General features: G+C 43.7%; 1 protein-coding gene and 1 non-coding gene across 5 annotated transcripts; one reads left to right on the top strand and one right to left on the bottom strand.

Annotated features, from left to right (window-relative positions):
* The first annotated feature begins 40617 nt into the window (after positions 1-40617).
* TRNAE-CUC (transfer RNA glutamic acid (anticodon CUC)) lies at positions 40618-40690 on the top strand. The gene has a single exon. It is a non-coding gene; the product is annotated as a tRNA-Glu (tRNA).
* Positions 40691-56651: 15961 nt separating this feature from the next.
* Positions 56652-128243, bottom strand: LOC147880625 (lactoylglutathione lyase family protein / glyoxalase I family protein). Of its 4 annotated transcripts, XM_087370847.1 has the most exons (9): positions 128107-128243; positions 127769-127945; positions 98580-98702; positions 72059-72120; positions 71861-71921; positions 71617-71696; positions 71406-71476; positions 71224-71313; positions 56653-56993 (listed from the first exon to the last, which is right to left on the bottom strand). In XM_087370847.1, exons 2-9 carry the CDS (start codon positions 127940-127942, stop codon positions 56899-56901), a joined length of 756 nt encoding a protein of 251 aa, XP_087226973.1. In that variant the 5' UTR covers positions 127943-127945; positions 128107-128243; the 3' UTR covers positions 56653-56898. The 4 variants fall into 4 exon arrangements, with proteins under 4 accessions (XP_087226976.1, XP_087226973.1, XP_087226977.1 ...); XM_087370850.1 differs by lacking the exon at positions 127769-127945 and having other exon boundaries at positions 56652-56993; positions 128101-128243; XM_087370851.1 differs by lacking the exon at positions 127769-127945 and having other exon boundaries at positions 128191-128232.
* Between the last annotated feature and the right edge of the window lie 15936 nt (positions 128244-144179).

Raw genomic sequence — 144179 nt, 5'->3', positions numbered from 1 at the left:
TAAGGTCCCATAAATAGGGGGTAGATAAGGGGAATTTTCATATATTTATTACACACACGTGACATCTCCTTATTACTACTAGTGAATCCCCTGTGCCATAAGTGGTCGGTGGGTGTGACAAGTGGGACGTTAGAGAGCATTCCCACATCTGGGTTTGCTACATCTATGCTGAGGTGAATGAGTTGAATTACATTCATAAGGCCTGCCATTAAGGTAAATGTATGTTTGTGTAAATAAGTGAGTGGTCTAACCAGTAGATGAGGTTAGTTCCTGATAGAGTATGTTGTTCTGGTTTGTATGTCCATATGTGGTCTATAATTGAACCGTGAACAATTGTTGGTTGGTGAATTAATTGTCATATGTCTTTTTGTCATAAATGTATGTAGGCCTTTAGTTTTCTTGTTGAAATTTTTATAGTTAATGTTGAAGTCTCCTATGATTGTTGCTGGTGTGTTTGGTTCTAAGGTTGAAAGAATTTTTTGTAGTGAATACAAAAGTGTAGAAGTGGATGATGAAGGAGAATTGTATACATTTATGATTGCAAAATTGTCCATGTTTGTGCTTTACAAGCATTCACAACCTTTGTTTTGTATGTATAATTATTTTTGCAATTGCATTTCATTTTTATAACATGTTGCAATCCCTACTCCATTTGTTTTTTGTAGGCATGTTAAGTTAGGTAACATTAGTGTGTTGAATTTGTAATGCAATTCTTGAAAACAAATTATTGTGGCACTTAATAGACTTTTGTCATGTAATATGTCTTCAAAGTGTGAGTTTAGGGCTCTTATGTTAAGAGACTGTAATGTATTTTGTTGTTTTTTATGTGTTGAGAAGTGTTTTTGTTGTGCAATGATCCATTGTCATTCATTTTGCAAGTGTTGCATTTCGTTGATAACATTTCTATCTACTTTAATGCTTTTCTTCTATTGGATTTAAGAGGTATAGGTTGCTTGGGTCTCGTCTCGGTCTCGTATATGTGAGAGTGTTGTATACACTAGGCCATGTGCTTTGATGGACGAAGGATCAAATGCAAGGGACTCCATTGTCAATCCTTGCAAACAATGGATCGTTCGAGCAGAAGCAGGTTGTATTGGGAATTGTGTACACGAAACAGTGTTCAAGTAGTTTTTTCCTATTTGGAATTCATGCGTGATTGTATGTATTGGTGTCTAATTTAATGGGATGTTTTCATTGTAAAGCGAAGTGGAATTGTATTTAGCTTTCTTACCAATATTGATGTTGGTGAACAAAACCCACAATATTTTATGATCTGCTTGTATGTTGGAGTCTTTGAATACACCATCGGTGCCATTAACCAATCCATTTGAAATGTCATCTAAAATGTCCAAATTTCTTGAGCAAATTTCTATTATCTTTCGGGTTTTAAGAGTAGTGTTGTGTGCAATCCTCCTGTATTCTTTGGATCTATTGTTATTGCTTTTTTTTTTGCACATGTTTTGTGTTTCTTGTCAATAGCATGAAGAATATGTGGTTTATTATTTAGCAATTCAAATACTTGTTTGTTGTGATTGTCCTTTGCACAATTTGTGTAGAATAAGTGAGGTATATTTTGTTTTTGTATTGATTTTCTGAAGAAGTGTTTGTTAATGTAAGTAATGTCCTCAAACGTATGTTGTGCAGTCCTTATTTTGTTTAGGATGTCAATGTACATAGGATTGTTTTGCCACATTGGTATGCTTAATTCGTAAACAAGAACTTTCTCTTTCCAATATGATGTCACCATTGAATTGTTTATTGATTGTTGCATAAAAACCCATGAATCTTTTGTTGGACTTGCTTGGCATAAATCTCCGCATAAGATAATATCAATTCCCTCAAATGGCTCTAGGTGGTTGTGTTTAATTTCACAAAGATGCATGTCTGGAGCCACCAATGTGATGTACCCTACTAACAAAACTTCGTCACATACAACCAGTTGAACATCTCTATATTGTTGTGAGAGCTCTTGCAATGCTTTTTCCGAAAGGCTTGTATAGTGGGATGCCATGAGGGGCAAGCGAAGAGCTACATGGATGGTTGTACTGCCAATGTTGAATGCTGCTTTACCTGTATATGCTAGCATTAGCACCTTTGGAAGGTTGATATCATTGGTATCTTTGTGTGAGTAATATCTTAGCAATGACTGTAAAATTGCCATGAGTGTGTATGTTTTTCCTGTTCCTACATTTCCTGTCAAGAAAAGATGTATTTGAGTATATGGATCTATTCTTTTTTTCAACATGATATCTTCGCGAATTAGACATTGCTCGTTGTTAAGCTTCCTTAAGTTTGCGTAGTATTCATTATTTGGTGTTAATTTAGATGTCAATAAAGTGGTTTTATGTTCTTGATGTTTTATTTTGTTGTTAGGCATTTCAATTCCAATATCATATTTATTTATGTCATGTAGTTTGGATTTGTTAGATGCTAATGTGGAAGCACTAGAAGTGGAATTTGATTTTGTAGGAAACTGTGGAATAAGTTTATTGTATTTTTCTTTGTTTTTGATTATTGTTTGTTTGTTTTGATTGTATTTGTCGTGCCATGTAGGAGTGTCTTCATTAAGGGATGGTTCGGCCTTGTGGTATGGAAGGTATAAAGTACATTGTTCTCTATAGTAGTTTTTGGCACCGTTGGATTCACTGTAATTATTAAATCTTATTATTTTAGGTTTTCTCCTTTGTTTTACTGATGTTGGAGTTAGTGTATATTCACTTGCAAAAGTAGCCAAACAAATGTTATGAAGAGTATTCGAACGTTTTAAATATTTGTCAACATTGTTGTCAAAAAAGATGTTTGTGTCTTTTGGATGTAGTAGTTGAAGTTGTTCTCAACATTTTAATAGCAGTGTTCTTTTGTCTGGAGGATTTGTGTTTATGTACATGAATTGCCTTGATGACATTGATAGAGGCAAGAAGAGACATTTTTTGTAAGCTAATGTGTTGTGTATTAAGAATTGCATTTTCTATGCGTCGAATGCGATCATTCGCTGCATTATTTAATTCTATACTTTGTGTGAGTGCTGCTTTGATGGCTTCACTGGTCTCTTTATCGATTTTTGTCATATAAGATGTACAATATGAAGCAGCTCCATATGGGTTTAGTATGAATTGTATATCAGTTTTTGCTCCCCAAAATGCTGACAATGTTGGATTAAAATTATTAGTGTATATGTCTTTTGATTCTAGTCTTCTTAGGAATAGTGTTGGTTGTGAAATAGATGCCTGTAGTGTCGAAATGTACTCTTGTTCAGAGAATCCAAGTTTTTTCAAAAAATCATTATAGTTTAATGACAAACAATGTAGTTTCTTCCAACAACAAAAAGTTGATTTTTTTCATGTTCTTCATTTGTTTGTCTACTACTTGTACATGCAATGGTAAAATGACTTGAGTTTTTTCCATGGGAAATTGAGGAAATTCAAATCTACATTTTTTTATTTTCTTGAAGCGTGCTTTTCTATGTCTATGAGTTTGGATTTATTTTTGTGGGAAGGGGAATAATGAAATGTTTGTATAGATGTATTTGTCCACAAAATCTTCAATCTCTGAATTTGTGGATACACCGAAAATTGGTGCATTGTCAATCCAAAGAAGTCCATGATCATGTTGGCTTCCTCTTTTTTTGAATTCAGTAATGAAGAAGTCATTGACTTTTCCTAAAATGGTGTCATCTTTTCGAAGAAGTGTCTTGAGGGCTTGGAATTTGTGGACGTAATATTAGGCTGTGGTTATAGGGTCTAATCAAACCAAGTTTCTCAATTGCATGTTGTAGTTAACATTGTTGGTTTCTTCAGGAAGATTGTTTAGCATTTCCAAAGATTCTACCAATGGTTTCCACAACTTTTCAGGAGAGGACAATGTGATGAAGAATGAAGGTGCCCCTAATTGGCGTAGCATTGCAAAGAGGTTCTTCTTGAGATAGTACTTGTACTCAGTAGATGTGCAAAGGTGAGAGAAGTCACGATACCCTATGTTAGATTGCAATAGTTTTTCAATGTTTGTATCCAAAAGTGCATCTTTTACTTGTAGAGTTCTTCCATTTGTTTGTGCCTTTCGCATTTAAACCCAAGATAACGAAAGCACTTGTCGCACTAGGATTTTCATTGTTTTGAAGAAGAGATTTTCTATGCATAGAGCAAATCGACAGTCAATGTTTGTTAATTCCCAAGAAGCGATGACCTGGTATGAAGTGCATTCTGGGATAGAATAACTTCAAGGAGTACCAAAGAATAATTTTGGGAATGCAAGTTCCTCACAATGTTTGTCTTTGAATATATTCAATGGGGAGTATCCTTCTAAAGGAGCGATTGCAATGGTTTGGTTTTCAAAATCAACAACTTGTTGACTTGTGTATATTCCATGAACTAATGTATCAGTTTGAATATCTTCATCAATTGGTTCATTGTGGTAATCATCTTTGTTTTCATTTTATAAGTTTTCTTCTTGCAAAGATTTTACATGTTCCTCCCAAAAAGTATTATTTTAATATATTAAGATCCAAAATACATTTGTAATTTTAAAAAAACTTTCATATAAGTTAAGATTTAAATATATTTATTTAGTATTAAATATGGATATTTATTTTCAAATATATTAAGATTTTAATATATTAGCATATATTAAGATTTAAAACATCTGGCATTTGGAACTCTGACACTTTGCAGCTATACATATTGACCTACAATCTCACACATGGGGACACACACACACAAAGAGAGAGAGAGAGAGAGAGATAGGGGAGGAGAGATAAGGAGAGGGGATTATATAACCTATTATGTACTATTAATATTATATATATATATATATAATTTCTATATATACATATTTAAAAATAATAGATATATACATATTATATATATAAATCTAAATATTATATATATAATATACATATTTAAAAATTATATATATGTGTGTGTGCTTGTGCGTGTGTGTGTGTGTATGCACGTGCGTGCGTATGTGTATGCGTGCGTGTTTGTGTGCATGTGTATATGTGTGTGTGCGTGCACACGTGTGTGTGTCTGTGAGGGGAGTTAGTAAATGTGGCTTGACACACTATGAGAGAGAGAGAGAGAGAGAGAGAGAGAGAGAGAGAGAGAGAGAGGAGGGGGGGTGAGAGAGAGAGAGAGAGAGAGAGAGAGAGAGAGAGAGAGAGAGAGAGAGGAGGTGTGTGTGTTATTAACTAGAAAAGAAATCAAGATAAGAGGCTAGACGCTAGGCATGGCGACGCTCGAGGGCCATAGAGGAAAAGGGAACGTGAGGGGAGAAGCATTAACATGGGTGGGGAAAAGGGATTAAGAGGGGTGGGAATGAAGAGGGAGACTATGGCACAAGGGGGAAGGGAGAGGGAAAAGGGGAGCGTATACATGATGGGAGGTGGAATGTAGAGAAGGAGACATCAAGGGAAGAGGGTCATGCTTTATTTAAAAGGAAGGATGGGGGGAAGAAATCAAAGTACTAGCTAGGTGGCTTTACAAGAATGAGCGTGTCCCATCAAGGAATAGCCCCCTCCTTTTATAGCCAAGTGAGGGGGTCTCTCCCAATAAATGCATCCTCCCACATGCATGGTGTGTGTGGAAGAGTCTCCCATGTGGGCTAGGCGGTCACGCACTCTCAATTGTGTGCGACAACACTTTGCCTCATTTTTCCACATAAATCAACCCCCATATCCCAAGTCTAAGATACTCCCTTGGTCTCTTCCCAATTTTATAATACGTTCAAACATCTAGGAGGACAAGTGGAGGGTTGGCACAAGGAATCTTGCCACCTCATCCTACTTTCCCCATTATTTAACTTGCACTCTTGGACTTTCTACACCGACCCCACATGGCCCTATCCTACATGGAGGGAATAATCCAATATAATATCCATCTCCACCTATTTTATATTACTTCTCCCATGGTCCTTGGGTCATACCTCACTAAATGCAGGTGTGGGACCACCTAGGTGTAGGGGTGGCACATGGAGGACCCATGCCACCATGGATTATGTACAACACACCTTATGGGTCCTCTTATGTGGAAGGGTGGCACATGGTCATGCCGTGCCACCTTAACCCTGGGCCCTATGCACACCATATTTTATTATACTATTGCCACACATACAAGCACACACACATATTTATGCCTTTTTACTTTGGTCAAATTTATCCATAATAATTCCCAAAGAATTGGCATGGTTCACAAGTTTTGCAATACATAGTGACATCCTTGAACAAGATCGGCCAATGGTACCCAGCATGTAAAATCTTCTTAGCTGTATAGTTACCGACATAGTGGCCTCCACAAAATCCATCATGATAATGCTTCAATACCTTAGGTACTTCATCTGCATCAATGGCCCATCTTAGTACCCCATCCATGCCTTGACGGTACAACACCCCATCAAAGAGAGTGTAGCGCCTACTATCTCTACGGATCTTCTTTCTCTCATAGCTAGTACTTTTCAGAGGAAAGGAGAAAGCGGTTAGAAACCTATAGATACCACCATACCATGGATCCCCAACTTCTATGGCCGCTACAAGGGTTACATCAAGGCACTCCTCTAAATCAATCAAAGCATTCTTCAAGTTGGAACAACCTCCTTTTACAATTTTGAAAAAAAAATCATATTCTTGTAGAACTGCCAACCATTTGGCCAACCGGCCCATGGGATTTGGTGATTGAAGAACCTACTTTGCAAGACCATTGCTAGAGATTATTATAAAGGACTTCCTAGCCACATAATGCTTAAATTTCTCAATGCAGAACACCAAATATAAGGCATGCTTGTCAGCCTCAGAGTAGCATCGTTCAGTTTTGAGCAAGTGTCGAGAAGCAAATCGAACGGGATACATAAACCGATCCTCCCCTTGCTAGAGAAGAATACCCGCCAGAGTGTGCTCACCAAACCCAAGATTGATATAGAAAGTCTTTGACCAATCAGGATTGTGTAGAATGGGTTCTGAAGCCAAAGCATTCTTGATTTATGCAAACCCATGATCACAATCCTCATCCCAAGAGAAATCAACCCCATCTTTTAATAGCATAGTCATGGGTTCCGTCAAAGCAGCATATTGATCAATGGAGCAGCGATAGTATCCTGTAGATTGACAAATGAGCGTACCTGACGTTTGGTTGTTGGCAGGGAGAGCTTGAGAATAGGTTCTACCTTCTTGAGGTTAGGCTTGACGCTCTCTGATGAGACAATATGTCCCAGTAACCTCCCTTGAGTGGCTCCAATGGTGCATTTCTCAGGGTTGAGACTGCCATTCGCATCATTGGCCCTTTGGAAGGCCAACCTAACCTTCAAGGCAAACAAGAATGCCATCACAAATGTCAACAGTTGGAGAGCTTGCACATCGCCTTCAGCTTCCTCCAGTTCTTGTAGTCGCCATGCTATTTCTTCAAGGGGTGTGCGGTCTGGTATCCTTTTTTTCAGCAATGTCCTTAAAGTAGTCTTGGTCGAAGATTTGTATGCTTCGTCGAATTGAAGAAGCCAAGATGTCATCATACCAAGACTAGAATCCGGACATCCCAAGTTTCTCGGTAGTCCAAGATAGGTAGAAGGAGAGGGTGGGGAGAATTCAATACTTGAGTAAGGCGCTCAGCACCAAATAAACTTGCAATTCTTTGTTGATAGTTTATCTTTAGACAAAAAAGAATTACAACTTGAAGCTCAAAATGAGGCACAAAGGGTTGATTAGGTATAAAGGGATTCCTTGGTCGAAACATTACCAACCATAGCCAAGCCCTAGAAACCTTTGTAGTGAGATCGAGAAGAAATCATTCAAGATGAGCTTATCCACAGGAATTAATAAGCAGATGCGCCAAATCTCCTCCCAAGCTTGGGGAACATCCCACCCTTCAAAGAATATCACCCTTTTAATTACCTCCGATGCAGCAAGTAGCTCGATCACTGCACAATGAGTAGAATTGAAATCAAAGTCCTCCCAGCGTATCACTAGTTCTTCACCTTGAATCATCCACGGTGTATCATCCCACCCGTCGTCTCCTTGAGCAATGCATTGTACAATCACTTGTTGAAGATCGACATGAATCTCAAGAAAGAGATCTCGCCAATTGGTAGCCGTAATGAGCAGAGGGCCAAGCGCCAAATCCTTGAACTCGTCGAGAAATGACATAAATATCCACCCTCCTCGTGTGGCATGCGTCCAAGGACTGAACTTGAAAAGGTTCAGAATCTGTGATCTAGTATGAGATATGAATAGAGCACATGAAATGAAGTACTTTTACTTTTTACAGCAAGAGGAAACTCCCCACGGTTAGAGAGTTACAGTTCATGGGATTTCAACATATAAGCAATATTTGTACATTTTGTTCACTTCCTAGTTGCTAGCCCAGTGGTAAGTCTTCCTTTTGTGAAGTGGGAGGTCTTGGGTTCAATTCCCACTCCTTAATAAAAGGAGAGGAGAAGAGAAGAGAAAGAGAAGAAGAAGAGGATGGAGGGCACGAGATGTGACGATCTGTCGCACTTTTTTTTGCATGGACCCAAAAGACCTGTCGCGATCTGTCCGCGACCAGAAGACGCCGAAAATCAGTCGTGATGCACGAATGCACCAGCCGCAGCCAAGGGGTGTGCGGGTATACCCAGAAGACGCGTAGGAACCCAGAAGAAGCAAATGTTACAGTTTTGCAGCCGCAGAGATGAAGAACCTTGAGCAGAAGACATGTAGATTAGCGGTGCAAAAGCAGAGAACCGCACACGGAAGATGCCGTAGAACCACACCCAGTCGTAGGAGTAACTGATTTTATGCCACTAGCTGTGGAGATTTCGATCCTAGCAGCCACACCATTTCTATTAACTAGAAATGAAATCAGGACAAGAGGCTAGATGCTAGGCATGGCAACGCTCGTAGGCCATGGAGGAAAAGGGAACGTGAGGGGAGAGGCGTTAACATGGGTGGGGAAAAGGGACTAGTAGGGGAGGGAATGAAGAGGGAGACTATGGCACAAGGGGAAAGGGAGAGGGGAAAGGGGAGCATATACATGATGGGAGGTGGAATGTAGAGAAGGAGACATCAAGGGAAGAGGGTCATGCTTTATTTGAAAGGAAGGATGGGGGGAAGAAATCAAAGTACTAGCTAGGTGGCTTTACAAGAATGAGTATGTCCCATCAAGAAATAGCCCCCTCCTTTTATAGCCAAGTGAGGGGTCTCTCCCAATAAATGCATCCTCCCACATGCATGATGTGTGTGGAAGAGTCTCCCATGTGGGCTAGGCAGTTACGCATTCTCAATTGTGTGCGACAACCCTTTGCCTCATTTTTACTTGGCCAGCACTAGGACGTTTTTTCAAATTCTGAAATCCTGTGCTTCCACATGGCACAATATATACCCTTAGATTTTTTAAATTCTGAAAGCCCAAAAGCTTTGAAAGCTTTTGAAAAGCTACGTAAAAAGCCAACTGCGTAAAAAGCCAAGGCAAAACCTTTAAATATAGGGTAAATACATTAAAAAACATTGTAATTTCAAGTGTGTTGCTGTTTGTTCATCATCACCATCAGGTTTGCTTCTACTTCCTTACTTGCCTTCAACTCATTTATTAGATCATCAATCGTTGTTTGTGCTTGGATTCAAAGTAGCCAATCGTAAACAGATTTTTAGTGCTTCACTGTTGCAACTTCCCTGATCTCCCACTATTTCTTTAACTCTCTGTGAACGATTCTTCTCTGAGTGCACAACCAACAGACTTCAGCTAACAATTTTTGCTGCCTCTAGCCCAAACTTGAAGCCCTTCCATCTCATTCGTAGTGCCCTTTTTGAACTCCTCAAGCTTCAATGCGAATCCACTTGTTTTCTGGGTTTCATGTCCAGAATTCGTTGCATGTGTGTTCTCGTTGTAGGATGCATGATAACATAGATAACTTCGTCAAGATCTGCACCTTCCCAGCTACTTGAAGAAAATAATTTTGCAGCCTTCCGTGAAGAGACTTGTGATCCCCCATTGCCGCATTCAGAACACGGATAATTTCCTATGTTAGATAATTTGCTCCTCCAAAACGCTTATCGTAAACTTGACATTCGTTATCTATGTAAATCCTTGCACGCCTCAATTACGATCGAATAGCTCTTGAAACTTCGATCTAGCTAGAAAATTACAATCATGGTCCAGCTGACGATTGCAAATCAGGCATCACCTTCTACATCGGCGAAGGAAGTGCCAGGAGGTAGGACGGGAAGCTAGCAGAGTCTTCAGCACCTTCCCTTCATGATTGATCAACTGCGATGGTGGAGAAGAAGGCCTTCTGCAAAGGCAAGGCAAAGTGGCTAGATTGTGAATTAGGCTGGCCATTCGAAGAGTAGACTGGAGTGGAAATCGACTCGGATGCGAGAGGATGAGTTTGCATTGCACAAGAGACCGAAGATATTATCTATGTCAATCTTGACCATATCAGCATCCGCCTGCTTGACTGCTTTGTTACAGCTTGTGTTAGATTTGATGAGGGCCAGCCAGTTAGGATCAAAGTCACAACTTCTGAATACGTTTGATCAGAGATGGGGAAGGTGAGCCATCCCTCGAAAACGCAGAGAAGAGAAAGCATGTGAGGCAAGCAAGTTCTTTGGAGGGGACGATGACAAAAAGTAGCCGTTATATGAGAGCGAGCTCAGGAAAAGCTCACCCACACCAATGTGCATGAAAAGTGCGTGGAAATAAATGCATGCAGCAAAGGGAGGAAGATATCGAATGAAAGGGTGAAGAGGAAGACGAGCATGAGTAGAATGCGGATAGGTTTGTGGAGGTGGTCCGCCATAGCCACCATGGTGAAGAAGTGTACTTAGTGAAGGAAGTTCTCCCTTACCTTCTAGTTTGGAAAGAGTGAGGATCGTCTTCAGAAACTCTCCCTAGCTAACATCTTTTACTCAAGATTTTGAACACTTGCATTTTCTTGGTTCCCACATTGAAAAGTTTGCCTTTGTCTTGGTCCTCTTTCTTCACCTCTTCTCTAAGCCTTGGCTTTGTATCTTTTGTGCCTCCCTTGTTTAGGTTGAGTTGTGGCGGCATGGGAATGTTCTAGCTTTATAATGTCATCAATGCCTTTATGTAAACCTAGGCATGCTAAGTGACCTCACCATCATTAAATGATTGTTTCTTCATGATGTCTCAGAAGTAGTGAATGCCCGCATTTGGATGGAATTTTTTTCATGTGATCAAGTAGTTGACGTTTTAATTATATATTCTTGACAGTTAGTGTGGATCCCATAGCAAATAAACAAACCGAAACGGGCACCCAAAGTGACACAGTTGACTCTGCACGTAAGTATGATATTGCAACACCCTATGTTTTTGTACAACGCATCACAAAATTGATGTGCTTTTATGTACTATGTCTCCAACACTGGAGGCGATCTTTTACTAAACGGGGAAAAGGCACATTTCCCTACGATAATCAATTTATGAAGAGAGTTGTGCCGACTCTTCGCCATACATTATATATGGGCTTTTTTTCTCATGCACGAACTCCCATCAACACCCCATGCTTATACGTGTTTATATATATTTTTAGAGTCACATAGCAAGCTATCTGAACATTTTATCTTTGGTAGGGTCGACAAGTTCGACAGGAGCTCATTGTTGGATGGGCACGAGAGGAGCCTCCACCTATCGCAAACCTTCTCTTGGATTTGAGAACGCACTTTTATATTTCCATAGTCGTAATTTTTTGGAATCTTGCAAAGGCAAAAATTGTAACTACAACTGCTCGAAGATGTGTGAAGATGATTACCTTGATGGTTTGAACATCTTTGATCGTTGGATTGTGTATAGCTTTTTTGCTTGAATTTTTCATCTTTAGGAAATTGCACATATGCTAACCAACATATCCAAACATGCAGAACATGAGGAATGCATATTGACTAATCATGATTGTTTTTCAGATTCCAACATTCCAGCAAAGAAATAGGCGACTTCTCGTTGAGCTGTGGACGTCACAAAGGATACTCCACGTAAGTAGAATGTACGGTCATTTCAATTCTGAAATGTTTCTGCACCGTCTGTTGCTCTGGTCCGCATTAATGCGCTACACCTCCAACACTGGAGGTGACTATTCGAAACGGGGGGATGGCACGTTCCCCTATGATATATAATTTTTGGAGAGACATGTGCCGGCTCTCCACCATACATTACGTATGTTTTTTTTTTTTTTTACACCTCATCTTCAGCACGCACACTTCTTCGCACATTCTGTTTTCGCAAGGGAACATTACATTTGCTTGGTTCGACCAACATACTAATCATGTCTGCAACACTTCTGTTTTCGAGATGTTTGCAGCCTCCAAACGAGTGTCTTCTCCTAAAGGTACGCACAACAAAATGTATTTGCTTGATTCAAGTTATTTTATCAATTCTTTCACCTTCTAAAGATAGAGGTTCAGTCCATTTTGTTTTTCCTGTTGCGTTTAGACAAAACCACGTGAGTGAAATTGTAGCAAAGTTTTGGATGGTTTTTATTATTAATCCCTGTAGGTGTTTAAACCCGAACATAAGACATCGATTCATGTCACGATGTAGAAATGACCACCGGAAACTCCTTCGAACATGACCATTCGTCAACGCTCAGAGCAGCCAGAGGTCGACCTATTCAACTTGATATAACATCAAGAAAGATGTCCTTGAGGCCAGCTACGTCATCGTGGTTGACCATCGCAGATAGATACAAGCAATGGGTTAGTAATTGCGCGGCTATTTTCTCTAGCCTTCAAATCTGCGGTGTCTGTGGCATAACCACGCTACTGTCTGCAAACCAAAGGATCGTTTCTTCGCAAGGCATAGGCATCTCGAGCCACAGCGCCGCACTCGGAAACATGATACTTTTGGATGCCTGCGAGAATATGGGCATGCAAGTGACTTACTGGAAATGCCAAAGCTACACACAAGATGCCCAGCGGAGCAGATACATTGTGCGGTTGATGCCACAGTACTCTCGGCAATTGCTTAAAACAAACCACCTCCACACGCAACTGCTAAGCATCATAGATGTATCCATTTCAGTTACCACGACTGCAAATGCGATTGCTCGTGGCACACTCGATCGAAGGTCACTTCTAGACAATCCTCTGATATCTTGGCGAAATGTCCCACTAAGCTCGGCTCAAGAAATCGTGATGAACGAGCTGTCAGCTGTGCTCGCATACAACATCGAGAACAATCCAATATTGCGCAAGTACAATTCTTTAGCAGAGCGTGCGGACATCAAGATGGGTATGTGCATCTTGAGTCCTCAAACCATTGCAGGTATCTTGGAACTACACGATAAGACAGCTCCCTTCGAGTTAATGTCAATAGCGGAATCTCAGCCTGAGCTCCTGCTTTTGCAAAACATGGTGGACCCCGCGAACCGTTGCGCCTTTGATGCAAGGGACAAGCATGAGTTTGCCTCCATACAGCTACGGGGTACAGAAATGCTTTCAGAGAGGGTCGCTTCATTCCACGTCGACGGAGTAGCAGCAGCTGGCAGTGCGTGCATTGACATAACCATGGAGTCAGTAGTGTTCCCCTTCCTGTTCCCTTTCGGACAGGGCTACTATGATGGCTGCATACAGTTCAGCAACTATGTGAAAATGAGAATATGCACCTTATTCTCTATCTACACGCTCTACAAGCCGTACTTGTTGATCATGTTCCAGTTAAAACAGGCAGTGATGATTGCCAATTCAAGCAACTCTACATGCTTGCAACGAGACATCGACCAATATAGGAAAGCCAACCCTGCCACGACCGATGAAGACGCAATGAGACACGTGCTTCGCTACAGCATGCCATCAACAATGCCGGGGTCCCCATCGTGGCATCGACGGCAACTAAAGGACCTCATAACGATGGTCGATGCTTGGGGCCTCCCAGATTTCTTTCTGACATTCACTGCAGACGAGGTCACCGATACACGGTGGCAAGAAATTAATGTGATCGAGAGCATCGCAACACATTATAATGCGCAATTCACTTGGAAGGACTGTCCTATTGAATGCGTGGCACTTTTCCACGCACGCTTCCACATGTTCATGCGCAAGCATTTGCTTTCATCCGACGGTCTGCTTGGCCGAATACAACACCATGTCGTTTGTTATGAGATACAAAACAGGGGCTCCCTACACGCCCATGTCATATTGTGGGTCCACCATGATGACCATCAGCGAATTGCAAATGAGATTGTGGCTTACGTCCCCAGGGACGAGGCCCTGGATCCTCGAAACACAAGGCTGCGATAACTAGTTCTCAGGATGCAGTTGCACGTATGCAGGAAAGCGTGCTACGTCGGACCGTCACACCACAGTTTCAAGCACGGCTTCCCTTTCGCAACACAACCAGAATATGAACCCATCCTCGACCCTCTGACGCAACGTTGGTTGTATTATCGGCCGGGACATGAGCACCGAAACGTCGTCCCTTACCACCCTTCCGTGTTACTGTTGTGGGGTGTGCACATGAACATACAGCGGGTGACAAACTCTTCAATCTCTCACTACCTCCTCAAGTATGCGATGAAATCTGAACCAATAGGCAAACTGAACATCCGTTCAGAAGACGCCTCGCGTTTGGGGTTGCAACATCTCGACGAAGTAAAGCTGAAACTCATCGCCGCGAGCCTCCTATCAAAACCAACCTCTCCAACAGAGGCCGTGCTAAACTGCATGCAGATACCAACAATCACAAGGAGCGAGACCGTTCACTATGTCAACTCCTCCCCACCATCTCTAAGACAACGCATCGTCTCGCGAAACAACAACGTCACCCTGCACCCGGTCGACATATATTGCGGGAGACCGAGCGTCATCGAGGATAGCACGTTCTACGATTACCATAGGCAATATGTGATCCAAAAGCCCAAGGAAACGCAACGTGGAACGGTCGGTCTTGACCTCTTAGGCAACAGGATCGCAAAATGTGAGCGAGTAGTCAGATTCACTGACTACCACCCTGGACATCAACCAGAGGGGTACTTCTACAACGTGCTCTTGCGAAAACTCAGCTTCAGGAATGAAACGGAGCTCATATCACCTGCCAACACAGCTGGATCCTACTTTGTCGAATGCCAAATGCGTGGCCTCATATTGAGCAATGAGGACCTCGAGATGTATGTGACCGAATACATGCAAAGGAACTTGCTAGCGACTGACCACACGGACCAGTTGATCAATATGATATTGCAAAAGGTTGCGATCATTCGAGACTGCCCGATGGAAGCGCCTAACATCGACCAGCAAACCGTCGAAGGGCCAACACGCGCGAGGATGTTGGAAAAAATGGCCGAGTTTCGCACCGTCGCCAATGCCGCATTGACAGTAGAACAACAAAGAGTCTTCGAAAGCCTAGCTTCAACAAGCTCGGGGCTGCACGTTGTCTGTGGAACACCAGGTAGCGGCAAAAGCTTCTTGATACGGTACTATGTTTCGCATCTAGTAGCGCAAAACAAAACGGCAATACTCTGTGCATCAACAGGGGCGGCTGCGACGCGGCTGAGCGGGATTGCAACCACTGTACACTACCAATTCAAGATCCCTGTGCGCAGCAGTCAGTACCCACTGAACATCCATGAGACGGATGAGCGACACCTCGCAATCAAGGAAGCCAATGCGATCATCATTGACGAGATGTCCATGCTAACAAGGATGACTTTCGATCTCGTGGTAAGACAAATCGTCAATGTGACTAATGGCACATTGCATGAGCCATTCAGACACAAAATGCTCATAATTTTTGGTGACCTGGCGCAATTACCGCCAGTCTGCAAACACCGCGAGGATCTCTGCGAGCAGTGCCACATCACGTCCTCCGTGCACTGGGCTCAAGCGAAAATGTACCACATGCAATTCTCGGTGCGACATGCACGAGACATGCCGTTCCTAGCATTCTTGCATACCATAAGACTCAGGACGCCCACAACTGACGAGATTTCCGACTGTTTGGGGCAGTGCATTGTCGACAAGGAAGGTGCATGCCACTTCATCGATGCCGAAACAACCATCATTTGCACGCACAGAGTCGATGTCGCTACCTTCAACGATGAGCTTGTGGAGAAATTCAACACTCCCGAGATGATTGTGCATGTTCAAATACACAGTAACGCCGCGAGCGAACCAGCTCTCAAGGAATGGTTGGAGGACAAAAGCTTCAACGAGATAGGAAAAATTTGCGTGGGGGCGAAGGCAATGATAACGGAAAACAATAGGTGCCGCAAATGGAGCAATGTGCAAAATCAAGAGCATCAATGCAACTAGCAAGGGAGAAATCAACGGTATCACTGTCGTCGTGGACACAATAGTGGCCGTGCTCACATTACGACGCTCGAAGCATCAGCGAAAGGCAATAAATGGAAAATGGTTCCACAAGTCCACATTTCCACTAACCCTAGCATACGCTATCACGGGACACAAATCCCAAGGCGCAACCATATCCAACATGAATATGTTACGTCAAACATGCGTGCAAGGAAAATGGTTTTAATATCTTGTCTATTGTCGAGAACAGGTGCAGAGAATCAGAAAGCTCGGGACATTGCAGCATAAGACATGGACGCAGACAAGGTAAATTCCACCAGCATGAAAGAATCTTTTTTTCTTGAAGATTTAAAAAGACGGCTCATTTGAAAATACGGTGTAATAAGTCGTGTCTGCAAGCAGCTATTTGAGCTATACAAAAGCAACGCGAAGGCAACAAAACCTCCACCAGCAAAGAGGAGGTTCTTCCTAACCACAAAGCAATTCCGGCTAGCAAACAATGCAGGAGAACGTCCGGGAGCTTACATCAACGGCTTCAACACGTATGCGAAACTACGCGACTTCATTGACAACTGCAATAGGCGTTTGCCAGCTAAAAGAGAGCCGGGAGGCTTGAGATTCGCAAATGGTGCGTAATGCTTTCGAAAATTTAAAAAAACCGCAACAATTGAGAAAAAGAATTTACGAGTTGCAAGAACAACAAACTCATCATGGATTGCACTTCTCCTGCAGGACTCCTCAAAGAGATCCTTGTCGAGCTTGACATTGAGTTCGATGAGACCGATAGGATGATGGAAAGTTTGGAGGGCCAGAAGCTACTAGACACGAAGACGAAAGGGATCACAGCGTATGCGTGCGAGCTGTTGCATTACGGGTACAACGTATCCTTGGAGTTGCTGAGGGACACGACACGCGATCAAGGAACGGCTATACGCGAACAATTCATGGAACAATTTGGAGGGATGCACGACGCGATGCACCCGGTGACGACAATGGAGAAGCTTACATATATTTTCGACAGGGACTTATACGAGGAGCGCTTCGGTATTGGAAACGATCCTTTCACGCCAACAGAGAAAAACCAGGGCAAGTAAATAAATGCATTCTATTATGGACCTCAAACGGAAAAAAAAAGACCGAAAACCTCGATGACTAACGTAATTGTCAATGTTTACGCAAGTACGACATTGAAAGACGCGAGCCTCGAGATGAAGGAGGAGCCTCCACTGAAGCGCCCACGCAAGGGAATCGTGCGAGCCTCGTCGTCTACTGCATCACGTGCAAGCCCAACAACAGAAAATACATAGGGAGCACAACGGACCTGCCGCGGAGGATCAAATAGCATTATAAAAAACCACCGGCGAAAATGAAAGAGGACTTACAGCGTTACAAGCCCTTCAAAGAAAATTTCAAAATCAAAGTTTTGGAAACAACATACACTGTAGACAAAGCACGAACTTTAGAGCAGTACTACATAAGGAGCCACAACACAGTAGGTCCATTAGGTTACAACACGCTCGAGGGTCATCCGGCTAGAGCGCGGAAGTACTATTTCCTAAAGCGTAGGAACATAATTTGACCCAAAAAATAAACATTTGTGCCTTCGAAAAAAGGGATCCAATGAAGTTGCAAATGGTGCTAGAACTTTTGTCGTACATGCAATGCAGCTTTGGGTTTGGATTATTCCTGTCACAGTTGCATGCTTCTGGCTCAATTTGGTTTTGATTTATTATTTATACATTTCTGAAATACATCTCCCCGTTGTTCGCTCGAAGTGGAATGACAATAGATTTGCTTACAGTGCAAAGAATAGGAATTAGTCTTCCTCCGAAAAAAAGAAAAACTACATTTTACTGTCGACATGAACAACATCAAGTGCAAGCAGGACTGGATGATAACGAAATCTCTAGAAAAGGTTGCATGCAATTGAACATCAATCTTCTGCATCATTTCTGACAACGTGACTCATGTGAACCTCAACAAGATAGCAAAAGAGAGAAGTATTCATCAAGAGCCCAGCTGGCCAAGCACTCTAGTTCCACATAAATCAACACCCATATCCGAAGTCTAAGATACTCCCTTGGTCTGTTACCAATTTTATAATACATTCAAACATCTAGGAGGACAAGTGGAGGGTTGGCACAAGGAATTTTGCCACCTCATCCTACTTTCCCCATTATTTAACTTGCACTCTTGGACTTTCTACACCTCCCCCACATGGGCCTATCCTACATGGAGGGAATAATCCAATATAATATCCATCTCCACCTATTTTATATTACTTCTCCCATGGTCCTTGGGTCATATCTCACTAAATGCAAGCGTGGGACTGCCTAGGTGGAGGGGTGGCACATGGAGGACCCATGCCACCTTATCATTTTATATTATTACTACCATGGATTATGTACAACAAACCTTATGGGTCCTCTTACGTGGAAGGGTGGCACATGGTCATGCCCTGCCACCTCAACCCTGGGCCCTATGCACACCATATTTTATTATACTATTGCCACACATACAAGCACACACACATATTTATGCCTTTTTACTTTGGTCAAATTTATCCATAACTCTGTGTGTGTGTGTGTGTGTGTGTGTGTGTGTGTGAGAGAGAGAGAGAGAGAGAGAGAGAGAGAGAGAGAGAGAGACCCAGTGGAGCGCATCTCTAACTCTCATCGTAGACATGTCTTTCTTTCCATGAATCATGCAAGGGTGTATTTCTAACCTATGTATGTATCTTTGATGGACATGACGCTTTACACAAGCCCAACTTTAGTAAGATTAAGGCCTGTGCAAAGCATCAGACACCTGTGCAAAGGACCAGACACCTGGAATATCATTTACACAGTTGGACATGCATATTTCCTTGTTCACTTACTTGAACTATGGATTCTGCATGAGTATTAAAAGCATAAAACATGCTTCTTGTGTTTTGGATGGGCATGATACTTTACATAGGCCTTAATGTAAGTCCTTGCAAAGTATCATACCCTTGGAACATCATTTGCATGGTTGGACACATATATTTTCTTGTTTTCTATTAAAACCCTAAACCCTAATTTAATGGTATAAAATTAGGAAAAAAATCAAAATGCACAAGTATTTTTTTAAAAACCCTATCTTTTTTAAATTAAATTGGAAAAAAAATCAAACTTTGAAGAATTCTTTTAGTAAACCCCCATTTTGAGCTATCAAATCGAAAAAAAATCCAAATGTGAAATTATATTTTTTTGGTGAAAAATAGAAAAAAAGTTCAAAATCAGTAAACATTTTTTGAAAAATCTCATTTTTGCTAGTAATTTAGGGAAAAAATAAAAATATCTAGAAAACTCCCATTTTGAGATCTAAAATTGAAAATATCCTTCAAAAGTGAATTTATGTTTTTTGGAAAGAAATTTATTTATTTTTTTAAGTAGAAACATTTTCTTCAAAACCCTCATTTTTTGTTATTAATTTATTTTTTTCCTCAAATTTAGAAATATTTAGATGATGGTGTGGCTTAAGCCACACCATCAAAGAAAGCCTTCTCTAAAACAACATTTTTTGCTCTTAATTTGTTTTTTTCTCAAATTTAAAAATCTTTACATGAAGGTGTGGCTTACGCCACACCTTCAAAGGAAGCCTTCTCTAAAACAACATATGGCGTACGCCATATGTGAATTAATCATTTTGCTCAGTTTTGTATATTTTCTCTAAATGAGCTACATGTTCAAAAGAAAGAGGAGATGTGGCTTACGCCATATGTGAATGAATCATTTTGCTCAATTTTGTATTCTTTCTCTAAATGAGCTACATGTTCAAAAAAAAGAGGAGATCTAGCGTGCGCCATATGTTTCACATTACCTTCATTTTGATTTTGGACTTTTTTTTGGAATCTCGCTAGAAGTTGGAAGCCTTCCCACTAGCTCGTACTTGTGAAATGACTGACTCTCTCTCTTTATATATTTCTTGCCCTTTCAAAAAAACTCTTCCCGCCCATCTTTCCCTCTCTTTTACACAATTTTTAAATTTAAAATTTTTTTTCTTTTAAAATGGGCTCCTTAGCATTGAAAGGATCTCAGACATGAGCACTTTCTTGGATCATAAACGTGAGGGCTTGCAAAATCTTGTAGAAACACCAGTACCATATCCTCCGCCTTCTTCTCCCCTTCCCCCTCCTCCTTCTCATTAGGTTCCTTCTCCATTTTCCTTTCATCCACATTTGCCTTGCTTCCTTGCAAACAGTTCTGGTTGCCATCAATTTGTGGTTGTACAATGGAGCATATCATAGAGGGAAAGAGATCGATTGCACGATTTTCATCTTCGGAGAATGTGGCCGAACGGGGCTCCTTTGGCCTTTTCAAAGCTTAGAGACAGCAGATTCGGTTCTCAAATCTTTAGCTTGCTCTGCTCTCATGAACTACATTGCAGAATTAGATAAGCCTGTTTGAATTTACCGTGGAGCCTTTATTCCCAAAATTGCAGCTAGGCTTCAACGACCCTGGGGCTGTAGAAACTTTCCTTCCAAGCAGCGGCTTGTGGTCGCTACTCAATTCTCATTTTCGTCCAACCTTGACACTGACCTCCCGCTACGTGAAATTTCCCAGATAATTGTTGACTGTATTCGATTTCACGTTAGGAAAGTTTCGGTTATTATAATCCATCCCTCTTTCAAATTCTTTGCAGGTTCCCTTTCCAACTTATATGCAAGATTGGCAAAGAATATTTGAAGCCCTGTTTCCTGATAAACGACGTTCTAAGAAGCTGAATGATGTAATCTTTTAGTCCACTACAGCAGGCTCGCAGTTTCCACCTTTCTTCACGATTGCGATTACCCTGATCATTGCTCTTTTTCTGGCAATTAATTTCCCGAAGAATTTCCCTTGGCATGCAGGAGGAATGGTGTATTTATACGCAAAAACTTTGCGAAGCCATGGGAGGAGCATATTGGCGTAGCCGTGGTTTTGCCAATCAGTCTCAATGCGAGAAAATTCCAGGCAAGATTTGACTGAGAGCGAGAGCGAGAGCGAGGGATCTAGATGCTTACAGGACAACTCTCTTCTCAATGCCCACAAACTTAACAAGGCAAAGGGAAGTCACTATACATTAAGGGGAGAACCGTTCGTGGGGAGACATTGAGCTAGACATCTACAGACAACCGGAGGAGCTCAAATCCGGGAGAAAATCCAGGGTCTGAAAGAAATCAGTTGCAAGAAATCGTGCAAAAACCCAAAATCCGATCAAACGATGAGGGCAGAGCAGGGGGTGAACGATTGCAAATGAAAAAGCTAAGAGTGGTAATCATCAAATCAATCAATAATTCTACAGATACACAATTGAGTGCTCGAAGAATGGATCAGGCAAAAAGGAAGACGGAATTGTCCTTACATGAAAAAAGGCCGAGAGTTGACGAGCTGAGAGCGAGGGATCTAGATGCTTACAGGACAGTGTCCCGCTGGGAGCATGAGAAAGCTTGCTAAAATTGCAGCGCCTTAATAAAACGACAGGGGAAATTTCCCTGATCCACGCAATTTAATCTATAATTATTCTAAGTAAATCTATTTTAATTAATTAAATTCATCTATTTAATTTACATTACTCTATTTAAATTAATTAATTACTATTTTGAAATTAATCTTTTTAATTTAACCTACTTAAATTAAGATTCATTAATCTCTTACTCTATTTAGAATTATTAATATATGGTATACTCTTGAATTAAATTTATATAAGATATATAGGTCAATTGAATATATACTAACTAATATAAGGTTGATTATTTTGATTTAGTTTAATTAACTAGTTAGATTACTATTAGATTAGCTTGTATGCATTTAGATAAGATATATAGGTCAATTGAATGTATATTAAACTTATGTTGATTTTTAAATATCTTTTTTTTAAGTATTTTAGGAAAATATTTTTGAGAGTTTTTTATTAAAAAATAAAAAATTTGGGGATTTTTTTTAAATTGGAAACTTTGCATTTTTGAGTTTTTTTTTTAATTTTTATAGTACATGTGTGTGTGTGTGTGTGTGTGTGTGTGTAACAAAAAGTTCTCACCTCTACATGCATTTTTTGCTTCCATTTGGATTCCCCGACAATATAGGGGGACAAGCCCCACCCTTCATTATAAAGTTGGTTGAAACAAGGAGGCATCCAATTGTAATTGAAAATGGCCTACACTTAAACGGTGTATTTTTACACCAAGAAGGTGTATATGTACACCATCTCTCTAAGAGAACAAGTCATCTTGATATACTTAGGACTTTGGTTCAAAACTATGTGGTGTCGACCAAAGTGTAATTATTTGGTTAATCATAGAAAGTATTTTTGTAAGCTTATCTAGTATTTGGTAATTTGACTAAATTTGGGTTTTCAAAGTTTGCTAGAAAAACTGCCAATGGTTACACTATATAAGTGGGTGTGTAAAGTTTCAACTAATATTGCAATATTTGTTTTGAAGTATATGGAAAAAAACCATGGGACTATGATATTAAAAAATTTTGGACTTGTATTTAGTCCAGTTTTGGAATTGGACTTTATACAAGTCCAATTTTTTTTAATACAATGTTCTTGATCAATTGGTCAGTAGAATGCCACATGGCACTTGATAGAATTGACCATCGTTGAGTTTATTTAACTTTGGTTAACAGTTTGGTTAGAAGACTGCCACATGACATAGTGCCACCTAAGCACATAGCCCCTACTAGGCACACTTTGTATTCTCCATGTTAACCCTTGTGCCACATCGTCAAAGGGGGATCAAAGGCCTCTTCTTCATAAAAAATTTGACAAGCCGCAACTTTCAATTTAAAAAGAATTTACATGCACTCCAAAAAGGAAAAATAACTGATTTTCTGTGCTCTACGCAGTTGTCAAGTCAATTTTATCAAATGCAATTAGACACTGCTAGATTTGAAAGTTTCTTCAACTGGTAAGACCTTTGCAATGGCAATATGTACCCCAACTGTTGAGAAGTTCACTGGGGAGGGATTTAGCTTTGGAAGACTGTAAAAGAAGATATACCCATTGCACAAAATGAATCTTGGAAGGAAAAAGACGAAGCAACACTATCACTCATTGGTTTGCACTTGGGTCCAAACATAATTCATTGGTTTGCACTTGGTTCGAAACATAATTCATCATATAGACTCTAAGGATCATGCTAAAGATGCATGGGATGAGTTGAACACAGTGTTTGGTGCAAAAGCCAAAAACCAAGAAATTCATCTTAAGATTGAATTCTATGGTTTGCACATGAGATTCAATGAATCCATGGCACAATTTGTCAACAAGATCAAAAGCATTATGACGCCTAGAAGGCATAAATGCAAAAGTAGGAGAAAAGGATGCACTTGCAATCCTCCTTAAAAGCATACCTGAAGAGTACAACGCACTGACAACCACTTTGAAGAATCTTCCAGATCCAAAGTTTGAGGAATGTGTATCCTCTCTTCTTGAGAAAGAAAGAGAGTTGAAGGCATCAACATCTACATTGACATCGAATCTACATCTACATCTACACGCAACAATAATGAAGAACAAGCATTATTCAGTAAAACATCAATGAAGTGTTACCATTGTGGAAGGATGGGTCACTATCAAAGTGACTACAAACTGAAGAACAAACCAAAGTGTCGCCATTGCAAGAAGCTGGGACACAAAGAAGAAGACTGCAAATTGAAGAACCAGCAGATCAACTACGTGGAGTCATCATCAAGCCTTGAGCAGAATGACAACAACATGTATTGAGAAGCAAAAGCCTTTCCACCTCTAGCCTATATTCTTGTAATCAAACCTGACCACCTGCAAGTAGCCATGTAAGCACTCAGGGGCGGTTAGGGGAGGTATTGACATGTAAAAACCACACTTGACCACCTTAAGTAGCAAGGTATGCACTAAGTGGAGGTGATGGATTTGCAACTCACATCTGACCACCTTGTAGTGGGTAGCCAATGGATCATGGCACCAAGGGAAGGTGTTGAGATACATAAATTAGAGGCAAAGGTATGGTGTAGGAATTTAGTAAAGTAGCCACCCTAGGATGTGGACTACATGATGTGAGGATGTGGATCAAGGACTACTACAAGGAGAGATGTGGATCAGAGGATCCCACAAGTGTTGACTATTTTAAAGGCTCTCTCTATATAAGAAGCCTATGTCTTGTATTACAACACACACATTGCAATATATTAACTTGAGTTTCCCTATATCTCTCATGGAGTGTCTTGTGCGGTTGCATCCACCATAGCGTGGGAGTTGTGAGTAGATTTATGAACAATCCAAGTAAAGAACATTGGATGGTTGTAAGTGGATTCTTAGATATTTGAGAGGCACCATTTCTTCTTGCATTATCTTTTAAAGATTCCAACATTTCTCTACAAGGATATGTTGATTCAGATATGGCAGGTGATAAAGATGGAAGACGGAGCACCATCGGGTATCTTTTCGATGTAGGTGGAACAAAGTAAGTTGGGCTTCAAAGTTGCAAAATGTTGTTGCAATTTCTACAATGAATTCATAATATATTGTAGTTACAGAGACGAGTAAAGAGATTTGGTTGCAAAGGCCTATGGAGGAACTTGGGAAGAAGCAAGAAAATTGCAGCTTGTATAGTGATAGCCAGAGTGCTATTCATCTTGCAAATGATTTAGCCTTCCATTCAAGAATGAAACATATGCATCTCAGGTATCATTTCGTTCGATTGATTTATTTTGGAGGATGGATAGTTGAAGCTGGAAAAGATACACGCCACAATTTTACAGACATGTTGACTAAGGTGGTAACCAAGAAGAAGTTGAGCACTTGTTCAATTTCAATTGGTCTTCAAGAATGAGGAACAACATGAGAGATAGCCAGATCCAAAGAATTTCAGTGAGTGTAGCAACGGTGGAGTTACTATGATCAGTCTCCAAGTGGGAGCCAAGTGGGAGATTGTTGTATGTGGAGCCTAACTTTTTCTTTTAGAGATTGTTTTTGAGATGTGCCATGGACCAAGGCGTGCTTATACCCAATCCATGAAGGGGGAGTAGAGGGGGGCAATGCCTCCCTTAGGAATGTCATCGAGGTTTCCAAGGGGGGATGGCGACATGCATTAGGCCTCCCCATGGTGAGGATTTGGGGCCAAAACCCACGAAGCCAAAAATACATGAAAATCGGTGCATGAGTTGTGTTGTCAAAATTATAAGATAAGGGTGTGGCTCACATAGCAAGAGAGCAATGGATATATTGCTTGTATCTTGCATTTTTCTTATTCAACAAGTGAGATACAGGACTGGGTATTTCTCCATGGGTGTAGCCCACACTAGGTGAACCATGTATATTGGTGTCTCTCTTTCTCTTACATTCCATGCGCTTCTTGTATTTTGTATTTTATGAATTTCGCTTCTCCCATTGTTGCTCCTAACATAGAGTTAAAATTTTGGGTTTGAGATTGAAGAAGAAGAAAACTCCAAACTCCTTGGACCTCCAAAAACCTCTTGAATCTCCTTGCAAATAGCTTCTAGCAAGGTGGAGAGGGTTGAGAATATTAGGGAAGGGCTTGGAAAGGAAAGGGAAGAGTGGCGAACTGAAAGCAAAAGTAAACAATTGGAGAGTGTTGAGAATATTAGGGAAGGGCTTGGAAAGGAAGGGAAGAGTGGCGAATTGAAAGCAAAAGCAAACACTTGGAAATCGTGTGAGAGAATGAGGCAAAAAAGTGATTCAAAATTTTTTGGAGTACCCATACTGTCATTATAACCATCGGTATGTGCGTCAAAAAAATATGCAGTATCCCAATGCCTATACAGATGGCTATACCAACAATGACCTATCATTGGACATTTGACCTTTTTGGCATGGTTGTGGATGTGCGTAGGTGGATAGGAGGAATGGAAGCTCATCAAATGAAGGCCAAATTCTTGAGATCTTGAAGTGGCTTTGTCAGAGGATAGCTTTTCCTGACTGTTGGCTCTTTCCTATTGCTTTCGTAGGAAGAGCTGGGTATTCTATGTTTGCAGGGTTCCGAGGCTTTTTGTCACCTACAGATATAGTGGGGTTGTCGGTTGTCGTATATGTGTAGCTTAGGACCTCAAGTCGTGTTCCGGTGAGAGAGGTAGGCTTAAGTGTGGTAAGCAAACAAAGTGCATGCATGTGTATCATCATGATTGAGGTAATGAAGGCTTTCGCCTTCATTGGGGGTTGTAGGGTTTAGGAGGAGTTTAAGGGTTATAAGGAGGTTCCAGGGTTAGAAGGAGGTCCTACGGTTCAAAAGGAGGTTCCAGGGTTCAGAAGGAGGTTCCAGGGATTAGAAGGAGTTCCAGAGTCTAGAAGGAGGTTCCATGGTTTAGAAGGAGTCCAGGGTTAGAAGGAGGATCCAAGGTTTAGGAGGAGGTTCCAGGGTTAAAAGGAGGTGTAAGAAAATAATACAATGTCTGTGCTCAACAGATAACAGGATCTCGTACGCAAGAGAGAAAACAAGATAGTATGGAGAATCAAAAATTTGATTACTATAGAACTGATACAATAGATGGCGCTGCCTCCCAACCGTGCGCTCCTATGAAAGAAGCTTCGATGGCATGCTGGAAACAATAGAAGACGGAGGCTGGATGCTAAGGAATCAGGGTTGTTGTAGCCAGTGATGAAATGGGCTTCATGAGCTTGCTCTTATATAGCCACCAGTTATAGTTGGTTAGGCTCAATTGGGTGACTGACCCAGTCCGCCCAAAATGGTCGAGTAGGGGTCGGTCCTGAAATAGGCCACCGACCATAGGATAGAACCGGTGTGCAAAACATAGCAACTATCCTACGGTTTTCGTTCGGCCGAGATCTGGGATCATCTGAGGCTCCAAACGGGCCCCGCAACCTAAGAGTGGCCTGCCCCAGGAAATGCTCCATCTACCCTCAGTGCGATCAGTCAAGGGATGCCTTCCCGCACTTGCATGTAGCCTAGTTGGCGGTGTGCCAACTCTATCTGAAGCCATCCAGCCATCAAGCCACACATGGCCCCCATCTGGTGTCCAAACCAGGACCTACCGGATAACCAAGCTACTCAAATGCCTTCTCCTCATATGGGGGGGTTACAAGTAGAGTTAGCTAGTTCCCGCGTAGTTACATGAGAGTGGAGCATTGATATCTAACACCCCCCCTCAATGTCCACCCGCAAGTGAACTTACTTTTTCGGCCCAATGCCAAGTCGATGAAGATGCCTCTCCAGCAAGTCTCTTCCAAGAGCCTTCATGAAGATGTCCGCAGCATTCTCTGTAGTCGGACAGTACACCAAGTCGACCTCTCCATCCATGATGAGCTCGCATACAAAGTGATATTGAATCTCAATGTGTTTTGTGCGAGCGTGGAACACCGGGTTCTTTGCAATTGCCATGCAACTCTAATTGTCACATGATAACTGTGTAGGCTTGTTCTGCACTGCACCCATGTCCCCTAAAATCCTCCTCAACCACACTGCCTCGCAAGAAGCAAAGGATGCAGATTTGTACTCGGCCTCGGTAGAAGAAAGAGCAATTGTGGGTTGCTTCTTGCTGACCCATGACACAACTCCAAATCCAAGTGAGAAACAATACCCTGTCACTGATCTCCTGCTGTCCACGTCTCTTGCCCAATCCGAGTCACAGAATCCAGTCAAGATGTTGCCCTTGGTATAGGTGATGCCATAATCAAGTGTGCCTTTGATGTATTTCAGCACCGGCATCTTTGCCCTCCAATGGTTCTCCCGAGGCTTATTGGAAAACCTGCTTACTACACCAGTCACAAAACTGATGTTCGACCATGTGTTGCACAGGTAAATCAAGCTACCCACAAGCCTTCTGTACTTTGCTTCGTCCACCAGTGGTGATGAATCCTCATTTGAGAGCTTCGCGTCAACCTCCATCGGGGTACCAACTGTCTTGCACTCAGCCATGCCAAATGCCTTCAATATCTCTCCAGCATACTTCAGCTATGAAATGAAGATCTGTTTCAACTCCTACCAAACTTCAATCCCCAAACAAAAATGCATCAGTCCGAGGTCTGTCATTTCAAACTCTCTTCCTAGCAAATGCTTCGTCTGCGAGATCTTCTCTTCATGGTTCCCTGTTATGACAAGGTCGTCCACATAAAGGACCACGATCATACACCTGCCTCCTTCTCTGAAGATATACAAATTTGCATCAGATGGGCTCCTCCTAAACCCATTTTGCAGAAAGTAGGCATCAATTCGCTGGTACCATGCTCGTGGGGGATGTTTTAGCCCGTAAAGTGCCTTCTTCAGTTTGCAGACTTTACCTTCTGAACCAGGGATTTCAAAACCTGGTGGTTGTTCCACGTATACCTCCTCCTTGAGATCTCCATTCAGAAAGGCGGATTTCACATCCATCTAAAACACGGGCCAACTTCCCTGGGCAGTTAAAGCCAAAACACTACAAATTGTGGTTAGTCAAGCTGTGGGAGCAAAAGTATCTTGATAATCAAAACCATGTACCTGTGTAAATCCTTTTGCCATGAGCCGAGCCTTATACTTTATCCAACGTGCCGTTAGACTTGTACTTGGTCTTGTACACCCACTTGGTTTCGATTACCTTGAGTTTTGGTGGTCGATCCACAAGGTCCCAAGTGTCGTTCTTCATTATGGAGCCATACTCCGACTGCATAGCCTCCATCCACCTATCATCGCCCTGTGCCTCTTCAAGACACTTGGGTGTTCCTACACCCTTCTTTGCTCCTCTAATCTCTTGGACCGGCGGTGTTCGGATGGTTCCTCCTCAATGGCTGGAGGTTCTCTGCCATCCAAAAGCTGCTTTACCCACTTCCGGAATGGCCGTTGCCGTTATGGTTCTGCAGGCTCTTCTTCATCTTCTTTGTCTTGAATCCTCCCAAGCACCGTTGGGGGAGTTCGATCTGCTATTGGTGGTGGTATTGGATGGATATCCTGGTCTTGGTTGTTTGGGAAGGAAGCATCCTCCTCCAATTGATGCGGTTGTTCTGAGATGACCACATCACGACTTACAATTACCTTCTTGGTAACAGGGTTATAGAGACGGTAACCCTTCGCCTCTTCACTGTAGCCCAAGAAAATACACTTCTGGCTCTTCGGTTCCCATTTGGTCCTGGTAGCATCAGGGACATGCATAAAAGAGTCCCATCCAAAAACCTAAAATGTGCAGCTGAAGGTTTCTTACCAGAAAAGGCTTGTAGTGGAGTCATCCCGTTCACATCCTTCGTGTAGCTACGATTCAGGATGTAAACTGCAGTGTTACATGTTTCAGCCCAGAAAGTCTTTGGCAAATCTTTCCCTTTCATCATACTCTGGCCCATTTCGCAGATGACACGCATCTTGCGTTCTGCTACTCTATTTTGCTGTGATGTATGTGGCGGGGGTTTTTGCCTCTTGATTCCGTGACTTTTGCAGTAACTTTCGAATTCAGTTGATGTGAATTCTCCACCTCTGTCTGATCTCAATTTCTTCACCTTCCTCCCCAATTCTTTCTCGACCATTACATGCCATTCCTTGAACCTACTAAAAGCCTCGTCTTTAGTCTTCAGGAAGTATATCCATATCCTTCTACTGTAGTCGTCGATCAGCATCATGAAGTAGTAGGAACCACCCAAAGCTTCCGTCTCCATCTTTCCACAGAGGTCCATGTGAATGAGCTCTAGAGGAGCCTTTGACCTGCTGGCCTCTTTAGGAAAGGGCTGCTGATGCTACTTGCCCATCATGCAAGCTTCACATACATCGGGCAGATCTGAAATTTCTGGTAGGTCTACAATCATTCCACTTTTATGCATCTCCTTCAAAGAACTAAGGTTTAGATGACCAAACCTCTCATGCCACAGCTTAGTGTCTTCACATCCGCTCGAGCACTGAAAGCTGAGAGTTCGTAAATGTTGTTGCGCCATGTACTCTTACCAACGACCTTCCCTTGAAGATCCAGAATCTGTGCACCATTCTTATCAAATTGAACTTTGAGGTCCCGATCCGTGATCGCAGAAACAGAAAACAAGTTCCTCTTGATATCTGGCACATAAAGAACATCGGATAACTGTTTTACAACTCCATCTGACTTGAGAGCAATCGTACCTTTTCCCCATTTTGCATCATTGCCGACTGCTACCAGGATGTCATTCCCTACCAGCTGTAGAGAGGTATACCAATCCTTCCGACTGGTCATGTGGCACGATGCACCACTGTCAATGATCCAAGGTTCATCCGCAGGTACATGAACTGCCTCCGTGCAAATCTTCTCAATTGCTATGAACAGCTCTATTGGTGCTACCTGCGCGCTATTGCTGGACTCTTTCTTTACTCTGTTCTTCTCATCTGCAATCTTCTTTCAACACTCATTCTGCTTGTGCCTTGCCTTGTTGCAATAGAAGCACTTGATCTTCTCCTTTCTCTTTTTATCATCAGAAGAAGATGGGTTACCAGAGTCCTTACCCTTACCTTTCTTTGATCCGGTCCAGAAAGCCGAATCTTCTCCAGTCCTCATCTTTTGACACATCTCCTCCTCCAGAAGCATCGTGCTGAAATCCTCAAAGTTGAGGGGTGGATTTCTGTTCTGTGTATTCAACGTCGTAACAAGACCGTCATACTTTGGTGGGAGAATCTGTATGCACCTTCATGCTAGATTCTCGCTGGTGATGGTGATGCCAATCGCAGTCATGTGATCGCGCAGATTCTTCACCCTGGTGATGAACTTCTCTGTCGCTTCAGACTCAGACAACTTCTCATTCGCGAGTTGAGTCTCCAAATTCTGAATCCGTGTCTAATTCGTCGTCTCGTACTGATTTTTCAAGACCGTCCATGCCTCCTCTGCTGTGGTGACATGTTGAATCAATGCCATGATGGAATCACTAACACTGCAGATAATAGAACACAGTGCATCTGCATTTCTTCTTGTCCACGCGAGAATCTCATCCGCAGTTGGTACTATCTGTTGTCCTGCATTGGCTGGATCCGATCTCGCAACCGGCCTCACGTCCACCCCAGTAGCAGTGTCTCAAAGCTCGTATGCACTTAGGATGGTCTTCATCTTGAACTCCTAGAGTGGATAGTTAGAGCCGTCCAACTTTCTGCTTTCGCTGAACAGTGGGATTCGCAGTCTTGCGGGCTGGGCCATCTCTCACAATTTGTTCACAAACAGAAACACACTACCAAATCTTCTTACTAGAGTCCAGGCTCTGATACCATGTAAGAAAATAATACAACGTTTGTGCTCAATAGATAACAGGATCTCGTATGCAAGAGAGAAAAGAATATAGTATGAAGAATCAAAAATTTGATTACTGTAGAACTAATACAATAGATGGCGCTGCCTCCCAACCGTGCGCTCCTGTGAAAGAAGCTTCGATGGTGTGCTAGAAACAGTAGAAGACGGAGGCTGGATGCTAAGGAATCAACGTTGTTGTAGCCAGTGATGAATTGGGTTTCACGGGCTTGCTCTTATATAGCCACCAGTTGTAGTCGGTTAGGCTCAATTGGGTGACCGACCCAGTCCACCCAAAATGGTCGACTGGGGGTCCATCCTAAAATAGGCCACCGACCATACGATAGAACCGGTGCACAAAACATAGCAACTGAGCTACGGATTCCGTTCGGCCCAGAGCCATTCGAGATCATCTGAGGCTCCAAACGGGCCCTGCAACTCGAGAGTGGGCTACCTCGGGAAATGCTCCGTCTACCCTCAGTGCGGTCAGTCAAGGGATGCCTTCCTGCACTTGCATGTAGCCTAGTTGGCATTGTGCCAACTCTATCTGAAGCCGTCTAGCCATCAGGCCACACATGGCCCCCATCTGGTGTCCAAACCAGGACCTACTGGATAACCGAGCTACTCAAATGCCTTCTCCTCATATGGGGGCCTTACAAGTAGAGTTAGCTGGTTCCTGCATAGTTACAAGAGAGTGGAGCATTGATATCTAACAGGAGGTTCCAAGGTTTAGAAGGAGTTCCAGGGTTTAGAAGGAGGTTCTAGGGTTTAGAAGGAGTCCAGAGTTAGAAGGAGGTTCCAAGGTTCAGAAGGAGTCCAAGGTTAGAAGAAGGATCCAAGGTTCAGGGTAGAGTACATGGTGGAGAACTCGTCTCCCTCGTAGATCATGGAGTTTAAGGGATGAGGAACAAAGGGTTTAGGGGGAGCATAGGAGTGGGAGAGAAAGAAGGTGTAAGAGCATGGGGGAAAGAAGAGAGAGGAGGGAGGAGGAGGAGGGAGGAGGAGAGGGATAGGATGGGTTGCAAGGTTGGAGGAGAGGGGAGGAGGAGTTGCAAGGTTAGGACATGCTTTTGGACGTGGAGTGCAAGGAAGCATGGATAGTAGAGACAAATGCTTGGAATACCAAAGTAGACTCAACACAATGCCCCAAAGAGTGTGGGCTTCATTCCATTATGGGGTATTTATACAAGTTGGAGAGCTTCTCTCTCTGCATGTAGGAGTTGTAACACAAATTTGTATCACAAAGTTGTAACACATTCTCTTTCTACATGTAGAAGTTGTATGTAGAAGTTGTAACACAAAGTTGTAACACATTCTCTTTCTACATGTAGAAGTCGTATGTAGAAGTTGTAACACAAAGGTGTAACACATTCTCTTTCTACATGTAGAAGTCGTATGTAGAAGTTGTAACACATTCTCTTTCTACATGTAGAAGTCGTATGTAGAAGTTGTAACACATTCTCTTTCTACATAAGTTCATGTTGGCACAGAGTCAACACTGACACATGCAGCAAGTGATAAATTTGACATGAGCACCATCTTGTCCTATAGCACATGCAAGATGGGATGTATTATAACACTATTCATGCTTGTCTTAATGATTGTATTCTCTTTCTTCATGAGTATGAGGATTTGGTTAGTTGTCTAGAGTGTGGGACACATTCTTAAAGATAGGACTCGTAAGGTGAGACCACCCCAATGAAAATGTTAAAACACTTTTCATAGATTGCAAGAATACATTATATGTTTAGGTGCAAATCCATAACATATTCGATGATGTGGCATGCTACATATTGCTTCACTGATGATACGTTCCAGATTGAAATACTTGAAACAAATAGATAACGTGTGGCTGGACTTTGCAAAGAAGTCATGTAACTTAGATCCTAGGCAACATGGCCTGTAGTTTTGGTGAATTACAACATCTCACCATGGAGGACAATACAACGACACCTTATGCTTTCCCTCCTTGTGCTAGGTAAGTACAAGGCAAAGAATATGGACGTGTACATGGCACCATTAATAAAGGAGCTCTAGACCCTATCCAGAGTCATACATGCCTTTGATATATGTAGAGCTCTGAGGCATGCCAATGACATTTTGATTAAGAAAATTTTGATGTGGATCATGCATGACTTTCTAGGATATGGGGAGTGCTTAGGTATGTGCTTGTGGATTTGACATAGAATTAAGTGCATGTGCTTTGTGATGTGATCTATGCATGCCTAATGTCCTTTTTATGCATGAAGGTCTTTAAGCAAGTGGGGACCATGCTTACCCTATTTGTGGTGATCGTTTGGACACTCCAAACATTTGAAGAAAATCATCTGAAGTTCATACTCGTTGATACCTCCCACATGACCATCTTACATGCAAAGGGATTGTTGGTTCTAAACCACCTTCCTTAGAGGCAAGTGATTGCTTTCAGGATTAGTAAGTGAATGAAGAGCATCCTCTACCTTGTATGAAGAGGCTATCGATATTTCATCAGCTTCCTCATCAACTACAAATCAATCATATCGTAGATCCCATGCATAACTTCAAGAATGTGGGGATTCTATCTGGGCACATTTAGTTGGTAACAGAGACACATGGAGTGCACGAGAAGACTTTAAGAAATGGAGAAATGTCTGAGTTGTGGCCCCAAACTCGTGGTGGTAGAATTGATCTCCCGAAAGCACCATGGATCTGAGGAGGCAATGGTCAAGGACATTGCCTCTTTTGAGACACCAATGGGACACATGAATTTCTTGTTACAAAGGACAATAAGATTAATGGCCTCAGGTCCCATAATTGGCACATGTTCATACATGTATCTACATGTTTCAAATCAATATTTATGCATTATCGTAACTAGGATTAAGATGTGTTGCTATAACTTCTTTGTTGCTTGGATAGTTTATCCTCTCAAATTACGATGAAAGGATGCTTATCAAAAGATGTTATAGCTTTAAAGCTATCTACATGACTAGTGGCATTGTGAGGTATGCTTACCATCACATCACCTTATATTTATTCTATTTAATTTTGACTGAATAGCAAATTTTGAATCTTATGTTGGCATGTGCAATGGATGGATTGTTGAAAAAGAGATTTCCTTAGTGAGCATCGATAAGGCTAGGGTGGATTCCATCAAAGCTGTGAGCTTACTCGAGAAGAAATTTCCCTCAAGTGTTGTGACAACTGAGGTACACTTTCTTGTACACATAGTAGAGGAGGTTGCCATTGCAAGAACCATTCATAGCTGTTGGATGTTTTTCTTTAAACAATTTATGAAAAATTTGAAGGGATTTGTAAGGCAAAAGTCAAGACCCCAAGGATGCATGGTTGAGGACTTGTGCACAAGACATTTGTATTTATCACTGAGTTTCTTGCATCCATGGATCCTGATAAGCCACTCCATAACAAGAATGATGATCATATTGTAGCTAAGGTTGCTGAAGAAAAAGGGATTTAAAGAAAGATGGGCAAATAGTTGAGGGGGAAATAATCAAGTTTTGTATCCTTAATAGCAATGACATGCTTGAGTGGATTCAATATGAGGAGGAGATTTAGAGAAAGGAACACAACAAAGAAGAGTGGTCAAAACGTGTTTTTCAAAAAAGTTGTCAAAACGTGTTCCAAAAAAAGTTGTGTGAACACTTTCAAAAGGTGTGAAATACACTAAAGTGCATTGTGCACCACCTCCCCACACTTGAGAGACTAACCATATCTACAAGACCTCGCTCTTCTCCCAAAAGACATGTCATGTGCATGGCTACAACAAGTTCTTCTTGTCAAGCCAAAGATGTTAAAGAGACAGTAACCGAGCGAGAGCAGGAGTTTCCAAAGGATTGTAAGTTTCTTGCTTTTTGATTTGCTTAAGTTAATCATCGTCACAATCACTACAAAATACATCCTCATTGTTTTAATGATTTGCTTGTGTGCTACTTTACTTTTGTCTGGAATGCATCAATTCCGATAGAGGCACATTGATTGTGGACTCATGGCTAACTTTATACAAGATAGCTAAGCAAGCAAAATTGATACCAATCTCACTCCATCCCAAACTTAGTGTAGATGTTTTTAAAATTTTTATCTTCAAAATGATAAAATTTTGTAAGTCAAAATGATTTTGGGTCCTATTGCAAACTATTTTCTAGAATTTTGTCAAGAATCCCAACGTCAGTATGTAGGTCCGTATAGGCATCTGTATATAGGCATCAATATATTCGTTAGTGACAATCGACCTCTATACCCATGCCTATACTGACATACATACTGACACCTATACCAATGAATTTTTTACTTGCAATTTTTACCAATGATCTGCTAGTTGAGATTAAAAAAACAATATAAGGCATGGAAATTGTTGGGGAATAAGCATTGAAAATGGATCCTTATGTTGTAGTGTAGGTCTTACTGTGGATATCTTATACCTATTCATGACATAATCCATAAATTTGGTCTTATATAAAGTCTTAGAAAGACTTATACAGGTCTTAGCTTCAATGTCAAATTAGGACTCGAGATCTAGCAATAAATTTTCAAGTGGTGTTTTGATCTTCTATCTCCCTATTTGCTTCACCCAAGTGTGTGACTTCCTTAACTAAACTAGTTGCTGCATTGATGTGCCTGGAAGAGTGGTGGCTGCACTAGATTGATCTGTTGTGTTTGCCACCCAAGAAGATCAACTTTATTCCAAGACTCGAGTTGTTGGCCACCCAACCCTGTAGCATCTTCATCATTATTAGGACCCTTCCTCCTTGTGGTTTATGCTAGGGTGTTTCAAGGGTAGGTCCAGGTTTTGTAGTGATGCTTGGATCTCTTTAGGCTTGGCATGTTGGAATATGGAAGCAAGAACTAGAAACTAGAAATGAAATAACAAGATTGAAAGACAAGAAATACCTTGAGAAGAGTGTAGACAAGACACAAGCTAGACAGATAGATTGCAATGATGTGACCCATGAATATATGGGCCAAAGTACAAGACATAAAGCAAGAGTGCTTATGGGATAATTGTAGAAGTGCCACATGGCACACACTCAAGACATAAAGACTAGACTAGACTTAGACAAATGTAGACTAGGAAATAGTACACTTAGTGTGCACTTATCTCCAACACCCTCCTTAAGTGGACACTAGGAGTAAGATAGAAAGACAAGACTAGACGACAAACATAAAGACTAATAGACTGAGAGACAAGATAGAAGACATGACAGACAAAAGATCCTGAGACACCCCTCCTCAAGTGATATTCTCATATGGGTCCACAAGGGTAGGGACAAGATGGATCTAAAACAAAACATATTCAGATTAAAAGACAGATAGATTGATAAGACTAGATAGATAGAAGACTGACTGTAGTCAAACAAAAAGACCAAGACACTAGAACCCCTTGACCTACATCATTGGTGGTCAAGGTGGTAGACAAGACATAGAAGTAATTAGAAAGCCCACTTCTCATCATATGAGGAACAGCAGGATTTGTTGATGGAGATGCTATAGCAACATGGGCTGAGGTAGATGCAGGGGCTGATGTAGAGGGTTTGGAGTAGCAGTCCCTCTCCCGGTGATTATCACGGCCACAAATGGTGCATGGATGAGCCTTGAAACAGTCCTTCTCCATATGATTAGTTTTGCCACAATGGGTGCAAGGCTTTCTTACCTTAGAACTTCCTTTCTTTGCTAAAAATGTAGTGTCAATTACCTTTCGTTGTTGAGTTCTTTCTTCCTCTTGGAGAGCATTGATGATACCCTCAAGAGAAGGATTATTATGATACTTGAAGGTAGTGACAAGAGTAGCATAGGTGTCAGGTAAGCTTTTGAGAAGCACAGCAATAGCAATATCTTCGGAGATGGGAGACTTGACTGACGCAAGCTGAACCATAAGACTGCGAAGATAATTGACATGAGAGGCTATAGTAGCTCCTTCCTGCATATGTAGATCAAAGAATGAGATCATAAGTGCAATCTTAGAGTTTTTAGATCTGGGTCCAAAAATGGTATCCAAAGTGATCCATGCTTGAGAAGCAGACTGTATGTCGGAGATGTGATGAATGTAATCATCTCCAAGACCGAGCAAGATGATAGCATAGGCTTTGTCGTTTTTGGCACTGGGAACATAAGTGACAACTTGCTCAATGTCGGACTCTTCGGGAGTAGCACGGTGAACAATGGCCCAAAGACCTTCTTTCATAAGATGGCACTTGATTTTGATTTGCCAAGTATGAAAGTTGGACCCATTGAATTTGTCGATAGATATGCGAGAATGAGAGGAAGATGCCATGTGGGAAGGTCTTACCTCTTGCTAGGATGCAAGGGCAGTGTCTATTCCCTTACAATATTGCAGAAATGAATGAAAGGAGAGATCCAAGAAGCCGGTTCTCTCACCACTTTGTCAAGGCCATAGCATATGACAGCCCATCGAAGTAGGAGGAACCAGCAAAAAAGAGAGACTACTCAACAAACTGAAAGAGGCAAAGCACAGTACCTTAATCCTAGGCAGAGGCAGAGGTGCAAAAAGGGGCGCAGTCCAGGAGGTCGAACAGATGGCGCAGATCTCCGTGAAGATGGAGCAGACTTCGAACAGCAGCAGCTGGAGAAGTGCGGCCTGTGCAAGTACGGATTCTGTACAATCGTATGGACTGTATGGAGTACGGACGGAGTACGGAGTACGGATGGTGTACGGATGACAAGGTATGGAGTACGGAGTACGGACGGCGTAGATCTATACGGACAGCACGTATGAATTTCGTACAGCCGTACGGACTGTATGGACACTCTCGTACGTTGATGCAGGAGCGACAGCAAGAGCGGGAGCTGATGGGCACAGATCTGTGGCTGAACTACGCAGATCTGGCGCTCAGATCTGGCAGAAATGGTGCGCAGATCTAGAGCGCAGATCTGGCGTAGATCTGGAGCTGAAATACACAGATCTGGTGCACAATGGCGGGGCAGAAAGAGGGAGAAAGCTGAGAAGAGGGGCAGATCTGCAGCGGGAGAGATCTGAGAAGAGGCAGACTGAGGGGAGAGAAGAGGGATCAACCTAGCTTTGATACCATGTTGGAATATGGAAGCAAGAACTAGAAACTAGAAATGAAATAACAAGATTGAAAGACAAGAAATACCTTGAGAAGAGTGTAGACAAGACACAAGCTAGACAGATAGATTGCAATGATGTGACCCATGAATATATGGGCCAAAGTACAAGACATAAAGCAAGAGTGCTTATGGGATAATTGTAGAAGTGCCACATGGCACACACTCAAGACATAAAGACTAGACTAGACTTAGACAAATGTAGACTAGGAAATAGTACACTTAGTGTGCACTTATCTCCAACATGGCAACCCCCGCTAGTGCAGCACATCGTTCTCGCTCTACTATAGCTCAACACTGAGGTTCTGCAACCTCTCCTCTTGATAACCAATAACTTCTGTTGAGAAGCTATGGTCTCCTAAGCCATTTTAAGAGACCCCATGGCCTTGTTGTACTAGGAGGTCATGGTCAAGCTGGAACTAGTCATGAGAAACTTGCATACGGGCAAGCTTTGCATTGGTTTCCTTCTCTCTATCTTCGAAAAGCTTAACTATCTCATTGTTCCAAGCCTTTAATTCCCTGGTATACCTGGCATACTCCTGGCACTCATAAATTGAGGCAACATGTTGGGATGTCTGAGATGCTTCCATGCTTCCAAGGCCGACTCCTTGAGATGCTAATAAGTCTAAGCTACTTCCAAACTGACTCCCTGATCTATAACCAATTATTTGTTATAACCGTCGGATTGAGTAAGTCTTCAAAGTAAAATAGAGGGTTGATATGTACTTCTAGAAGCATATAATATGGAGGAGGTAGACGGGGTACTTGCTAAGGGTTTTTTTGAGATGGGCAATGAAATCATTTCTATGGTCATTGTTGTTGATAATCATCCTCCCCAATATAATATACATGCTACAGACTTGCTTGTATTTCCTTCTTTCCCATCTACTGGGCTATAAACTTGTGGCATAACTGGGGAATCTTGTGGAACATTTCCTTGGCTAGGACCGATGGTCTCGCCTTCAACTCCTCCTCCTATGTGATCCAAGTGAGCCACAATGGTTTTAATTCCCTATAAAGGCACAAGGCCAAAGCCTACTACGCTCAATTCTTCAGTAGTCGGATTGTCGGTCTAGGCCTCCCACTCTACCTTAGCTACATTCCTTTTGATCTCTATTGTTACTTCCTCAGAGTCTATGGACACTTGGAAGTGTCATTAGGATCCTTTGATGTGTCCTTTCCTGTGCAGTTTTTGCACCAAGCTTTCCCTGCCCTATGTCCACAATTGTTTGTTTTGAGTTTTGAGGTGTTTCTATGGCTTCTTCTTCTCCTTTGGGGCCCTCTTTGTCTTGATTCTCTTCTTGTGGCATTCCTTGTTTAGGGCTGACCTGTCCTCTTGTATCTCTTTTGCCAATCTCTTTGTCATGAGTCTCTTCTTGTGACATTCCCTATCACAGTCACGTGTAGATGCACTTAACCTTGCAACATATGACACATTACCACATCATCCCTTCCGTAGCATACACATTTTGTACCAGATCTTGATCAATTTAGATTATAATTTATTTTTCTCTTCACAAACAGCTTCAATGTTCTATATTTGTTCTAGTCCTCCCACCACATTCTCATCGATTGTAACGCCCCACGGTGACAACGGTTTACACAGAAACAGTACAAGTGGTCAAGGGATTGAGGTACGAAGACATTCATAACAGTAATCAGCCGCTTCAATGAAATTTGATTGCACAGTTATCAATCAAATGAGCATAGAATGTTCAACCTGAGCCAGGTCCGCCTTATTTTATATTTCAGATTTCTTAATTGTTTGAGGACCTGTGGTCGCTTAATTAGATGCAGCAGTCGCTCAGGCAATTAGTATGGACTGCTTAGGGCGATCGAAGGATAAAACGCAGGTGGCATGCCCGAGCTTACATGTCTAATGCAGTTTAGCTAGCGACTGTTGAAAAACAGACCAAATAGTTTCAAAAGCGTGCCGATCCGGCCTTTTTAACGTGAAGCAGTTGAAATAGATCGGCCCAAGATGCCCATTTCTTATTACTCCAGAAGTCTTCTATGAGCTCCTCTCTCTTTCAACGAATCACATTACGATACGACGTTCGTTAATAAATTCAAGCGACTCCTCATGTGTAACGACAGTGAATTTTCAGCTACGCGTCTGTACAAATATCGTGATAATTTGTGACAACATCCAGTTGTCATCGATCCGTTGTAGTCTAGTTGGTTAGGATACTCGGCTCTCACCCGAGCGACCCGGGTTCAAGTCCCGGCAACGGAAATTTTGCTCCCGAGTGACTAGAATGCCTTTTTTATTTGGCAAATTTTCTTCTAGTGACTCCCTCCTCTCTCTCTCTTTAAATCAGCATTAGAACACTTTTTCTCTTTTCTTTTGTAAAGTATTTGCAAATTTCATCTTTCTTTCTCTCTTTAAATCGGCATTTGAGAGTATGGTAAAAACCCTCCTTGGTTGAGTGTTATGAAGAGATAAGTAACTCTCTCTCTCTCTCTCTCTCTCTCTCTCTCCCCCCCTGTGTGTGTGTGTGTGTGTGTGTGTGTGTCTCAAACTAGAGAGTTGAGGGTATGGACCATACATTTTCATCTCGTAACTCCCCTCTTCCTCTCTTGAAATCACCATTTGCGTCTAAAACACTTTTTCTCTCTTTTCTTTGTAAAGTATCGCAAATTTTCATCTCGTAACTCCCTTCTTTCTCTCTTTAAATAAGCATTTGCGAGTATAACAAATTTTTTCTCTTTGCTTTTGTAACGCAATAAAAACTCCTCTTTGGTTGGGTGTTAGTAAAGAGACAAGTCAACTTCTCTGTCTCTCTCTCTCTCTCTCTTTAAAAGTAGAGATTTGAGGGTATGGACCATACCAAGAATGCTCCCTTTGTAAAACCATTTAGCAAAGAAGAAGATTGATGAGACGGGCCCTGGATACTGTGTTAAAAGCCTTGCAACAATGCACAAAGCAACAATAAAGCTAATGTCATTGGCTTCATAGAGACCTAAACTAAAAGAAAAGGTAGAAGGCCTTTTCTTTTTTGTGCTCTCAACGTTCTATTCCATTTGTTGCTATTCTTTGCTTAGACATCATCCCCTTGCTTCACTTTGATGTCTGACCTATTCCCTGCCCACTATTGCCTCTAATGCCACTATATTGGTTAAGAGTTGGTTTTTTGCGTGGTTGGTTTTAAGAATCCATCCCTTGGTCTCCAACCTAACGTACCTTGTGTTGTTCAAAGAGGAAATGACAGGTGGTTTTAAGAATCGATCCCTTGGTCTCCCACACCTTGTCTTGTTCAAAGAGGTAATGACGAGGACACTATTATTTAATGTTTAAGAGACTTTCTTAAGAAATGTAAACCTTTTGTGTGAAAACGTCCGTGGGCCCCTGATTAGCTAAGGTTAAGAGGTTCATTTTAAAATAAGAAGCAAAACTTTTTTCAAGGAAGGGGGCAGGATGGGGTTGGGGAGTGGGGGGTGCGTGTGCGGGGCCAAGGTGCAAAAGAAGACGATTTGTATTATAGTTTGTAAAAGATATAAGATGGTATCTAACCTTCACAAAATAAGGTTCTTCTAAGAGCACAAAACAATACTAGACCAATATGGAACCAAATATTGTCCAACAAATTCAAAGAGACAACTATTAAAGGCATATGATCTAGTGATAGCTACCTCCCTTAAGCTTTAATTGCTAATCTTTAAGGACAAAAGAAGCGCTCAAGGTAACTTCCAAAATCCTTTGATTGATGATGTGGTCATATTGTTGTACCTTTTGTAACCTAAACTAGGTAGCCTTGATAAGTTGCATCAACTCTTCCCACCATGCAAACCACAATCTAGCATCATTTTTACTTGTCCAAATGAACCAAAAGGCATGTCCCCTCATCCTTGATTGTTCCTCCCTAGGAAATTAAGTAGATCCACTAGTAGGCAAGCCAACAAGCACAAAAATTTTGTAAGATAACTAAGCCTACGCATTGTAGTTCCAATTCACTATGACTCATTGTTGTTTGAAGGCGTCCAAAATGAAAAGCATACTAGTTATTCATTCCTAGATTCCTGTCTAGGCAAAAGAAATGTGGTGAAGTATGTGATTGAAATTGTAGATTAAAAGTTAGCACTATCAAATTGTATCCTAGCTCTTGCTAGTATCACATTGTTGCTTGTTGATGATTGTAGCATCACTTGCTCATGTGATTGTTGCACTATCTTCACCATCACCATGAATGTTCAAGAGACCAAATGACCTCAATCTTTTGCAATTGAAAGTTTCCTCCAAGTAAGCAATCTAGTGATAGGCTTCAATTATGAGGCTTTTATCCTAGAGGCTTCAATTATGAGGCTTTTATCCTAGATGGTTTCTATATATTGGACAAGTTGTGGGATGATGTTGGCTTCTCAATGTTTTAAACTCAAGTATTGATTTGTTCGTAATAACTGTGCATATGATTATGCAATGGCACTTTCATCCTATTGTTTCAAACTCATTTATTGATTTGTTCATAATTGTGCATATGCTTATGCAATGGTACTTTCATCCTACTATTTCATTCTCATGGCCTTATTTTCTTATTTAAAGAATATAATGGTTTAATAGTTTTGTTAGGCTCTAAGATTAGCCAACTTCATTAATGTCTTCTAAGCTTTATTATGGTTCTTACATATCTTTATAATTCTACAATCTCGATAGTTCCATTGAGTTGTCCCTTATGTGCCTTTTCTTTGTTCTATAAATGCTCATAAGTCCTTATGATTTGTCAACCAAAATAGGTTTGTGACTATCGTACAACTCTCAAATTGAGTTGCATCTAAGACTTTTTTATTTAAGTAGCATCATATAGGTCGCTATGATCTTTATAGGGTTGTGCTTGATTTGAGAGGTTGTATGGTCCTTATGACATGAAGCGACACACATAGATCCGTCAAGCTTGCATTTATAGGGGATTTGTATGTCTTATCACTTGGATAGGAGTGTATATGTTTGCTAGTATAGGTTTTGTAGGGTCATATAGGCTTGATGTTGGGGTTAAATTGGTCCTTATGACTTCTTCAACCGCCGCTATAATTTGATCAACACATACATGGCCTTTGTTGACAAGGTTGACTCACTTGGGCCACTTACCTTCGGCAATAATTTTGAATAAAAAATGTAGCAAGTTAAAAGGACAATCTATCAAAATTTAAATTTCACTATCTGTGCATAGGCCATGTATAAACCATAAAGCGGTAGTAAAAACTACACATTCCTAGAGTATAAAAAGTGTCTACAAATAGAGAGTTTACTAAAAAGCCCTATATTTGTAATTTTGCAATAGAGATTGCTCATTCTTAGATTTGTGTGGCATCTCTTCTCTTGTCTCATGCATCCTCCCACTCTTTCCACATGGTATCAAAGCCATAGCACTTTCACCCCTTTCTCATAGTGCTTTCTTATTTTAGCCATAGTGCATTGTCCTGCTCTACCCATAGCATTGGAGTGCTGCTTGCTAATATCTTGTGCTATCACATTTTGTACTTGGGTATCACATGTTGTAGAGGTTTTGCTACTATGACATTCTGTACTTGTGTATCATATATTGAAGAGGTTGTGCTCAAGATTTTAATTCAAAAAGATAACTCTTAGCTAGACTTATGGCTTTTGGGTGTTGGAGAAACTCCCACTCATGTATTTCTATTAGGTCCTTTTACTACATAAGGGAGGGAATTCCTCCCCCCCTCACATTTATTTTACTTTGGAGGCGAGCCCTTGTCTTAGCTTCCCTTTGTTGCTAGCCCTATCATGTCAGAGGTCCACACCTCCCAATATTTTTACCTTGCATCTTGGTGTGCCAAGGGGCGAATACGAACAATTCTTGTCTAATAGCTAGAATTACCATAACCAAACCAAGTGTTAATCATCTTAACCCAAGTTCAATTTGAAATCCCATATCTTACATGTTTCAACTGTAAATTTGACCTCATCTTCACCAAAACTTCAAACATACAAAGTTCTTCTCTTTCAAGAATATTCCTTGATGAAACAAACTTTCTAAACCATCATCAAAGTGCTACATACACCGGAAATATATTTTTTAACACCTTTTTTAACCATTCTTGAGCTATAAATCTCAAATATTACAAGCTATTTTTAATAATATTTCTCAAGATGCAACTTTCTAAAGCTCAAAAGCTCATATGATCACATCTTGCACCTATTTGCATAATCTGGCAAAAGATCATGAAATAATGTTTCTAGACCACAAGAGCAAACTTGATTATCACAACTATGGCAGTTCAAAGTTTCAGGTGGAGAACATACTTGGACTAAAGTAATTATGGGACATTATTACTGATACAAGAGAGATCTAGCTATAGATCCTTTTGCTCAAGCCCAATGGGATCCGCAAACAACTCAATCCCTTTACATGATGAGAGTCAATGTCAAAGATATAATACTCTCAACAATTTAATACTAAAAGAGCCTAAGTAATACATGGTTTGCTCTTAGTAATAGATTTATTTATTATGGATTCCATTTAATTGAGAACAAACAAAGCAAACATAGCCAAACATGTTTCTTCAAAATCAAGTGTACAAAATCCCTTGAAGCTAAGACACCTTGAGGATTAACTAAAAAGCCATTGACCACAAAAGATTACCGTAGAGAAAGACTTAGAGATTGCTGACAACTAAGGGGGGGAACAACGGTTAAACAACATATGATAAGTTACTACGATTTTGTAATTTCAGAAGTTTGATTAAAATTTTTCCAATGATGATCAAGTAAGCATCACTCTAATAACACTCATAAGCACTCTTTTCTTTATAATCTACCCTCTTCTTATAAAGTGAATTTTAGAAGGGTGAAATGTAAAATTGTTGTAAACATAGTCTAATAGGGCATCAAAATAGGGTTTAGTATATTGGATCCCTATGACCCACTCTCATCACAAACACATCACAAATCCTATCCAAAACATTGAAGTGTGGGTAACAAAACCCTGAGGCTCTAGTCGATTTTTCCATTAGGTTTAGCTAGAGGGGGTTCCAACTGGTTAAAAATACTATCTAAAAACATCAAGGGTGGGCTAGAAGACAACGAGCCCACTTCTCTCATCTTGATATCTATGAATCAGCCTATTGGGGGTACCTCATGAGCTTGACAATCTTGAGTTTGTCAAGGGAAAGATTGGGGGCCACCTTCTCATAGATTTTTCCTTCAAAACGAAAAAGTCAAGAGAATTTCATCTTCTCCAGTCTCAAGGAAAGGACTCCTAGTATGAACCAAACTTCAGCCACCTTCTCGGTATTTTGCATGCACAAGCATAATGGATCTCTAGCTCTAGAGTAGTTTTATGTTGGTCAGTTGGCCATGCAAGCTGAAGGATCTCAAAGCATCTTATCTAACTAAGATTGTCAAAACCCCACAAGTTGATCCTCTATTAAAAGACCTTGCATCCAACTTAATGGATACCATGATGCTTCAAGAGCACATGTTTCAATAGCAAGCATTCCAAAGTACTGGTATTCCAATTGTGCATCCATTTGATACCTTTAAATCGGTAAGAGTGAAGGAGCTACATACAGCTTCACAAAACTAGAATATATCCAATCTTACAAATTATAATCTTTTATAGAACAAGAGAAAGAACAAAGGTAAATGAAAGAAACAAAGAAAAAAGTAATAAGAAATGAGAGAGAGAGAGAGAGGGTTGAATTTCCACCACAACACAACCGACCCCAAAAAGAAGAAGAAGAAGAAGAAGAAGCAACTACAACAACGAATGCTAACACAAGAGAACAAAGATAAACCAATGTACATATAAAGAAAACAAATGAAACACCAACGCAAACACAAGAAAACATATAAGAAATGCAATGGAATATGACTCTCCATAGGCTCCTTTTTCACCCTAAAGTTTTTAAAAGAATATTATGGGGAGCGTCGTATGGATAAGCCTAAGGGTGTACATAAAACAAGACTAAATGCAAATGGTATTTCTCTTGCATCAACAAAAACTGAATCGAGTGCTTCATGCAAACCTTCATAGATAGCACTCTGCATATAAAGAATCCTTAAGAGCACATGTTTTTAGCAATATACATTAGCTCATAATCGTTTCTTTTCCCACAACGTTGCACATCTGTAATACATATGAGTGGACAAGTACACATCTACATATGCTTCACTCTGACCCCAAACATATGGTGAAACCGTATAGATAAGTCTCACACTGGGCAACATTGATATAGGTATTGTAAATATATGTGCCCTAGCCTACCAACAACAGACAAGGATCTTTTGAATGTAATTCATCACCTTGAGAATCTAGAGATCGCAAAGAGCATCAACTGGACATCTTTTGTGATGGAGACTCACCCATGCCCAAGAGAAGCTCCACAAGCATCCTTGCTAGGATAAGGATACACACACACAATACATGCATCTATACTAGGCTGCACACACGTGTGTATGTGTGTATGTGTATGATTATAATTATATGTATGTATGTATCTACACATAGATACATGTGTGTGTGTGTGTGTGTGTGTGTGTGTGTGTGTAGAGATATATACATTTGCACATACACACACACACACACACACACACACACACACATACACACACATTTGTTTTTATGAAAAGTCTTTTGCATTATATTATAGAGCCACTATCCCAAAAAGAAGGGAAGTGCTCAAATACATCAAGAGAATATTTCAAGATATGACAAGTATACATCACAGTCTATGTATTGAGTTTGCAGACAATCATAAAAGGATTGCTGCAAAGAGCACTTAAAAAAGGAGAAAAGTGAAAGAGTTGGATCACCAAAGACTATGATTTCTGTCCTTCCATAGAGTCTAGAGTACCCAATAGCGAACCCAACTGAAAAATAAAGTCAAACTCTTGTCTAAGTGGGTGAATCCCAAAAAGCCAGAAAGATTTTCCAAATGTAGCATTCGAAAATCTCGTTCTCAAACGCTGCCCAAGGAATCCGACAAAATCACGAGTATGGGAGTAATGCCAAAGAAGATGAGGCACAGACTCCCGTGGAGCAAAACATCTGCGGTGGCAAATAGCTAGAGCGAGTTGCACAGATGGAACAACTCCCATAGAAAGACCTATTGTTGGAGTGGAATTTTGGAATTCCAAATCTGTCTCAATCTCTTTCGCCACCACTTGGCAGTGCGATTCATTCGCCAAAAGCTGATTCGCCTTGTGGGAAACCGATGGAGGAGGCAAAAGCGCCTGGTATTAAAAAGAGACAGTAATATGTGACAGTCACCACAAGGGGTGAGAAGATGACCCTGTAGTAGAAAGAGTCAGACCTCCAGCTCTAAAGGCGGAATGGGCTGAAAAGGTTGAAGCATCCTAGTAATAGTTTGCCATATGAATCTCTAATGCATACTAAGACCAAATTTTGCAGTAGCCCAAGGAAAAGCAATGGGAATCCCATTATCATGAATGACATCTGCAACTGAATGGATCCCCTTCAAGCTAAGGAAATAAGAGCGTCGAAGCTCTTGTACTGCCAACGAGGGGGCAAAAGCCTTTGACCAATGTATGCTCTCTGTTCTGAGAGAGTTTCCTTGCAATGAATCCCGACCATGCCATTCCAACTGAGAGAGGGCATGCTTCTAATCCAGTAACATATGAGAGACCAAAGGACAACCTTTGATCTTGCAGCTGTAAAAGCAAATGGCATATCATAGCAACCGAAGGCTGAGAACCCTACAAGAACTGCAACATCATTTTCCCCTTGTGGGCAAGAATATGCACTTGACTATTCATGATATTCAACCCCCCATGCATTTTTAGCGAATAGAGATGCTGTAGTGAGAGTAATCTCAAACTTTTCTTGCCATGTTTAAAACGCCAAAAATTTTCCAGAACAGTGGACATAAAAGAAGAAGTTATGCCTTGCTGAACATTATCAAAGGTAAGTAAAACTGAATATAGGCCACTAGAATCGATTGAACAATGCGTAACCTGAATGTAGAGGCCATGGTGCTAGCTTCTAATATTCAATTTTGCTGAGATCCAACTTGTTGGCGACGACGAGTAATTGACCAACCCAAAGGATAGCCAAAATGACGAACCATTTGATTGGGTGGGAGAATTTCCCTCGACCATAAAAGAGTATGCCACTCTTTTGAATGTAAAGGTGATAACTTAGATTTTTAGAAATTTACATGAAGACCAGCTGCCAACTCATATAAAGATAAAGCCTGTATCAAGCAAGAAAGATCATGCTCTATATTCTAAGGATAAAAAAGGAATCATTCGCATAAGCTTGAGCTATCAAAGTACTACTTCCTTGAATTTCCAAACCATGAAGTACTCAGAGGCTATGAGATGATCCATGTACTAAAGCATGGGATGAGTGGCTATGTCATATAAAAGTGCACTAAGCGTACATCCCTGATAGGCCGAACAGTGAAGGATCCATTCTTCATAAATATCTCCAAACACTATACAAGCAGCTTTGCTATCACTATAAAGCCAATAAATAATATCATGTAATTTCTGCTCAAAACCCAATGCATGCATAGTCTGCGAAATAAAATCCCATTGGACTGTGTCAAAAGCTTTGACAATGTCAACTTGCTATAACAAAACATCCTGCTAAGTATATTTGGCATCTTCTATTCCAACGTAGGCATTTGAAATAATGTGCATGCGAGGAACTAAACCATATTGCGCAAGATAAAGGCCATCATGTAAATACCCTTTAATACGATCCACCACCATTTTGTAATGATCTTGTAAATGACAGGCATAAGGGTAATGGGCCTCCAATTAGCCGAGGATTCACATATTTGCTTCTTAGAAAAAAGTTTTACAATACCTTTTTCCATGAATCCGACAAGTACTACTTTTCCCATGCATAGTTAATCATACGCAGCAAAGTTGACTTGAGGATATCCCACTATGCAAGAAAGAATTCAACTGTAAGACCATCTCATCTTGGAGATTTCCATCTGCCACATGATTTTACCGCATCCGATAACTCTCCTTCAGTAAAGGACTTTTCAATTTTAGAGCCTGAACAAGAGAGACAATGGGAGTGACATGCTATAATAATTGACTCCAAGCTGCAAGAACCTCTTGTGAAGGAGGATATGTAGTCCCAAATTGCCTGGAAAAATGATCCACACAGGCTGCAACAAGTTGGGCTCGAGAAGAAGTCCAAACACCATTAGGCATACGGGCCCGACAAATATTTGTAGACTGTCTCTTGTAAGTGTAGACTTTTAAAAAATTCCTTGGAAGAGCAACATTTGTAAAAAAAACCATATGTCGTGTTCGTCTCCCATTTACTAATTTTTCTAAGATAATTGCTTTGCAAGCAATGTCTAGCCTGACATAAAGATGTGCTTTCTTCTCAAAAGACAAAGGTCAATAATGATTGAGCTCAGTCAAATATTGACAAGTGTCCCGAGCAACAGTAAGTCTCAATGTCTTCATGTATTCCTTATCATAATCCCGAATAATTGATTGCATTTGAGCAACAAAGGCATCCCAGGGAAAATCCATATCAATATGGTTCTAATCTGAAAGAGGCTGGCATGCACGGTTCTGATATGAAAGAGGCTGACATGCATCATAAACCATTTTCTTGTATTGATCATGCTCCAGATAGCTGTTATTCACAATGAGGAGTCTTCTATGTGACAGTCGATCATGTGGTATTTCATGAAATGAGATCCACAACCAAAGAGGAGCATGATTAGAATGCGTAAAGACATAATCCACCCATAAATTAGTAGTGAGAATGTCACAGTGCTGCAAGTTGATCCTGTACCAACGATCCAATCGAGCCTGATACAAAGACCATGCATTATGATGGAAGTAAAGCCTAGTAACAAAGGCTGTGATTCCTTCCAAAGATCAACAAACTGAATTGCAACAGCAATTGAGACCAACTCTACCTCTCAGAGGCCACCATATGAGTACGACCTGATGTATTATCTCCCTACTAAGGAGCATTGTTGAAATCACCACAAAGAAAAGCATGCTATTTCTAGGGATATCTTTGCATATCATCCCAAATCAGACCTCTACTGTGAGAGGATTGAGGTGCATACACTGAGGCAAATTCGAAGATTTCTCCCCGAATAAGACACTACACAACCATCCATCTGCCTTGTGTATCATTGAAGGCAACAGTGAGTAGAAGACCATGCTTCACTAAAAAGACCACTCCTGAAAAGGAATCCTGTCCAGCATAAAAGATATCATAACCAACAAAATGACCATGTTGTCCAGTGTACATGTGGTGGTTATGCTCTTGTAAAGCCATATGTCAGGTTTCAAATGATTGAGATACACCCATATTATCTTCCATTTTCGAGCATCACACAAACCCTGTACATTAAGTGTCAAACATTTGATTTGTGCTAACATATTTAAAGTTTATGTACATTGAAAGAAAAACTAACTCAAGTTTGCATTTCCACCTCAAGGTCAAAACCTCTATCCTGAGGTGACAAAAGTGCCTGATGAGAGGACAGCAAACCCACCACATCCTCTTCAGGGAAAAGAGTGCGACCGGCTATCACAACAGCCGAAGTAACAACACGTGAATTTTCTTCAGGAGTATGGCCATTAGATGCAGTACCATTCCATGTGTATGGAGGTAATGGTCTTTTGGCTGTGATAGTTTTGCGCGAAGTCTGCCAGACTTCTTGTAAATTATTTTCTTTGCCTTTAGATTGAGAGGAGGAAGGCAAAGAAATAGGAGCATTCCCATTAGAAACAAGCGGCGCTTTGCCTTTATCTTGTGCAACATAGACCTATTTATTGCCTTTGTTTTTAATGACAGAAAAGCCAGCCATATCCTTATTTTGCATCTGTGTGAGCATAGCATCTTGTGGCATCTTCTGCAAACGCAAAGGACATTGCGAAGCCATATGCCCAAATTTTGTACATTCAAAACAAGCACCTGCCAACAAGCCCCACGATTGCACTTCCCATAGCTACATTGTTTACCGCGTGACAGAATAAGATTCAGGTGTGAGATTATCGGTATCCCACAATATGCAAAATCGATTTGAATTCCCATTTGGTCTCGGAGGACAGACCACTTTGCCCAAAGAGGCTGCAATTTTGGGCAAAAAGAGAAGCCAAATACTGCGAAAAATCAGCGATGCCTAATAAGGGCTTGATAGTCCCTGGTCGGTGACCATGGAAGGACATGTACCATTTGCTGTCCAAAAAAAAGGGGAGAGTGCTCCTGTAGCATTTTCTTATGCTCCTCATTTGTCATAATAATTTCAAAAAATCCTTGGGCTGCATAATAGACCTTGTGAACGAAAGAACCCCCGCATGTCCTGGTCAGCCAGTTTCCAACTTCTGCAGCAACAGGCATACGACTTGGAAAGAAAATAATGTATCCTCAAAGCCTTCATGCATCACATCATACACCAACTTGGCTTCAAGGAAATCATGAAGAGGGTCATCTTGCCTCAGCCAGCTTTTGCTTCTTATGCTGCCCCCATTCTATCTTTGTTGGAGGTTCAAGCTCATACACAGCCATCACAAAGAGATGGAAGCCCACTGTACGGAGAGCCTGGCCTGCTTGACGGCGTGTACGGAAATCCTAACTGTGAAGCAGCAAAGAAGGCATATGGAAAGCCTACTCAAGAAGAATGAACTGCCCACGTGATGCTGAACAGAGTACGGAAAGTCCGTATACTCTACCGTTGTAGACGGGAAAGATATGGCCTGAATGAACGAAATTGTATAGATGACTGTATGGACGAAAGTGCAGAAACTGACAGTGAGGGGAAAGGCGCGTACGTTTTTGTACGGAAACCGTAGCACGTACGGCGGGCAGAAAAGTAGGCCTGAACTGAGAAACTAAACAGAGGCTGCACGGGACCGTACAAGCCTGTACGGGGCTGTACGGGTCTGAACAATGGAGTATGGAGACTGCACGAGGGCTGTACGGAGTAGAACAGGACTCAACGGGGCTGAATGGAAGCTCGAAACGAAACAGCACAGTTCTGTATGGGAGGTGTATGGAAGCTGCATAGGGGCTGTACGGATCACGAGAGGACTGAAACGAGGCTGAACAGAGGCTGAAACGGGGCTGGAAACCCTAGACAACGAGGCAAGGGCACAAAGACGCCATAGCTTCCACACCACACACACAAAGACACACCTTTTTTTTTCGTGAAACACACACATAGACACTTTTTTTTTCCGTGAAGCTATGAACATTATATTATGAAATAATCATTTTACAACAGGGCATTTTACAACAGGGCAGGGCTCTAGAAAAGAGCCAAACCCTATCTATCAGAAACAGTAAAAGAAAACCTCAATGCAAGAGACATCCAAATCCTCCTCATGCAAGGCATCATATAAGGACTGCCGCAATGAGGCCCGGAATAACTCATAAGGGTGCTGAAGAGATGAAGCCAGAAATGCATGATTTCGCTGAAGCCAGAGGGTCCACAACGCCCAGTATCTGATCCAATGATCTGATCCAATGGAAGAAAAGAGAGTACTAGGACAAAGGACCTGGTAATCTGCCAAACATCCAGAAAAACCTCGAGATGATAGTAATATCGAATATATGCTTTGGCTTGGCTTTGAATGTCTTTAAATACATGTCTTGTAGCAATCAGATCTCTGCATAATATTCTTTTTCCACTACAATAGAGATCATGAAAATTGGTATACCCTTAAGAGTCAAGCTGTCCAGAAGGTCCCTGGAATATGAACAAAACCACAATAAGTGCTGAAAACTCTCAGGAGCATGATGACATCTTGGACAAAGAGGAGAGGCAATCCTTCTTTGAGCGAATTTCACTCCCACTCGAAAAATACCAACAATGCATCTCCAAAAAAAGAGTCTCTGCTTAAATGGCATTTTCAGCTTCCATATTAATTTCAAGTTTGCTTTCCACCAAGATAAAGACTTATTCAGATGCCAAAGAGAATTGGCATGATGAGCAATCCATGGAGGAGGTAAAATCAATCTATAAGCCTGTATGGAAGTCAGTAAATGCAAAGGTTGAGAGGATAAGCCTGGAGTTGAAGACTGAAGATGCCAATCTTAAACCCTGTCTCTTACTGCCAATGGTGGAATCGGAACAAAAGGGAGTAAGAGAGCTGCTATAACTTTCCATATGGGTCTATGATGCATCCCAAGATTGTATTGTCGACAAGCCACAGGAAAAGAGAGAATATGCCCTTGAATATCCACCACATCATCAATGAACCGAATGCCCAACTTCATGAGATTGTAAGCCCTAATTGGTTGTTGTACAGCAAGAGGAGAGTAAAAAACAGCACTCCAATGAAGGCTTTCCAATCGAAGAGATGAAGCTATAGAAGAAGGATGGGGAGACCATTTGATGTGAGAGAGCACCTGCTTCCAATCCTGAATCAAGGCAGTAGAAAATGGACAGCCAGGTATTTTGCCTTGAAACTTGCCAAGTACTACTTCCCATGGATCAGTGATCCAATGCCCATAAGCATTTATACGCATCTGTCCACACATAACTGCCAACATAATAGACCAGGGCTGCTCTTGCTGAAAAAAAGTCATGAGCATAGTGACCTTTCTTGCCAACACATTGAAATTTGATGTTTAGAATATTCAAACCTCCATGCATCTTTGAAGAGCAAAGCAGGTTCATTTTGAGCAACCTAAAAGCTTTTTTATGGGGCTTAGTTTTTCAAAAAATCTCCATGGCCTAAGACATAAAAGAAGAGAGATCTCGAGATGACCAATGCAGTAAAGGCAAGTAAAACAGGACATAAGCCAAAACAATGGACTGGACAATTCGAAGCCGAACATGCAAAGGCCAAGTGGAGATCTTCCAATATTCTAATTTGTCCTGAATTTTGTTGAATACCCAAGACATTTGCTGCTTATTGCTGATTTTCCAGCCAATTGGATAACCCAAATGCCTTACTATGTGCTCAGGAGGAACAATCTGACCTGGCCAAAGAAGAGCATGCCAGTCACAAAGCTTGAGAGGCAAGAGTTTTGATTTCTGAAAATTAATATTTAGACCAGCTGCCAAACCAAAATCAAAAAGGGTATCCATCAATAAGCGAAGCTCCACAGGACAATTCTTTGGCATGAAGTAAAAATCATCTGCATAAGCCTACGCAATAAAAGGCCGTGAGCCTGGAATCTGTAATCCCACAAGCTGTCCAGTATCAACCAAATGATCCATATAAAGAAGCAATAGCATAGAGCAAAGCACTGAGAGGGCATCCCTGTCGGACTGACCGTCCCAGAGTCCAGGACTCAGACAAATGATTCCCTATAAGGCATTGGGAATCAGAGTAAAGCCAATAAATGACATTAACTAGCTTGGCCCTGACCGGTGAACCAACATTTTGGCAATAAGTTTATATATCACAGACATCAAAGTGATGGATCTCCAGTCAGCCATAGTCTCACAGAGAGGTTTTTTGGGCACAAGCTTTACCATACCATGCTTCCAAGCAGAAGGAAGATGTTGATGCTGCCAGGCTACATTAATGAGCTGCAAGATTGGACCCTTCAATTCCCACACATCCACACACCCACACACACATATTCATACATACATATATTTAAAATTTTATTTTTTGAAACCATGCACTCAAGCATGGGCATTGGGTTAGCTAGGCCTATACTTGGGTGTAACCAAGATCAAGCACTCTATACCTACAAACACCTCAACATTAGCAACCACCACATAGGGGAAGCTCGTGAGCTCACCTCTCATGCATTGATCAATACGGCCTATACCTGAGTGTATCCGGGATCGATTGCTCCAAGCACTCCATACCTATAAACATCGCAAGGTTGGTAAGGACCACATAGGGGGAGCTGACGATTTGATCTTCCAACCATAGATCAACAAGTCCAATCTCTCACCAAGCCTAAGGCTAGGCCAGCACCAAGCCCATGTCGTCTCCCAAGCATTCACGTCCCAAACCACGGATGTCCACTTGTCCAAGTGTAGGGTTGACTAGGCTTAGGCCTAAACCCTAGTGTCCCCAAAAGTCCATCCCCTTGGGATCCTCAAATATGAGCCCATGGGTCATATTTATAGACTCACCCAAGGGTATCCCAACTCCCTACGTTTAGGGAACCCACACATTGGGTGTAGTATAAACTTAACTTTAGAGTTTACTAACTCTAAAGGACCCCTTTAAATGGGTCATCTGCTAGGACCTAAACTCATTCTATTGCCAGCTCATATTATGTCTTGAGGGGGACATCACATCCTCCCAGCTCAAAACTACCTTATACTAGGAAGTTCTGAGTGAAAGGAAATCGCCCCTTGATGTATTCGACACTTTCCCATTTGTTATCATCATCAAACAATCCTTCCATTTAATAAGGAACTTGGGAATACTCCTATTCCTGCATGGTCATTCCATATAATCCAGAATTGCATCTGCTTCATGGAGGATATGGGTCCTAAGATGCTCTAAACGAGAACAAGTTCCCCAATGAAAACCTAAGCAATGGTCGCTAGCATCATTGCCTGGATGCAGCTTACTGACAACTGGCCACCAAATCTGCCTGGTAGTGACCTTAATGAGCACATGGCTGAGCGTTGTGTATACTCTGCACTCAGCATGGGAACACAGAAAAGAGCGTACTTCTGAGAATCGCACAATGCCCTGCAAGGCCTCACCTGCTACACTCTCACAAATGAGGAATCCATTGGTTGCACAATGCCCCAAATTGGCAGTCAGAATCAGCTCCAGCATTACCTTAGCCAGTAAGTTGGAACCCTCAGATGCATGTGGCAAATAGTAGGTCTTTCTTACAGCCCCTCGAAGACGTCTGTTCATTGTATTATCTTCTGCAAGCTTCATATGAGTGGTTCTTTTTTAGGGGGGTAAAAAAGGAAGACAAAATCAAAAGGATTTTCTGCACTGCCATACTAACCACTACTTAATGAAACAGGTATACCAATAAAAATCTCCCTTTTACTAAGGTACATGGTAGAAGAAATTTGGGAGATATTTCTTGAGACATACCACTACTGCTACATATTTCATAGCATAGAAGAACGACAAGACACAACCAAAAGGTTAAACAGACGAGTTTCCAGCTATCAAGCAAGCAATGCAAGATGATGAAGACAAGAACAAGAACAAGAAATCACAATTTGCAGGCAACGGTGCTCCACAGCTATATAATTTAAATGTGTACAGGTTTGTTTAAATGTCCAAAATTAATGTGCAAAGATCCCCACACACTAAATTATCCAGAACCCTTTCACTTCTGATGAGTTTCAGACTACCCACATTAAGACCAACACAGATGAATTTATTCAGCCAGTGATGAGGAAAAGGTTTGATGTGTCAATTAATATCAAAACAATACTTTGGTTTCCATAGCCAGCTAAGAAAATTGTTACAAAGCTCAAAATCTGTATGATTTTTAGCCATGATTCATGCAAACAAAATTACCTCAGAAAGGAATGTGGAAACTTAAAAAGTAGCCTAGGCATGAAAGGAATACAGAATGCCTAGGCTGATGCGACACGTTCCATTCCCTTCAAGTCAAATATCTCAATCCAATAACCATCAGGATCTTTGATGAAAGCTAAGCCCTTCATCTTGCCTGCACATCCACAAAGCTCCAAGTTGAGAATTATCACCCTTCAAGACAGCTCACAAAATTTGAGTACTGTGTTTTAAACAAGTTTTTTGTCTCAAAGACATCAGCCTTATGCCAATTTATTTCTTTTATAGAGATCCCTCCCCCAGACAAATCACTTTTGAGTTAGATCCTCTGACTAATCAAACCATAGTTAACTGCTAGACACTTAAAGTAACTACCCCATAAGGGTGCAACTATTAACCTCACCTCCCAGCCATAGGTTCGCTGTTTCAAAACACACTACAGCTGAGGTCTAGACCATCTTGGAAGTTAGTCCGCTTGAAGGTCAGGTCATGTGTCCCATACCATCTGTTTCCACCAGGCTACCAGTCCAAGGCCAACAGGTCTATGTTCATAGGAAACATCAGTCTCCTAGACATCCTTGATACTGAGCCCCTCGCTCGTATTTATAAGCCAAGCTCTAGCTATCTTCAGCATCTGGCCTTAACTTTTAGAAGCCATACCTAAAATAACTCACTTTCCGCAAAGGCCTTTCCGCAAAGGCCTCTGCTTTTCCTTAAAGCCAAGCTTTCCCTGGATTAGCTTGGCTCTCCGGATCAGCTATATCCACCAGATCTAAACTCATCCCAAACCTCATCCGTGCTAGCTTGAATTTCAACCTTACGTTATTCCAAACCCTCAGTTAAGCTATGCCCTAACCCTCGTCTATCACCAATACTACGTTAGTCTATTCTTAACCTTGCACATGGCTAATTTGAAGACTACTATTAACCATAGTTCCAATCCAGATGTTAGGTTAACCTAAAAATAACCCTAGATTATCCAATCATGGTTAGGCCCTGTTAGTCATGTTAGGAATATAATATTCTCCCCCCCCCCGTAAATGAGATTTGTGTTCACATAATTGAGGTAGAAAGAAGAAAACAAGAGAGGTACTCTTTCAACATCTATTCAATGATCTCTAATTATACTTCTCGTCATTCTACAGTATCTGTAAAAACCTTGGAATCCATACATACATACATACATACACACACACACACACACACACACACACACACACACACACACACACATATATATATATATACATACATATATATATATATACATACATATATATATATAATCCACTGAGTAGATTAGAAACTAATTATAACTTGCTTACTCTTGCTCTCACACCTGAGAACTAAGTAAACAATTTGTAACAAACTTACTAAATCTTCTGATCCTATATAGGATCAATAATGATCACCAGAATCAATTAGTAGGTTCCTATTAGTGTACCAAGTTATCTACGGTTATTGTCATCATAGATTTGATGAAGTCTTCTAACACTGGAGACTAGCATATGCTTATCTCAATACTATTCAGCCATACCTGCTTCAAGAAGATCCGGTCACCAAGCTCTCATATGAAAATCCAATCTTGGTACATCACTATTAACTATTCCAAAAGATCCTATCACCAAGTCCTCATATGAGAATACAATCTTCCCATTGTTTGACTGCCACCTAGGAGCCCTTCTTTGGTAATTACTATTCAAGTGGAAGAATACTCGACACCTGCTAAACTCATTTTTTCACCAACACTAGCTGAACTAGAGAGTGTTAAAGTATATCACATCATCCTATAATACAAACCACCCCCACTAGGTAGTTTTTGGTTAATCTTTGTGCCAAGACCCCAACACTGCATTCCCCCCCCCTAAAATAGATCCCTCATTCAAGTTCTAAAAGTGCAAGAAGAACAAGAGGTCAATGTTGCTGAACTAAAATAAAGAAACCAACAAAACACAAAGGAGTTCACTCTACTAGGAATGACAATGAATCCAAGCTGTCAAGTATCACCAAGAAGCATGGTCACATTCACACAACTTCCTCACACTGTAGATGTTAAAGAGCCACCTATCAGCATCAAAGTAAAATCTGAAGGAATGGACTTGCTGTCCAGAGTAAGGGGAGAAATCCTAAAGAACAATATCAAGGAAATTCTGATTTCCATGGATAAGTGCTAGAGGACTTCATAGCTAGCCTAGCAACATGTAAGAATTCTCCTCCTACTCCTCAACTAGTCTCTACAGTCAAAAATATGGTCCATACTGAAGTACAATCAATCAAGAAAGAAGTGATTGAGGAGTTCGACACAAAGGCAAACAAGATTGATATCCAAGAAGAGATCAAAGAACACAAAGCCAGACGTGATAATGCAAAGATTAGAGTGGGGGGCCTCCCTGAAGGATGGTTCAAAGATGATGACTCTTTCAGTGAGACTTTAGCACATGCCTAATATTGAATGGAAGGTTGATGATGATAATGATGATGATGGTGATGATGATGGGGCAACTAATATCCGGCACTCCAAAGGACATGCTATTCTTACACTTAAGTCGCGAGATTTACGGATCAAGCTTCTTCGACAATCTCACAAGTTTACACTTATCTTGGGGTTATCTTCTCCGGACCGAGCTTCACTATGAGACCCGCGATGCAGGCACGCTTGAGTAGAGGGTATGCCTCATTGGCCAGGCTAGAGAGGCAGTGCTTCCGCTCACACTTTCAGGATCCATGCACCAAGGGATTGCTTTTTGACTCCTTGGCTCGCCCAGCGGGGATGTACGGCAGCCCTTGTTGGGCTTGTCGGATACAGAGTGGGCCCATGTGGAGCGGCTACAGGTTCTCATGCTATCACGGATGATTCGTGGTAAGTCATCCATTCCTCACCAGATCATTCAAGCTGAGTTTGGGTCATATACCTAGATGAATCCGGGAACATTCCCAAACTCATCCTCTAAAAACACAACATAGTGCAGTTTCAATCTCATGATAGTCACTCACAAGGTTGAAAACCATAAACTCCATCATGCATAGCAGGGACTAGCTACTATGACATCCCCACTGACGTCATCAGCGCCCAACAGTGGGTGTAGACCATAGTATAAAAATATGCTCTCACACATACAAATCCACACACCCACACATACTTGAGCATCCATTTATACAAAGTCTTCGTACTGAGTTCCTGTCGGCACTCCGGAGGTGAAGGGCAGACTCAGCCATGACGAAGGCTAGCACTAAAGGAGAAAGCTAATCAAAAGGTAGTCCAAAATCTCTTCATTCAAGCTACAACTTCTTGTGAAGTCTAAACGTTTTCATTTTAGTCTCTCCCCAACGAGCATGTAAATCTAAATCTAGCTGATACGGCAACACACCATTTAAGATAGAAAGAATTATCACAATACCAGCAGGCCGCAACTTGGACGAAAACTTCACAAGGTGAAATTTGCATGTCCGCTAATACGGCAGAAGCATATACCTAGATGAATCCGGGAACATTCCCAAACTCATTCTCTAAAAACACAACATAGTGAAGTTTCAATCTCATGATAGTCACTCACAAGGTTGAAAACCATAAACTCCATCATGCATAAACTCGATCTGAGTTTGGGTCACCCCCTTTACAGCTAGATGCTGCATTTCAGGTCATCACATATCTGTACCAAGTTAGGGAATATGGGGATTATACCTCGGGGCGTAGCAGGCTACCATGGATAGCTCTATCCTCTTCTATGGCACTTGCAGCAGGAGGAGATCAAAGGTGCTAGTATGCACGTATAGAGAGATGGTTTGAGCGACTGGGGCTCCACATGGATAGACTACCTCCCTTCCAGTACAGCATGGATGCTCCGTTCTCTCCCCTCTTATCACACGAGGTGGTGAACTCCCAGTGAAGCTTAGCTTCTACAGAGATCACTTCTTACATATCACAGCGGAGGGTTTCATTGACCCACCAGGATACACACAGATTCACCTACCCCACTCGATGAGAATCTCTCTTGGGCAGTTCCGAGTCTCTTCACACAGACTTTGCATTGAGAGCGGCAGAGCAGAGCGACTATCCAGAGGCGGCGCATATGCACACTATGTGACATACAGGAGGTTGAGACAGAGGAGCATTTCATCTTCAGGTGTCCTGTGTACTATGAGATCCGCGGACGTTTCCACTGCCTCTTCAGAGATAGTTATGGGATTTTAGCCCATTTCCTCTCCTACCCAAACCAGCGGTGTTTAGCAGGTTTCATTCATGAGGCACTTAGACACCGCTAGAGGATACTCCGAGCATGGAGACAGGAGCAGACTTCTTCCTCGATTGATCCCTCTCAGAGCTCTATCACGGAGTTCTTTCAGCTAGATCACATGGACCCCAACGAGATAAGGCCTCGACATGACCGTGATCCGGAGCCCGTGACCCGGCAACTCAAACAGAGGGTCGACACACAGATCACACTTGGAGACATCCCCTCCTTGTTTAGAGTTGGAGCCTGACCGACGGGGGTCACAGTAGCCCTGGTTAGACGCAGAGCTACGACCAGGAAACGTGCTAGGACCGCACCTCTGAGTGGCCGACACCACTCTATTGCCGACTTCATGCCTCCACTGCCTCATTCATCTTGATATCTTGTTGTTGCTGGGGATGATGATGATATTGATGATGATGCTGAGATTGATATATACTCGACCATCGACATGACTATGTTGTACTTAGGACTTAGTACTGCCATTCTGCATTTTTACATTTTTTGCATTTTTTGCATTTTGCATTTTGCATTGGTATGGATGCTCGTTTAGTAGCTCCACTACCACAGCTCGTTGTATCAGGATTTTCACAGTCTCATAGACCCATCGGTCTTCCGAAGACTTTAATAAACTTTCTTTCTTTCTTTCTCTCTCTCTCTCTCTCTCTCTCTCTCTCTCTCTCTCTCTCTCACACACACACACACACACACACACAGAGCAATAGATCCCATGAGCTCGGGAAACTACAGGACCCTTATGATTGGGTATGTCATGTCCAAGGTCTACGCATTAGTGCTCAACATAGAGGTTAGCCGGTTTGCAAAGCTTTAGAGATTCAAAGCCAAGGGACAGGCAGGCTTTCAGGTTGATCATGGGACTCATACTCACACTTAGAGGTGTCATTGAGGAGGCCAGAGCATGGAGACAGATAGTTTAATGCTGCTTTGTGGATTTTCGTTAGTGCTGTGAGCTTCACTCATCACATGTCTGCAAGAGCTAGGGATATGGTCACGAGATTAACTAGGCAATCATCGCACTTTATGGAAGGGTCTCAAGTAGGGTTCTGATAGGTGCAGCATGGACAGAGAAGATCATGAGCCCTATTGGATCAAACAAGGTTGTCCATTACGACTAACCTTGTTTGGCCTCTACATAAACGAGCTCAAGACTTCCATTTGGACACTAGGGAGGGCAGGTAGCTCTCTCGTTGGCTCCTTGATTCAGATCCTCTTATATGCAGATGATGTGGTCTTGTTGGATGCGAGGAGCAATCAAAGGGAGTTGGAATGCAACGAGGGGACAATAACGTAAAGTAACTAAGGTGTACTTGCAAATGAATAACGAGGAGGGTATAAATGATGGCGTATATAGGGCCCAAACTCAACTTAGGACTAAATGAACTTTGTGAACTAGGACTAGTGTGGCAAGTGGAGTAGATGTCCTAACTAGGACTAACTCCCTACAAGGCCATACCAGGGCAAAGTGGCAGCAAGCCTCTCTCCATGGTATGACTAAAGTATCATGGATATATGGAACCTAAATCATGGTTGCACATGTCTATCCATGATGGATACAGCAAGTTATAATTATGCAGGGTAAGCATAATCACGTGACAATTGGTACCAAGTGTAAAGCTTGCCGAAAAGCCTCAAACTTGGGTCAATAGAGCCTTTGATTCTAGTAACTGACGCACTAAATTCCTACCCGAGAACTTTCCTAGACTGCTTACTTTCATTGGGGCATGTAATCCACATAAAGTATAAAAGTATAAAAGTGTGGTTCACTCTTCCGAACATAAAGAGTGGCCTCTGTAGGCAGTGTGGAGAATCAAGAGCTTGTTGCAAGTCTCATTCTCAGCCATGGCAAGAAATTGCTTGAAACAAGAAAAGAAATCAGACTTCGACTTCAAAGGATAAACCTAGGTATGTCTGGTAAAGTCATCCACAAAGGTGACAAAGTATAAAAAGCCCCCAAGTGAAGCTATCTGCATCGGCCCGCATAGATCATGATGCACTAGATGCACCAACAGTACATCTTTTGGAAATGAAACCGATGCATTTTCTGACATGTTTAATAAGTGCATGCATGGGTGGAAGTTCTACCACCATGTCATTAGAATGCATTTTCCCAAACTTCCATAATTGAGATGTACCAGTCTTTTATGCCACAAGCGTGTATCTGAAATTACAGATTCAGCAGCTGCGTTTGCTTTTGTAACAGCTTGCTTTCATATGCATCGGTACCGCCCTCTAGAAAGTGTGCCAATAAATATTATACAGTTATCCTGCCGTTTGTTGTACACAGCACAATGATAACCGTCAAAAATAACCCTGAGGCCATTTGTGGAGATGGCTGAGCTAGAAAGCACATTCTTCTTTATACCTAGAACATGTAACACGCCTAGAACTGGAATGACCTGCACTGGGCCAATCCCTCTCACAGGATAAGATGCATCATTTGCACAAGTAACAATATCGCCCTTAGGTGCATCACTCAAGGACTGAAATAGAATTTTGCAGGATGTATTATGCTTGGAAGCACCACTATAAAAAAACCAATTGGACATAGTATCTAGAACTGACAAAGCTGCATCATGCTTCGACGGATTGCAGTGGCAAGTCACAACAAATGCCCACTCATCATGAGCCATATGTGCTACCTCATGGCTGTTCTCATGGGTAGCAAAGCATTTGTAACTGCAAGACCTTGCCGCTGTTTTTATTGTACCGAAGCAATGCGCTTCTAACACCCAGATGTCATGTCTAGCTTCCTGAATAATTACAACGCTTTGTTTTCTTCTTTAGGTGGGGTTGCAATGGATGAGGTATCAAATGAAAATTTGGGCTTCCTAAAATTCTTGCCCACCTTGCCTTTGCCTTTGTGACCTATGACAAAGGCCTGATCTGCATGCATGGAAGTAGCTGGTTTTGAGCGACTCTGCTCGTCCTGCAAGAGCAAGGAAACAAGCTGCTCGAACGTGTAGTGGTTGGGGTGACCCATGGCACTAAGCTCATTGTCGTAGCAAACACCTATATGAATCAAGTAGGCCATCCACTATGGTGGACACCACTTGAGAATCTCACACAATCTAATCAACATTGATGAGTTTTTGTATGAAGTCCTTAACCTATGTGAGGTATGCATCCATGCTGCCCCCTTCGTCCTTCTTCACATTGTCCAGTTGCCTGCGCAAAAAGGCAACCCTAGCCTCATTCTGAAATCTGACATAGATTGGCCAAAGTGTCCCATGCAGCATTGAGGGCTTCTCGTGAATACCCCCCCGTACAAGAGGTCAATGGCAGCAATCCCACAAGTGGCTAATCTCAGAAGCTCCCCTTACAAGGAAGGGCTCCTCCTGATGAGGAACCTCCACAAGGTTTGGCAACGGTTGGCCAGAGGACTCATTTGGACCAGTCCGAGATGCCGGGACAAGTTCAAGCGGTAGCCACTCATATGGCATCCGAAGGTTAGCTACTAGGAGGGACTCGTATTGGGGTAGAGGGCGCAGATTGGATGGGCTCAATGGGATAGTGACCCAACTAGTTCTTATGGGGCTTGCAGAACGCTTTCTGCGAACGTAGAGGCAAAAGTTCAAACCCGCCACACACTGTAATTGAGGCCATCCAATTGACGGTCGATTGAGAAGGTGGGAAAACTGGATTTTTTGCCTTACCCTCCGCCATCCCAGTCAGCGTCGACATGTCAGAGGGAGGAGAGAATCAAACTGAAAGAGAGAGTGGATGGTTAAGAAGGTAGAGAATGGGGGTGACGGAAAAAGGAGAGGAGAGGGCTGAAGAAGATGATGAAGAGGCTGAGAACCTAAGTACTTCACACCTTCGCTGTCCTGACCCTCGAGAACTCCTCCTTTCGATTCTGAAAACACCCTTCAAAGCCACGCCCTCATTGACACCCATACGGTCCACACCTCTGCACACTCCTCACAAACACCTCCGAACACTGCCTAAAACCTCCTCTTAGTTTGCTGGCTCAACATTGCCTCCACTCCTTAGGTCTCTAGCCAACCATGGCTCTGATACCATGTGACAAGTGCAGCAGATCTGGATAGAAATGGAGAGAGAGAGCGCACCACACATGAACTGAACAAGAGAGGAGAGAGACCAAAAGGAATGCAAGGGATCTCAGCACAAAACCCCCAAGCGGTGGGGAAAACCTCTGCTATAGATAGGCACCACTGCTCCAAAATGAGATGCCAACAATGAGGGAAGGGGGGCCTATTATAGGCTGCCTCCCCCTCCCTAGTCGGCTACAATAAGGAGGGGCCGACCTTTTGCTCTAGGGGCCGACTGGACAGCCAGGTGGACTGACCCAACTCCAAACTACAAGGGCTGCCACAACCAGTCCCATAAGAGGGCTCTACCCTCCAACCTCTAGGCTGACCCAGCAGCTCTCTAGGATCCGACCAGCTCAGCCCTAAATAGACCCCACTAGCTAGCCATTGGAGGGTCCTAGACACCCCAGCTGAAGGCACTACTGAGATGACCTCCTCCAGCCCTGGTACGCAGCCATAAAGGAGTTTGATCCCTCCTGCAACAGGACGAAAGTAGGGGAAGGTGGCTGACCATCAGGTTGGCCCACCTCGGCGAACACAAGGCCTCCACAGAGGCAGCCCTGCAGCTCCAGGCCACCATGCCTCCAACCCTAGGCAAACAAGTGGCAACCAACCTACCCTCACCGGGGGGGGGGGGGGCATCCACAACAAGGGCCCTCACTCAGCCTACCCTAACCTCTTACAGGGTAGGCACACCCACAAGCAAGACCCTCTCTCTCTCTCTACAGTGACATCAAGAGATGTTGAGGATCTTTAACAGCAATGCCTCCTTCCAGCCCCCGCTTTGCCTTCGCCAAAGAATATTGTTTGGGAGATTATGTCCACAATCACTAACTTGAACATTTGGGTTGCCCGTTGCAGTTTGGTGATGGGAGGCTGTTGCAGTTTTGTGATGGGAGCCCATCAAATTCCCCTGGCAGCCACCCTCGTCGCCATTTGGCAAAATATCATTTACACCCTATGTGCCATCTGGGAGTGAGGAGCGAAGGACTTCAAGATTTAGGGCACTTGCCGAAAGGCATGAGGCTTGGCCAACAGCCATCTTTTTGTTTTTACGTTGGATGTATAGACCTCCACGCCATTTGTTGGTACCAGTTCCCTGTGAGAGAATGGTGAGTGAGAGAGAGCAAGAGAGTGAGAGCTGAAAGCTTGGAAGCTGAAAGCTGAGTTGCAATAGAAGAGTGTGAAGAGTACAACTCAATGAGTGAGGGATAAGGTTTTGTCCTAGTGACAAAACCTTAGTAGTCACTGACCATAGTTAGTGAACTAACTGCGGTTAGGGAGAAAAACCTCTTAAAGAGGGAAAAGTGCCCCTAACTAGCTTATTATATTACATTGGTCACTGTTGAATTATATCTATAATTCTAACACCCCCCTGCAGTGCCAATGTCATGTACAAGGACAATCAATCACCAAATGGATATAAGTTCAGGGCACTATGAAATGCCTCAAACTTTTAACGTGGTAGTGCTTTGGTGAAAATATCTGCAACGTTGTCATGTGTAGACACAAAGATCATACTGATCTCTCCTGCATGCAACTTCTCTCTGACGTAGTGATAGTGAACCTCAATGTGCTTCGTCCGAGCATGAAACTCTGGATTCTTTGCCACTGCAATGACACTCTGACTATTAGTGAGAATTGGAGAAGGACCCTCCAAAGACAGATGAAGATCAGCAAATAGACGTCGCAGCCAGACACATTCAACTGTTGCTGTGAAAGCTGCCCTATACTCAGCTTCACATGATGAGGTAGCCACTGTAGATTGTTTCTTGCTCAGCCAGGAAATGCAAGATTTACCCAGAAAGAAACAATTGCCACTAGTGGACTGCCTAGTGTCATAATCACCAGCCCAATCTGAATCACTGTAGGCATGCATCTGCAAGTCACCCCCCCCGGGAAATAGCAAGCCAAAAGACTTTGTGCCCTGCAAATAACGGAAGATGCGCTTAACTGCCTGCCAATGCATAGTTTTTGGGCTGTGCATGTACCTGCTCACCTGAGATACTGCAAACTGAATATCAGGTCTAGTGTTGCAGAGATATATGAGGCATCCAACAGCCTGACTGTAAAGTGTGGCATCAACTAATTCTCCTGCATCATGCATTGTGAGTTTCAGCCCCAGCTCCATGGGAGTGGCTATGGGCTTACACTCATGCATGTTAAATATGTCCAAGAGTTTCTGAACATACTTGGACTGAGACATAACAGTGCCACGTCTCTCATGAGAGAACTCGATCCCCAAATAAAAGTGAAGCAGCCCCAAATCTGACATGTCAAAGTTGGTCTGCAAATCAGCTTTGAAATCTGCAATTTTGTCTTCATTGGACCTTGTGATCAGTAAGTCATCGACATAAAGAAGGATGACTAAAATTTCCCCCCCATCCATCTTGATGTAGAGGGTGCTCTCAGTAGGACTATTGTGCAGCCCCTTGCTGGTCAAAAAGGCATGGATCTTGGCATACCATGCACGAGGGGCCTGTTTTAGCCCATATAAAGCTTTGTTGAGCTTGCATACTTGAAGTGCATTTGCTGTAATTTCAAAGCCCGGAGGTTGTTTGACATACACCTCTTCCAGCAAGTCCCCATTTAAGAAGGCTGTTTTTATGTCCAACTGATGAACACTCCACTCAAAATGTGCAGCCATTGCAATAACAGATCGGATGGTGGTCATCCGGGATGTAGGAGCGAATGTCTCCTCATAATCTATGCCCTTTTTCTGAGCATAGACTTTAGCAACCAGCCTTGCCTTATATCTGTCAATAGAGCCATCTGGCTTCCGTTTGACCTTGAAAACCCATCGTGTGCCAATGGCATGTTTACCTTGTGGCAAGTCTACAACATCCCAAGTCTGATTTTTTGCAATGGACTGCAACTCATCGTGCATGGCATTCATCCAATGCACATTATCCTTGGCCTCTTCGAATGTGGCAGGCTCCTTATCATCAAGAAGAATACCTGCATATGCTGATTCCACTGAATTAGCACCTTCCATGTGCCTTGCTGCATTGCGAGTCCTGCCAGGTAACGAAGCATCAATTTTACTCTCCCTGAGAATCTGTAATAGCCAGTTTGGGATTGTTTTTGCTGCATGTATGTCTGCAATTTCTTACTGCACCACCTGTTCCACTGCCTGTGGAGGGGGTAAGACATCCCGGGATGCCTTAGCTTTGTCATGCATCTCTCTTTCAGTGAAAAGATTTATCATTCCGCATATCCGGTCGTGTAAGACCTCGAAGGCAGCGTGGGATATTTTAGAAAGCATGTATGCAGCTCGGAATGATGCAAGGGTATCTTTCTTGAAAAGAGAGTTAAGTAATACACATATGGAAGAGGGTGACTCCATGTCAGTCCACCTCACAAAGCTACAGGATCTCAGAGAGCAATTGTTAAATATAGATGAAATTATTCCTAATTCAGAGATGATTACAACCACTCTGAATTCTCTTCCTGAGTCTTATCTCAGCTTTCATACCTCGCTGAACTTATCATTGAGGGGGGAAGCAAATCCTCTCACTTTTCATGAGTTGATAGGACTTCTGCTTCAGGAAGAGCAGACCAGGAAAAATTTGGCTTCACGTGCAGGTGAACAAGCCATGCTCTCAAAGTTTAAATAAAAAACAAAGCGACAGGCAAAGACATCAGTAAATCAGCCTTCCAGTGGGTCAGGACAGCCTTCACAAAAGGCTAAAAATGATGCAAGCCCAAGAAGAAGGGTTTTTGTCACTACTCCAAAAAGCCAGGTCATCACATAGTAGAATGCAAGAAAAGGCTTGCAAAAGAGAAGAAAAACAGCTCCGGTATGGCTCTTTCAGATTCAGCTCCTCATGCATCTGACAGTGGGGATGCTGCAGCCAACTTTGTTGGACAGGATTATGCCTTTTTATCTTGCATTTCAGATTCTAGGCCTTTTTATCTTGCATTTCAGATTCTAGGCTGGCTGTTCCAGATGCTCGGGATAGTACAGCCACTTGCAGTGATGATACATATGCATTTTTGACTTGCAGTTATGACTCTTCTACGGATGCATCTGCTTTCCGTGTCAATGAAACACTGAATATTTTGACAACGGTGCATCCAAGCACATCACTTCTAGGAAGTGTCTTTTTACTTCCTTGCATCCACCTCCCGTTGGTAAGAAAGTCACTTGTGCCAACAACTCATCATATTCAATACGTGGCACAGGAGATGTTGAGCTCACTGCCATCGATGGCTCAATTTTCAGACTTTCAGATGTCTTATATGTGCCTGGCATAACCAAAAATCTTCTTTCAGTGTCCACTCTTAACAGAGGTGGATTTCAAGTCATCTTTGAGGATGACAAATGTGCTGTCCGAGACAGGGAAGATGACTATGCCTTAAGGTTATCTGGTACTCTGCTGCGTGGGCTTTTTCAGCTTGATCTTTTTGAGAAAAGAGCAGCCCATGCTCTTGCAGTTTCTACCCCTATAACTGCCATGCAGAATGCAGAATTATGGCATGCCCAATATGGCCACATGCATTACAACAGCTTGATGACACTTCAGAAGTATTCCATGGTTGATGCATTGCCACCTCTTGAGATACCTCCTCCACATGCCTGTGAAGGGTGCATTTTAGGCAAGATGCATAGATTTCCCTTCAAGAAGGATGGTTCAGTTAAAGCTGTCCGCAAATTGCAGCTTATACACAGTGATGTCTGTGGTCCCATGAGGACTCCATCGCTAGGTGGTCATCTCTACTTCGTTACATTTATTGATGATTACTCCATTGATACCAAATGTGAGAGAATGGTGAGTGAGAGAGAGCAAGAGAGTGAGAGTTGAAAGCTTGGAAGCTGAAAGCTGAGTTGCAATAGAAGAGTGTGAAGAGTACAACTCAATGAGTGAGGGATAAGGTTTTGTCTTAGTGACAAAACCTTAGTAGTCACTAACCATAGTTAGTGAACTAACTGCGGTTAGGGGGAAAAACCTCTTAAAGAGGGGAAAGTGCCCCTAACTAGCTTATTATATTACATTGGTCACTGTTGAATTATATCTATAATTCTAACAAGATTCACTAGGCAATGAGCTAGGTCCTTTATAAACAGGCTAGTTTCTGACAACCAGTTGTCTTTTTTCTCTTTTCCCATAGTCCGCACCTTTCGGATTGCTGATTTGTATGTTCGTTTCCCAAGCACTAATAGAAGTTATTTTCTCTGGATTTTTTTTTTTGATGATGCAGCATCCAAGTTTTTCAGTCTTTTCGTATATTTTGCACTAAGCAATAAACCTGATATATTTGAGTAATATCTGATCTGAACCCTCACCTAGTTTTGAAGAGCCAGATTCTACCATAGTTTACCATTAATGTACATACATCATACATGGAACGAAACAAAAAAAAAAGAAATTCCACTTGAAAACTGAAATCTGGAAGGTGAAATTAATTACTAGATTCAGATTGTAGAAGATACTAGAGTAACAACTCACAAGCCTACATTCTACAGATTACAAGGCTGTGTGGACCATGGGAGTGACTAAGGGGGATGTGTGGAGAAAGAAAGCTGCAATTGAAAGGAAAGAATAAGGGACAACTGGAAACAAGGAGTATCAAGACAGCTAAAGAAGGGCAGGCAACTGAGAAGGGGCAGCATGGACTGCAACAGCCACAAAAAGGTCTGTGTCAGGGAAGGGGTAGCAACCAGCCTTGAAGATGGGCTAAGAAGAGAGGGTAAGGGCAGTCTGGACAGAGGTGGGAGAGAGGCTTGTGAAAGAGTGATAGAATGAGACAGCAGGTGTACACAAACAAGCACCAAATCAGCCCGATTTAGAGCAGCAACAAGATTTTTAGTTGGGAAGGGGGAGGGACCCTTTAACGCACATGTACCACTACAACACAGTACCATACATTTTGTATGGCTTATCCGGATAATATGTGTACCAGGAGTACCCTGATTATTGCAAAAAAAGGAAAGGATTTTATTGTTTTAGTTTGAACCTCCAACTGCAAATACCTTGATTTCTATGCCATAAATGTGCTTGTGTTTTGCTTACACAACCAGAAGATTCTCAAAACCAGCTCATGACAACATACAATCACCACAGAACCAAACATCAAAGCTTACCATCATCAGGCCTTTTCACGAACTCGACTCCCAACTTTTCAAATCTTTCACATGCTTTATAGGTGTCATCCACAGTGATACCTATGTGCCCTGTGTAGAAAGAAATTAAACCCTCTTCCAAAAATGGCTCCTTTATAACAACACATAGCGTGCTGTCGGATGAAAATACGAGGCATGCATACCGTATCCTCGTGGCTCACTGTTTCCATTGTGATAACCTTTGAATTCAGGATCAGACTCGGTGCCCCAGTTGCTGTGGCAACACAATCACCATGAGACTTTAAGATCTAAAACTGGCGTCAATAAAGCAGTAGATATGTCGTAAGTTTCCACTAGTTTTGAAAACACGTCAGTAAATTATTCCACAATTTCACAAGAGGGAAATGCATTAACTGTGTCAATTCCAACGTAGCCTTGCACTTGAAAGCCCAAACAGTTCGCTCAACTGGATCCTGGGAAGCATCTTCAACATTCTGATAGCAAGATTTAATATACCATGTAACCAATAAGTAGGTGAAGAAGGGGGAGAGAGAGATTCCTGAGAAGAAAGTGAAAAGATAAAGATTACCATCATATAAGCAGCTATAAACTCTAAGAGAGAAAATACAATGTTGACATTTTCCAAATAAGAACCCACCTCATAACCCATGAAGTACAGGCTAAACTTCATTTCTGGAAAATCAAACCTCTTCAATAAACTGCAGTCACAAATACATACAATAATGATACAGGAAAACACTAAAACCAACTTTTCTCAGCTGTATGCTTAAATACACCAAGGAAGAAAGTCTTCTTTCGCATTTAATAATAGATGTTGACTTGGGCGTTTTCTTACTTCATACCCAGAATCCGAGAATAGAAATCTAAGCTCACTTTGGGATCTTTAATCCTGTACATCTGCAATCAAAGCAGATCCAACAGTAAAATTACTTGCTATAATTTGAGATGAACAATTTCCAGATACACTGAGATTGAACAAGCTAACTTTCTATTGATGGAATCCCCATACTCTTACAGATGGATGTTGCATGCTGCATTGAAAATCTTAGAACATACACCCCCAAAAAAAGTGCAGTAGCCAAACTGATACACTGACCAACATCCTGAATTTATGCTACTTTATCAGAGGTCGACAGCAGACTCAACGTGACAAGCAAAGCGATTAACATCAGATTCGTCAAACCACTCCATCCACTATCATTTCCATAAAAGTGCTAGAAGTTTCTCTATGTACGTGATAGAAATAAATAGAACTCTCCAAACTCGAATCACACACACACACACTTTTTTTTTATAGTGAAAGCTTTGATTGATTATATCACAAGAATAGTCACCTCAGAAAAGAGGCGCTAGAAAATACATCAACTGAAGGTCTCAGTATAAGCCAAATATACACCCTGATCTATCTGGCAAGTCTGCAAGCAATCAAAGAAAGATTGCTACAGAGAACACTTAAAGCAAATAAAGAAAAATTGGGATCACTAAAGACTTTACAATTGCGGTCTATCCATAAAGTCCAAAGTGTCCAATAATGAGCTCAAACAAAGAAAAGATGAAACTCCGGTCGCTGTGGATGAAAACCAAAGAGCCAAAAAAATTTCCCAAAGAGACGAGTCGGGAATCTCGCTCGTAGCCTTTGTCGAAGAGAATCCAAAAATTGTCGAGAAGACGGGCAATGCCAAAATAAATGAGGCACAGTCTCCTGAGAAATCAGACACCGATGACATAAGCAAGAGCAATGTACCTACGGGCCAACAATTGTCCAGATGGAAAAATTCCCAGAAGCACTCGCCATAAAAAAACCTATTGCCGAAGTGGAACCTTGTATGCCCAAAGTTGCCACATTCTTTTTCTCCACCACTTAATTGGCCAATGCACTCGCCAAAGAGAATTACCCCTTTCTGAAACCCAGGGTTGTGGCAAAAGGAATTTGTATAATGCAGGCACAGTAATCTGAGATAGCCTCAAAGGACGAGAGGAGGACCCAAGGGAAGTCAATGTCCAATCCTCTAATCGATCCTGGAGTTCCAAAGGGGGAATCGGAACCAAAGGGGAAAGCATACAAGTGATTTGCTGCCACAAAGAACGATAATGAGAACCCAAACCATACTGTGTGGCTGCCAGAGAAAAGGGAAGCATAGAGCCATCATCATGAATAACATCAGCAACAGTATTGATCCCTTTAAAAGAAATAAAGTAAGAACGGCAAGATTCTTGTAAAGCAAGCGAAGGCTGAAAAACTTTTGACCGGTGAATGCTTTTAGCCCACAAAGAGTTACCCATCAGAGACTGTCCACCATGCCATTCTAGGTGAGAAAAAATATGCTTCCAGTCAAGAAGCAAGTTGGAGACCATAGGGCAGCCATGCAAAGTGCCATCAATGCACCCAAACAAAAAACCCCATTGAGTGGGTTGCCAATGACCAAAAGCAGGAGTACTGATACGTGTGACCATAGATTGAATCATGAGAGCCCAGGGCTGATCACCTTCCAGTAATTGCAGCAACATTTTCCCCCTAGGTGTGCACCCGGATATTAGTGATATTCAATCCTCTGTGCATTTTAGGGAAACAAATTCGATGCACTGAAAGTAGTTTGAGACTTTTTCTACCATGTTTGGAACGCCAAAAGATTTTCATAATGACAGACATAAAGGAATTAAGATCTGCCTTGGTGAACATGATCAAAGGCAAATAAAATTGAATGTACGCCACAAGAATGGACTGCACTATTCGGAGGCGAACATGTAAAGGCCAGGTTGCCAATTTCCAATATTCAAGCTTTTTCCGGAGCTTGATTAGAACCCAATCAATTTGCTATCGACGAGTAAGTCTCCAGCCCAAAGGATAACCAAGGTGTCGAACTAACTGAGTGGGTGGGATGATCTCTCTTGGCCATAAGAGATTGTGCCAGTCTTTAAAATGCAATGGGAGCAGCTTAGACTTTTGAAAGTTAACATGAAGGCCAGCTACCAAACCATAAACTGTAAGGGCTTGCATCAAAGCCAAAAGATCAGGCTGAGTATTCCTTGGAGTAAAGAAAGAATCATCAGCATAGGCCTGAGCAACCATGCTACGATTTTCATCCAGTTCCAAAAAATGGAGAGAATCTGTAGCCACTAGATGATCAATGTATTGCAGCATAGAATGAGTAGCAATAGCATACAGTAAGGCACTAAGAGACAGCCCTGTAGAACTAAACTACGAAGAGTCCATTCTTCAAAGATGTCTCCAGAATAATACAAGCAGCATTGCTATCCCTGTAGAGCCAATAAATAACCTCTAGCATTTTTATTCCCGAGCCCAAGGATCGCATTGTTTGCGAGATGAACTCCCATTGAACTATGTCAAAAGCTTTGGCAATGTCAATCTCTAAGAGCAAAACATCCTGCTGTATGTACTTGGCATATTCAATCCCAACATAGGCATTGGCAATATTGCCCATGATATGCCTACAAGGAACAAAGCCATATTGAGAAGGATGCAGCCCATCATGTAGATAGCCTTTGATACGGTCAACAAGCATTTTAGCTATGATCTTGTAAATGACTAGCATGAGTGTGATTGGTCTCCAATCAATGATAAAATCAAAAATCTGCTTCTTAGGAAGGAGCTTTACCAGTCCCTTTTTCCATGACAAGGGCATTTGCTGATTTTCCCAAGCTGAATTAGCCATTTGCAACAGAGAGGAGGCTATCCCAGAAAGCAAGAAAGAATTCAATATTGAGGCCATCCCATCCTGGAGAATTCCATCTACCATAGGATTTAACTGCATCTGACAATTCCCTCTCAGTGAAGGGAAGTTCCAGTTCCAAAGCCTAAGCTTGAGAAAGAATTGGATGGACATGCTGTAAAAGAAGCTGACGTGCAGATAAAATCTCAGGAGAAGAAAGGTCCACATACCCAAAATGGGAGGAGAAGTGCTGCACGCAAAAATCAGCAAGTTCAAAGCGAGATTAAGACCAAGAACCATGAGGCATCAAGACCCGACAAATATTTGCAACCTGTCGTTTGTAATGCAAACTTTTGAAAAATTGATTTGAAGAGCAGCCTTTCTCCAAAAAAGCCCTTTGTCGAGATCGGGTTTCCCATTTAGCAAGCTTTCTTCGATCATTTGATTGGAGACAGAATTTTGCCTAACATAAGTGCATGCTTTCATAAGAAGACAAAGGCCGAAGGTAACTAAGCTTAGTCAGACTCTTGCAAGTGAGTTTAGCGTGCGCAACAGTCTCCCGTGTGGCTCACATAAATAATTTATCATAATCCCAAATCCCAACTTGCATTCGAGCAACAAAAGCTTGCCATGATAATCCAGATTAAAAAGCATATGAGAAGAGAGAGGCTGAATGGCATTAGAGACCATAGCTTTAAAATCAGCATGTTCCAGATAACTGTTATTCACCAACAAAAGCCTTCTACAAGGCAATCTGTCATCAGGAAAATCATGCATGGAGAGCCTCAACCAAAGAGGTGCATGATCATAATACATGAAGGCATGATCAACCCAAAGTTAACAAGTAAAGGCATCATAATACTGTGAATCAACCTGATACCATCTGTCCAGGCGTGCCTGATAGGAAGATTGAGCATTGTGTTGAAAGGTATAGCCCAGGAGTGTGGGACCTGGGCTGTAATTCCTTCCAGAGATCCACCAAACGCAGCTGAACCAAAAAGTCAGACCATGTCTGCTGTTCAGAAGCCAACATATGAGTGTGGCCCGAAGTATTATCTCCCGGTTACGAAGCATTGTTGAAATCACCATAGATGAATGCATAGTGTCTCCATGGATAATTATGCATGGCATCCTAAATCAACGCTCGACCATTGGAAGATTGAGGGGCATAAAACGATGCAAATTCAAATATTTCTCCTTGAAAGAGACATTGCAAAATAATCCATCTACCATGGCGATCATTGAGAGCCACAACGGGCTGAAGATCATGCCTCACCAAAAAAGCCACTCTAGAGAAAGAGTGCTCTCCATCATAGAAAATATCATAACCAGCAAAATGTCCTGTGTGACCAGCAAACATGTGCTGATTATGTTCTTGCAAAGCCACTATGTCTAGCTGCAATTGTCTGATATATATCCACACAAGTTTCCACTTTCTATGATCACACTAACCCCTGTACATTGAGTGTAACGCATTTAATGTAGTCAAGCATATTTACAACTATGGGACAGTTATGTACAGCAATAAACAAACTGACTATGTCTGCATCTCCACCTCAATATCTGGACCTTTGCCCTAAGAAGAGGAATCAGCCTGAGGGAAAGACAATAGAGCAACAACGTCCTCTTCTGGGAAGACAGTGCGATTGGCAGTGACTGCAGCCCAAGTCAAACCAATGCCAAAATTTTCAGCTGGTGTCTTGGCCTGTGAAGATGCACCATTCCAAGTCCTGGATGGCAGAGGTCTCCTAGGAGAGAGAGCTTTGCGAGGAGTTTGCCATCCTTCATCCAAAATTTTATCCTTCACCTAAGACGGAGAGGCCGAAGGCATAGGAAGAGGAGCAATAACATTCGAGACAGTCGGGGCTGTACCTTTGTCTTGAACAACAAAACATTATTTTACCCCTTTGTTTTTTACTACAGAAGAGGCATTGGCATTCTTACTCTGAGGCGGAACCATTTCAGCTTATACTGGCATCCTGGGAGGTCGGGAAGGGCATTGCGAAGCCATATGCCCAAATTGCTTGCATTCAAAGCAAGCACCTGCAAACAACCCCCATTTCAGCTTGTAGAAAGCACTGCCCATGGAAACATTATTGACAGTAACTGAATAAGAAGCCGGTGTGGGATTATTTGTGTCCCACAAAATGCTAAAGCAATTCGAATTGCCATTTGGTCTCGGTGGACAAACCACCTTACCAAGAGAGGCTGCAATTTTTGGCAATAGAGAAGCCATGCACTGAGGAAAATCCACAACTTCTACCCATACAAGGCAGCGATGCTGAATCAATGCCTGATAATCCCTGGTAGGAGACCAGGGCAATACATGGACCATCTACTAACCATAGAAGAGCGGGGAGTGCTCCAGCAAAATCTGTATGTGCTCTTCATTAGCCATTATCACTTCAAAAAAACCCCTTGCTGCATAATGCACTTTCTTGACATAGCAACCACCCAAGGTTCTAGTCAACCAATTGCCAACATCTGCAACAACAGGCATCCGTCCCGGAAAGAAAATAATGATGGCATGTTTGGCATAATCCTTCACGCTTCACGGGGTCGAAGATATCATCTACCTCAATCATGATACCTGTGGTAGGAACCGGATCATTCCAGCTTTTCCTTGTATCCTCAAAGCGTAGGGGGTCATCCAGACCCATTACCTGCTTTTGCTTTTTACTCTGAAGTGATCTTTCTTTGTGAAAAGTCTTCTCATATGGGCAATCCGCCATTGTAGTAGAGGGAGAGAAAGAACAGAAAAAGGACAGCAGGACAGGAAAAGAAAGAAAAACACGAATAAAAAAGCACAGCTGTACGGACTGACAGTACGGACAGGTACTGACAAAGGTAGGGAGAAAGGTACAAACAAAGTAACGGTACTGACCAAAAACAGTACGCACAACGTACGGATGGTAGACAAAAGAACACATAGTATGGACAGAAAAGAGGGATGTACGGACAGCAGCACAATGGGCAGATAACTACAGTACGGAAAAAACAGGGAAATAAAGGAGATACATTAAGAGGGGATGGGTTGCAATGGCATAGAAGAGAGCACTAAGAGGGCAGCCCTGTCTAACTGATCTACCCAATGTCCATGACCGAGACAGATGACCCCCAAGAATGCACTGAGAAGTAGAGCCAGAATAAAGCCAGTAAAGTGCATTTGCTATCTTCGAACCAAAGCCCAATTTTGTCATGATTTGAGAGAGAAAATCCCATTGAACAGTGTCAAATGCCTTAGCAATATCTACCTGCAATATGAGCACATCTTGATGCGAGTACTTAGCATATTCAATTGCAGTCAATGCATTGGAGATATTGTCATGGATTTGTCTTCGCGGCACAAACCCATACTGATGAGGATGAAGGCCCGCATTCAGTATCCCGTGAAGCCTATACACAATCATTTTCGCAATGAGTTTATAAACTACAGGCATCAAAGTAATAGGCCTCCAATCTGACATATGGTCACACAGATGTTTTTTGGGCACAAGTTTGACTATGCCATGCTTCCAAGAGTGCGGTAACTGATTTTCTTGCCAGGTAACACTGATCATTTGCAAGAGGACATCTTTCAAATCATCCCAAAAAGAAATATAAAATTCCACCGTAAGGCCATCCCAGCCAAGGGACTTGTATTTGCTAAGGTGGAACAATGCATTATCAACTTCTGTATCAGTAAAAGGTCTCTCCAGGGTAAGAGCATCATCCATTTCCACTATTTCAGATACATATTGGAGGAATTCAGTCCTCGCATCAGTCATTTGATTTGATGGGGAACCAGGAGCAGAGAACAATTTCTGGAAATAATTTTGGCATTCATCTTGGAGATCAGAGAAAGAGTGCGTCCAAGAGCCATCTAGCTTCCTTACCCTTAGACATGAGTTTTTCTTTCGAGTAGTAGCATGCAGGCCCTGGAAAAAGGCTTTTGATGAGCAGCCCTTATCCATGAGGGGCTTCATTCTTGCTCTAATCTGCCATTTGTGCAATTTCCTCTGATCATTAGCAGTCAATTTAATCTGGGCATGTGAAAGGGAATCATTTTCTGATTCAGAGAGAGGCCTTAATGTGAAAATTCAGTCAATTGTTGTGCTGTCCTTTTTGCCCATTTAACCTCATTCCTCCATTTAGTCATATGCCAGTTTCCATACTCCCTATTGACATTATGTATACGAGAGACAAAGCTGTCCCAAGCATAATCTATGTCCTCCTGGGCATGCAAAGGCAAGGGATGAATTGCAAATCTGATCATTTGCTGAAAATATTGATGTCGGAAATAAGCCTGATTGACATGCAACAATCTACTGGAAAGGGGTGGCAAATTATCCAGTGGCATACCAAGGTGCAGATTCATCCATAATGGGGCATGATCTGACAAGCCCAATGAGAAGTCTATGAGGAGATGAGGGCTAAAATCTGCATATTGTTGTGGGTAAAACAAATACCATCTGTCAAGCCTTGCCCAGTATGTAGTAAGTGCATTGTGATGAAAAGTATATCCAGGCACTGACCCTTGGAGGAGCAGCCATAAATCTTCAGCTTGCACAGAAAGAAGCATGCTATCCCATTTCTGTCTTTCCAATGATAGCATATGAGATCTTGAAGTGGTGTTATCTCTTGGGAGAGGGGAATTATTAAAATCTCCACAGATGAATGCATTAGATCTCCATGGATATTTGCTTAGAGAATCCCATAAAGAAGCCCTCATGGCAGAGGTCTGGGAGGCATAGACTGATGCAAATTCAAGAATATCACCATTGACATTACATTGTATGACCATCCATCTGCCACTGCTGTCATTGAAGGCTAACTGAGGCTCCAGCTCATGCCTAACCATTATGCATACACCTGAGTAGGTAGTGGTACCAGCATAGTATATGTCATAGCCGCCAAAATAATCATGATGACCAACCTTAGAGTGTTGATTATGTTCTTGCAAGCAAACAATATCTGGCTGCATTTTATGTACATAATTCCAAAAAAGCCTCCACTTTGAGACATTGCAGAGGCTCTGTACATTGTATGTAAAGCACTTAAGTGTTTGATGCATGAAAGAGGTATTTACAGTAAAGTATAAGTATAGAACAAGATGTCAGAGAGGCAAAGCCTCTGCCTACATGGGCTGCATTCCCTCATGATCCATGAAAGAAATAGCATTCTCCCCTTCTTCAGAATCACATATAGGGATGCCCTTCTTCAAGACCCCCACCCAATTTTGAAGGACAGGAGCTGAAGTAGAAGCCTATCCTGGTGAGGGAGAAGAAGCATCCCATTGACGAGATTGAAAGGGGCATTGCTTCAATACAACTACCTTCTTAGGCTGTTGAAAACCATCCCGATCAATTCCCGGAGACTCCTTTATCTTCTCTTTTTCTTTATCTTTTCCTTTTCCAGCAAGTGATTGCACCTGATTAATTGGTTTGGCATTCTTTGCTCCATTTCTATTTGCTGTCTTAGCTTGCAAATTCTCATTCTTTTCCCGTGTCTGGGGCAGCAAGGCATTGGGAGGGGGCTGATGCAGAACCATTGGGCATTCAGAGGCTAAATGCCCAAACTTGTGGCAGGTAAAACAAGCTCCTGCAAACACACCCCATTTCAATTCAAAAAACTTTTTCCCCAATTGCACTCCCTCAACTTCCACTGCAATAGAAGGAGGGGTAGGTGTGTCAGTGTCCCAAAGAATGCAGAACCTGTTACGGTTTCCCATAGGGCGTGGAGGACAAATGACCTGTCCCAAAGAAGCAGCCAGGCCAGGCAATTCTTCATGCATATAATCCGGGAAGTTAACAACCTCAACCCATACAAGACAATGACGTCGTATAAGACTTTGATAATCCTTGTTTGGGGACCAAGGCATAGCATGTACCATCTGCTTCCCGTAAAAGAGGGGAGAAAGCTCAAGTAGCCTCTGTTTGCACAAAGCATCTGATAAATGCACCTCATAAAAGCCTCTAGATGCAAAATATACTCCCTCTACAAAGCATCCTCCAAGGATGGACTTAATCCACTGTGCAACATCACTGGCTGCTGGGATTCTTCCTGGAAAGAAAATAATAACCGCGGTTTGAGATAACTTCCAGAGAGGATTCACGAGGGATGGCAATTTCAATTTGTACGTGACCTCTGGAACTGGTTTGCCCCATTCCTGGCATGACTGCTGAAAGTCATCCTTTAGGGTATCAAACACATATTGAGCTTCCATAGTAAGTTCATCATCTTGTGTTGCAGGCTGTGAAGGACGTTGCTTAGCATCTGCAGATTTTTCTTTTCGAGCATATGTACAAACATCCGAACCTGAAGCCATGATTGGGATACGACAAGGCAAGAGGGACTGTACGGAGAAGTATGAAATGAAATGAAACAAGCGAGACACAGGACTGTACGGAAAAGCACCAAAGCAAGACTCGAGACTTGTACGGTAAAAAGCATGGGACTGTATGGACAACGCTGCACTGTACGGAGGTACACACCAGGCTGTACGGAAAGAAGCCTGACTACACGAAAATATAGACGGGGCACGGGAAGACTGGTTTGTATGGAAAGACGAACAGCTGTACGGACGTACGGAAAGACCTTGAGGAAAAAGTACGACAACGCAAAAGGTACGGAGCTATGTACGGAGCTGTGCAGAGGAGAACCAGAGCTGACGCGGGTTTTCGTACTGACATACGAAATCGTATTGACATACGGACGCCGTACGGCGACCGTACAGATGTACGCACGGGGCTGCGCGGGATCCCTGGCGAGGCCGAACAGCAGAGCTCCCAAACACACACACACACACACACACCCCCCTCCCCACACATACACACACAGAATCTTGAAACCCACGATGTGCTCACAATACTTCAGGCCTAAGTCGTCCACCTCCTCCTCATGACCATTGAGATAAGCAGTGACCTATCTGTCCTGCATGACCTTGTGCACGGCATTGACTATATATATATATATATATATATATACTATCACGATCTGTGACGTATTCCTTTCTCTTTCTAGACTTATGGATGGTTTAATGAATGGACACTTGTGGAAGGGTATGACCTTTCGACGGGACACTTCCTAATGAGGCATAACCCTTCACAAGGGACATTCTAATGAAGAGACATTCCTATTGTAATGTACCCTCTCATCAAGGGTCACACCCTTCACAAGGGGTACACACCTCTTCATGCACATACCCTTTGGAGTACACACCTTTTCATGTGTGACTCTTCACTCTCTATATAAGAGAGGCCCAATTGTATGGATGACATATCACATCCACCCTACAGACATTCAAGCAATACAATTATTCCTTGTTCTCTGCTATCTCAGTCTCCTTTCTGTTCCTTAGCACATTTCTAAATATAGTAAATCTAGGATTTCTTACAGTGGTATCAGAGCAAAATTCGCTCCTGCCTGTAGGAAATGCCCCCCACCTTCTAGCGCTGATCTGATACATTTTTGCCGCTAGAAGGACATCCGTGCACATTGTGCATGGAAGAGATGGAGAGGATGAGCGTAAAATTTTTAAACGCCTACCCGGCCTAAAGTCATCCTGGCCTCTCCATCTCCCTCACATCACAAGTTGATGTGAATGGACACGACCAAAATCGTGTCCTTTCAGGTGCTTGGGCTGTCCCAAAACCAAGGGACGCACCTTTTCCACCATGGGACACACCCCTCACTCATGGGACATACCCCATCGTGGGCAAATGGACATACCTATTCATGCAGGGTCGCACCCCTTTTAACAATAGGGACATATCCCCTCATGAACAGGTGCACCTATTCCAAGGGTCACACCCCTTCGAATAGGCACACCTCCTAGGCCCCAAGTACCTACAAAAGGGTACCTAGAGGGGTAAAAAAGGGGAAAAAATTAAACCCATCCCTTACCCCTAGGTTTACCCTAGCTACCCTAGGGTTAAACTAAACCCCCAAATTAATTTTTGGGCAATTAACCCATTGGGCAGCCCCCAACGAAAAGAGGCGAACGTCTTTAATGCACCGTACGGATCTCGAGACACCCTGCGCAGCCAGCCGTACAGCCCTGCGCCATCATTTCCGTACCTCCCTGCGCAGCCAGCCATACAGACAGCCGTACAGCCAACCGTACAGCCAGCCGTACCCCCTGCTCACAGCCAGCCCTGCATGCGCGATCCCGCTACAGCCCTGCGCTGCCAGCCCCTGTTTCGCCATTCACGCTGCCAGCCCTGGTTACTGCCAGCCCTTGCCTCGCCATTTTCGCTCACAACCCCCTCGCTATTTGCAGCCCTAGCCTTGCCCATTGCGGCCCTGGTTATCTGCCATTTCCTGACAGCCTGCAGCCCTTCCCTTGTTTCGCCATCTTTGCCCTGCCAAATCAGCACCAGTTGCAACTATTTTCGCGATGAAGACAGCCCGTTGACAGCCCGGACCAGACAAGCCTCGAGCACTCTCGCAAAACACTGCAACATGGACCTCCGGACAACGATTTGAAGCCTTCTTCTACGCAATAACTTGGCAGATTAAAGTATTGCCAGGTGGAGTCTTTCCAATCTGCTTTTTAAGGATTCTCTTTAACAAATTACAGCAAATGAAAGAATCCACATTAAAGCATGGAAACCCCTGGTAATTCACCCGGCCTTTCAAGGACACCTCAGGCATCTGCTACTACACAATATCGTGTTCAAATTGCACAGCCAGCCCATTTTGGAGCCTTTGCATCTTGGGTCTTCTGTGTCACGTGCCCTCCGAGTGACTTGGATCACATCCTCTACCTTCTGCGTGAGGCACCTCAGTTACATTATTACCTCAGCCATAGTTACCAGCCGAAACGAAAACGGAAGAAACGGAAGAAACGGAGTTTCCGGGCCCCGCCGAAACGGAAAGGGAAGAAACGGCAATATGATACAATTTATGTATAGAATTTTATTTTTTATACATAATATAATTATCAATAGAGTGCAATTTGCAAATCATACATAATACAATTATCTAGACTTGAAGCTTCAGCCTTCAAGCATCAATGCATCATTCATACTTCTTGGAGCCAGTGCCTCCTTTATAACTATCTAGGAGGGAGACATGGACCCAATAAGCATCCCTCGGCATTGAGGAGGATGGAGAGGTGAGAAGGAGGATGGAGAGGTCACAAGTGAGAAAGGATGGAGAGGTAGAAGGAGGATGGAGAGCTCAGAGGTAAAAGAGGATGGAGAGGTGGAAGGAGCCTGGAGGATCAGAGCCTAGAGGTAGAAGTGAAGGAGAATGGAGAGGTTACAGGTAAGATTAAAGAGAGGATGGAGAGAAGAAGGATGGAGGGATGGAGAGCAGGCTGCCAAGCTGCAGCTTTTGCAGGATGGAGAAGATGGAGCAAAGGATGAAGAGGATGGAGAGAGAAGGATGGAGGTCCGCCGAGGAAAACGGGATGGAGAGTCCAAGAGCAAAGGATGGAGGGATGGAGAGAGCTTAGAGAAGGTGGAGAGAGCAGCAAGGATGCACAGGAGGAGTGCGATCGGCGGGAGGCGGCGAAAAATGGAGCCAGGCGGCGAAATCACGACTTTTGGGATTTAGGGCAAAAACAGGTTTTACGAAACGGCGTTTCTTCAAGAAACGCCGTTTCCGTTTCGCCGTTTCCGTTTCCAGCCAAGAAACGGCCGTTTCGTGCAACTATGACCTCAGCACAGTACAGGTTGTGTTCCACGAGACACGAAGATATCCAGAACACGATATTCCTCAGGAGTTTGCTGTTCATTTTTGGAGAGAATTTTACCCTTCACCTTCGGCATCTCCAGGGTACTCTCCACCTTCTTCAGCTCCCAGATATCCTCCTCTACAGGTTGTACCTTCTCCAAGCCAGTATTTACATTCTGAAGGCACTCCCTCTCCTGGATATCCTCCTCTTCCGACAGCAGCTCCTTACCCTTTTTCAGATCCGTGGACTCTGCTACCTACCCGTCTTATCACGAGCAGTAACACCTTTTTCAGAATCTCCAGTGTTACCTCCGACAGGACCTCCCTTACCAGATTTCCACGGGTGGTTCCATCCTGCCTCGCCTGCCCCCTCCAATATGAGCAACCTCAGGGAGCAGCCCGAATCCTCTTTCAGGAATGGTACAAACTAGAGCGCAAGTTCGCGCTTTTCTCACAGGGATTTCCGACATGTCGCACCGCTCGCGTGAAGCCTCTCCAGAGATTAAAGAATCAAGTCCCAAAAAGACCCCTGAAGGCAACGTCCAAAGTGACTCACTATTGCAACTTCAAATATCTCAGCTTCAGGACAGCATCTCCGACTTGGTTCAAAAAGTTCAACAACTTCAAGATTCTCGAAGTCCCGCACATACAGAGGATGACGTGACGCAACCAGACGACGATGCGGACTCTTTCCCACCAGAGGTAGAAAACACTGAACTACGTGCCCTCTACCGATTACTTCAAGCTTCCAAAACTAAAAGACTTGACGTCAAACTTCCGGAAGCCTACACTGGTCAACGTAATCGCCGAACAGTTGACCAATGGCTCGCTAAAATGCACATGTATTTTGACACTGTTGACCTCACGGAAGGCAAAAAGATCGCCTTGGCAGCCTCCCTCCTGAAGGATACAGCATTTCTATGGTGGCAAAGACGCTTAAAGGACGGAAAAAGTGTGTTAACATGGGAACGTTTTGAACACGTGCTCCGTAAGCAGTTTGTACCTGCCAATGCGGACTTCCAAGCACGTTCAAAACTCCGACAGTTGGAGCAAACGGGTTCCCTGTCTTCCTATATCTCTCAGTTCACCACATTGGTGCTGGAGATTGATGGTTTAACTGAGGATGATCGCCTTCATGCTTTCATCTCAGGCCTAAATCCCTCGTTACGCATTGATGTTCTTAAAGCAAACATCACCACCACAGATGGCGCTATTGCTTACGCAGAGCGCATTACAGATTTCCTAAACACAGGGAAGCAGAGTGCTAATCGCACACAGAACTCTACTATGGCCAAAGGTGCTCGCCCTCAAGATAACACCAGGTTTCGAAAAAACTTCGGTAATCAAGGTCAGCGACAGTCTCAAGATCCCCAGAAGCCTCAGAAATCATTTGCTGGATTCCAACAGAAGCACTCCCCCAAGGATCGTGTTTCTTCTTCTTCACAAAGTCATTACCGACATCCCCAACATAAAGGTGCGGCCACTGACAAGAAGAACAACTCCAGCTCAAAAGGACTTTGTACCATCTGTACAGGCGACCATAGATGGTTCGATTGTCCCAAGCGACTAAAGCAAAATTCCAATATGGAACCTAGCACTTCCCAAAAAGAAGATGCTACCTCAGCACAAGACAAGAAAGGCAAAGCTGTTCGAATGGCGAATACCATCCACCTGAGCCTTGCCAGCAACCCCGAACCTTCCCTAGCTACTCAAGTACTTTGTGTTCAAGGATCGATTCGTGGAACAACGGTCACCATCCTCATCGACAGTGGCTGTTCTCATAATTTCCTAGCCAGTTCTGTGGTCGATAAACTTCAGTTGACCACCAGTCCTAGTCTCATGGACTATCAGATTGAACTCGCAAATGGAACAACTTTCTTGTGCAACACCAGGATCAAAAACTTGTCTTTTCGCATCCAACATTATACGGACAAGTTGAACTTCGACATCATGCCTCTTTCTCGGTACGATGTCATACTCGGACAACAGTGGCTAAACGATTATGATCCATCAATCAGCTTTCACAGCCATACTATCCAGTTTGTCCACCAGGGAAAACTTATTGAGCTAACTGGTTCTAGGGACTCTCCTTCAACCCCAGTTGCCTCTGCCCTACAAGTAAAGAAGTGGGTTCGTAAACGCCAAGTAAAGACTTCACTTCTGTTGGTTACGGCAGTAGAGGAGACACCAACAAAGGATCCTCCTGAGTACCTCAACCAACCTTTTTCCCAGCCTTACCTGGATATTTTTCCACAGGAATTGCCAAAGCAGTTACCACCTCGACGACCAGTGGATCACCCAATCGAACTTATTCCAGGCAGTAATCCACCGTCGAAACCTCCTTATCGGGTTTCTTACACTCAAAATGAAGAAATCCAAAGACAGGTCACCGAACTACTCGACAAAGGTCACATTCGGCCCAGTCGCAGCCCTTTCGGATCTCCTGTACTACTTGTGGAAAAAAAGAATAAGTCAATGCGCCTCTGCATCGACTATCGAGCCCTCAACAAGCTCACTATCAAAAACAAGTATCCATTGCCTCGCATTGATGACCTCTTCGATCAACTTCTACATGCAACACAATTCTCAAAGATTGATCTACGTTCAGGTTATCATCAAATTCGCATACGAGAAGGTGATGAGTACAAGACAGCTTTTCGAACAAAGTATGGACACTATGAATGTTTGGTCATGCCTTTTGGGTTAAACAATGCCCCGGCCACATTCATGACATTAATGAACGACATCTTCACGCCTTTCCTCGATAAGTTCGTCATCGTTTACCTCGATGACATCCTCGTTTTCAGCAAATCCCTACTTGATCCCCACTTGAGCACAAACAACATCTTCACCAAGTTTTTGAAGTTCTCCGCACAAATTCTCTCTACATCAACATTGAGAAGAGTGAGTTCTTCAAGACCCAACTGGAATATTTGGGACATGTTATTTCAGCTCAAGGTATCTCTGTGGATCCCAAGAAGGTCGAGGTAATCCGAAACTGGCCTACTCCTAAGAATGTTCAAGATGTCCGCTCTTTTCTCGGATTGGCAAACTTCTACCATACAAAGGTCTATCAGTTGTCCGAAATCGCAGCTCCTATGTCCGAATTATTGAAAAGCACAGCAATTTTTCAGTGGCTTCCCGAAGCACAGTATAGTTTCCAACAACTCAAGCAAGCACTCACTACCACACCAGTTATGGCTATTGCTGACCCAAACCTTCCATTTGAGGTCATGACCGACGCTTCCGACATCGCTACAGGAGCAGTCTTGATGCAAGAAGGCAGAGTTATTGCTTTTGACAGCCATAAACATTCTGATATCCAAACCCGATACCCGGTTTATGATAAGGAGTTTCTTGTCGTTGTACATGCTTATCGCTTTTGGAAAGATTATCTCATTGGAGCCGACTCTGTGGTCAAGACAGACCATCACTCTCTAAAGTATATCATTACTCAGCCAGTCATGAACGCTCGAGATCTGGACGACTCCGACGCTACTTGGCAATCTGATGAAGACTTACAGCAGTACCTTGACATTTTACAGCAGTATTTTCAAAATTTACAGTGATATTTTCTACATCAGTTCATTATCTCCACCAAGGTCTTATTTTGAGTGGGAGGGGATGTCACGATCTGTGACGTATTCCTTTCTCTTTCTAGACCTATGGATGGTTTAATGAATGGACACTTGTGGAAGGGTATGACCTTTCGACGGGACACTTGCCCTTTCGACGGGACACTTCCTAATGAGGCATAACCCTTCACAAGAGACATTCTAATGAAGAGACATTCCTATTGTAATGTACCCTCTCATCAAGGGTCACACCCTTCACAAGGGGTACACACCTCTTCATGCACATACCCTTTGGAGTACACACCTTTTCATGTGTGACTCTTCACTCTCTATATAAGAGAGGCCCAATTGTATGGATGACATATCACATCCACCCTACAGACATTCAAGCAATACAATTATTCCTTGTTCTCTGCTATCTCAGTCTCCTTTCTGTTCCTTAGCACATTTCTAAATATAGTAAATCTAGGATTTCTTACATACACACACACACACACACACACAAAAGAATATATCAATGCGTGGCAGTTAGCCTTACTACCTGGCACTGCCCAGGATGAAACATCACCAACAATCTCACCCTTCCTTTGAGACAGGGTGCCCTTCTTTGACTGCATAGCCCTTTTTTGCCTTCATTCATACGTGGAAACAGAGATCAACTGAGATGGGGTGCATAAAACCTATATCTGAGCGAAGGTGGCCATGGCAACACACCAAAACCTGTAATCCAAAGACATTATAGAACTTACGTACAGCACCTTACTGAAACAGAGTCTTCTTGCTGGAGGGATGCCTTCCTTCAGTTCGCTTCAAGAGAGTGCCATCTTCGCCTCTGATACCATGTTGGAGGTGACGGGCCTACTTGACGGTAACCCTATGCAGCAGAACGTACTCAAATTCTCAAAGTGGGTGCACGCTCAAAGAAATTTCACTCCGAAAAGTACAGCAGGAAAGAGAGGAGAAGAACTCATACTTTTATTCATTCACAAGCATGTGAACATAGGTCAGAGACGAGGTAAAAACATCCAGCAAAGACGCTGGGTAAAACAACAATCAAGGATGATTGTACTGCTGAGGAGGAGCTGTGTGCTCAAACACCCCGCAGTCCACGTTGCCTCTAAAGGGCTCCGGTGTAAAAAAAGAAAAAAAGAGAGCCAGCCCAGCAACTGATCTGCCCAACCAGACTACTGCTCCTGATGCCAACCTTGACTGCTCCTGATGCAGCCTCCAACTTGCTCCTGCTGCTGTCCTACTGCCAGTGAAGGGATGTGTGGGAACAAGGGAGCAGAAATGCCACTGCAAGAGAGTAGGACTGAAGTCAAACTGAAATTGTATTGTAGCATGAAAGCTAACCTTGAACCCTAATCTGGTCAACTCATGTTATAGGAGATGACTTCATTAAAAATGAACTAATAGAGACTAGAACTAGCTCGTGCTAGCCTACGAGGCCATACCAGGGGCTAAACCTAACTAACTCCCGTCCATGATATGGATAAAATGCTCTAGAAACATCTCAGAGATACCTAGAGCTAATGCCATGATTGCACATGTTTATCCAAAAGGATATCGCAACATATGGAAGTATAGGGATGGCAGATCATGTAACAAACGGTCTTGCTAAAAATCTTCGAACTTGGGTCGTGGAAGCACCTTGGCAAAGAAATCTGCCAAATTGTCTTGTGTTGGAACATAAGTCAATATCCAAAAGCACTCTGATTATCACTATAGATAGTGGTGGGAGATGTCTGACCAACATCAAGATCTGTAAGGAGCTTCCATAACGAGATACATTCCACCGTGGTGACTGTAAAGGCTGCCCTGTACTCAACTTCGTAGCTGGAAGTAGCAACTGTAGGGTGTTTTTTGCCGCACCAAGAGATCCACGAAGCTCCTTGCATAAAAGAGTTGCCACTATGTGATACTCTAGTATCATAGCATCCTGCCCAGTCACTGCCTATAAAAGCAGGCAGAGTAAGTGAAGAATGGTGACCATAAAGAAGGCCCAAACTTTGAGCGCCTTTCAAGTATCAGAAGACATGCTTTACAGCCTGCCAATGCTGTGTACTATGAATCTGCTCAGCTGGGAAACAACATACTGAAGAACTAGCAGTGTGTGACACATACATATGAAGCATCCAACAGTCTGCTTATAGAGACTTGCATCAAAGGGCTCAACAGCATCGTCCATGGAGAAACGGAAACCAGCCCTCAAACTAGAATCTGGCTAGGAGCTGTCCCATGTATTTGGACTGACTCATTGTAATACCCCCTCAGCATGATCAAACTGAATACCAAGATAATAGTTATGCTGGCCCAAAACAGTCATAGCAAATGACTGCTGCAAATCAGCCTTAGATGGCTGCAATATGTTGAGTGGAAGGTCCAGTCAAAAGCATATAATCAGCAAGTCAGCATAACACTTGCAGACATAAAGAGTGCTCTCCATAGGGTTGTTTTGAAAACCAAGGCTAGATAAGATAAGTATGCATCTTGGGATACCAAACCCTAAGCGTTTGCTTCAAACCATGAAGTGCTTTATGCAGCCGCAGATCCTTTGATTTCCAAGCCAGAAGGCTAAGAGACATACCCTCCTCTTGCAAATCCCCATGAAAGAAAGCAGTTTTGATATCCAACTGATGCACTTGCCAATGGTGATGGGCTGCTATAGCAATGACACACCTAACGGTAGTAATGCATGATGTGGGTGCACATGTCTCCTCAAAGTACCCTGCTATAAGCACAACCTTTTGCAACAAGGAGAGATTTGTAGTGGTCAACGCTGCCATTAGCCTTCCTCTTGAGTTTATATATAGCATGTTTACCTCACACAACTCCCACATGCCATCCTACTGAATTGAGTGTAGCTCAGATTTGGCAAGCAGCTTCCATCCAATCTTTGCTCTCAAAGGCATCCTTGTGACAAAGGGGCTCTTCGTTGCAAGTTGTAGGAACAATCTTCACTAAGAGTCCTTGCATGTGACGAGAAGAGGCTGTTGTGCCTCCAAACAAAGGTTCAGCTTATTTGCTGTGCTTGAATGTGTCTAACAGCCATCTAGGGATTGTTTTCTGTTGTCTTAGCCTTCTCTTCAGTCACCGCTTCATATGTGGTAGCCTGAGCATTGTGAAGAAATTAAGCTCTAAATCAGATTTTGCTTGTGGTTGTAAATCTCCTGCTGTGGCTGAGTTGGAGCCTCCATGGACACGTCAAAATTTGATGCAAACGTGAACAAGGGCGGCAATGTATCAAAGACATCAAAAGCAACAATAGTTTTCAGCAGCCCAACAACAACGGCATGACAGAGTTTTCAGCAAAGACAACGTCTTTGCTAATAATAACCTTGCCAATACTTGGCTAGTATAACCTTTGCTTTATGAGCTATAACCAAGACAAATGCATTTAAGTGCCCTATCCTTAAGCTTATGCCGAAACTGAGATGTAACATGTGCATATGCAAGATATCCAAACACTCTCATATGTGATGACCGAGCTTTACGACTTGTCTGTCACATGCACCCCTACACTTGGGTGCAATGTGACACATTGGCTACATCGACAAGTGCGTAATAGTTCCCTAATAGTAGATTTTGTCGTATGTTGTGACCCCTTTGTGAGCCCTTGTCCATGGACAGTCAAGCACAAGCTACGTAAGTCAGTATCTAAGCCTTAGGTCAAGCCAGAGAGCCAGTCTTGTTCACTAGTACCCACTGGGGAACAATAGGTAGTTAGTGTTTCCATCTTAGGATAGGTTAGGTCTAGGTCATAGCCTAGGATAGGAGCCCCAAAGGGGCCCCCAAAGGCTGACCAGTGGACCAGAGGGAAGCAAGCAAGGCAGCTTGCAAAGGCTGCCCGCAAAGCTCCCTGGCAACTGAGCCAGGTAAGGGCTTTTATAGGCCAAAGGGGCCAGCAACCAGTTGGTTACAACCAAGCTGGTTGGCTGGCTCCCCAACCCCTATATAAAGGCCCTTGCTGCCCTCTCATTTCCCATTCAGTCCTCCTACCCTCAGCACTCCTACAGCTCCATTCCGGCCCCTCCTGAACAGCCTGACACCTCCAGCAGTTGGCCTCTGACCAGCCTCAGCTCTTGGCCTCAGTCCAGCCCTCCAGGAAGGTGTTCACGCAGCGCATCAGACGAGGAGTCAGATCAACAAACAAAGTAAGGTTTGGGGTTTTGTTTCAGAAGCTCTTTTCAGTTATCTTTTACACTTTGCACAGCTCACTTCTCAGCTCTATATTTTAGTCATCTCTCAGCTCTCTTTCAGGATCTATCGCTCCTAGCTTTCACTCTCTCACTCACGCAGTAACCCTGCATCCCGGTGGACAGCACAAGCCTCTTCCTTGCCTGCAGAAGTGCCCTACATTGTCAGTGTGGACAGCATCAAGGTCTCGGTATTGGTCGGCGTTGCCTCTCAGCTATTTGGGTCTACTATACGTGTGCACAATGTACTCTTCAGAAGCACGTTTCCATGCTCTCTCAAAGAGTGCTATTTGTATTTCTCAGCTCTCCAAGTATAAAGTAAATTCTCCCCTGATTGGGGGAGGGGGCCCTCAGTGGTTACAGGGACCCAATCGGTGGTCAACTCCCTTCTCTCTCTGCCCTTACCTCCTTTCTCTCTCTATGGTGCATAACGCTAATTCCTCGCTAAGGTTTAAAGAAGGTCTTGCTATGATTACACGATCAAATATTCGTCGGATGTTACATTAGGATCAGAGCTTTGGTCTGTATCCAGCTTGACTACCGCGAGTGTATGGTTGTATTGAGATTCGGAAAGGAAGGGTCATGGAACCAAGCGCCATGGAAGGGTCGAGAAAGCAAGTCAACTTTGAAGACTATGAAGAGGAGAAAGACTACCAACAAGATACGCTTCCGCCAGTCAAGAATTGATGGCAAACCTTTTGGAGCAGAATCGGGTCCTCCTACAGCAACTGGAAGAACATTCATCCCACCTAGAAGAAAGCAGAAGACAGCTGGACCAAGACAGCTGGACCGTACAAAACAATGTCTAGAGGAAAAAGAAGCAGAAAGCCTCTAGAAGAAAGAGGAACCACAGATTTTGAAAAACAGCTCTTGTTGATGCGTGAGGAATGCAAAAATGAGGAGGCATTGCGATGTGCAGAGCTCGCCCAAGCAGAGAGGCAACAAAAGGTAGACCAATAGACGATGCTTCTCCAACACAAATAGATGTTAGCAATGTGCACGCAAGTATGAGCGCGGCAATAGTCACCACCACAACTTCGTCATCGACAAAGATAACAGCACTCACTCGGTCCACTCCAAATTTTGTTAAGTATGATCGTAAGTGTGATCATTCAGCCATTCTTTAATTCATTCATCAGTTCGTAGCTCATTTTCCATTAGCGCGGATTCAAGATGAGCAAGACAAAGTCCACTTAGTAGCCCCTCATCTCACAGGTGAGGTAGTTACCTGGTGGCAACATTGGGCTAGTAAGTATAATAACTCAATGGAAAAGTATAATCGAATGGACAAATGGAAAAGTATATGGCATTTGATATTTCGGGGAGTTGGATTAGCAAACGAAGTAAGGTTTGGGGTTCTGTTTCAGCAGCTCCTTTCAGTTATCTTTTACACTTTGCACAACTCACTTCTCAGCTCTATATTTCAGTCACTCTCTTTTAGGACAAACCACTCCTAGCCTTCACTCTCTCACTCAGACAATAACCCTGCATCCTAGTGGACAGCACAAGCCTCTGTCTTGCCTTGTATAAGTGCCCTACATTGTCAGTGTGGACAGAATCAAGGTCTTAGTATTGGTCGGCGTTGCCTCTCAGGTCTTTGGGTCTGCTATACGTGTGCACAGTGTACTCTTCAAAAGCGTGTTTCTGTGCTCTTCTAGGCTTGTGGGAGCCTAAGCTCTAGCCCATGTGCTTGGGGGTGGCTAGGAGGTGAGTTGCATGTTGATTTACACATACCTAGATGAATCTGGTAAAATGCCCAAAATCATCACATAAGAAGTTTAGTCCATAACTTCATGGTAGTATCCAATAGATTCTTAAAAATCAACTCAATTATACATAGTAGGGTAGCTACTATGACATCCCCACTAACGTCATCAACACCTAGTAGTGGGTGTAGAACTTTGTATCAATGTATGCTCTCACACACACACACAGACACCCACACACTCGAGCATACATTTTTACAAAGGTCAACGTACGGAGTTTCTATCAAAACTCCAAAGATGCAAGGTAGACTCAGCCATAATGAAGGCTAGCACTTAGGGAGAAGCCTGATCTCTATTTGATTTTGTTGACTAAGATTGGACTGTGCTTAGGATTAGATCCTAGTGGGGATGTTTCAGTTGGTATCAGAGCAGCACTCTACACGTTTGAAGCCATTCGAGGTATGCAGTTCAAATGGTATGTAGCGAAATGTTTCTACAAGTTGCTGAGGTGTTGCGAGTTTTGGTAACAAAGAAAATGGTTGTAGTATGATTCTGGGAACTGTTCACAATTGTTAGTGTGCCAGAAATCCCAAAGGGGTATTGAAAACCTGCAGGAGAGAGAGGGTGGGGCAGGGGGGGTGGGGGGAGGGACGGTTGTGCCTGTAGGGGGCTTGTACAATGGATTGCAATGAGAATTGCATGCTGAATTGTAGAAAATAGAGGGTTCGCTGCTGTCGTCAATCGGACACATAGGAGGGCAGCGATTGCTGCTGGAATTCACTACAAATTTAGTTTGCAGCTCCTCTCAATTTGCAGGCTCTTGGGTGTTGTCTTTTTACTGAAATCGTCGGGTTAGTTGCCTTCTTGAATGCTAAACTTGTATAGAAGTTGGGGGTTCCAACACGGTCAAGTGACCATGTCTACATGGTGGGCATGGCAGCGGGCAAGCAAATCTGGGATCGATGTGTGACGAAGATACCCCTCATTATCCAGAGTTGCTCTAAGCATCTAGTTTTCATACTTGTGGATCTAGATAGGGTCAAGGAAAGAATGGTTGTACAAGCTATATGTCCAATTGGATTTGCAAAGTCACAAGTTAGCTTTATGTATTGCAGGGTGATTTTCATGTCCTACCCTCTCCTCTTGTAAACTCTTTGGAAGTCATAAATATGATGGCAAGTTCTGAGTATGAAGTCTTTTAGCATGAAATGTTTTATGTACTTTTTCAGCTGAGGTTGATATCGTAAATGAATCTTCTAATTTAGATGCATGGGAAACACTTGCACTTGCTGAAATCAAAATAGAGTTTGCTGATGTATGTCATTCCGAGTTACCACTTGATTTACTACCCGCGTTAGGATGGTAGATCATCGGATAAAGTTAGTTCTAGGAGCTCAACCTGGAAGCATGGCACCTTACAAGATGAGTCAAATGGAAGAAGATAAGGTATCTCGAGAATTGTCAAAATATTTACAATTGGGCAAAATTACGACAAGTAAATCTCCATGGGGTGCTCTAGTGCTTTTAAAGCCCAAACAGGACATAAGTTGGAGGATGTGCGTAAATTATAAAAGTTGAACAAAGTTACAATCAAGAATTGATATCCCCTCCCTAGGGCAGATGACTTGATTGATATGCTGTAGGGAGCTGCATATTTTACGAAGATTGACCTTCGTACGCACTACCCCCTAAGGAAGACATCTATCAGACGGGATTCTAGACTAGGCGTGGCCATTATGAGTTCCGTTTTGAACTTATGAATGCTCCTTGCAACCTTTCAGCAGATGATTATCTATATCTTTCATGAATATCTAGGGAAATTTGTAGTGGTGGTCTTAGACGATATTATGGGATACAACCATTCTCCCAACAAGCATGTTGAGCATCTCCGCAAAGTGTTAGGCAGGAGAAGATCTATGCTAAGGGGTCTAAGAGGAGTTCTCAGTTAAGAGCTCTTGTACCTTGGACATAAAATTTCCTGTGAGGGTATGAGCATTGACCATGAGAGGATCCAAAAGGTGTTGGATTTGCATGTTCCTCAGGCAGGCAACTTTAGGCATTCCTAGGATCCACTGCCTTCCTTAGAAAGTCAGTGAAGAATTATTCTAAGCTAACGTTCCTTTGATGAACCTCCTTAAGGGACATTAACTTCAGTCCAACAATCCTATATGCTGGAATGATAAACTTGAAGAGGCTTTCCAAATTCTCAAGTTTAAGGTGAAGGAAGCACATATATTGGAATTACTAGATCCTAGTAGACCACTCGTGGTCGAGGCTGATGCTAGTGATTTCGCGGAAAGCGCAGTTTTACTTAAGGACTGCCTATAGCTCTTGATGCCCTTCAGATGTTCACCTATTTCAATGATCAAGTCTTATTGTGGTTCTCTTTGGCTAACAAATCCAACACAAAGGAATCACCTTCTAGGGTGATTCATCAGATTCCAAGGCTCAATCACTCCCTAGAGTGGTTCACAACAGGGAGCTTGGTGCATCCCCCGGTGCAAGTTCGTCACCCCTTTGGCTTTGTGCACACAAAAGTACCTCATAATTCGGCAATTACACCATACTCCATGAATCAAATCAATTTCTACCTCAACACATGACACCAATTCACAAAAGCACCTTCAATATTGGAAATGCATACCTAGCACCTCACATTTGCATATCTTGCAACTCATGTTTGAGGGTTCCTCTAATACCGATTGTAGAATCCCCTCTATAGGATCTGACCCAAAACACAGTTCAAAACAGCAATCAGTCAAGCAATAAGATAATCAATAGGTGACTCGTCTCCCAGCCACTCCCGACAGCACGTGGGCTAGAGGACTAGACATCAAACTCCAACAAACCATGCCTATGGATTTGGCATCCCATACCACTAGAACCCATTCCCAAGGAACCTTTGGCACATCATCTCGTAATCTGCCATGCAAATGGTAGGAGTCTAGGCCCTTGATCTAGACTAGACCATCCAATGGTGTGTGCACATTGAATGCATCCACAATATAAGAGCATCCCACTTTATGGAAGGACTACTTGGCTAGAAATAGCCAATTGGCCCTTTGCTATTGCCCTAGTCCTCTAGACCCACATAAAGCCTACTTCCCTTAATCCAAGGGCCCCTGACCTTGCTAGATTAATTCTACTAATCTGAGATTAGCGTCCAGGTACATAACAGGAGGGGTGGAGGAGGGGAAACATCCAAGGGACTTCACCATCCAAAGGATCTAGTGGTGTCACCAAGAACGAAAAAGAACCCACCTTGTAGCCTCGACTGGTTGCTAACGAGAGGATCGAGAGGTGACTGACGCACTAACTGCTAGAGGTCGAGAGGTCTCCTCAAGAGGAAAAGGGGCTAAGGGGCGGGTTAGAGCTCTCCACTAAAGGCTCTGTGCTCTGCTCTGTCAGTGTCCACAAGCCATAGGTACTTTGGCTTGCTCGCGATGCCTTGCACTCTTGCATGCATTCTTTGTGACATCTTTTCTTCTGCAATTCCATACTAACAACAAGCCATTCCCCTCTAGGGTACCAGTTAGCATGCCTTGGCTAGATAGCCAAGCTCCCTACAACAATGAAACTATTAGTAGACAAGGCATGCCACAGTGGGGAGGGGAGGGGGGGATGGCGAAATGGAGCAATGTCGAGGCAGAAGTGCGGGGAGCAGAAGCCCCAAGGGTCTGAAAGCCAGCCCATGGGATGGCAAGAAGGGAAGGAGACCAAGGAGAGTAGAGAAGGTGGGAAAGCTGCAAGGTAGCAGCAGCAACTTTCCAGCGGGCCTGGAGGCCACGACAGCCCCTAAGAAGGGCTGCACGAAGCAGCTCAGCCACTAGCTGAAAGAAGAGATCCACGAAGAGGGGAGGTACTAGGGATGCAGTGACAGGAAGAGGAGGGTAGAACCAGACAGAAGGAAAGGAGGAACATGAAGGTGAGATCAAGTGAGAGGAAGGCGGTGAGGTCAAGGAGGCTAGCAGGAGGGAGCAGGGAAGTCCTTAGTAACTTGTCAGAGACTACTTTCTGATACTTTCTACATTTGAGAGGGAATATAGGCACGTACATGTGTAATTAGCACACGATCAACCTTCAATATGCAGAAGTCTGTAGGCCTGACTAGTCTGGGTGATGTCTCATCTAAATTGTAAATGGACTGTACCATAATTTTCAACAAGCAAGGTATCTGTACACAACATCTATAAATGAAGACTATCCCATAAGCCCGGTAGGGACTTATATTCACACATAGGATCAAACTATTCTAGTATTGCATTATCGGTTTCATGCTCTGCCGCTTATCTTTCCATTTATCTGTCATGTGTTTGATTGCAAGCAATTGCATGTCATGATCTGTTGCCCTTCAGCCTAGACACTATTCGGTTGTATCAAGTTCATGATCAAGGCCCCCATGTACCCATGCAGATAGATAACCAAGAAATCAACAAGAAAAGCGATTTGATATAACATGTGATACTTGGCGCAAAGATCAAAGACTGCAACAAACGTGGCAAACAGCCACAAACTACAGGGAACATGAACCCAGAAGGCGGTACTTACAGTCTGCTGCAAAAAGTAGCCCTTCGTTGCCTCATCTAGTGTCTCGCAAAGGCCTGGATTATTACTAGGGGACTCTATCAGAGAGGCTGCCATGGAGTATACAGATGTGGAAATCCGATTACCCTGGTCCCCAAAGCACATAAGGAAAAGAAGAATGTCAACATCTAAGCACCAACAACAAACATATGATCGTTTAAGTGCAATTGCTAGGTCAGCCGCATGAATGTTCAACACAATGAAACTTACGATAATTGTAACTACCAATTTACAATCAATCAGCTGGCATGGAAAGCCCCACTTCTAACGAAACTTGTAAAGCAACAATGTGCAAACACAAAAAACTACCATGAATCTTGACATAAATAAAGGCCCAAATAGTTGTGACACAGGTTACAGCAGCTCCTGAAACAAAGGAGAATTACTGTACATACTTCAACTTTTTTGAAGGGGCTTCCATTATCAAAACATGGCAATCATAGCTATCCTTTTAAAGCAATCCTCACATGGCAGAACCTGTGCTTGATGCAAGGAGAGCAGCACACTGTAGCAAACCCTCGCACAGCAAAATAGCAATGAAACGATCTTGAAAAGTCTCTCCAATGTCTCACTCACAAGAGCACAACGAATTCAACTCAAATCTGGAAAAATGTAGCAAAGAAGACAGCAAATACCTCATATACTTGCTCTACAAATCGTGACCAAAATAGCACAAGGAGTGTGCTCCAAACGTCCAGCCAAGTGGTGGGATAGTCTACAGACAAAGAAAGGCTGGGAAGAAAGACGCAAACTCAGAGATCCTAAGGCTGGTACTCCCATGTGCCTTTGGGTGGGATACCATGAGGAGTGTCAAATTCCTCCTTTTATAGACAGGAGAGGGCCATAGATGTATCTACATGCAGATGTTCCCATCATCTACCCTAGAAATCTGCCCCAATCGACACACCCGTCCTTATGGTGAGCTCATAGGTGGAATTGCAGCTTCTAATAGCCCCTCTCAATGGATTCAACTGTGAGCCCACTCCCATGCATCGAATGAGATGCTCCATCCACTTTCTAGAAAGAAACTTTGTGAACTAGTGGGAGGCAATCCATGCACTCCAGCATGAACCAACTTGACCTGCTCGTTTTGAATCCGCTCCCTGATATAATGTTGTTGGAGAATCTAGGCATGTACCCTAATGAGCTTGATTCCTTGCTAAACTTCCTACGCAGCACTCAGACTACAATTATGACAGCAATACAACAGCCAACATGGCTTGAGATTTATTGGTCAAAACATAGGTCAAAACCTGATACTTATCAAGATCCCACAGAGATCCAACCACATGGAGCCAACTGCTGCCAAGGATGCTCAGTGGAGAGCTCAAGATCTACTCATATCTCTGCCTCGCAATCCTGCTCTGCTGCATGCTCCAGTTGGAATGTCAGTAGCTTCACAAGTCACTCTGCAACTTACAAATAAGAAGCCTAGTACCCCCTTTATATGGAGGGGATAAGACCTCTGTCTATCCCCGTCCTTATGCTGGCTGACCATGTCTGTAACAGATACTTTTCACAGACATTTCAAGCAGTAGATAGCTAACCAGTCTGTGGACGCCACAGACTGCTCTATTTTGGCTGACCTGCCCCTGCCTTTATAAGGCCCTTTCCAGCCGCTATTTGACCCATTTGCTGGGCATACCACCAAGCCTAAATAACTACTCCAAATCACATGGCTCCCTAATCTCTGACACAGAGTCTTCAACCAGGTCACCAATTATCTTCAGCATCATGCCTCTAGTCATCCTTGAGAAATCATCAGTGTGCTTCACCTGTCATCATCATGCTGTACAGTTTTCCATACCAACAAGGTCTAGAAAATAGTGAGTTCCAAGCATGCTGCTGTATCAAACATATTATGGTAGCGTTCTTTTTTGCTTCTTTGTTTAACTTGGTTTTCACTTTGTTATTGCTTGCTGTCAAAAGAATCTAAGTAGCTCCCAGAAGCACTCCCATCAGCAACTCTATACTGCCAGGTGACCATCAGCAACTCTATACTGCCAGGTGACCTCTCTTCCCAAAAGCATAGCACTGACACCAAACTTTCTTCTGCACTGTCGAAAGTGCCTAATCACCACCATGAGATACCTTCAGCTTGTACTGGGATAGTAGAAGAAATTCCTCCTCCAGAGCAGGGGTCATCAAAATCCAACTGATTTGTCGTGACCTGGCACCACAATGCTTGAGAAACCATATCATATTCTTTTGGAAGCTTCGCGAGGATAAGTGCATCCAACTGAGTAGACGATAAGTGCATCCAACTGGTAAAGGATAAGGTAGCACCCATTGCCAGGAGCTGGTCATGGATGACCTTGGCCTTCATTAAGAACGACTAAATCAAGCTACCTGCAAGAAACTCAAGACTGTAGAGCTGACCCTGCAAAGTGAAAGCTCACATAGAAGAATCCCAAGCACAGAGATCCTCCAACTTGGACCACACTTCGGAAGGACTAGTCAAGGTTTGCACCGAAGGGCAGACCTCCTTCGTAAGGGTCTGCACCAATGCCGAGTATGCCTTAGAATCAGGGTCCTCCCAATCCTGCAATTCCTCAAGAAACTGGTCAGTGTTCCGATGCATCAAGTTCTTTGGACATTCGGGCTTCCTCTCGTACTCCTTAACGATTTCCCAGAGGCCCTTGTGGATGAACAAGATCTTCATGTTCAGCTTCCAATGAGCATAGTTGGATCCGTCGAGTTTGTCCTCCTTGCTCATACACATGGTTGCCATGAATCCACTCCAAGCACTCAGACACTTGTGTTGAAGTTGGATGAACAGCCCTTATGAAAGGAAGGGTGGGTGGGAAAGAAGAAGAGATAGGGAGTGGCTGGTGAAAGAAGAGAAGGGAGAGGCTGGATGGGGATGTAGGAAGGGAGAATAGGCTGCTCCAGTGCCTTCTTCAAGAAATTCTGAATCCCTTGATATCCATGCTTGCAACAACCTTCTCCAGATAGTCACATGTGTCCTGGACCAGCCACGCCCTCAGATCGCCTTCGGCTGTGGTTCACCTTCTTCCCGACCTGTCCATGCTACACTATATTGTGCAATCACCACACAATCAAGACATGGGCAATGGTTTCATCCATACACAATACAATTGAGTGTGGGTGGAATATGGGTGGCAACGCTATCATGGATTTAGCAAGTAGCAACCTCTGAACTGTTCAAACTTGCCAGCAGTAGGCTGCATCAGCCCCAAACACTATCCAAATCCTAGCGCAGCTTCTAGACGACGTACGGCTTTGATACCTTGTCAACATTGCACATTGCGGAGGCATAAACTTGACAGAGTAAGAAAGAGAGAGAGAAAAGAAAGAAAGAAAGAAATATCTATTAATGTCCGTAGAAAGCCTCATGGGCTGACGGGACAAAGTGCAAAACATAAATCCTTACATCATCTGGATAAACCAGAGAGGGTCGAGTGCACATGCCAACTCAGCTCGAGCTTATTAAAGCACAATTCTAAGTTGTAGTCCTATATCAGGAAGGCCTTCATTACATCAGTTTAAGACTGAGGGTCTTTAGGATTAGATTTGAAGTCTCGGATTAATGCTATTCCATCCCGATAGACTACCCATTTTCCTGGTTTATGTGCATCCTTGACTTTGGTGAGTTCACTATTCCTTTGTTTGAGCTGAGTGAGAGTGAGCTCCTCAAATATCCATATCTTTGTACCCTTCAGCTTATTTGTCTATCGGAGGATATTGACTCTCTCTCTATCCTTTCATTGAAATAAACCTGCATTTGTGTTCCCTTTTGCGCAATGTAGCTTATGTGGTTTTCATTCCATTCAATTTGAGGTATATTCTTCTTGAGGCATATTATTTTCTCATCTTCCGTGAGAGCTACATCGTCACTAGAGCTGCCACAGCAATCTTTGGGCAACCCCCCAATGCGTAGTATCTTCTTGTTATGTACTACTGCTTTCTGCTCTCTAACTTCTGCATAGACATCTGCTTTATTAATTTTATTGCTGGCCACAATAGCCATCTCATCCTTGGCTGAGCTAACCTGAGTCTTGATCATCTCTTTGACCGTAGAAACGAGTGTTGGTGTTGGTGGGGATGTGCTGCATTTTTCCATAGCCTCTGCAATTATCTCTTGCTTGTCCTTGCTCTCCATCTCCTTCACTTTTCTTCCAAGAGCTGCAACCATAAGCCTGAGCTCTCTAATTTCATGCTGTAGGTAGTATAATTGTTCCTGTGGATCCAATCCAATCCTTCTTTTGAATGTCAATGCATAGGGGGGGAGAGAGAGAGAGAGAGAGATTTCCCTCACACCTGGACCCTTAATACCAGCTAGGGGATCCCATGAGCTCGGAAAACTATAGGACCATTACGATTTAGTATGTCATATCCAAGATCTATGCATCAGTTTCTCCCATTCACCAGCTAGGGGATCCCATGAGCTCGGAAAACTATAGGACCATTACGATTTAGTATGTCATATCCAAGATCTATGCATCAGTTGTAGAAAAGGAGGTAGGGGCAGAATCTCATACGAATGCGAAGCATGAGTGTCATGCACAGTAGCACCACCAGGATCAAAAGGAAAGTCAGTGCCCTTCATGGCTCCAATGTTAGGAGCCTCATCTGCATCATGTGTATTTGTCATCTCATCTTGAGACGTATCCAAAAAACCTGGGGCATCAAACAATTCCTCGTCATCTAAGAGGTCAATGATCATGCTGAGCTTGGTAGTACCACTGTTGCGCATCTTGCACACATTCCTGTGCTCAGGAGTCCATTTCTCGCCACATTTAAAACATAAGTTGGCCTTCTTTCTGCTGTCCATTATTGCCAGTGTATGCTGTTTTATCTCAGGCTGCACATTTCCAGCAGTAGGCTTGCCTCCAAGCTTGGCATCAAGATACCTGTAAGGCCTGGCATACGGCATCTTACTACTCGAGACACTAGGAAAGCGAGGACATGGTGCTGCTGCAGATTTCTTGTTAGTCCACTCAGCAAACTTAGGCTTCGACTCGGCGTCATACCCCGTAGTATGCGAGCTGCCCATGGCATTTCTGTGTTGCCAACATATTTAGGCTTGAATACTTATGCAAGCTGAGCTGCCCTCTCAATTGTTTGAGGGTTATGTGCCTTCACATCTGCAGCGAGAAAAGAATTTAACCCATGGATGAAACGCAACAGCTTTCCCTTTTCAGATACGTCCTGCACAAACAGGGAAAGCCTCCAAAAGTGCTGCAAGTACTCTTGGACCGTACCGGTCTATGACAAGGCATGAAATTCAGCCAAGTATTGATCCAATACAAGTGGAGATACAAATGTAGTGACCATCAATTCTTTGAAACCCCTCCAAGTGGTTGGTCTCTGAGGCGAATCCCTCATGTATCACCACCATGTGTGGACATAGTCCTCCATATGCATACCTACAAAAATGATGTGCTCCTCCTCAGACTTGGGGTAGAAGCGGAAATAGTCTTCCAGCTTCGTGAGCCACTCCTCTAACTCATTGGAAGTGCAAGTGTCCCCTTTAAACTTATGCAATGTGAGTTTGTCCTTGATATCCTTGGCTGCATAATTCTTGTGTGTGTAACCTCCAGGAGTGCGGGCATCAGCACACTTGAGGTTCACATAATCGGAGAAGGGCATCTCAAGTTTGATGGTCTCAGGTAGGGCCTTGTATGAACACAAAGAATCTGCCAACACGTCATCAAAAGTGGCTTGTTGCCCACCACCAACCCCCTGCTACGTAGAAGCTGCTGCCATGTGATGCACTGGCTGCGTCTGGCTATATGTGCTCGCTGGCGGAGCGATAGGTGCATGAATCCCAGGCTGGGTCTCTCTGCCAAATGCATCTCTCCGAAAGGATGGCATACCAAAGGGCTGAGAAGAGGACTGACCTCTCTTGGAGGTCCACTACATTCTCTCCCTCTCGTAGCTCACGCCTACACTCCCTACGCTCTCTCGCTCACACTCAGCCTACGCTCTCTCGCTCACGCTCAGCCTACGCTCCCTACGCTCACACTCATGCTCAGCCTCTCCCGCTCACGCCCCGCTGCCCTTTCCCTCGCAGCTCTTCCGCTCCCCGCTTAGTCCCTCGCTCCTTGCTCCCCGCTCAGCCTACGCTCCCTACGCTCTCTCGCTCACACTCAGCCTACGCTCTCTCGCTCACGCTCAGCCTACGCTCCCTACGCTCACGCTCACGCTCAGCCTCTCCCGCTCACGCCCCGCTGCCCTTTCCCTCGTAGCTCTCCCGCTCCCCGCTCACTCCCTCGCTCCTCGCTCCCCCGCTCAGCCACCCTCGCTCCCCCGCTCCCCACTCAGCTCCCTCGCTCCCTGCTCCCCGCTTAGCCCTGCTCCCCGCTCAACCCCTCGCTCCCCGCTAGCCCCCCACTCAACCACCTAGCTAGCCTACCTACCTAGCCACCCCCTCCCTCCTTTCCGCTCATCCACCGCCCCCGCCCCCCCCTTCTCTGCTCCCCTCGCCACCTTCGCCACCTTTTTTTTTTTTTTGGAATTTCAAAAGAAAAAAAAAAGGAACCAAACAACCAAAAAAAAAAAAATCCTCGCCATCTTAGCCTCTCCTTCTCCACCTCAGGCTTCCGCCCTGCCTCTCCACCACCTCGCATTGGACGTGCCTCCCATTATGGGGGGGGAACCCGTGCTCCCGCTACCGGCCGGACACTAAGACCTACACCCACACCCCAAGAGAAATGGGGGACAAAGCCAAGAAAGACGACAATAACAACAACAACAAAAAAGCAAACAACACAACTGAAATTGGAGGATGTGAACACATGTTACAACCGAACTGTTCCGCATTACGCTTCACTCTCCCCTCTCCCTCTCAGTCAGCCCACGCTCCCACACCCCGTTGGGACTGCCTCATCCATTCCACTGTCATCTCCATTCCTCACTCAGTCACCGTCCAGTTTCCGGACTCAGTCCCACACTTTCATGCCACAGTCACCACAGTTTCAGCATGGACATGGGTGGACTCATACACCAGAGGCCCGTGAGACCTTGCTCATGGAGATACATAATTTCCGTGAGCGTGAGATGGAGCTGACTCGCTTCGCACGGGAGCAGGTCCGCTTCAACCAAGAGCAGAGCCGCATCATACAGGAGCAGGCTAGGGCCATTCGGGAGCAGGCGGGTCTTATTCAGGCCCAAGGGACTCAAACAGGATATCATGCAACTCCGACAAGAGGTCACAGCCATATACACTGTCCCAGGGAGTACCCCAGTGGTCGAGGCACATTTGCGAGCATGCAATCTACTATTGAGGAGACTTCCAAATGGGTTGACGTGGCCAAACGGGAACCTGCAAGGGTAACCGTTTCGGCTACCCTCATGGAGCAGCAACAGAGAGCCAGTGAGGCTCTCAACATCAGAGTACGCGGGATCCCACGCACTGAGGCTACACCAATGGTAGATGCGACTGCGTTCGTCGCCGCTACCCTAGGGGTGGCTGAGCACAGGATAGAGAGGGCATGGCGGGTGGGAAGAGATCCCAACCGAGAGCAACCCTTGATCATACGGTTCCATGACACTCAGGCATGACTTTCAACTCTACGATGCAGGTCAGTCCTTCGAGATCAACCAGCGATCTCTATGGATGAGGACCTCACACCTCTACAGGTTGACGAGAGGCGCTCTTTGCTGCAGCAGCGGGATCAGGCCCAAAAGGAGGGGAAGTGGGCAGTGGTACGAGAGGGACGACTTCTTACAGGCCCCCGTAGGGCACCTGCCCCCTCCCCTACATAGGGAAGCGGGGTCTATGAGACTCAGATATCCGAGACCCTGTCCTACACCATTTGAAACTGTAATGATACCTTATGGTCAGAACCAGGGAACTTCTCGGAATCCTATACAGGCCACGACATAGTCTTCTATATAGAGACACATCAGAGTCCAGAGCACCCTCTGCCAATAGTCAACGGATATACATGGGAGTCTGCCTACAGAGATGAGACGAGGGGTACAGGAGGAGTTCGAGGTTCAGGTGGAGTTGCAGTCCTTTTCAGATCCACACTTCGGGGGGTCATTTCAGTAGAGCACAGAGATACACATTCCAGATTTCTTTGGATCCGGATACGACACATGGACAGCCGGGATCTATTTGTCGCAGTTTGCTACTTTCCCCCGGAGACCTTCCACTTTGCCAGAGATATTCGAGGTGATGATGAGACATCCCCATTTGCTGCCCTTTATCAGTCCATCGTTGACTTTTCTAGCCGCAGAGAAGTCCTAGTGGGGGACTTCAACGCGAGGACAAGGGCCCGTCAGGTACCACTTCTTGACTTCAGAGATGATTCCACTCTACTACCAGATGTTGACCTTGAGCAGGCAGGTATGCTACAAGTTTCAGCTGACAGGAGAGGTCCATTCTTCTCATCTTATGGGCAGGCCCTATTAAACCTCGGCAGAATACATGATCTCATTATCTATAATGGTCTGGCTACATCAGTAGTGTGTTCACCGTAGCCCCACAGGAATTGAGCTCCTGCGAGCCCTCCCCCCTCCTTCCGTAGCCTCTACCTCCCTACCCTCCTCCGCCTCCCCCCCTCGCCCTCGCCTCCCCCTCGCCCTCGCCTTACCCCCCTCGCCCTCGCCTCACACCCCTCGCCCCTCGCCTCGCCCCGCCACCACGCCCTCACCCCTCCGCCCCTCGCCCCTCGCCTCGCCCCTCGCCCCCCCACCCCTCGCCTCGCCCTCCGCCTCGCCCCGCCCATCGCCTCGCCCCTCGCCACGCCCTCGCCCCTCACCTCGCCCCTCCGCCCCTCGCCCCTCCGCCCCGCCCCTCACCCCCCCGCCCTCCGCCCTCGCCCTTCACCCCTCCGCCCTCGCCCCTCGCCCTTGTCCCTCCGCCCCCCGCCCTCGCCTCCGCCGCCGCCCCTCTCCCTCGTCTTCGATCTCCGCCCTCCGCTCTCGTCTCCGCCCTCCGCCCCCTTCCGCCTTCCGCCCTCTGCCCCCGCCATCGCCTCCGCTTCCTCCGCCCGCCTCGCTTCGCCTCACCTTATCCTCCTCCATCACACCCAGGCTCCATCCCTCGTCTATCTCCCCCCCTTTTTGGTGGCAGCCTCTTCTTCATCGGAGGTCTCGCAGTTTGTCTTGGCGGTATGGCGGCTCCCTGCCCGGAACTGGAGGCCCAGCCGGACCCTCCGTCTCCAGATGCCTACCGCGTGATCTTGACAGAGCAACAGTCGTCTCGGGTACAACAGGTTGCCAATGACTTTGCCCTCACTTCCGTCTATGGCAGAGTCATTGGACACTCTCCCTCCAGATCAGCCATCAGGGACTGGCTCCAGTCCACTCTTATGCTAGAGGACAGCCACATCGAGGAGGTGGCCCTTATGGGAAGGGGCATCTTCTGGCTTAAACTCTCCACTACGAAAGCTGCGAGCAACCTGATTGCTGGTTCCCCCACATCTGTGGATGGAAAGATCATCATGATAGTCCCTTGGTACCGAGGATTCAGCGCAGCGGACTTTGATGCTCGTTTTCGCATACCTCGCCACCCAGTGACGCTAGTTTTTCCAGGCCTTGCTGCTGAGTTGCGGCCGATAGTCAAGGACCTGGGTTCCCACTTTGGCTGGGTGATGCATGACACTTTCGTCGACGCGGTTACTGCAGCAGGAGCTCCCAGAGTCCGTGTGGCTGTGGCAGACCCTGCGTCCCTCCCTGCAGTGATTGAGATCGTGACAGATGCTGGCAGCATTACTCAGAGCATGGTAGTCACAGGACAGCCAGGCCAGTGCCTGAGGTGTCACGGCTTTGGGCACCTGGCTACTGCTTGTCCACGCTTCTCCAGCTCCTCTCGGCCCCCCCCGCCCCCCCCCTCAGCCCCCTCCCCCTCCCTCCGGGCAGCCACGTCAGGAGGAGCAGAGGCAGCCGGAGTCCAGTCCAGAGGTGGCTGGCGGCTGGACCGAGGTCAGAAGGAAAAGAGGAAAGAATAAGAAGACTTCTGACAAAGGCAAGGAGGCAGAGGTTACCCAACCTGCAGCAGCGCCTCAGAGACCTGACAGGCAGCCGCCCCAGGGTCCTGGGAGAGCTTCTTCTTCGTCTGTAGCCCGCCCTCCGCAGCCTCAGGTCCCCCTCTCTTCCGATTCCCAGCTCCCTTCCTCTCAGTCCCAGCCCCTATCCTAGCCGCAGCCCCCTCTTCCCGACCCGCAGCATCAGCCCCCGCCTCTTCCTCTTCAGCCCCCGCCTCTTCCTCTTCAGACCCACTCCCAACTCCAGCCCCATCCCCCCTCCCCCGCCCCTCTCAGCTCTTCTGCAGTGTCAGCTGCACCGGTGGTTCCTCAGCCGCGGGCAGCCCCCACTCCCCCTCCTCCGCCCCCCCCGCTAGTCGCTTCCGTGGAGTCTGAGTTGCCTACCCCTCAGCCTCCTTCCCCTTCCCCACCCCAGGCAGGGCACCCCGAGTCTGCACCACCCCTGGAGCAGTCTTCCCTGTCTGCTAGCCCGACCCCCTCAGTTGCAGACTCTGGCGGGCCTCAGCTTCAGGAGAGAGAGCTTCCTCGCGACTTCTACAGATCTGGTCCCTGGGATTACTTGGATGTGGCCGACCTCGGGACCTTCCCTGCTTGCCTCGACATCAGTATCTTCCTGCTCCGTAAAGGGGCGGATGGGAAGATCGCAGCCTTGGCCTCGAGGGATGGCCCTAGCTTTGCTTTCACCTTTCTCAGCGATGGCACCGAGACTTGGACAGACGACTCGGTCTGGGAGGCTCTTAGAGAGCAGACGCACGCTCAGATTTGCTCCTGGATAGGCCCGTCGGGTGGACAGCTTCTCGAGACTCAGTGGTCCGAGGGTGACGTGCGCCTGCGGTGGCGTTGCGCCGCCAAGCGTTTCAGATTAATTGTGATCCTCAGGCCCCCTCTGTCGTGGCCCCTTCCCTAGGATGTCAGAGCCTGGACTCCTCAGAACCTTCGAGCCTTCTACGGGATGACTACCTTAGAGATCTCGAGTTGGCTCGAGAAAGCGTTTGTCCATGGCACCAAAGGCCTCACGCCTTTGTTAAAAGTTTTGAAGAACGGGCAGGATGACCCCGCCTCCCCCTCCAAACCCTCACAAAAGCGTCAGCGCCTTCATTCCGAAGTTTCAGCTTCTTCATCGACCTCAGCCGCGAGCAGACAATTGTTCGCAGCCTACCAGTCCTCATCATGAGCTTACACCTTGTCTCCTGGAACGTGAACGAGTTTCATTCTTCTGGCACCCGTGGTCCTAGGAAGCTCATCTTGAGACAGGAACTTCAGCCAGCAGTGATTGGTCGCTTGGATATACTCCTGCTCCAGGAGCATAAGCTTTCAGTGGCTCATTCCCGTAGCTGCGGGAAGATCCTCCCTGGACGCTCTCACACCTATTGGGAGCCCTCGATCGGTGCACAGGGGAGGAGTGGCGGTGTCTGTACTTCCGTTTGCGAGTCGTTTGCCCAGGGAGTTTTTGGTCATGGTACGTTGATCCCAGGCCGTGCACTTTGGGTTGGCCTAGAGTTGGAGGGCTCCAAAATAGGAATCCTCAACATCTATGCACCCACAGACCTCCGATGCAGAGCCACTTTCTGGAGGACACTCACAGAGATTCTCCCAGACATGGATTCGTGGATTGTTGGAGGTGACTTCAACAATCTGGAGACTTTGGAGGACCAGCAGGGCAGAGGACCAAAGTTTACAGGTATAGCTCAGGCAGAGCAGTCCGCTTGGGACTCCTTTATCTTCGCGACAGGAGGTAGGGACAGCTGGAGAGACCCGTCCTTCCGCCGATCGCACGGGAGCTTGGACTTCTCGTGGGGCTTCCGCAGGGAAGGAGGCAGACTCCTGGAGAGACTGGACAGATTTTATGTCAGTGATTGGGCCATCAGCAGAGGTGGTCAAGTGGGTATAGTGCCAGGGACGACACTCTCCGACCACGCGCCAGTGCTCTTATCACTAGACTCGGCAGCTCAGTCCCTTTCTCCCCGTTCGTGCAGGATTCCTAATTCCATCTTCTCTAGGGAGGAGGTGCGCAGTAGTATCGGTAGCCTTTGGGACACAGATTGGGGTGAGTGCATGGATCTGGTAGAGTCGGTGGCGCAGGCTTTGCAGGAGTCCAGCTAGATTTGCCAGCTTGCAGCCCTTCAGGTTCGCCAGGAGTGGTGGGGCAGAGAGAGCTCTTCGTAGGGACCTCGCCTCCATTCAGCGACTCCAGCAGGCAGCTCCGGGTTCGGAGGAGCTTCGGATCCAGGCCCTTCGAGCCAGAGCCCTTCTTGAGGAGACTCTCCAGCGTCGCTCAGAGTTTTCTTATCACGCCTCCCTCTCCTACTGGGCTCGGAAGGGCGACCGGATGAGCAAAGAGTTCTTCAAGACGCATGGCCAGAGGGCAGCAGGTGATCAGCTCCGGAGTCTTAGGACAGCGGAGGGGCACATCGTTACTGATCCGGAAGAGGTCTTGGGGTTGGCTACCGACTTCTACAGGACTCTTTTCCAGCAGAAGCAGCTTGCCCCCCGTACTAGACGTTCCCGCGAGGAGGTGTGGAGGCACATTCCAGCCCTTGTTCAGCCCAGCATGCAGACGACGTTGATGGCACCGTTCACTACTGTCGAGATGCAGGAGGCCTTGATGGCCATCGATGGGCAGAAATGCCCTGGCGAGGATGGGCTCTCTCGCGCTTTCTTCACCTCTTTCTGGGATCAGATCCATCAGCCCCTCCTAGCAGCCCTCCAGAGGATTTTCAGCAGCGGACATATGCCAGAGAGCCTCTCTTCGGGATTGATTTGCCTCATCCCGAAGGGAGGAGACCGACAGGAGATCCGTCAGTGGTGCCCGATCACTCTCCTCACCACTGCCTACAAAATCCTTGCCAAGATGATCAGCGCCAGAGTTCGGCCACTACTTCCTGATCTCATTCATGACACTCAGACAGGCTTTGTCCAGGATCGCAGTATCCTGGATAATGTCTTTACCTTCTCAGAGGCGACGGAGTGGGCTCAGCATAGTGGGTCGCACTTAGCCATCCTACTTCTCGACTTTGAGAAGGCCTACGATCGAGTGGACTGGTCCTTCCTGAAGCGTACTTTGGAGAGACTAGGATTCCCAGTAGCATGGATTCAGGGTATCTCAGCGTTATACAGGACAGCTTCCAGCAGGGTCATCATCGGCAGCAGGATGGGAGAGCGATTTCGATTGGAGAGATCAGTGCGTCAGGGTTGCCCCCTCGCTCCTTACCTGTTTCTCTTCTTCGCCGAGGCGATGACATACTACCTTCGGGCGAGGTCGACCGGGATCCGGGGTGTTCGCCTTCCCATCAGGGAGGACACGGAGCTCCTGGACTCGGAGTATGCAGATGACACAGCGCTGTACGTTCAAGATGATGAGATGATGCTGGAGAGGGTGAGGCTGGCCTTAGAGGTCTTCTGCTCGGCAGCCGGTGCGAAAATCAACTGGAACAAATCAGTTGGTTTTCTCACAAACCCTGGGGCATGCTCACAGTGGGGGAGGTTTTTGGGTTTCAGATGGATCCCGCGAGGACAGACAACTAGATATCTCGGCTTTCAGGTCGGCCTGGACATCACGCCAGCTCAGCAGTTTCTCCCGGTGCTAGATTCCATTCGACGGAAGCTGACTTTCTGGAGCACTGCTAAGCTCTCTTGCAGGTCGTGCTCTTGTAGTCAACCAGGTTCCCCTGCCCACGGCCTGGTATGTGGCCTCTTGTTGGTGCTTCTCGAGATCCAGCGTGGCACAGCTCAGGAGAATGGTCCGGAATTTCCTGTGGTCTGGGGGGGATGGTCTCAGAGATACCAGAGCCAGGGTAGCCTGGCAGACAGTCATTCTTCCGCAGGCTGAGGGTGGCTTGGGGGTCATTCATCCTGAGCTTCAGAGTCAGGCCCTGCTGGGCAAGTTAGTTATCCGCGGTTTGACCCCGGGGGGGCAAACGTGGAAGATGTTACTTCAGCAGGGGATCAGTTCTTGCATCCCGCGCCGAGGTGGAGAAAGAGTGGCTACCGTCCCTCCGGTGGATCTTCACCTCTGCACCGCTTACTCACCCCCGCTCCCCGCTCATTCGTAGCCTTCTCATGGTTTGGAGGCGACTCCGTATCAGTCTCCTCCAGTCCCCTCCTAGCTGTCAGGAGGAGATCGACCGCCAGCCGCTCATCTGGAACGATCAGGTCAGAGAGGTCACATATCCTGTGGGACGGTTGGATGCGGGGGCCAGCCCGGTCCCTTCGAGTTTGGAGGGACACTTACAGACACTTGGAGACCGTTGCTCTAGCAGACGCAGCTAGAGGTGTCCGTGGAGCTCAGGCGAGACGCACAGAGATAGACGGAGCGATTCCTGCCGGTTGGTTGGTTCCACCCGAAATTCAGATCCTCATGCCTGGTGATGACCGTTGGCTTGGACGGTTCACCCCCCGTGGCATCCCACTGGTAGTTGCAGGCCGGATGGACGACACCTCTGTTTCCTTCTTCGCGGTTTTGGGGGACGGCCGACTCAGGAGAGAGGGTGTGCTCATCAACCCCCTTCTCTCGTGGCAGAGGGTTCGGGTCATAGGCCTCGTGGGGAAGGTTTGGCGGATCGATCCTAATATAGAGCAAGATCAACTGCAGTTATGGCGACTCTGGCTTTGGGAGGGGCGGGCCCTGTCAGAGCTTGATTGGGACCCAGGTGAGTGGAGATGGCCAGAGGTTGTGGCAGGCCAGGGGCCGACCCCTTTCTTCACTTACAGCACGACATTGGGCAGGAGAGTTCTCGGGAGGATGCAGAGCCGCCCGCCCACCCAGCGGCCCAGTTGGTATGCTCAGGGTATCTCCAGGCTATTTTTGCAGGCCTTCTGGAAGGCCTTGTGGGAGAGCTGGCGGCCGCGGAAGATTTCCTACTTCCTTTGGCTACTCGCCCACAAGGGTCTTCCAGTGGGGAGCCGGTTGCGGCAGATTGGTTAGGATGGACTTTGTCAGATTTGTCATGAGGACGAGGAGTCACCAAAACACTGCCTGTGGAGCTGCACTCGCGCCCAAGAAGTGTGGAGGTGGACCTTCGGGATCCTTACTCGCGCAGCACCAGAGCTAGGTTTGATCACCTCGGGCGCGTTCTGCTGGTGCAGCACCACACCTGGCTTTCATCAGTTGTTCGAGGCAGGCCCGCAGGACCCCATGTTCCTTATCACACAGGGGACTTGGGGGCCGCTCGAGGGCATCCCGCCACACCTAGCAGAGGCGGACACAGGATCTCAGGAGAGGCAACCAGTCTGGGAGATTATTAGTAGCATCGCTGGTTGCCAGGAGCTGATCATACATACCTTTTCTTTCGCATCTCCACCTCCCTTCGCACAGCACCTTCCACCCCACTCAGTACTTACTCCACCTATCACGAAATACGCTTTGATCGGGATCACTCACCTTCTTACTCCGGCCCTCTGTACATACTTCTTGCTTATATTGACTTCATACCCCTTTTAGAGGATCGTGCTGCCCTTGTCACCCGCTCACTACACGAGGCTGCCATTCACGCTTTTTCCCACACCACCCGCTCCACCCGCCCACCACCTCCTAAAACCGTATCCTGTAATAGTTGGTATGATGATGAGTGTAAGGCCTTACGCCGTCAACTCAGATTCGAAACCAAAAACAGTCTTCCAAGCGCACCAGATACGCTACGTGAATACCGTAGACTGGTACGGAGGAAGAAACTAGACTTCGTTCGTCGGAACGAGGAGGAGCTACTGAACATTTTGTTTAGTAACAACTCTAAGGACTTCTGGCGGAGATTTCTAGAAGGACGGTCCCCTCCGCCACTCATTGACACCCAGATCTAGTTTGATTATGCACGCACACTTTATGACATCCCAAATCAGTCAATCCCTAGCCTCTCACACATGCCTTGTCCCACATCCTGCACTCTCTTCACTAGAGGAGGAGTAAAGGATGTCGTAATGAAACTTCATAATGGCCAAGCGAAGGATCATGAGGGGCTATGCACTGAGTTCATTGCATATGGATTAACCTCCTAGCCCCGATCTTAGCAAAGCTTTTTAATGAAGCGGTTTGTTTGGGATTTCCACACACTTGGACCATTAACACTATCTCACCCATCCACAAGGCAGGGGATCCCATGAGCCCGGAGAACTACAAGACCATTATGATTGGACATGTCGTGTCCAAGATTTATGCATCAGTGCTTGACTCCGAGGTTAGCAGACTTGCAGAGTGTCGAGGACTTAGAGCAGCAGGATAGGCCAGATTCCGGCATGATCATGGAACCATGGACCACATTCTCACGCTCAAATGTATCATCGAGGAGGCGAGGTCACGGAAGCAGAGGGTTTATTATTGCTTTGTGGATTTCCGTAAGGCATTTGACACCGTCCCGAGAGCCCGCCTCATACGGCGCCTACAGGACTTGGGTTATGACCGGGAGATTATTTGGGCTGTCATGGCACTTTACGAGAGAGTTTCTGGCAGAGTTCGGGCAGGATCTGGGTGGACAGACGAGATCATGAGCACCATCGGGGTCAAACAAGGGTGTCCTTTGTCGCCTACCTTGTTTGGCCTCTACATTGACGAGCTTGAGACAGTGATGTAGACACAGGGGGGTGTAGGTTGCTCTCTTGCGGGCACGCTGATCCAGATTTTGCTCTATGCAAATGACGTGACTCTTGTCTTCCTCAGCAGAGGGGCTTTAGAGACACCTAGACGCACTACAGTCCTTTTGTAAAACTCATAATTTGAAGGTCAACCTGGGTAAAACCAAGGTCATGATCTTTAATATATCTCGAGCCATCATGCGTCAGGAGCAGTTGACATTTGCGGGGTCATCTGTTGAGATAGTTTCATCATACACTTATCTTGGGGTTATCTTCTCCGGACCCAGCTTCACTATGAGACCCGCGATGCATGCACGCTTGAGTAGAGGGTATGGCTCATTGGCCAGACTAGAGAGGCAGTGCTTCCACTCGCACTTTTAGGATCCACGCACCAAGGGGTTACTTTTTAACTCCTTAGCTCGCCCAGCAGGGATGTACGGCAGTTCTTGTTGGGGGCCAGACTTGTCAGATATAGAGTAGGCCCGTGTGGAGTGACTACAAGTTCTCATGTTATCACAGATGACTCGTGATAAGTCATTCGTTCCTCACCAGATCATTCAGGCTGAGTTTGCACCCCCTTAACAGCTAGATGTTGCATTTCAGGTCATCACATATCTGTACCAAGTTAGGAAATATGGGGATTATACCTCGGGGCGTAGTAGGCTACCATGCATAGCTCTATCCTCTTCTATGGCACTTGCAGCAGGAGGAGATCAGAGGTGCTGGTATGCACGTACAAAGAGATGGTTTGAGCAACTGGGGCTCCACATGGATAGACTACCTCCCTTCTAGTATAGCATGGATGCTCCGTTTTCTTCCCTCTTATCACACGAGGTCAACTAGGTTATCCGTGAGGATCTACTACAACTACACACTTTTCGGACCTAGTTGGGACCAAGTGAACTCCCAGTGAAGCTTAGCTTCTACAGAGATCACTTCTTACATATCACAGCGGAGGGTTTCATTGACCCACCAGGATACACACAGATTCACCTACCCCACTCGTTGAGGATCTCTCTTGGGCAGTTCCCGTTCTCTTCACACAGACTTCGCATCGAGAGCGGCAGAGTAGAGCGACTACCCAGAGAGCGGCGCATATGCACACTATGTGACATACAGGACGTTGAGACAGAGGAGCATTTCATCTTCAGGTGTCCTGTGTACTATGAGATCCGAGGACGTTTCCACTGCCTCTTCACAGATAGTTATGGGATTTTAGCCCGTTTCCTCTCCTACCCAGACCAGCGGTGTTTGGCAGGTTTCATTCATGAGGCACTTAGACACCGCAAGAGGATACTCCGAGCATGGAGACAGGAGCAGACTTCTTCCTCGATTGATCCCTCTCAGAGCTCTATCACGGAGTTCTTTCTGTCATGACAAGAGAAATCACTAATCTGTGATTAGTAGACATTAAAACATTATTATTATGTTATACGCCAATGGTGTAACATGTATTTGTATTTATGATGGACACCAACTGATTTGTTATGGCAGTGGATCATCTGACTAGATAGGACTAGTCGAGCTGGAGCCACTGCTTCAGACAGCATCGAATTTGGACATGTGATACTTATTCTATTAATAAAAATGTGCACACACGTGTCTAGGTCCTAGGGGCAATAGGAAGGGAAGGGTGCATTAAGGTGCATTGAATGGTAGATGCATGGGTCATAGGCTAAGGGTAGGTGTAAATGGCAAGATGGAACTTGAGTGATCTCAAGGGACATTAATGAAAGGGTATCACCCTTTCATTGTGAATCTCACGTTGCATTCTCTCTACCACATTGCATTCATCCGTCATCTCTCTCCCACCTTGCATGTAGGTCGAAATAGAAACAAGTACTCTCACAAGGGCGCTCTTCCCCATTGGAGGGCCAATCGGCATTCAAATTCTGCATGCATTGCACACATTTGCATTCTCGAAAATGTGGATTTTCACATTTGGTATCAGAGCGGTGACGATCCACGAGCGAGACGAGAAGAGGGCGACAGTTGCGGACAATGGAAGTCGCAAGAGAAGTTGCGGAAGAGGATCACGACCGACCGATCTCCGAGGTTCTTAGACAAGGGATTTTTCTGAAATTTCTGGTCTTGAACAGTCCCAAATGTGAATGTACCCTTAAAAGCCTTAAACCGTGAGGAAAAGGGATCCCCCGTTCTCCCCAACGGAAAGTCGGATCGGAATAAGATTTTAAGGGGGTGATCCACCCATCAAGTACCCCCTATAACGGTATCTAGAGCTCCAATCCGCTCAAAACAAGTAGCCCAAACAGAGCGTACCAGTTTACAGCAGAAATATAAGAAGAAAAGCTTGAAAGAGAAGGGAAAGGAGGTCATTTTAAGTGTCTTCTCAACACAAATGAAGCGGGAGTTGGATAAGTACCACCAACTCTACAACACTTGACTTTTGCTGTAAAATAAACCTCTTTTTTTTTTGAATTACAACAAAACATTTTCTCTCTTGTATTACTAAAAGGAAAGAATGGAAGGGGAAGGGACATATAACAATGAACTTACTCCTTTTCCTCCATTACCCCAAGGAGAGAGAGAGAGAGAACACCTTCATCCCCTCTTGAAGAGGAGGGATTAGGTGAGAGTTATACACATCTTGAGTATGATAACCCACAAATAGATTTACAGCAGTCTCTCCTTCAAGAACCTCTTGATAGGGAGTTCTCCTTTCGTAATGAAAGAAGAAATGAGACCAGCCAAGAACAAGGTCATGAGTTCACACCTTCAACTCAAAGCCCAGTACACATGGATTATAATCCAAGTACAAGAGGAAGAGAGGAGACTCCTGTTGATAAGCTGATTTTCCAGCTTAGCAATATGATTGAGCAGTCCATTATGACAAGATTAGGGACTAAGAGGACTTTAAACTTCGGGGATGAAGCATTGAGTACCCCTTCTAAGAGGTCCAAATTCCAACCGCGAGAGAGAATTGAGTTCCTCAAATATGATGGGGCAAGGGAGGCTGACAAAATCCTCAATTGGATTCGTCATTTTGAGCTATACTTTGCCCATCAAGACAAGACCGAGCAAGAGAAGCTTGCTCTTCCAAAATTGTGAAAACCAATTCTGTAAAAGGGAAAGGCAAAGCATCCAAGCAGGAGGGTGAGGCTTCTACCTCCTCATCCCAAAACTCTACGATGAACATAGAACCAAGAGTAAATGCTATCCATTCAGCCAACACTGGTGTATGGATGTGTGAACTGAATAGAGAGTAGGCATATTCATTGTAGAGTATGGACAGAGAATAAATATTTTTCTCCTCCATGTAGAGCGTCTGATAAGATAAATAGGGCTGAAATAGAAGAGTTGGAAAAAGAGATTGAAGGTCTATAGTTTCTATAGACTAAGTAGCTCTCCATCGCAAAATCATCCATAGCCAAGGTCTACCCAGTTCAATGAAAACATTTGGGTGAGAGAATCGTTCTAATACTGACCAATTTGTTGAGAATGTGTTTAAGCGGTTACTGTAAAGAGATTTCAGCAGCTAAGTATTCATAAGAGGATTCTGAGCATGAAGAGATACTGAAGAGGCACTGCAGTGGTACTTATGCATTTTGAATATTCAGCATCAAGAGGAACCAGAACTTGAAGATGAGATTTAAGTTCGGTTCAGAAGAGATCGTGTACTACCAGGAGAAGATTATTTGCAGATTATGAAGAGGAGATGCAAATGCAGAAGTAAAAGAGAAGCGTACGCAAGAGAAAGAGACAAGAGAGGATCCAGAAGAGGACTTCTGCCCATTCAAGCAGGAGGGAGTGTCATGACAAGAGAAATCACTAATCTTTGATTAGTAGACATTAAAACATTATTATTATGTTATACGCCAATGGTGTAACATGTATTTGTATTTATGATGGACACTGACCGATTTGTTATGGCGGTGGATCATCTGAGTAGATAGGACTAGTCGAGCTGGAGCCACTGCTTCAGACGGCATCGAATTTGGACATGTGATACTTATTCTATTAATAAAAATGTGCACACACGTGTCTAGGTCCTAGGGGCAATAGGAAGGAAAGGGTGCATTAAGGTGCATTGAATGGTAGATGCATGGGTCATAGGCTAAGGGTAGGTGTAAATGGCAAGATGGAACTTGAGTGATCTCAAGGGACATTAATGAAAGGGTATCACCCTTTCATTGTGAATCTCACGTTGCATTCTCTCTACCACATTGCATTCATCCATCATCTCTCTCCCACCTTGCATGTAGGTCGAAATAGAAACAAGTACTCTCACGAGGGCGCTCTTTCCCATTGGAGGGCCAATCGGCATTCAAATTCTGCATGCATTGCACACATTTGCATTCTCGAAAAGTGTGGATTTTCACACTTTCAGCTAGATCACACGGACCCCCACGAGACGAGGCCTCAACATGACCGTGACCGGGAGCCCGTGACCCGACAGCTTAGACAGAGGGTCGACACACAGATCACACTTGGAGACATCCCCTCCTTGTTTAGAGTTGGAGCCCGACCGACGAGGGTCACAGTAGCCCTGGTTAGACGCAAAGCTACGACCAAGAGACGCATGCAAGGGAGAAGCAATTTCTGCAAAGTACTTTATAAACCTCCGAAAGTATGAACACAACCCAAGGAAGCTTCTAACTTCATGCAGATTTTTCAGAATTGGCCAACTCCTTATGGCCTCAACTTTTGTAGGATCCATCTTGACTCCATCCTTTAACACTAAATGACCGAGAAAATGAATCTCATGCATAAAGAACTCACTTTTCTTGGTGTTTATTAACAGCTTGTGTCTTTTCAACTCTTGAAACACAATAGTGAGGTGTTTCCTGTGCTCTTGCTCATTTTTAGAGAACACAATGATGTCATCGAAGAAAGTGCCCACAAACTTTCTGTGTGCTCTAAAAATTATGTCCATCATTCTATTGAAAGTGGCAGGTGCATCAGTCAAACCAAAAGGCACAAGGAACTTCTATAAGCCAAATGAAGTGCGGAAGGCAGTCTTGTAGACATCTTCAGGCCGTATCCTTATCTAATGGTATCCACTTTTAAGGTCAATACGACTGAACATTGAGGAACCTCCAACCGATCCAATATATCATCAATGCGTGGAATTGGAAAACGGTTCTTAATTGTGACTTAATTCAAAGCCCTATAATCAATACACATTCTCCAACTGCCATCCTTCTTTTGCACAAGCAACACAGGGGAACAGTAAGGAGAATTACTTGGCTGTATTAATCCCTTTCCAAGAGTTCCTTCACTTGTGACATTATCTCTTCTTGTTGTGCCTTACTGACACGATAGGGACGTATATTAGGCGGTGAGCTTCCTGGAATTATATCAATTTGATGATCCTCGGGCCTCTTGGGAGGTAATTCTTGAGGAAGTGGATCTAAGAAACAATCCTGAAAATCTTAAATAAAAGCAGCCCTTTCTTAATATAAAGCAGAAAGAGTAGAGCCTTCCTGAACTGGTTGGCTGTCCTCTTTGACAAATATCAAGTACGCTGAAATATGACGCTTTATTACATTGGAAATATAAGAAGCTGAAACTACAGGGATGGACTCCCCTTTCAACTTTACATCAAGTACATGATTTTTGCCTCTATGAGTTAAAGAAATCTTCTTGTTTCTCATCTGCACATCAACCCCCACCCTGTACATCCAAGGCATCCCAAGCAAAGCATCACACTCTGGCAAAGGCATAATGTAGAAGTCCTCTGCATCCTGATATCCCTAGATATGCATCCTCAACTTGCCAATGATAGGAGTGACAGGTGTGTTGAGTTCAGGGTTGGCCATATCGCACATGCCGGATGGCCCCGTTTCCTCAAGCTTGATGCCAAGCCTTCCTGCCATATCAGGAGTTATGAAATTCGCCTTTGCCCCAGAATCAAAGAAAAACAAACAATTCTGATTTCTGCTTTTTCCCCATGCTCTGCACATCTCAGTCTTCTTCGTTTCCTCTTCATCATGTGCATGTGGCAAACTCCCAATCACATCTAGAAGAAGTCCTGCGGAAGGTTTAGGCCTTTTGCCCTTCCGATCAGCCTATTTATCATCATTCTTATCATCATCTAACCTGTCTCTTTTCTTGGATGGGCAATCATAAGAGCGGTGTCCCTCTCCTTTGCATATAAAACATTTGTTTTGCTCCATCAGTGACTTTTTCTCTTCATCAGATAACTTGGTACGGAGCTATTTATTAGGCTGTCCACGCCTTTGACCAACTTTGAATTGGGCTTTTCCTTCCTTTTGAAACAGTCGTTTGCCATAATTTTTATTTTCAGATTTGATGTCCTTCTTATCCTGGTGTTTGGCAGCCTGTTTGCTGTCTTCTTTCTTTTTTTGCTGTTGTACATACCTGTCCTATATCTGTAAATATGCTTGATCATCTCAAATGTGTCACTTTGAATGTACAAGGTTTGTGTGATGGTCGGAAATGGAAACTGGTCTGGCTGTATATACGCCATTTGCAACCTGATATAGTGGCTTTACAAGAGCATAATCAGCATATGTATGCTGGTAAATTTGGACATTTTGCTGGTTATGACTGGTTAAGCATGATCTTCACCCTATTGTGGCCTTCAATGATCACCATGGTCGATGGATGATCATACAATGCCTTGTTCAAGGCGACATCTTTGAATTTGCATCAGTATATGCTCCTCAATCTTTCGCAAATCAAGCTCTGATTTGGGATGCTATGCATAAATATCCCTGGCGGCATTATGCTTTTATTTGTGGTGATTTCAATAATGCCCACAATCGGGAGATAATACCTCGGGCCGCACTCACATGTTGGCTTCAGAAAAGCAGGCATGGTCTGATTTTTTGCTTGAGTTGACTCTGGTTGATCTTTGGAAGGAATTGCAGCCCATGCTTCCGAGCTATACCTTTCAGCACAATGCTCAATCTTCATATCAGGCACGCTTGGACAGATGGTATCGGGTTGATCCGCAGCATTCTGATGCCTTCACTTGTCAGCTTTGGATTGACCATGCTTTCACATATTCTGACCATGCTCCTCTTTGGCTGAGGCTTTCCTTGCATGAGTTTCCGGATGATAGATTGGCTTGCAGATGCCTTTTGCTGATAAATAATGCTTACCTCGACCATGCTGATTTTAAAGCCATGGTTTTTGATGCCATTCAGCCTCTTTCTCATCAGATGCACATTGATCTGGATTATGCATGGCATGCTTTTGTTGCAAGAATGCAAGCTGTTATTCGGGATTATGGTAAATCCTACATGCAGGCCACAAGGGAGACCGTGAAGCATGCCAAATACACTTGCCAGAGTTTGACTGAACGCACTCATCTTCGGCCTTTGTCTTCAAAGAAAGCATGCTGTTATGTCAGGCTAAATTCTATCTCCAATCGAATGATCATAGAAAGCTAGCTAAATGGGAGACCCGATCTCGGCAAAGGGCTTTTTTGGATAAAGGTTGCTTTCCAAGCAATTCTTTAAAAGTTTGCATTACAAAAGACAGGCTGCCAATATTTGTCGGATCCGAATGCCTCATGGTTCTTGGTCCTCATCACAATCAGAGCTTGCTACTTTTTGTGTTCAGCACTTTTCATCTCATTTTGGGCATGTGGACATTCTTTCTCCTCAGGTTGTGTCCGCCCGCCAGCTTCTTTTGCAGCATGTCCATCCTATCCTCTCTGATGCTCAAGCTTTGGAATTGGAAATTCCTTTCACTGCAAGAGAAATGTCAAACGCTGTCAAATCCTGTGGCAAATGGAAATCTCCAGGATGGGATGGTCTCACTATGGAATTTTTTCTTGCCTTCTGGGATATCCTCAAACCTACTTTGCTGCAAATGGTTAATTCAGCTTGGGAAAATCAGCAAATGCCTATGTCATGGAAAAAAGGACTTGTCAAGCTTCCTCCAAAAAAGCAGCTGTGTGATTCGCTCACTGATTGGAGACCAATAACACTCATGCCAGTCGTTTACAAGATCATAGCCAAAATGGTTGTTGATTGTATTAAGGTTATTTGCATGATGGGCTTCATCCTTCGCAATATGGCTGCGTTTCCCATAGGCATATCACAAATAATATTGCCAATGCTTACATTGGGATTGAATATGCCAAATACACGCAACAGGATGTTCTGCTCTTACAGGTGGATATTGCAAAAGCTTTTGATACAGTTCAATGGGAATTCATCTCGCAAACGATGCGAGCTTTGGGGTTTGGAACAAAAATGCAGTAGATTATTTACTAGCTTTACAGGGACAGCAATGCAGCTTGCATTCTTTTTGGAGATCTCTCTGATGAGTGGACTCTTCGTTGTTCGCTCCATCAAGGATGTCCCCTTAGTGCTTTATTGTATGCCATTGCTACCCATCCTATGCTGCAATATATTGATCATCTCGTGGCTACAGGCTCCCTTCATGGTTTGGAATTGAATGCAAACCACAGCATGGTTACTCAAGCCTATGCACACAGCAGCAAGGAAGGACGGAAGCATGGGAGACTTGTGCCTCACCATGGCTGCCTACACAGCGACAATCAAGGTTCACATGCACAAACTCTGCCTTATGCTGGGCTGTTTACTGGAGCAGCAGGAAGGCATGTTTTTGGGATACGATTACCAAGCTCACAGAAGCTCTAGGAGAGCAACACAGGCTGACGTGTTTTAAAAGTGCCACAAGGAGGTAGGTGAACATTTATGGGTGTCACAAGGTTCCACATCTAGTTGGCACCCTGCTGATAGAGGGTGGCACCCTGTGCACATATTTTGTATATGATTTGGTCCATCCTGGGACAAATATATATTGCTGTTTCTACACTCTCTCTCTTCAGGATTGTTCAAATACTTTCTGCACACATCTATCTCTATACACGTGTACACACCACAGGAAGAATTTGGATTTGATTTTAATACTGTGTGATTCCTAGGCACTATCTTGTTGTTTAGCTTCAGTTGCGGGGAACGTTGGCTGCGGCAAGCAACCTCCACCCCTCTCTTCTAACATGGTATTAGAGAGATTCACAAGTATTGGGAGCTTGAAGGTGAGAACCTTTAGAAAGGAGACCTCGGTTCAGCTTGTAGAATCGACTTCTATGTTTGAAAGGCAGGTTCCCTTATGAAAAGGATAGAAATCGACTTCTACGTCTGAAAACGGGTTCCTTGTGAGAAGGAGGGAGATCCAGATTCAGGCAGGTGTGCAAATTCCTAAGCCCTTGACATCCTTCTCATGGTGGCTACCAATAGACTAATCCCTAACTTTAAAGAAACAGGTAAGTCCCACGGAGGGCAATCGACTTCTACGTCTGAAGGACAGGTTCCCTTGGAAGAAGGGAGATCCATATTCAAGCAAGTGTACGAATTCCTAAGCCCTTCACATCCTTATCATGATGGCTGCTAATAGACTAATCCCTAGCTTTAAAGAAATACACAAGTTCGATGGAATCAATTACCTATTATGGAAGATGACGATTCGGAGCCACCTAGTGGTTCAGATGATTTTGGGAAATCATGACATGAGTGGAACTAAAGCCACAGCCTACCAGAAATACCAGAAATGCAGTTACAGTGGTGACACCGGAAGATCCCATCGCAGTGAGGGGTTGGGAACTGTGTGATGCATAGGCCGTTGCCATTATCATTGGCAGGATTGCAAATTCAGTCCTCTCACATATTTAGTTTGCGGACACAGCCTTTGGTGCATGGACCATCCTCAAAGATATGTAAGAGGTGAACAATGATGGGAGTATTTTCGACCTTGAGATAGAGTTGCATAGCATGCACATGGATGAGGATCACTCAGTTCAAGAGCACATCACCAAGATGAAGGTGGTGAGGGATCAACTCTCAGTGGTTGTTGGTCAAAAGACAATTCGCCAAGGATGGCTAGGGCTCTTGCTTGGCATGCTTCCAGGAGCTACAAAGGGTTTGTCGCAACTATGATTGCAGGGCAGCAGTTGGCAACAGTGACTTTTGAGGAGCTAGTGCCTCTGCTTCTATAGTAGGAAGCCTGAGAGATGAAATACAACGGATCCAATGACAAGGCCTTGAATGTTCAAGACAAGAGTAAAGGCACAGGTAAGGGCAAGCCTGGTGACAGCAAGCCCAACAACAACAAAAAGAGAAATGACGACTGACGACGATGATGAGGACTCCTCGTCTAGTGAGAGCAAGAAGAAAACGAAGTAGCTCTATTGCAACCAGCTAGGGCATTTTGCAAAGGACTGCAGAAAGAAGAAGGCTGACCTAAAGAGGAGGAAGGAATCCAATCAGGCATCAAAAGAGTCAAAACCAGCAGCAAGTGTGGTAATCACGGAGGAGCTTCTATTGGTAACCACTAGAAGTGTTGCCTAGGTAGGATTTGCAGACCTTGGTGTACGAGTATTTATGTCTGGTCCGGGGAGAGGAACCCACAACTTTTGTGGAGATAAAGGACAGTAAAGAGTGCTCAGATTGCTCTGCGTACAAAGCTGATATCATCGGCATGAGGGTGAAGGATCTTAGGAGTCAGAGTCAGATGGAAGCTGGGACACTGATGAAAGCACTAATAAATTACACAGGGAAGCTGTGAGTGCCTCCAGGAGGTACATAGCTTGTTTTCAAAGCAAGCAAACAAATGGGGTGGATCTCCTTGTATATATTGTGTACTCATTTAGACACTAGTGGCATGCTATGGGCAGAAACTTTGTTGTATGTTTCTCAAGTAATGAGAGATTTGAGGGAAAAAGTCTTCCCGAAAGGCAGAGATGGAAGACTTGTTGCTTCTTCAAAGCTCGGATACAGGGTGTTAGAAGGTAGACTTGATGAGCCTGTTGAAGCCTTCGTGGTGTGGAGAGAGGTACATCTACAGGTGAAAGGAGTATGCTGTCATCAGGAGATTACCTACTTGAGAGCTCATCTAAAGCTCATGGTCCAGGTTTTCTAGAGATACACCTAGGCTGGGAGATCTGTGTGGATCAGCCACTTCGGTCTCACTGCTCAGGTTGGTTACTTGGCTGCGGATACTCCCAAAGTGAAGACAGGTTGAAACAAACTTTAGGAGCACGGTACTTGGAAGACTCCAGACTGTCCTTATATTATGGGGGAAACAGCTGAATGATGGCTGTACCAAGATTGCTCAAGATCACAGGTGGGATCGTGACTGAAGATGGGGGTGCCATGGACTGATGGGTAATACTAGAATTGCACCTGTGTACCATAGTGGTTCAGCATGCACCAGACCTAGAGGTGCACGAGTTGCGATCTGCATGAACAAGGACAACTCCAACTTGTTCCAGAGGGCTTCTCCATGGGAGCTTATGGAGCATCTACATCGACGTGTGGGGATTGGCCCACGATGAGTTGGTGAGAGGGGCTGTTGGAGTTTGGCAGGTCACCTCCCCATTTGTAATCCCCCAAATGAGGAGAGCATGGGGGAGGTGCACCAAGAAGGTCTCAGAGATGCCCCTGGGGCGAATTGAGAGGGTTTGCAAGGATGTGACATGGGCAGCATGCCAGCTGCCATATGGGCAGCACATGGAGCATCACCAGGCTGCCATTGAAGGGCTCAACAAGCTCTGACCAATGGGCAGAAGGGCCATGGGACAACATTTATGATCTGGACCAGCAGCAAGGGCTGCTCAAAGATGGACCCTGCAATGGAGGCTGTAACACGGATCAAAGTACTGTGCAGCAACCAGGGTTTGTTTGGAGCAGTGCAGTCAGGGCTACAAAGATATCTCCAGGGCATGAATGCAAGGAGCAGATCGATGCGCTGCAGTCAGCAGCAAAAGGTGACTCTTCTATAATCTTATGACCTCCCTGCTGGAGTGGTGGCTGCCCAAACTGAGGAACCAAACTCTCTGTAGAATGGAACAGAGAATGCCCCCCTCAGGACCCTTTTTATAGAGCTGGAGGCCTAGAGATGGCCCGACTTTCTCACAGACTGGGCCGACCCAGTCTGTGACTTCTTTGCAGCCAGCCCCTCTCTCTCCTCTCTTCAGCATTGTTCAATTACTGTCTGAACACATCTATCTCCATGCACTAGTACACACCACAGAAAGAAGTTGGATTTGTATATGATATTCTATGCACGGGCACTATCTCATTAGATTAGCTTCCGCTGCGGGGGAGCGTTGGCTGTAGCAAGCAACCTGCTGACGCCTGTCAACTCTGCTCTCTCTGCTTGTCTGGAGCAGCCCTCCGACTGGATTCCCTGCCCCAACCTGCTCCCGGATGTTGCGCATCTCTGATCCTGTTTCTGAAGATTCTTCCAGTCCGCTCTGACCTGCTTGTGAATCACGATCAGCTCCTGTTGCTGCCTCCTCAAGTGGGGCAGCAACTTCTAACCAACACAATTTTGGAAAATTATTTGTAGGAAGGTTATCAACGTAAAGCACCTTCGTTGCATGAGCATGTTTGCATACTAAAGGATCATCCAACAAAATCTATGGGAAGCCACTGAACACGATTACGAAGAATGGGTTTGCTCTTCCAAAACTCTGAATTGACCATATTCTCTGTAATGCAAAAGATCTAATCAAATAGGCACAAACCATGAATGAATCAAACTGATGGTCAAACTTTGTAATCTGGAAAAAAGACTACTAAACTCGTGTAATAAGCTTTTGGTCGTCTCACTTCGTTACCGCCTTGCACATATCAATTGAAAAAGAGGAATGTGTATGGGATTCACTTTTGGTTGCATAAAAGAGTGACTGGGGAGCCGCAGCGAGGCGGCTGAGCCTTCGAGGGACATAGGAAATCTACAGCTAACTGCCCGAAATAACAGTCTCGAGGAAAGCAACCGCATGTGCACAGCATGACGAAGGGGAGCAGCTGTCGCCGAAAAACCCAAAAAGGAAGACATAGCCTGAGACAGAAAAGGGCCAATCAAAGACGAGAGCAATGGAAGGAGGTCCAGCACCCAATGAGCAGTTACTTTTCAACAAAGCCTCACTCTCTCTCTCTCTCTCTCTCTCTCTGTATCTCTCTCGCCAATCGCCAAAAAGAGTTAAGGAGACACACACTTACGAATGCCGACAAACTCAGGCAACCGCTACAGCAGTTCTTGGAAGTTGGGTTCAGTAGGAGAGAGACAGATAATTGCAAACATACAGATTTGCCACAGATTCTTCGAAGATTCTTTGCAAGGCTCGCTCCACGGTATCTTTACTTATAGAATATACCGTATATCAATACACACATGTATCAACTGTTTTAGTCTCATAGGCTTTTAGAGATATCTATCTATCTATCTATCTATACATTCCTTAGCAGGGTAGATGCACTTGGACGATGTACCCTTGGCAACAAGGAATTGCCACGTGGCACATGGGTAAGGGATCGCTTTGCTTAGTAATTACCCTTCAAAATCATCTGTTGTAAGTAGAGTAGCTTGACCCGTCTACGACGAGTTACAGACTTGCTCCGCTAGATCTCAAGGTGTTAAAAGGTCATTGATTTCAATAAATAGAATATTAAATAAAGGCACCGCGTGGGTTGGTTACAGAATAGTACAGGTCAAGCATAGATGGCAAATCTCCAGATTGAAAAGATGCACTTTCCACATATGCATGCAATTCATTTTTCAATCAATGGGAATTTTTTGACATGAATTTTCGATCTAGACATCGAGAAGAAGGTGAAGACACACATGCACACACATATACACACAAAGTGACAGAGAGTGTGTGAGAGAGAGGGCTGCTTGCTATGCCTGAGGGAAAGGGTTGAAATTAGACTACTAACATCACCAAATTTATATGGTCAGAGCTAGCACTGTTGGCAAGGCTTGTATGCTGATCTCTTATACCAACAATATAACAAAATAACTTTTATAAAAAGGACAAACATTTAAATGCAAGCTAACCAAAAAATCCTCTATAACAGAGTACTTCAAAACATTACATCCGAAAGTGGAGTCACATGTTCAAACATGCAATATCTCATCCAAGAACTAAGTAATATGTCCAAATACACATCTGTGAACAAAGTCATAACTGAACATACAAAATCTACAATAGACACACAAACATCCCTAGAAAAGCATGTGGCCATCTACTCCACGTCCGCCACGTCTGTGTCACCCCGGACTACAAACAATCGGATCTGGACCCACATCAGACAAAAAGACAATTTAAGGACTATAATTATTGAGCCATAAAACTTTATAACTATATGTTCATAAAACCTAACTCATTCGTTAGAGTACTTACTTTAACACAAAGGGCTGCGAATAATGCGAACAAAGGTATACGTATAGTCCCTATTTTGCCCTCGATAGAAAGCCCGTAATCGCACACATGCATGGTATCCAAACCAGCACAGACAATGATGGTCTATGGTCCATCATCTCCATTCAGCTAGTGAGCAATGACACCGTAATATTCCATGTGGACTCGTCCCACCAAATGACAATTGACATGGAGGTTCATTGCAAACCTTGAATTGGGAACATACCTAAAAGAAAACAATAGCATATTCGCCCACTCATATATAACCCAAATAACCTTTTGTTTTAACAAAAATAAAGCAGCAAATAGTACACGTTTTCTACCCAAGGTAGCTCTCCAGCTCAAGCAGATCCAACAATAGTTGCGCGCTCTTCACAGACCTCCACTCCACAGGATCTGCATATTTCTAAAAGTCAATGACTCTACTATTAAATAGGTCAACATAGAACTTGGCTATCAAGCAATTATGTACCTGCCACCTACGCTCTTGTTTCAGTGAGAAATGTAAGCTGCCTAGACATCCTATCGTATTGCAAGAAAGAAATGTATGTGTCAATCTATATATACAGGAGAAAACGATAGACTTTCTAAACCACAATTTCCAGAGAAAGTAGTCTATAGTATATTGCAAACCCACAACTTAAATGGAAAATCATTTCGCACAGAGTGTCCACAACTCCAAAAAGCCAAACATTGTCAAGGACAAAGTCATGAAATAGTACATAGCTTGCATTCCCCAAGACATATGACAGTTCTTGGATTGAATATTGAATGAACTTAAAAGAAGCTATACAAAGATTACATAAATGAAGATTTTCCACCCAAGAAAGTCTTAGGAGGACTTGAAAGAACAATGGCATACTCCTAGGCTCTTGCTATTGCCAGTTGCAAAACTTCCCTGAATACAACATTTGTGGTAGAAGTCTTTTCCACATCCTCATCACCGACATCAGACACACTCTTTAGAATGAGCACCTTGATAGTGTCGTTCGATGCTCGGACATGCGAGAATGCCACGTCTAGCTGCCCATGACTGAACACCAACGTTGCCAAGTACAATCCCAAAATAGACAACGTTTGGCCCTGTGCCTTGTTGATTGTCATGCCGAATGCTAATCACTTAGGGAATTCCCTTCTCCTCATGTCGAATGGAAGTTTTAGGTTGGTCAGAAGGAACGTTATCCTTGGAATGAACGCTCTATCTCCAGCATTGGTACCATTAATGATCTCAACTTCCAACACTTTTGTGTGGAACTCTTTGCAAATCAACCACATCCCATTGCACAGCCCCTGGCGAGCATTCCTTTTCAAAACCAATCGATGGGAGGGTATCCACCACCAAGATCCAAACTGTTCAGGTACTCGACTGCATACAAAAAAGAGTATCCACCTGAGTTATCCACTGAGTATGCACTTAGATACTCCATTTCCTTCCTGAGCATTGCCTTCAATGCGATAGCATTAATTGCATCAAACTCAAGGTTCCGAGGTGCAAGAATAGTGTGCTCTAGGAAATATGGTGCAGAGTCCAGAATTATTGCAAGCCCTCCATAGACCGATCCAATGAGGCCTTCCATGGACTTTTTCTCTAAAAGCACTCGTGATGGAATTGCAACAGTATCTTCTTTTGTATTGCCAATGTCCAAAACCCATAGTGAGAACTCTTGCTCAAGTGAGTTATCACCATTCTGGAGGACCCGCATATCTGTGTTAGCTTCAATACTGTAGTGCAACCCCAAATCCTTGAGTGGCATAATGTATCATTGACAATGTCCTCTCGTCTTGTCTTTGGAAGCACTGGCAAGGCTTGCCTAAAATCCCCCCCCCAACAACATCACCTTTCCACCCAAAAGTTGTTGATTTGACATGATATCGTGCATCATTCTATTCAAATCTTCAAAAGCAAAACAATGGGTCATGGGTGCCTCATCCCATATTATCAACTTAGCCATCTTCAAAACATATGCGAGGTGACTATTCACCTTAATATTGCAGATTCTAGTACCATCCAGCTCCAACAGTATCTTGAATCGTGTGTGTTGTGCATCCATTGGCTGGTAGCAATGCTGCAATCCCAGAAGATGCGCATGCCAAAGCAATGTGCCCCTCCCCACGTAATCGAGAGAGTAAGCAATTGTAGAGGAATGTCTTTCTAGATCCTCCTGCACCATCGAGGAAAAACACCCCACCAGCATCTGCATAGACCCTTTCCAAAATTTGATTGAAGGCAACACGCTGGCAAGGATTCAAGGTACTTTCCATCCGCTAGCCAATTTGAGCTTCTTTTGTAGCATCAAATATTCTTTCTTCCTGCAATAAGCCATTTGCAGCTTCTAACAAAGATGATCTGTCGACAAACAGGCACTCTGTCAAACTCTGATAACCTTCACCCATGCTATGGAAGAATGTGCTCCAAGTGCAGCACAACCTTCTTTCTTGCCAAGGCACGATGACCAATTAAATTCCCCATACTTGACTCCAATGCATGGAAAAAATCATTTGAAAGCTTATCGAAAAATCTTTTCCACAAAGCACCAAGAGACATTGGCTCACAAAAAACCAAAATTGTGATGAACAGGTGTCTCAACTGGGTACTATTTTGATAGAACATGGCCTCTTGCATACACACAAACCATTTGTCATCACTTTCTAACAAACCCCTAGCTATGAATGCTGCCTTGAAAGTAGTATAAACTACCTATCAAAAGTACAAAGGTCATCAAAAGACTTGCAACCCTTGCACACATTAAGCAACATACGCATGAAGTAGAGCTCACCAGCAGCTGATGGAGAAATCTTGTATATTCGACCAATGATATTGGCCCTCTTTCTTCTAGTCCACCGCTTATTGCTTTTGTTGCAGACCAACTCACATGGCAAGTCACTGTATAGCAAGTTACTTGCATCATGTTGCAATTGATTCTAAGTGAGCCATTCTGTGAGAGTAGACTTCTGACTTTGTTTCTGATCCACTACATTCTGCAAGTCATCATCATCTCAAAATATGATGTTATTGCACATTGGAAGATGGACTTGCAACCTTTGCATGTCTGGCTTTTCATCATGCATGGCATACTCATAGATCTGCCAACATGCTTATGATGTTGACACATAATGTGCATCCAAGTAACTACTAATCTCATCAATGCTAGCATTGACTGGGTCATGCACCTACCCTTGCCCTTCCACATGATTTAGCTGCATCTTGATGATTGCTCTATCATGACCCTTGTATACATAGTTGTATAAATACTTAACTACAGTAATAATGGAGCAAATTTCCACATTGATGCGTGCCTTGTACTTCATGGAGAGGAAAGGATTAAATGGCACAATCCAGTGATTATCTACTGCACCCCCTTTTACTTGTATCTTTCTACCATCATCCTGGCACATGTAAACAGGGTACCCATCATTGCAACCACAGTAGAATGAGAGAATGCACATGGATAGCGATGAATGCATTTACCTTCAACCATGCAAGCTGGAGAGACATTCATTGCACCACATGGACATTGCATTGTCCAATAATCTCATGCAACTATGGGAACAATGTTTTATCTGGTAACTCTGTACATACCAATCGATCATAGTGACTAATCTCCACAGGTTTGAAGGCACTTTCTAAAATTAATAGTATATGTGAGTGCGGAAAACCTCTCTTTTGAAACTCAATCACACATACGTATCCAACTACCTTTCCAAACAAATTATCTTTTGTAATTGATTGCATCATATCCCCATGCTTTTCATAAAATACGTGGGTCATCAAAACTGGTCGATCTTGTGCAGTTTGTCCTGGCAAAAATCCTTCAAATATTTCCAGCCATTTTGGATTGCAGGTGAATGTGATGATGTCCCTACACATGATCTATGGGTCTGCCCTCTATTGAGTGTGTTGTGTCGCTAGCTTTAAATCTCTACCTCGCCGGCCACTCTTGATATGCTAGTTTGAGTGATCTAGCTAGAAGAACTACATAATCATACTCTTAGATGAGTCTGTCTGTGTGTCCTGTCCATGTGTCTGCAATCTGAGCAAGCGCTCTTTGTGCCTAACTACCTCATGGATGAAGGTGGCCAGGCATCTCTGATTTGGATAAGAGAGGAGTCTGAAACCATCTTTGAAGAGACAAATGATAACAGTCTCGAATTTCATAGTGTACAAGGCATCTGAAGATGAAGTGCTCCTCTGACTCAATCTTCTATCAATCACATAAGGTGCATATGCGACTCTCTCTAGGTGCTCCCTGAGCTCGTCCACTCTCAATGCCGAGTCGATGTGATGAACACGAAACCATCCAATAGAGTTCCTCAGTGAATGTGGGAGGTGGATCTGGCTATACCCTGGAGGATCAATGAAGCCCTCCTCAGAGATGCGTAACCCTATAGAAGTTGAGCTTCATTAGCGGTGCCACCCAGGTCTTGAATGTGTGTAGCTAGAAGGTCCTCACGTATGACTTGGTTGACTTCGTGATATCTCAGTGGGAGAGATGGTGCCTCAATGTTGTAGTGGAAGGGGGGTAATCTATCCATGTCGAGTGCCAATCTCGCAAACCATCTACATGTGTGTGCACACTAGCATCTCTGATCACCCTCGGGCCATAGAATAGCCATGGTAGTCTACGTTGCCTTGAGGTGTAGTCGTCGTACCCTCCTACACGAGATGACCTAGAATGCCACATCAAGCTACAACAGAGATGACCCAAACTCAGCTTGAATGGTCTAGTGAGGAATAGATGGCTTGCAGCGTATCATTCACAATAGCATAAAAACTTGGAGTCCGATCTACCCTAGCCCAATCTGAGAGATCCATCCCCCAACAAGGGTTGTCATACATGCATGTTGGTTGGGCCACAGAGTCAAAAAGGAGAGTCTTGGTCTAAGGGTCCTGAAAGTGTAAGTGGAAGCATTGTCTCTCTAGGCAGGCTATTGATGCGTATCCACTTCTGAAATGGGCTTGCATCGCCCCCATCTCATTGTGAAGATAGGGCCAAAGAAGAGAATTCCTAAATTAGTGTTTGATATAGATCTAGTTTGCCCTTTTTCCTCACAATCACCATTGCATCTTGGTAGAGTTGACACATATGTCTACGCCCTCCCGTAAAAGAAGATGGTAGCACAACTCTATGCCCTGTAGCATTTTCTAGTATAGTGCGTGCCCCATCAGTTGCATTTACCATGTCCATCAATCCTTGATAGACTTTTGCACGCAAAGAAGCTTCATTGTTGCATATCCATACCAGCCCGGACTCTTAAATGCTACTATACGAATCAACAATGTATTGCTGCAACAATCTCCCCCAATCTCCCCCCACACAGAAAACATGCATTTGTATTAGATCTCACTTGCAAACGGTATGCATAGTACTCTCTTTGGGTGATAGATCTTTGTCCCTGTATCTCATGTAATGAAATGTGATTAGGAACATCACTATAGGGGATGAATAAATGCCAGCCATCCTCCCCTCGAGGAAACAAAAGAACATACATGAGTGGCATGTATGATTGATGCAAATTAGATATTCTAGTTATGACCCCATCATGGCTTGAAATTTGAATGTCTTGGTGCTCGACATTGAAGTCATCCCCTCGTCCTGGCATGATAGCGGGGCAACCTCGTTGGTTGTGAGAGCCAAGTATTTCCTTGAGGTTGAGCGGCTCTCATAGATAACCATCCTCAAGTTTGCATGTGGATTTGTTCTCTGCACTTGCCCCATAGCTACCACAACTCACAGGCATATGGATTGCACTTATGCATCATCCTTTGCAGCAGCTCCAAAATATTTGCATCCAAACTAGGCATCCCATTCAGACGGTATTGTAGTTCATGATCTGCATTGTATACATACAATTGTGCAAAACGTGGCATCTCTTGCACACAAAAAATTCCCAACCTACCATGGACACGAAAGTTTGGTATACCCCCATTCACAGAGAACATGTGATCAATCTGGGCTCCCAGTGAGACAAATACCATCACATTGTTATAAGCCCCAATGCCCTTCCTAAGCAGTTTGCTTCTAGTACCATTTCCGTGCAGAAGAACTTTCAAAATCTCGAGCACTTCACACAAACAACTTTGCAACAGTGCTTTCCCACGACTTGATGCATATTTAAACATGTCTCATATTATATGTTGAGCATGTCAAAGACTACATGTATGATTCATGGATCCAAGTGCATGAAGAGCAGGAGCACTGAAGACTAGGGGAGACAAAGATGGGTTCTCTACATCATCCCTTAAAAAAAATTGATGCAAGATAGAGAGCATCCCACCCACACCCAAAACCACACCCCTATTGCCAACAAAGTGTTCTCGTACTCTCAAATGACTAGGGGCCCTGTTTGCAACCATTTGAGTTATTACAGGGGCATCTATTGCATTTATTTCACCAACAACATGTTGATGCAAATTATGTACTGTTGAGGTATCCATTACGTTTCTTCCAATAGCACATTGATGCACATTCAATGCAACATCAGGGACATATATAATCTCCTAAACCCAAATGGAAAGAATCCCTTCTTGCATGTAGCTGCTCTCCCATAGTACTAATTGCAGCCACCAGAATGTTCTGTTCTCCACTATTGTGTTTTCGCACTTGGGTTTGCTCCCTATCACCAAATTCTATACTGATGTACTCCATAATTACCCTCATGTTTCTAACAACCTGGTTTCTAGACATTTTTCTTTGTCTGGCAACACTACAATGTGCCTCTTGTGCTGAATGCAATAAAATTCTTTTATTGAGGCTCGTTAAATTTTTTGCATTGCTAGATCACTGTGTCCATTTATCTGATTCCACTATCTATAATGCCCGACTTCTACACTCATAGATTCCTCAGTTGTTTGCATGTTCCTAGCACCTTGTGTTTTCAACACTGTTCTTTGTCTAGCATGAATGTGATGGGCACTTCACGTTGAATCCAAAAATCTTCTCCAATGGGACCTTAGTCTAGAGAATAGTGTTTTCAACACTGTTCTTTGTCCAGCATGAATGTGACGGGCACTTCGCTTGAATCCAAAAATCTTCTCCTATGGGACCTTAGTGAATGTAACCTCTCTTCTATTCCTTTCGCGATCTTCTGTTTATGAACACAACTATATATATCTCATTCTCCATTTCTCTCTCTCTCTCTCTCTCTCATGCATACACATATGATTTTGGTTGTCTTATGCAACATTATCTACCTAACATGTTTGATAACTTTAGTGACAACATAATCAAGCTTGGTTTATGAGATACATTAGTTTGAGTAAATAAACACATAAAATTTATCAAATTATCTGATTTAACCTAGCCCTATACTGTGGGATCATATGCCTAAATGCATTGAACCATATGTAGAGATTCGGTGTTATAAGGATAGGTCTAAAAAATTCATGTTCATACTTTCAAAAACCCTCTATAGGTTTCTAAACCCTTGAATTTGAAATTGCAATCCATTTAAGACCACCTAGCAAATTACAATTGATCCTAGCAAAAATATGAGTGGAGCAACGCCAATTATGATGCAAAAAAAAGCTACTATTCAACTTGAAGCTACTTTTTGCAAAGGATTCTTGCTTAAAGGACCTTGTACATAAGAAACTATAGCTTAGAGAAGCATGGATATTTTACCCTTCTTGGTATTGATTTGCATATAGGGTTTGAAACTTTGACCCTACATAACTCCTTGAATATTGGGCTAGAAAGGATACTTTACTGAAAAATGTAACAAAATAGGGAGGGCCAAATTTGCATGCACCAAAAACTTAAACTCCTTGCCAAGGGAGTTTTTTTATACTCATTAAAAGGAAAAGTTTGTGCTTGAAAGTTTATTGTTGAAAGTTTGTTGTGTTAATCCAAAACTTCAATAGTCCTTCTCTTGAGTTTCAAGAATAACCTATAAGAACACCATGATGAATGCAATATAGATCCTGCTCTCTTTTCCTTAAATCTTTGATGCATGACCCATTAAGCCACCTCCATGCATGATGAGTAAAGCTAAAATATGAAAAAATGACTACTTAAAAGTATGTTTAATGGCTACTCAAAAATATGTAAAAATGACTACTCAAAAGTATGTTAAATGACTACTCAAAAATCTGTAAAAATGACTACTCAAAAGTATGTTAAATTATTATCGAATTAAAAATATTGTTATATTAAATTATTATCTCAAAAACATATTAAATCTCTCTCTTTCTCTCTCTCTCTCTCTCCACGTTCAAGAGATTCTCTTGAATTATTTTTGTTATCTTTAAAATCCCTCTCTTTCTCTCTCCACATTGAAAACATTTTAAAAATACTGTTATCCAAGAAATTAAAAATATAATTATCTAAAAAATGTCTCAAAACTTATTGTTTTAAAACATATTAAAAATGTTGAATGAACATATGAATGGAAATGATGTCTATATGAATGAACATCTTGAAATGGAAATGCATAAACATTTACATGAATGCTTGATTTATTACACTACGCATGCATGCATGCTAATGTTTGTGAATCTATCTAAACATCCATGACATGTCAAAATAAAAAGTCCATAATGTCCAATGATGATGCATCATATGTTTTGAAACATGCATAATGTCAACAATGATGCATCATATGTGTTGAAACATGCATTGCCCCACATGCAAGAAAATAAGAATATTTGTGTATATTGTAAACAAAACAAAAATAGCAACGAACAATCCATCTCCATTATTCAAATATTAAATTAATCTAACTTACACAACCATAAATATATTGCAAATGTTAAATTAATTTGACTTGCACCACCATAAATATACTTCAAATGAAGCCGAGAAGCTTAAAAATATTATTCCCACAAACAAAACTAAATAAAAAACATTTGCAAAATGGACATTAAAAAAATTCTCCTGCTAAATAACTTTAAGATGACCCAAGTATGATAACCCCATAGAAGGATTTTGGGATCCTTTACAAAAAATGATACAGAAGTCCCAAGAGTATCTCAATTTTCACAAGTTGCAACCTGCTCTAGCCTATTGGTCATTAAAACGGTCAACCTATTTAAACCAACTTTAAACGTTGACACCTCAGTGGATAGTAGATGAACTTGTTCTTCCAGCTTGTCAACTTGTAGTCTACACCCATTCTCACATACAACTGACCTTCTCCACATCTCCCCAGTTTTTGTTTGTGTAATACATTGTTCTAATGTTTTAATAATAGCAAAGATGTTAGAGATTGATGCAAAGATGGAAAAACGATATAAACGTCATCCTTAAAATTGTTATATAAATTTATTATCTTAAAAACACGATAAAAATATTATAATGTTAAATTATTATCAATATATTTAAATATAAATGTAAATATAAACACACATACACACATGAGAGTATTTATTTATTTGTAGAGAGATATAGAGTCTTTAACAAGGATGTGTGCATGTAATGTTAGAAATCGTGCCCACCATGCCACATGGAAGCCCATCATAGGATGCATCGAGAGGTTTGTAAGGAGTGTTGATATGCTTATTGGTGTTGCACACATTGCCTACTCGAATTTAGTCAAAACATAATCATGTGGGTGACATTTGACTTTGATCTGTTGTTTTCTATATCGCCCACTTGGTAACACGAGTTAGGCCTTGGTGGCACCACAATTTAAAAAAAAAAAAAGAAAAGCATTTCTTTAGTGTTTTGCTTCGGCGGGGGGGGGGGAGGGATGATGCGGATGGATGCACAAAGATTGGTTTGCTAGGAGAGATCGCAAACTAAACTTTTTCTTCCTTTTTATATTCTTTATTATGCGCATGTGTGTGTGTGTAACTCATTTTCTATTCCTTAAATTAAAATTGGAGACAAAGTACAATGAAGTCCTTGAACCAGCTAGCTCTCCCTGAGTAAGAGTGGTAACTCTTCTGTTTCCACTTTTTATATTTTTCAAGAAAAATCAACTTTATTTTTACCAAAAAAGCTTTCTGAGCTCATATACTTGCCTGAGTATATCTCAAGCTAGATGTAACAAATTTCATTCTTTCCCCTTTTTTTGTTCCTTTTAAATAAAAGTTGCTCTCTTTTTGGAAAAGCACATGAAGATTTGTAAATTGATAATTAATTTTTTAAAGTTTTGTGATTTTGTTTGAGAAAGATTAAAGTGAAATGATTATTTAATTTCTATCTATATTTTCTTTTTTGTGAGGTGCCATATGGCATCATAAGGGCAATGCCACATGGTGCTCCCTAGGGCATGCCTATTTATTAAAAAGATTCTTTGAGCTCATATACTAGCTTGAGTTTATCTCAAGCCAGATGTAACTTTTTTCATTCTTTCCTCCCTTTTTGTTTCCTTTTAAATAAGGTTGCTCTCTTTTTACAAAAACACATGAAGAAATTTTCTTCAATTTTCACATTTTGAATCGCAATTATCAACATAGTGCCCTTCCAAGGATGCACCACCCAAGAAATCTTCAAGTTTAGGTCCATCTCAAATGTATCAGAGCTTTTCGCCTCTAGGGTGATTGCCTTCCCCCTAAGAAGGTCTGCATGCTACCTCTGAATTAGAGCAAAATATGCTAATTTTATTCCTTCTTGATGTTATAAGGAGCTAATGTGCTCAACTCCCATCCCGTGCTGCTACTCTACTGACGCGGATCTCCCCCTGGAGCTCACGTTGAAGTTGCAAGGCATAGTCATTTTTTTAAAATTTTAAATGAATGAAAAAGAGTGCTCTCTCTCTCTCTCTCACACACACACACACACACACACACACACACACACACACACACACATTCAAGACATTGAGAGGGTGAATGAATGTGGAGAGAGAAAGATTTTTAATATGTTTTTAAAATTATATTTTTTAAGATGTTTAAAAGGTTATTTTAATATGTTTGAATGTGGAGAGAGAATGAATGTGGAAAAGAGAGATTCTTAATACATTTGAATGTATTGAATGTGGGACTTTCTCAATGTCTCTCCACATTGAAGACATTAAGAAGTACAAGATAAAAAAACGTTTTCAACTTAATATTATTTTTAATATGTTTTTACAATAATAATTTAAGAGGATGTATTGAATGTGCAGAGAGAGAGAGAGAGAGAGAGAGAGAGAGAGAGAGAGAGAGAGAGATTTTACATAATAATAATTTTAGTATGTTTTTAAAACAATAACTTTAAGATAATTTTAATGATAATATTTTTAATTTTAAATATGTTTTCAACATAATAATTCAAGAGATGTCTTCAATGTGGAGAGAGAGAGAGAGAGAGAGAGAGGGAGGGAGGAAGGGAGGGAGGGAAAGAGGGAGGGAGGGAGGGAAGGAGGGAGAGAGAGAGAGAGAGAGAGAGAGAGAGAGAGAGAGAGAGAGAGAGAGAGAATATGTTTATTACATAATAATTTAACATAACAATATTTAAATATGTGTTTAACACAATATTTCAACCATAATTTAACATAATAATATTTTTAATATGTTCTTAAGATAATAATTTAATATAATAATTCTAAGGTGTCATTCATTGGCATTGGCTACTACATAGGTCCTCGGCCTTGATTTGAACTGTGAAGGTGTCCTACAACCAATGCTAGTGCTCTATTAAAGAACCATTGTGATTAGCTCTCCCACCTTATGGAAGTGAGAAAATGTATACAAAGCAAGCATAATGGGCTCATCGGTGCCCACTCCCAAGCATCAACTGCACTTTATTTTTATTTTAAAAATCACAAACCCACTCACACACCTGTTTGAGCCTATCGAACGGTGCCCACCTTGTCTCTACCCTGACTTGAACCTTGGTGGGCAGGCAACCCTACCACTAGGCTACTGCGACTTTTGCTCAGTTGCACTTTATTGATTATTATTGATTGCTCATTTGGTAACCTAATGGTTGTGTAGGCCACTACATGGGTGTGGTTGGCACACATAAAGGTTGGGTTATTCCGTCCTATTAACTAAATTGTTAGTTTTTTACTCTCAACCTTGAAGCGTTCCCTACTTGATTGGGTAATGTGTTCACAATTGGTTTGTTCCTCTAAAAAGTTTTTAATCATAAGATACAAAAGATGTTAAGCCTGTAATTTTATGTAGGGTGAAAGCTACAACATAATGTTGGAACTTCAATGTAAAGCCCTGCAATACATGCTTTGAATAGTCTAAAATGATGAATAGCCTCCAATCATCATCTTTGACTTCTCTACAGGTTTCTAGATCCAAATCCATGTAGGAAAGCTAAGAGTTCCAATGGACATACTATTTGTAAGAAACCAAAAGGATTCAGAAAATTTGTTAAAGTTCCTCCAAGGGGACTCTTATACTCCTAGGATGTGATCCTCCGATGTGATCCTCCAAGAATGCAAGAAGTATGAGAAAGTGTATGAAAATTCAATATCCTAGATCCTTACACTTGATGGATCTAGAGGTACTCACGATCTCCTCACGATGTGGGCATAATTCCATCCCTTAATCCCAAGCTTAACAACCCCCCACTCTTCTTACCTCTATTAAAAGTTCTTGGCCTTCCCCTTTGTGATTGTTTTTCATCTCATTTTGACTTTTTTGAAAGTTGGTCATTTGATTTGAATCATTCCCTCTGGGCCATGAGGTCCTCGAATATTCCTAGGCCATCCACAAAAAATTATCAAGATGTGCCCAACTAGCCTCCCCAACCTATTGATCAGAAGCCTTAATCATCGACTCATCGGTGCAGATTGGTGCCCACTCCAAAACACCAGTTGCACTATTGATTATTATCTCATGCTCATTTGGTAAGCTAAGCTTTGTCGTCGAACAATGAATGCTTGCCGATGTAATGGGCTACTTCTTCTATTTTTTTAGGGAACACACACACACACACACACACACGCACGCAGCACGCATGCACACACGCACACGCACATGCACACGCACACGCACACGCACACGCACACGCACACGCACACGCACACGCACACGCACACGCACACGCACACGCACACGCACACGCACACGCACACGCACACGCACATGCACACGCACACGCACACGCACACGCACACGCACACGCACACGCACACGCACACGCACACGCACACGCACACGCACACGCACACGCACACGCACACGCACACGCACATGCACATGCACACGCACACGCACACGCACACATGCATGTGCACTTGCACGTGCACACCACACACACACACGCATGCACATGCACATGCACATGCACACACACATGCACATGCACACGCACACGCACACGCACATGTAGATGTACATGCACACGCACACACACATGCACATGCACATGCACACGCACATGCACATGCACATGCACATGCGCATGTACACATGCAGTTGCATGTGCACACCACACACACTTACACACGCACACGCACATGCACATGCACACACACACATGCACATCCACATGCACATGTATACGTGTAGATACACACACATACACACACACACACACACACACACACACACACACACACACACACACACACACACACACACACACACACTTCCCTGCATGTTTTGAGAGAAAAAAACCCCTCTAAGATTGCCTTGTAAAAAATCCCACTACACAAATTGTGGTGATCAACATAAGTGTTGTGAGAAATATGATTCCCCCTTGTTTATACATACATATTTTTTCACACACACACACACACACACACACACACACACTTTCCTTCTTGTGGAACCCCCCCCCCCCCCGAATTCTTCCTTTTCCTCCAAATTTTCATCACCATATGGTAGTCGGTAAAACCAAAAAACAACTTTCCTTTAAAAATGAAAAACCCCCTTTTTTTCTCTTGTTTTAACCCCCTTTTTTATTAAAACCCCTTTTTTTCATGTTTATCCTATTTTTAATTAATTCAAAATCATTTCATTATACTTTACTCTCCCCTTCTTTAAATTAATATAGAAAAGAAATTTCCCTTTTTTTGTTTTTTATTTTAGATTATAAATTATTTAAAAAGAGGACCCCCCCCCTTATCCTATATGGCACTTATTTTAAAGCTTTCCTAGAACTGCCCAAAATAGCCTGCCTTTTTAGAGCATTTAAACCCCCCCCCGCCCGCCACAATTATTCTCTACTTGGCACGTAGTTTCTTACCCTCCCTAGAGCCGCCTACCTACCCGCCTCTCGATGATAGTTAGTATACACCTAACTACCCTAGTGCCTATCTACCCGACTACCTGACTAATGTGCCTATAAAAGACCTATGATATCCTACTCTTTACCCACTGACTTTGCCTCATGACCCATTGTATGTAGCTCTTGATCATGCATCCTACTTTCCTACCCATTGCGATATGCTGCATCGTTGGCCACCGCTCTAGTCTTTGAGTCTCTTACTCTTGCAACTAATTACTTTCCCTTGTACTTTGCCTTGCTTCCCTCCCATACTTCGAGTACAGTTGCCCCTCCCTTCTTTGCTTTACATGACCTCGTAGTAAGAGTCTCAAACACTGCGACTACTCATGGCTGTGCCTAGATTGCCCACTACTCACGACTGCGACTACCCATATGGATACTCAGGTATGGTTTTTAAGCTTTTAAAATCACCTTCTTGGTTCCCTTTATGATCTACTTACATAGTACCCCCATAGTTCGCTCTCTGCGACCACCTCTACTCCCTAGTCTACCAGTGGCACTTGCCCCCCCCTATCCCCCTCTCTAATTTTTTTATAGACCAAATTTCCCCCCTCTCTACCTTGTTCTTTAAAAAAAAAAAAAAACCCCTCTTTCTTTTCCTTAGTTAATTGCTTTTCACCCCCCTCTTTCTTTTTCTCTTCTTTTCCTTATTTCTTTTAAGTTAATAGCTAGTTCTAAAATCAACCACTTTAATGTGGCTTACATTGGAATAGTTTAAATTAAAAAAGCATGTACCTTAGCTTAGAGGTGAATTTCT

This window comes from Dipteris shenzhenensis, chromosome 32 (genome assembly GCF_047967505.1).
Source record: "Dipteris shenzhenensis isolate YYH24624 ecotype China chromosome 32, Dip_SZ_1.0, whole genome shotgun sequence".
Classification (NCBI taxonomy): domain Eukaryota; kingdom Viridiplantae; phylum Streptophyta; class Polypodiopsida; order Gleicheniales; family Dipteridaceae; genus Dipteris; species Dipteris shenzhenensis.
This window is presented reverse-complemented; position numbering and strand designations above follow the sequence as displayed.

Coding starts and splice junctions, on each gene's coding strand:
- LOC147880625 (XM_087370847.1), bottom strand. CDS start 127,942: ATGTCTTCCTTTTTGGGTTTTTCGGCGACAGCTGCTCCCCTTCGTCAT. Junction 98,703..127,768: donor ACTCTTTTATGCAACCAAAA/GTGAATCCCATA, acceptor TTTGGGGACCAG/GGTAATCGGATTTCCACATC. Junction 56,994..71,223: donor CGTGAAAAGGCCTGATGATG/GTAAGCTTTGAT, acceptor GTGGATGTGCAG/GCAAGATGAAGGGCTTAGCT.